A 141,400-nucleotide genomic window follows, 5' to 3' on the forward strand; every position below is an offset into this window, starting at 1 on the left:
AAACCTACTACAGCTTGAAGGTGGCCCAGTTGGCAGTGACTCTGTCTTTGTGTCTTTTCTCAGGGCTTAGATTTATCCTGGCTTCACCACTTAACTAGCTGTGTGGCCTCGGACGAGTATGTCACCTCTCCGTGCCTCAGTTTCCTCATACATAAAATGGAGATAACAGCGTTGTGGCCAGAGCCCCAAAGAGTGTTGGAGGATTAGCTTAGGACATATAAAGCCCTTGGGGCTGGTGTGGGCCCACAATAACACTGGCTCTAGCTCATTTGCCCAACAAAAACAAGCTATGGGGCAGAGGTGGAGGAAGGAAGGGTATTCAGTGAGCCACTAAGCTCTTCCCAGTTCCAGGGCTCTTCCCTAGGTTCTCTTTGACAACTGTCATCTGTTTTTCCTACCGGTGGCTACTAGGCTCATCACAGGCAGCCTGGAAGCTGGCAGGGGCAACTATAGAGACATGACATGGAAGGAAGCCCATCCCAGGTTGTAAGGCCTACACATGTGAATAAGACAAAGGGCAAAACCCATACTGTCCTCTTGGGATATCGCCTGGATCTGGAGTGCCTATGATGACGGCTGGCCAGGATGGACCCCATCAGTGGCCTGGGCCTTGCCCAAGCCTCCTCTCTGCTCGGCAGCACCTCTGGACAATTCTGAAGTTCCATACAGACCTGAGAAGGAAGGTGCCTGTGCACCTTCCTGGTCTCTACAGGAAAAGACAGAACAGGTGCATGAAAATCTCCTGCAGCAATGAGGGTCAGTGCCCTTCCATCTTGTTTCTGTGCCCAAGTCATTGCTCAGGCCAGTCTCCCAGGACACCTATAAGCCACCAGGAAGCAAAGGTTTGTCTCCATTCTGCCACCACCTGGTCCAGCCCCACTGCCCTCCTTCCGTGGGCCACAGGTACCTCACCCTTCCCCCATCCTAGCCCCGTTCTTGCCCTCTCCTCCCTCCCAAACAAGTGAGACAGCTGACTCATGCCTCGAGGAAGGCCATTTATTTCCAAGATATAGACTATACTTTTCAGACAGGACTTTTCAGAAGCAGGAAATCTTAGTTGTCGCCTAGAGAGGTGTGTCGAGGACACAGTGAAAGGAGACATGCGGACGTGGAGCAGAGGCTTATCCAACACGGTTACAGCACTTTTTTAAATGAGCAAAACATCTTTAAAAATCCTTATAAATTCTTTATAATATGTTACACATTTAGAGACAATATTTACAATAAAGGATGAGGGAGGGAGGAGCGAGAAACCTACTTTACAGCAAATCTTGGCATAAAACAAGAGGACTGATAGACGTGGCAGTGGGTTCACAACCCCACCTGGGCTTCCCTGGAATGAGTGAGGGCGTGTGTGGGGAGGCCTGTGATCTGAGGTCTATTTACAACTTGTGGGGAGAAGAGGGGGCTGGGTCCCACCCACCCTTCCAAAAGGAGCAGCCCGGCTGAGAGCTCATCAATCAGTGTGTCCGCATGCGCGCGCGCACGCGCGTGCGTGTGTGTTGGGTGGGGGGAGAGAGAGACAGACAGACACCAGGGATGTTTTCTACGCCCCCTCCTAAAGGGAAGAAGGTTCGGGCCTGTGTGCCTCAGCTATGGAAGGAGCAGGCACACAGCTGGAAGAACAAATAGAGGGGCAAGAGGTCTAGCAGGGGTGACCGTGGACCCTCCCCAAACCGTCTGGGGAACAGGCAGGTTCCCGTGGTCAAACCGCTTGGGGAGTGTGATTTAGAGATTGGAAAAAGGTGGTGGTGGGGGAATAACCCTGGTGAGTCTCAGTCCTGCCTCTTGAGAAGGTTGAGAAGTCCCAACCCCCTTCCCTGGCGCTGACAAGCAGCAGCGGGGCAGGATCCCTGTGTGCGCCGAAGGCAGGGAGCCCCGGTGGGAGCTGGGTTTGAAGGGGGCAGGAGTGGCAGAAGTTGCTACTGGGAACACTTTGGGACAGTGACTACACACACTCGCACACACCACGCCCCCCCCCCATGGACACCACCACCCTGCACCTCCTCTCCCCAGACATACATACACAACCGCCCTCCCTTAGCTGGCAGCTAGGAGCTAATTGCGGGGAGGTGGGCAGAGGAAAGGAGTGAAGAGCCAGCATCACCCAGTGTCTTTTCTTTAGTCTGAGGCTGGGGGGGGGGTCCCTATCCACACCCCATGGCCGACAAGGGTCCCTAAGTGCAGACACAAAGGCCCAGAAGGGCACACTCTGTCACTTACCCAAGGGACAGAGAACCGCCCCAGGAGCCCTGCCCAGAGCCTCAGCAGCCTAGCCCCTCTCCGTCTCCTCAGCCCCGGAGCCCCCCTCCCTCCCACTCCCACTCTGCGTCCAGTCCCGTCTTCTCTGCCCGCCCCCTAGCAATTCCAGCGCACAAACCAGAGACACGGCCTCAGCGCCTCCCACTTGCACCCGGATGCTCCCAGGGGCAACAAGGCGGGGCGGAGGTGCAAGCAGAGGCGATTCCTGGGAAACCAAGGGGCTCCGGGTGGGTCAAAGGGGCGCTCGGCGCGGAGGTGGGGGAAGGGGGGTGGAGGGAGGGGCGGTCACAGACACTGATGGAGGCGGGAGGCGGCCGAGCGGCGCGGGGGCTGGCTCTGCAGGGCCCCCGGCTCCCCGGGCGCGGGCGGCAACGAGGCGGCGGTCGACGGGACCCGCGCCTTGGTGGACTCCAGGCTGCTGAGGCCCGAGTCCTTGTTGTCACTGTGCGCCCGCGGGCCCACGGGCTCCGGGGGGCCCCCTCCGCCCAGCTCCTTCCACTCGTTGAAGTTGAGATCGGTCATTGGGCTCTGCACCACCACCGTGTGGCGGCGCCAGCTGCTCCGGCGCCGCCGCGTCTCGGGAGACAGCGGCCGCCTCAGCCGCACCGGCAGCATGTCGTCTGCGGTGCCGCGGAGGCGCAGCCGCAGCGCCTCGAGGCGCGAGGGCCGCGAGCCCAGCGCCGCCGCCGCCGCCGCCGCCAGGGCCGCCGGGGGACGCAGCGACTCCTGGCTGCTGGACGAGGCGGAGCCCGGCAGCCCGACGGCCGCGCCCGCGCCCGCGCCCTCGCCGTCCGCTCGGCTCCGGGCCAGGCGGCGCCGCGCCAGGGTGTCGCCGGGCATCAGGTGGTGCGAGCTGAACGAGGGCTGGCGCTCCGGGAGCCCCCCGGGCCCCGCGCCGCCCTCCGTGTCCGTCTCCACGTGGCTAAGCTCGCTGCGCTCGTCGTCCGCCTCGTCCCCCGCGCCCGCTCGCCGGCCCCCGGCGCCCGAGCACACGCTGCGGTCCATGGTGGACAGGGTGGAGTAGCCCGAGACGATGGAGCGCGTGTCCGCGGCCGGCCGCTCCTCCAGCGCCGCCGGGGGGCTGAGGCGCCCGGGGGCCTCGGGGGCGGCGGCGCCCGGCCGCTGCCCCTCCGGCCGGTCCTGGGCCCCAGGCGCCGGCGCCCCCGCCCCCGCCTCGGGCTTGTGCGCCTCCTGCTCCGAGTCGTCGTCCGTGCTGCTGCCCAGCCCCCGCGCCTCCCGCCGCTTCTTCCTCTTGCGGTTGACCGCCGAGATGAAGGAGATCGCCAGCATCTCCCGGGAGTACGGCTCCTTCTTGCGGGCCCACGAGCCCTGTGCGGGAGACAGGTCAGTGTGCTGGGGGCGCCCGGAGAGCCTCAGCGCCCTCCAACGTCCCACCCCTACACCCCAACACCACAGCACCCAATCTTAACAGGTCCAAGCCCAGCACTCTCACGTCCGCTGTTCCTCCTGGACGGCTGTCCCAACTGGAGTGTCACTATGCACTCTAGAGACTACCCCTCTGCGCCCCCCTCAATCCTGAAGCCTCCTCGGCACCTCGTCCGGTCTTAATCCAGGCCCTCAGCTCTTTCCTGCGAGCTGGGGGCTGGTTTCTCACCTCGCCCCAACTTTCAATCCATTCTCTACATCCAGTGCTGCATAAATCCTTTTAGACACAGCTCTCCTAATAATAGACTCGCAACAGCGAATGACACTTGACAGTTTGAACCCATTTCACATATACTATTCTGGGTTATAATACCAGAGCCTGCAGGGACCTTTCTCGGACCACAGCTCCTCCCTCCCTCCCTCGCCTGCCACTCACTCACCTGGGAAACCTGACTTTCCACCTACTCAGTAGGTACAGGCCTCTCCAGGGCAACCCGCCCAAGCTCATTTCCTTTCCCACCGCACCCCATGCCATTTCCACCGTCCCATCAGCGCCCCACCCTGACAATCCCCAACCCCAGATCAATCCAACCACCAGCTCTGTTGCCAAAAGTGGCTTAAAAATCCTGTACAATCCGATGATTTGGATTGAAGCCGCTCCCAAACTGTGATTTACAGCCCCACGGTGGGCAGCTTTCAGCCACTGCTCTCATTGCTGAGCCCCGTGGGTGTTTTTTGGTCCTGGCCTTCCATGATCGCCCAGCAGAGCCCAAGCTGCCCATCACTGCCTCCTCCGACCTGGCTTTTAATCCTTTCTGGCCTCTCCTCTCTTGGGAGGCTCTTCTTCCTCCTCTTACTCTTAAGAAGCCGTGTTCCCAGGGCTCTGTTCTCAGCCTCTGTCCTCTCTCCCTGGGGACATCCTGCTCCCGACGTCTCCCTTGGCCAACACCAAACTCTGTCTCTTGAGCTCCAGAACTCTTCTTCCAGCTGAATCTGTCGCTACCAAGGTGTCTGCCAGCACCTGAAGCTCACCTGTCTGGAACCACGTTATGCCCCTACCCCTGCCCCAAACTACCTGCATTCATGTCCCCAGCTCAGGGTGATTTCTCTGCCTCCTCCCTCTTCCCTCCTCATCATCCTCTGTTCAGAGGCTCACTCTGCATTTTCTGGGCCCTTCTGCCCTCTCCTAATAGAACTCCCTGCCTCCACCCTAGCCTCACTCCAGCCCTTCCTCCTCAGGAGCCCTTAGTCCTTCTAAGGCAAGGCAGGAATCTAATCGCCTCCAGACTCTGCAGGACCCCACCCCCACCAGGATAAAGCACAGACACAGGGCCCTTCACAACCTGCCTAGTGCCCCCCCCTGCCCCCACACAGCCTTCACTCTGGCGATGCTGCCCTCCGATCCCTCCCTCGATAGGACTAGCATTGGCAGCCCTTAGTCCCACCCCACCCCCCCACCCTATTTATGGGATGAGCTCTTACTCCCTCTACGAGGCCCAGCTCAAACACGGCATTCTCTATACAGCAACCTCCCACCCAGCTCTCCCTTTGGCTGATCTGGGAAATCTCTTCTCTTCTCATAGGCCTTTGAAACTACACATACACCAGCTCTTCTCATAGCTTTGTTTCCATATCATCTATTATCAAACCCTGAGTTCTCTGAGGGCAAGGTCAGTGGCTTATTTGTGTTTGCATCCATGACTCCTGGTACAGTGCCTGTCACGTTAACAGGCACTTGAGAAATGCTAAGTGAATGGGGTGAATGGGGTCCCCTGAACATAAAAAGCCCTATAGAAACGGATGCTGGGACTGGTCCCCAGCTGGGCTGAAATGACCTGCCCTTGCATCCCTTCTCACAGGTCACCTCCTGATTCAGCTGCAGTGTAACCGGCACACCTCGGAGACACTGCAGGCTCAGTTCCAGACTACAGGAATAAGGCAAATACTGCAGTGAAGCGAGTCACCTGAATTTTTTTGTTTCCCGGAGCATATAAAAGTTACGCGTACACTGTAGTCTGTTCAGCGTGTGCTAGCATTATGGCTAAAAAAAAGTACAGCCTTTAATTTAAAAATACCTTATTGCTGGGCTTCCCTGGTGGTACAGTGGTTGGGAGTCCGCCTGCCAAGGCAGGGGACACAGGTTCAAGCCCTGGTCCAGGAGGATTCCCCCATGCCACGGAGCGACTAAGCCTGTGTGCCACAACTACTGAGCCTGCGAGCCACAACTACTGAAGCCCACGTGCCTAGAGCCCGTGCTCCACAACAAGAGAAGCCACCGCAATGAGAAGCCCGCGCACAGCAATGAAGAGTAGCCCCTGCTCGCTGCAACTAGAGAAAAGCCAGCACGCGGCATCGAAGATCCAACGCAGCCAAAAATAAAATAAAATAAATTTATTAAAACAATACTTTATTGCTACAGAATACCATTATCTGAGCCTTCAGGGAGTTGTAATGTTTTGCAATAGTAACATCAAAGTTCACTGATCACAGATCACCGTAACGAATATAATTATCATGAAAAGGTTGAAATATCGCAAGAATTATCAAAAACGTGACACAGACATGAAGTGAGCAAATACTGTTGGAAAAATGGTGCCAAGAGACTTGCTCAACATAGGGTGGCCACAAACCTTCAATTTGTTTTAAAAAAAAATGCGGTATCTGTGAAGCACGATAAAGGAAAGCGCAAGAAAACGCGGTGTGTTTGTAGTGGATGGAGACATAGAGCTGCCTCCCGTGGCCACGGCACTCTCTCACATCAGTTAGTTTTGAGAAAGCTGGAGCCTGTCAGCGATTCAGGATTCACAGGCGTGCAGCTCCTGGGCTGTGTCTGCCCACACAGCACGACTCCAGAAGGCACCACCTGCAGCACTGCTATGACCAGCGTGAGGCACATGGTGGCCAGCACCGCTTTCTGCCTCTGCTCTCTGAGAGACTTGAGAGGCCGCTGGGATCATCTGATCAAATTACCCTCTCATCCTAGCTAGTTACAGAAGCAACGAGGTCAGAATGGTCACTTTCAGGGAATGCAGAGGTCAGCAGGTTCACATAAAGGTTGAGGGGTCAGTCCAGGAGAGGCTACAGGAAACCAGGGGTCTAGCACGAGCAAGGGGTGGAGGTGATCAGGAGCTAGATTCAGGTCACTATAATGAACTTGCTCCCCGCCACAGCAGTCTTGTGATGGAGTGAGCTCCCCATCACCAGAGGTGTGCAGGCAGAGGCTCTATGGAGAGGTTACAGGGGTCCTCTGCACCAGACTAGAGCAGCCTTCTTTCTGTCCAGTGCTTTCATCTGACACATAATGAGCTAATGAGCACCTGCTTGGTGTCAGGCACACTGATCTCACTGGGACTCAGCCAGTGCTTAGAGATCCAGAGAGAAATGAGCCCAGTTTGACCAGCCAACATTTAGTTGACTCCACTACTACGGACAGAACTGTTCCCCCATCAAATTCATATGACGAAGCCCTAACCCCCAATGTGATAGTATTTGGGGTCTTTGGGAGGTAATTAGGTTTAGATGAGGTCATGAGGGTGGGGCCCTCATGGTGGAATTAGTGCCCTTACAAGAAGAGACACCAGAGAGCTTGCTGTTTCTCTCGCATGCATGCTCGGTTTCTGCTTGCCACATGAGGACACAGTGAGAAGGCAGCCGTCTACAAGCCAGGAAGAGCGCTTCCACCAGAAACTGACCATGCTAACATCTTGATCTTGGACTTCTAGCCTCCAGAACTGTGAGAAAATAAATTTCTGTTGTTCTAAGCCACCCAGTCTATAGTATTTTGTTATGGCAGCCTGAGCTGATTAAGCCACACTCCTGGCCTTTGGGCTGCCTGGGGCAGGCATCCTGGCCTTACTGGTTCCGTCTCACAGGGCAGGCTCTGGAGCAAGCAACTCACTGCCTGTGAGACCTGGTTCAAAGAACCGGCTTGGGTTTCATTGTTTTCAATTTCATTGATTTCTGTTCTTATCTTTATTATTTCCTTCTTTCTGTTGGCTTTGGGCTCTGCAAAGACCTTAAAAAATAATTACTATATCAGACATATTTGTTGTTAACCCCACATTTGAGGATAAATCTTATCCCCATAAATGGTGTGAGCAAGCTGAGGATCAGAAAGAGGTTGAGTAACTTGCCCAGTGTCCCAAAGCTACTAAGTAGTGGAGCCAGGGCTCAGACCCAGGACTGTCTGTGCTTCTAACTGCTGAGCAACACTGCCTCCAGGCCACCTAACTCCCAAGCCGGATCCTCTACTACAGCAGTTACCTCCCCAAGCACTGCCAAGGTGAGCGACTTCTCAGCTAGGTAACCTTGGACACTCGGCATTTCCCACCTTCCTTCCCAGTGACTATCAATCTTCTTCAAGGCTCCAATCACAATTCTCCCAACTCCCTTGACCAAAAAGCAAAGTGGGCTGGCTTGTACAGGGATATAACTTTCAGAATTGCCGTGGCACTTACCTTGGACTTGGCTGAACTACAGGTGGTGGAATCTATTGTTAAGAAAGGAAAGAAAAATGAAAGTTGGACTGAGCAACAGAAGACTGAGTCTTGTAAACACAATTCCCTCTCCTCAAAGGCTTCAGAAACCAGGGAGTTTGGAAACCTGAGCTCTCCCCAGATCCTGGGAGTGTGATGGGCCTCTGATGTCACTTCCTATGGGATAAGGATGGAGCAGAGACGGATGTCAGTAACCACTTCCTTTTGAGGCAGAAAGTGACATCAGGCTGCCAGCCACTGGACCCTCATTTGCTCAGGGTTAAGAGCAAGGGGAACTTTTCTTTGGCCTAGTTCCTCTCCCCTCCCCTCCTATCCCTGTTACTCTGAAGCACTGGAGAGAAAATGCCAAATATCAGATGCAGTTCACAGAAACCACAACAATGAAACACATCAAATCACAGATGCTCTGGAGAAATGGAGACCACACGGTGCACAGAGAGGTGGACGCCCTATATCCACCCTCCCCCCAACCCCACTTCCAGGCATGAGAGGGCAGAGGGACCATGTGAATGATGCCGTACAGGGCAGACAGGAAGTGGGTGGGGCAGGAAGTAGAGAGGGCTGGTGATTACAGCCTGGAAAGGTTCCACCTCCAGACCTGAGGTCAGTCGGCCCTCGTGGGGCACGGCTGCTGTTAATAATCAGTTATGAAGGGATGCGGGTCCCAGTCCCCTAATATCACTGGGGTGGAGAAGGAACCAGAAACAAGTCCTGGCAGTGCTGTCTCCAGGACTGGGGAGGGAGCAGGCCGATCCCAGGATCTCCCGGGGTCCCAGGGGGCAGTGGGCAGGTGTGGTTAATCCACGCTCTCCGGCAAGCAAGTTAGATGCCTCCTCCCCAGCCCTCCCCTGCACACAGTGAGAAGAGCAGACGGGCTAACCACACGGCAACACACACGGGGCAGGAGAGTGGCAGCAGGTGATTAGAAGAGACCGGGGGGGTCCTCTCTGCCATCCCCACCCCCCATGTCCTCTGACACCCTCCCCAGCCTGCCTCTTGCAACTAGGGGTGCTGTGGTATGCCTCTGTCAGACAGAAGCAGTCAAAATACTAAGGGCGGGTCACCCACAGGTGGTAGGAGTTAGTGGCTCGAGCCAAGAAGGGACTGGCCGTTCCTTTGGCCCTGGACGACTCCGCTATGATAAGGCCAGAGGCCTGGAAGCAGGACTTAAGGGGCTGAGTAGCCAGGGGCTCTGATTTCGGAAGCAGGAAGAGCCAGCCCTTGGAGGCGGCTGAGGCAGGAGCTATAGATATACAGAGGCTTCCAGGGTAGCATCCCTGGTGTCCGGAGACGCTGGGTCCCACTACCAGCAAGCCTCCCCGACCCAGATAACCAGAAGTGGCCGAACTCGGCAGAGAGAAAGCCACAGAGCGTGAGGGACTGCAGGAGGGCAGCCATGCAGTGCCCAGACTTCCTGGCAAGAGGAGCCAGACATGGCTCCAACAAGTGCCTCCTTCCTCCTGAGAAGGGGCTTCTGGATGGGACGTCGGTGGGGGTAAGTTGTTAACAACTGTGGGTAACTGGCATGTCAGGGTGAGGGCCTCATGGCCCCGGACCGTCCTGCCTGCCCCTCGTGCCTGCCCAGCCTTCTTATAATCACCCGCCACTGTTAGTGACCGAGGCCGCGATGCCACACTATACCCGTTAAATCTCCAACAGGTCCGCTGGAGGAGGGAAGGGGAGGAGGAGAGAAGGGGCAGGATCCAGGGGATAGGGGGAGAGCACAGGGAGAAGAGGGAGGAGGGGCGGAGGGGTGCAAGGAGAAAAGGAAGAAAAATTAAAAAGAGGAACGTGCCCAGGACACAGCCCATGAGAAATAAAGAGCTCAGGAAAGCGATCAGTGAAAACAAAGCCCCTACCCAGCCCGGCGTGGGCACGGCTGAGTCACGGAGGAGGCGGCACACGGGCAGGCTGGGCCTCCCCAGAGAGGCAGAAGGCCCCACCACAGCCCAGTCCAGCGGCGCGGGCAGGAGCAGGGAAGCTGGGCCCCTGGCCAGCCATCTGGGACCCTCGGGAATGCAGATCCCACCCCCTCTCCACCCCTTCCCAGGCCCCTGCTCTCACCTGAGCCTGGCTCACCAGGGGGCACTGTCCTGCCAATGTTAGGCAGGAGGTACTCGATGTTTGGCACTGACTGAGGCTCCCTGTCGTCCACAGGGGTCTGCAAACAGAAGGAGGGTCAGCCAGCACAGCCTCAGTTGTCTGACTGCAGACCCGACAGAACGGGGAACCCTGAGGACAGGGTGCAGGTCTCCTCCATCAGACCGGGGCTCACCCGTGCAGGGAACGTCTCCTTCATCAGCCAGGCGCTCGAGTGCAGGTCCTACGTGTCCCCCATTAGACTGTTTTGTGCCCTCCCCCCCACACACCTTGGCTGAACCCTAAAGGCCGGAGCTGTGACTCCCTCATCAGACTGGACCTTCCTAAGCCCTCTATCCTCCTCGTAAGATTGGAGGACAGGGTCTGCCTTTGCTACTGGACTAAGTTTCCTTAGGGCAAGGCCTCTATCTCCCCCTCAGACTGGGGCTCATGAAGGTGAGGACTGTTGTCTCCCATCAGATTGGAGGCTCCGGAGGAGAGGGCTTATGTTCCTTCCATCAGACTGGGATGTCCCAAGGGCAGGGACCTTCCCCTGCTTCAGTCTTGCTGCCCACCCCTCCCACCTGGGACGAGGGCCCACCATCGACCAGACCCCACCCCACGGGCCCTCTGCATCACTCACTCTCTCTCCCTTGTCCTCGTTGTCGCTGAAGAACCAGTCTGACTGCAGAGGAGACAAAAGGAAGTGATGGAATCAGCGTGGGAAGGAGCTGAGGGAAGACAGGGAGACACGGGCTCCCAACCTGCTCAGTTCAGAGGACCCACTCAAGCACACCTGTTGGAAAAGTCTGGACCCCAGTGTGGAAAGGAAATGCAGCCTGGAGTGGGAGAAGGCCTGAGCACAGATGGCTGGCTGGCTCAGGGAGAGCTGCTTTGCCTGTTTTTCACTAAACACAGTCCCCTGCACGTCACCTGAAGCGAGGGGGCAGCAGCGCCATCTAGTGCCAGCCAGGTCCACTGCGGGGACAAGGCCAGCCGCGGTGGCTGTAGCTGCATGTACCATGACACCAGCCTAGGCTCCACACTGACAACAGGGGTGGAACCCCCCCACCCCCCCGGAAAAGGCAAGTGCCTAGAGGGAGGTGTTAGGAGGTTCCCTGAGGGGCAGGCAGGCAAGGTTTTCTCATAGATGCCAAACAGAATAGAAAATAAAGTAATAATCCCACTCAGATATATTTTGTGAAATTTGAGAATCTTGAAGATAAAACTCTAAAAGTTGGGCTTCCCTGGTGGCGCAGTGGTTGAGAGTCCGCCTGCCGATGCAGGGGACACGGGTTCGTACCCCGGTCCGGGAGGATCCCACATGCCGTGGAGCGGCTAGGCCCGTGAGCGCGTCCGGAGCCTGTGCTCCACAGCGGGAGAGGCCGCAGTAGTGAGAGGCCCGCGTACCGCAAAAAAAAAACAAAACCCTCTAACTCTAAAAGTTTTCTGAGGAACAAAAACAGATTGCTTACACGTGAGCAAGTATCAGCTTTAACCAGGACTTTCAGCAGCAACAGACACAAGAAGACAAGGAAGTAATATTTTTGATGTGCTTCTGAACTACAAGTGCTGGGATTTTCTGAACTACAAGTGCTGGGATTTTGAACCTAGAACTTTATACCTTGCTAATCTCTCATTTAAATTTGAGTGTGAAATAAAGCTATTCTAAGACGTCAGAAAGTTTGCTACACAAAGACTATCTTAACCGAGTACATGAGCAAGTAAAGAAATGAATCCAGGATGGAACAAGAAGTTCTAAGAAGTAAGGATGGATAATAGCGTAGAAAAGTCAACTGTTATCAAACTAAGCAATGATGCACACACACACATGTACAAACACAGACAAAGTATACCCATGACAATCTGGAATTCAAATTCAGAGGGAGAAACCAGTGACAGGTGAAAGTACACTAAGGTACTTGGCTTTTAGATGTGGTGGAAGGAAGATGTGGATACTGATAAGCTCTAGAAATTGATAGGAAAAATTAAACGTAACTACAGGCTTTTGCAATTGTATCATTCAACGTAAGTATGGGTTTTATAAATTATGTAAGTTTTATATCAGGAAAATAAAATGAACCCATCCAAAGCAAGGTAGAAAAGACCAAAAAAAGGAAATAAAATGAAAATGTAGTAAACAGAAAATGACATTTAAGATGGCAGAAATAAGCCCTGACAGGGACTTCCCTGGGGGCGCAGTGGTTAAGAATCTGCCTGCCTATGCAGGGGACACGGGTTCGGGCCCTGGTCTGGAAAGAACCCACATGCCTCAGAGCAACTAAGCCCGTGCACCACAACTACTGAGCCTGCACTCTAGAGCCCGTGAGCCACAACTACTGAGCCCATGCGCCACAACTACTGAAGCCCGTGTGCCTAGAGCCCATGCTCCGCAACAAGAGAAGCCACCGCAATGAGAAGTCCATGCACCACAACAAAGAGTAGCCCCCGCTCGACGCAACTAGAGAAAACCTGTGTGCGGCAACAAATGCAATGCGGCCAAAAATTAAATAAATAAATAAGTCCTGACAGTACAGAAATTACAGAAAAGTAAATGAGCTAAGCTCACTAACTGAAAGTTAAAACACACAGAATGTTATATATATTTAAGGATATCCTTATACTTAAAATTAGCATCTAGAAGGTGGATTGAAAATACACACATTAACCTATCAGAGTGGTAATTATTGGGGGGTGGGCAGAGTGGGCTTTGGAATGAGGCGGGGAAACAAGGAGACTTGCAAGGTTGATTATGACCTTGGGCCATGAACCTCAATTATTATTCATCATGATCAGGCATATGATTAACTCAAATAAGACAGAAGAGAAACAAGAGACAGAAGAGAAAAGAGAGATAGAGGATGAGGGAGAAATGCAGGATCTGGGGTCAGCTTCGGGCTCAAGTCCACATCGGGTAAATTACCTCTCTATTTACTTATCTTTAAAATGGGCATAATGTATGAGTATCTACTTCTAAAACTGTGGTGAAGATTAAAATAAAATACCATATGGCTGTTATCTAAAAGACAGGAAATAAATAACAAGTGTTGGCAAGGATGTGGAGAAAAGGAAACCCTCCTACGCTGTTGGTGGGAATGTAAATTGGTGCAGCCACTATGGAAAACAGTATGGAGGGTCCTCAAAAAATTAAAAATAGAACTACCATATGACCCAGCGAATCCACTTCTGGGTATTTATCTGAAGGAAACAAAAACACTAACTTGAAAACATACATGCGTCCCCATGTTCGTTGCGGCATTATTCACCATAGCCAAGACATGGGTGCAACCTAAGTGTCCATCGATGGATGAAGAAAATGTGCATATACTGTATGTGTGTGTATACACAGACACACACACACACACACACACACACACACACACACATATGCAGTAGAATATTATTCAACAATTTAAAAAAGGAAATCGGGCTTCCCTAGTGACGCAGTGGTTGAGAATCCGCCTGCCGATGCAGGGGACGCGGATTCATGCCCCGGTCCGGGAGGATCCCACATGCCGCAGAGCGGCTGGGCCCGTGAGCCATGGCCGCTGAGCCTGTGCATCCGGAGCCTGTGCTCCGCAACGGGAGAGGCCACAACACTGAGAGGCCCCCATACCGCAAAAAAAAAAAGGAGATCTTGCCATTTGCAACAACGTGGATGAAACTTGAGGGCATTATGCTAAAGTGAAACGACAGAGAGAGACAAACACTGTATGATCTCACTTATATGTGGCATAAGAAACCCCCAAATTATCCGAGTTCATAGATGCAGACAACAGACTGGTGGTTGCCAGAGGTGAGGGGGTGGAGGGTGGTTGAGATGAGTGAAGGCAGTCAAAAGGTACAAACTCCCAGTTATAAAATGAGCAAGTCCTGGGGATGCAATGTGCATCATGGTGACTATAGCTAATAACACTACTGTATATTTGAAAGTTTCAAAGAGAGTAGATCTTGAACGTTCTCATCACAAGAAAAAAGAACTTGTCACTGTGTGTGGTGATGGATGTTAACTAGACTTACTGTGCTGATCACTTCACAATCTATACAAATATCGAATCATTATGTTATACACCTGAAACTAATATAATGTTGTATGTCAATTACATCTCAATTTAAAAAACAAAAAAGAAATACCATATGTAAAACATTTAGTACAACACATTAATGTATAATAAATGTTAGCTCTTTTTTTTTTTTTTTTTTTTTTTTTTGCGGTACGCGGGCCTCTCACTGCTGTGGCCTCTCCCGCCGCGAAGCACAGGCTCCGGACGCTCAGGCTCAGCGGCCATGGCTCACGGGCCCAGCCGCTCCACGGCGTGTGGGATCTTCCTGGACCGGGGCATGAACCCGGGCCCCCTGCATCGGCAGGCGGACTCTCAACCACTGCGCCACCAGGGAAGCCCCATGTTAGCTATTATTAATAAAAGGTGCAGTCCCCGGAGACAGGCTGACCAGAGGGAGCCCTAAGAAGCCAGCCTCTAACTCGGGTTTGAGGGAACCTAAAAGTGCTCTGTGAACCTGGAAGTCTACAGGAAGCTTCCGGGTGGCCCATGGTTCTCTGGAAGAGTTCATGCTAGCTCATGCCACCCTGCTTTTGCCCATGCTGTTCCCTCTGCCTGGAACATTCGTTCTCCCTTCTCTGCCTGGCTAAATTCTTTGTGTCTTTCAAAAACTCCCTGACTATAGTCCCAGCTCTACGCCCAGGGCTGGGTTGGGTCTTTCCACGGGGCTTCCCTGGACATAGCCCAGAGCATGAAGAAGTGATGTCTTCAGAGCAGGGCCTGAGTTCCATTCATCTCTGTGTTCCCAGCACCTGCGTTTGTATCTGGCATGGAATGACGATGTTGGTGGTGGTGGTGATGATGATAGTTAACTTTTTTTTTTGGGGGGGGGGGATGGCACGCCGTGCAGCTTGTGGAATCTTAGTTCCCCAACCAGGGATCGAACCTGGGCCCCTGGCAGTGAGAGTGTGGAGTCCTAACCACTGGACCGCCAAGTAATTCCAAGAGCTAACTCTTATATAACACGACCTAACCAGGCACCATTTTAAGTGCCTTACAGATAACAACTCATGCAACCCTCACAATAACATTGTGGGGTAAGTACTATTATTATCTCTACTTTACAGGTGAGGAAATGGAGGCACAAAAAGAATAAGTACTTGTCCAGGGTCCCACAGCATATAAGGAGCAGAGCCAGGGTTCAATCTCAGGCAGGCTGGCTCCAGAGGCAGTGCCCTGAACCTCTACACCGGTGCTTCTCAACTGGGGCGACTCTGCCCGCCGAGGGGGCATTTGGCAATGTCCTGAGACATTTTCAATTGTCACAAGTGGAGGGATGCTCCTGGTATCTGGCCGAGATGCCGCTAAACATGCTATAAGCCACAGGACAGCCCCCAACAAAGAAGAATGCTCTGGCCCCAAAGGTCACTAGTGCCAGGCTGAGAAATCCCAGGGTACACGTGGTAGGAGTCAGCACGTTTGCCGAGTGAATAAATGAACAAATGCCTTGGCACGGTCTTCGTTTGGGTTCCAGCTGACTTAGTAAACGTGAGTGTGGGCTGGCTGCTGACTTACTGATGGGCAGCTGAACAGCCGGGTTGGCTCATCTCCACTCTGCCATTAACTTGCTGTGTGACCCCGGGCAAGTCACTGCTCCTCTTTATGCCTCAGTATCCACCCTCTGTACAAGGCAAGGTCAGCTCTGCTGCCTTAAGGCCCCTTCCAGCTCTGCTGTCCAAGAGTTCCACAGAAACCAGGAGTCCTAGGCAGGGGGGCCAGGTGATGGTTGCAGCTGAAACTCCCAGCAGGAGGTCATGTCGCCCATGAACTCCAACCGTCCACTGAGTGGCCAGGGGTTCAGAGCCAGAGCCAGAGCAGTCTCTGTCACAAGTCCCACCCTGCCTGAGCTCGTGACTACACTGATCCCTGGCTGTATACAGAGCCTCTTAGGTGGGCGGGCTCAGTGGGCTCAATGTGAATTGAGGGGGTAACTCATTCCCTTGACAATAGTCCAGGGCTGGTTATGTTCTTATGCCAAGGGGGCAGAGAATGGAGGGTTGCACGCTCAGTTAGTTCCCAGGAAGGAATCCCTCAGTGGGAAAGCCCAGACTGGCAATGACCTCAACAGCAATTCATTCATTCATTCATTCAACAAACACTGAGTGTTCGCCATGTGCCAGGCTCTAGGCTTGGTGCTGGGATTACACGTATGAAGGAGACTGATATGCTCCATATCCCCCGACCCTGCCCAGACAAGGAGCCGCTGTTGGCTGGGGACTTCCCCCGGGACCCTAAGGGAGGGTAAGTAGACACACTTTGGGCCTTCCTTCTCCCTGAAGACTGCTGTTCCTGACATCCCAGCTGACCACAGGCCTTGGGCTTCCTGGGACTTCACTAGGAGCCTCTCTTTCCCACTGCCCCCTGCCCCCACCACAAAGCATACACTCATGGGGACCCCGACGGCTCCCTGTTGGTTTGGGGAGCTGAACTTTTCCAAGAGAGATAGGCTTCCCCAGACCAAGGCCACATCAGGATCCCTGACATTGCTCACCAGCCCTGGCCTCCCCGACAGCTCTGGAGTGGGCCTCCGGGCTGGTGGTCCCAATGTTAGATTGCGAACAGGCCTCGACATACCCTCTTATGGCTCAGGGCCCTGACACGTGGTGAAGGAAGGAAACAAACAGACAAGGCCAGCCAGCATGACCAAAGTCCACCCATGGCCTCACTTAGCTAACTCTGACCAATCTCCCTCACTCCAAAGCCCCCAGGAGTCAGACCTCCCAGTTGGTTGGGGAGTAAAGCACAGGCTTTGGTCAAACAGTCCTAGCTTAAAATCCCGGGGCTGCTACTTATTAGCTGTGTGACCTCGAGCAAATCACTTTGCCTCTCTGAGTCCCCCTCATCTTGTAAGATGGGAGTAACATGACCTGGTTTCCCTTCCCTAAAGTGTCTATGAGGTGGGGGAGGCTGAGGTTTCCTTTCCCTTGACCAGCTGCCAATCTTATTTCTCCTGGCAGGAGGGTTCTGGTTCCATTCTTTGTGGACTAGACCACAGGCCACACCAAGATCTGGAAATGGAAAAATCTATGATTCATAAAAACATCCCTGAGGGCCCCAGAAGGGGGTGGTGCTGCCCTGGGTTTGGCTCTGGAAAACCAAGGTCTCCTGCGCCCTCTGCTGGCCACTCTGGGTTCTCATCCCGTGGTGGATAACAATAAGAATTCTTAGAAACACCAGGCTCTTGGGGCCTCCAGGCAGCTGTGAGGAAGGTGACCAGCCCAAGACACACTGAACATGCAGCCAGGATCCTGCCCCAGCCCATCATCCGCCCTGCGACATCCGCCTTCCCCTATCCCGGGCATCACCATTTTCTCCCTGAAGTCTCAAGTGGGCCTGCAGGGAGAGCTCTCTCCCTGCCTCTGCACCTGTCTGCCCGTTTCTGCCAGGACACCTCTTCTGGGGGCCACCTTCTGAAGGCATCCCTTCTTTCACCCCTTCTTCCCTCCAACCCGGCAGCACCTTTCCCTGACCTTCCTCCTCCCTCCGACCCTCACATGCATCTTGGAAGCTCAGGGCCTCCTGATCCTCCTGCTGGGGATGCAATATCCTGGAAAGACAGGGATTCAGGACCCATTCCCGTCTGGCCTTAAAATGCAGCCTACTGCTTCTGAAGGGCATCCACCATCTCAGCAGCATTTCATTCAGCTGCCTCATCCTTCCCTGAGCACATCCACCCAGGCAAGCGGGAGCCAGGTGCCCAGGGGGACTTGGGCCAGGGCAGCTGCTTACGTGCTGGATTAGCGTCTCTACAATCTTGTAGCGGTCAGGCATGTGGGTCACCATGTCCGCCATGTTGTCCTCGGACGTCCTCACCAGCGTCGGCCCGAAGACTAGGGCCAGGTTCCGGGGCTCCATCTGGGCAGGGGAGGGAAGCGGATGAGCGTCAACACCCCTGTGAGCTCTGACTTCCAGCACCCCAGGCCTCCCTCACTCTGGGCCCTCAGGCCCCCAGCCCGACCCCATCCTGAGCTGACTCTGGCTTAGGGGCCGGATGCCTCCTTGCTGGGCATGGAGGTGCCTGGTAAGTAGAGAACAGGCCAGCTTTCAGCCCCACTCACGCCAGTCCCGGCACTCATGGGCAGTTCCCCACCTGCACACCCACACTGTGCTTGCTCGCAGTGGGAGAAGCCAGAGTGAGGACCCATTGGAAGTTCCAAGGGTGTTTTAGGACCGGGAGGAATCCTATAGCTCCCCTCATTTCCCCCACCCCTCCACCGCAGAATCAGAAGATATAAGGGGTTTGCTTAGGAAAAGGCAACACAAGGGATCTGAGCTAGATCAGAGGACAGATCTCCATCAGACCCAGGGCTCTGAGGCTCTCTGCCTCAGAGGGAAGATCCTAAGAAATTCAGGAGATGGCTCTCCAGGGAGAAGCACAGGCCAGTATGCAGGGAAGGGGTGGGGACTGAACAACCCTTAAGAAGGAGGGCGTGGCCAGAGGGGCTTGAAATGATCTAACCTGGAGGAGCTTAGAATACGCTGAGGAGGGACTTCCCTGGTGGTGCAGTGGTTAAGAATCTGCCTGCCAGTGCAGGGGACACGGGTTCAAGCCCTGGTCTGGGGAGATCCCACACGCCGCGAAGCAACTAAGCCCGTGCGCCACAACTACTGAGCCCATGTGCCACAACTACTGAAGCCTGCGCACCTAGAGCCCGTGCTCTGCTACAAGAGAAGCCACCGCAAGGAGAAGCCTGCACACCACAACAAAGAGTAGCCCCCCGCTCGATGCAACTAGAGAAAGCCTGTGCGCAGCAACAAAGACCCAACACAGCCGAAAATAAATAAATAAATTTATTTATTTTAAAAAAAGAATACGCTGAGGAGACCCTGGTAGGCTTCCCTCCCCCACACTTCACATCAGGGCCTCCACCCACCTTGTTTTTCTCCGAGTGGTCGGCTATGGTCTTCAGATGGCTCACGAGGAATTTGAGTGTTTCATAGTAATGTCCTGGGAGATCCCGGATCTGGGTGGGAGAAAGAAGGGGCGTGGGACCAGGGTGTGATGACCTCCACCTCCCCACCACACCCCAAAGGGGCTCCGCTGCCGTATCTCAGCGGATCTGGAATCCACCCTCTAACTGCCCCTCCTCGCATAGATGGAGAAACCGAGGCCCTGAGGGGAGAAGGGCTTGCTGAGGTGCTCGCCCTGTGCAGTCTGCCCTTTGCCCAGCAGCACCCCTCTCCTCACCAGCTTCCGCAGGGTCTGCATCCGCTCCCTCGAATCTTCAATGCGATTGGCCTCGATGAAGTCATTGTATTTGTCTAGAACACAGTGAGAACTCTTTAGAGAGGTGGGCCTCCAGGCTGAGGAGGCCCTGCCGGGAGGTCAGTGTTTTGTGCCGAGGCTGTTCCAGTCTGGGGGGGACTCTGTGGCCTTGTGTTCATGTGACCAAACCCACCACGGCTGCCCTCAGGTGCGCAGCTGACCTGGGATAGCCCAGGTGTGTTTGTTTGGAAGAAATAAGATCTCAGCTGCCTACTGATCCTGGAAAAGGGGTCCCTGCCCCAGCCTCCAGGACAAGGACACCACAAGGTTGGAAGAGAAAAGAGAAGGTTACCTAGAAAGAGGAAGGGGGCTTTCGGCCTCCAAATACCCTTCCCCCTCTGTGTCAACGTTCCCCCAACTCCCTTCAGAAAAAGTCCATGGGAAACTTTAAAAAATGGGATGTGTTAAGTTTATCCTAAAATTCATCTGGAAGAATGATGAGGGAGGTTTCGCCCTGTTAGACACTGAAATATACTAAAAAGACAGCAGGGCTAAGGCAGGTGATGAAGGATCAGGACAGATAAAGGCAGCACTTCAAGTCAGTTATCTTGTTGGGAAAATAAATCCATTTCTAGCTCACATAATACACAAATAAATTCAATTGCATGACAGAGCCAAAAACAGAAGTTATTAAAATATTGGGGAAAAATAAGAAAACACTTTTATAATCATAAGGCATTCTTAAACATGAGATACAGAATCCATTAACGGTTAACAGCTTGACTGTACATAAAATAACTGTTTTCAATTTCCATACTGAAAAGTTAAAAGGCAATGGCAGACCAAGAGCAAATATTTACAAAAACTAATAAAGGGTTAATATCCATAATGTACAAAGAGCTTGTCTCCTACAAATCAATAGGAAAAAAGACCAAGAACCCAGTAGCAAAATGGGCACATAGTCTGAACGAGCAGCTACAGAGGAAACGGTACAGGCCAATAAACTAGTGAAAAGACAGTTCATCTCTTAGTAACGACAGAAATGAAAATGGTAACAATAGTGAGATGCCGTGTTCTCTCTCTCAGATCAGCAAAAGTTTAAAATATTAATAACATCCAGTGCCGATGGGGATGTGAGGAAGCAAAATCTCTTACGCTGCTACTGGGAGTGTGAACTAGGGCCGCCTCCCCAGAGTACAACTTGACTTTAGCTTTCAAAATGTTTTCCAGGACTTTAACCCAGCAATTCCATGTCTACGAATCCACCTCCGGGACCCTGGTCCAGGTGTACAGGAACGTAGGCAAGGAAAGTCACTGTAACACGTTTCGAAATAGCAAAAATGCGAAGACAACCTAAATAGCTAGCAGTAGGGGAGTGATTAGACAAATTACAGTCTATTCAGCCTAGGAAAAACTATGTGGTTGATTTAAAAGAAGAATGAGGTAGAGCTCTTTGTACTGACACAAGTGAATCTCAAAATTATAAGCCTCCTTCTGTTAAGAACTCAAGCAGTGGTGTGCTGGAGCCGCTCGCCCGCATGGGCTTCTGACAACCAGCTGTGTTTGGCTTTCATGTTGGTGACAGCAAATTGGGAGCTTGAAATCAGCCGTGGTGGGAGTATTTATACCACGGAAACTGGAAAATGCTACACATCACGGCTTTTTTCCCTTGAGAGCCAGATGTGAAACATTTACCAGCGCGCCACTGAACCCGCCCATCTTCAAGCCCTACATATGCGAGTGTGTCTTTGTCACACGTGTAAGAGGGTCTGGAAGGAAACGCAACGCACTGTTAATAAGTAAGCAGCTCAGCAAATGGTCAAGAGCTGGGCTCTGGAGCCAGATGCCTGGGGCTGAACCCTGGCTCTGACACTTACAACCTCTGTGACCTTGGGCAAGTCACTTAACCTCTCTGTGCCATAGTTTCCTCATCTATAGAGGGGAAATAATAGTACCTACCTCATGGAGTTGTAGGGAGTGGTGCCTGGCACATAGTAAATGCTCAGAAAGTGTGAGGATAACCTCTGCGGACAGGGAATGGGAGGATGACGGGGACCCTTGTGTTTACTTGATTCATATCTGTACTACCTACGTTTTTTACAAGCATGTGCTTCTTTTGTATTAAAACAAAAACCCCAAAAGTAAAACCAACACACCCAATTTAAAAAGTGGTCAGGATGCAACCTAGACAGGTATTCCCTCCTCCTCCCGTCTTCCACTTCCACCCCTACTCACCGTCGGTGAAGAGAGGCTCAGGGAGCTTTCGGAAGAAGGACTTGAGCAGGCTGCTGATCACGTTGAGGTCTTGCCAGCGCTGGGGAGGGGCAATGACATCAGGCCACAGGTAGGGCCCTGCCCAGGTGCCCAAACCTCCACGCCCCCAGGTTCAGAGCCAGCCAGGCCCCGCCCAGATGCCCACACCTCCATGCCTGTCCAGCCCTAGAGCCCAGTCCAGCCCGGCTTGGGCCCTCCCTGGGACCCACTCATAGCCAGCTCTCCCCAGACCAGGACTGACTCATCACAGTAGAAGAGAGTCCCCAGCTAGGTCCTAGCCCCTCCACCACCTGGCCCCAGCACCCCCCTGCTCCAGCCAGCCCAGTGGGCTCGGACATTTGTCCACGCAGAGAAAGAAGCAGGTCCCTTCCCTGGTGCAGGCACTGTGGGGGACAGAGGTGAGCAAAACCCGTCCCCGCACGAGCCTGCCCACTGGACCTCCATTAGGCCTGCTGGTGCCAACTCCTGCTTCCCAGCGCCCCCCACTTAGGGGAGTCATCCCGGACCCCTCTCCTCATCCACGACACAGCTCACGTTCATGCCTGGTGGCTTCCTGTCTCAGGCCCTTTGCACTGGCTGGTTCCCTCCACTAGAACTCGCCTCCCCCTGCCCTTCACATGACTGGCTCGTCCCGAATCTAAACATCTTCGGAGAGGCCTCCCCCGACCCGACCATCGCGGCACTGCCGCCGTCTGTAGCACAGCCCTGACTTTTCTTCCTTCTGTGGCACTTACCGCAGTGGATCATTCCTGTATGCGTTAGTTTCCTTGTTCCTGCCTGGCGGATCTGTAAGCCACATGAGGGGCAGGGATCCTGTCTGTTTTATTCCCACTGCGCTCCTATCACCTAGCCAGCCCTATTAGCCTGGCACTTAAATGGTCTAAATCATGAATTCTCAACCAGGGCGACTCAGCCCCCAGGGACGTTTAGCAGTGTGTGGAACCGTTTGGTTTTCACAAGCGGGGGGGTGCCACTGGCATCTAGTGGACAGAGGCCAGGGATACTTCTAAACTTCCTCCAGTGCACAGGATAACCTCCCACAAAAAAGAATTATTCTGCCCAAAGGGTCAAGGTTGAGAAATCTGATCTAAATAAATGGTTGTTGAATACAAGAATGAATAAAAGAATGGCCGGCTCAGTGTCTCTCCTGTCCACCAGGGGGCACCATCAGCCTGCACAAAGTCAAGGATAACTCCCTTGAAAGGAACTGCTCAGAATAACTCATGTCCAGAAAGCAACAGAATACCCCCAACAAAGACACACAACTCAACAATATACACACTCATTACCACGGGTCCACAACTTAATGCCAAACCATCCACAGGCTCGATGGTACGCTTAACTTCTAGCACTCCCCGTGACAAATGACACAAACTGATGTCTGAGACAAAATCACACACCCAACACACACGGCACGGCCCCACCCTGGTCCCTCTTCTCCCTGGATGAGGCCCAGCTCATGTGCGCACCCAGTGTGGGCTCCTGCCCACCTCCCTCCACTGCCTCCTGGCCCTCATGTGTAGGCTCTTCTCATCTCCCAGCTGCCAAACCCAAGGCCTTGCCCTGTCCTTCTTTCTTTCTTTCCCCCCATTGGAGAAAAATTTATCAAGGCTAAAGACTGGAAACGGAAATGCTTAACTACTAAAGAATACATAAATTATTTGTGGAATATCTGTATCATGAAATAAAAAGAGCAATAAAAAATATATGAACCAGGGCTTCCCTGGTGGCGTAGTGGTTGAGAGTCCGCCTGCCGATGCAGGGGACGCTGGTTCGTGCCCCGGTCTGGGAAGATCCCACATGCCGCGGGAAAAAAAAAAAAAAAAAAAAAAGTAAAAATATATGAACTCTAGATTTTTCAACAAAGATGAATTTCACAAATTATGGATGGTGATAATGCCATTTTTGTTGTTGTTCTGTTGTTGTTACTTACTCCACCTTTATTGAGGTATAATTAACAGATAAAAATTGTATATATTTAAGATATACAATGTGATTGATGTGATAAATCTATACCCTGTGTAACGATTCACACAATCAAGCTGATTAAAACACTTATCACCTCACATAGTTACTTTTTATTTTGTGCTGGGAATACTTAAGGTCTAATAGCTTAGCAAATTTCAGGTATACAATATTTAATTACCATCACCATGCTGTACCTTAGATCCCAGAATTGCCCTGTCCCTCGTGACCCCTCCTATGCCTAAGTATCTGCCCCCCCATCCCCAGCCTCACCTGAGCTGCCCTCTCCTTCTGTCCCACTCAGAGCCTGGCCCTTGTAGTCCCCATGCCCACCCTCTCCCCAGACGGCAGCTCCCTCCGTCGTCTCACCTCTGTGCCCCAGCGTGACCCCACGCTCACTCCCCAATTCACCCTCGGTCTAGTGCCCGATTACGCATCACCCCCATGTGGGTGACTTACCACCACTCCAAGTCCAATGCGGTCCCTACCTGACACATCCTCCCTCTCCTGCCCTACTCCCCTGGTCTGCCAGGGACAGATACCACCAGCCTGCAGCTCAAATTTTTAGCTCTTTCCTACCCCTTCTTCCTCCCTCTCATGCAGCCAACTCCTAGAGCTGCTCCCATCCTCCTTACCCCCTCCCCCTGGGACCACCAAGACCTCCTGACCCCTCCCACAATATCAGTAATTTCTTCCCTAGATGCCCTGCTCTGGGCCTCCCTCGTTCGTATCCATTAGGCGTAAGCTAAAGCACTACTTCCTCAAACCCTACTCTCATTTATGCCTCCCCAGCTGAGAAGCCATCAAAGGCTCCCTACTGTCCATTGGCTCAAGGTCAAAGGCTTTAGTGAAGCCATCAAAAGCCCTCTGTCCCCTGCCCTGGGCCTCACCCTCTCCACTGCCAAGCCCAGGAGGTGGGTCCATTCTCTGTCCTGACACTCAGACCCTTCTCTGGGATTTTGGAAAATGCTATCACCCGCTGCCTGGACTGCCTTCCTATTCATCCTTCAAAGATTTCAAACACCTGCTCCAGTCCCCAGCATTCTCTCAAACAATCTGGTCCTTGATGAGAACCAGCTTTTTCTCCTGTCCACTATTTCACACATACTTATCTTGTCTCCCTAGCTCCTTCTCAAGGACAGGAAGACTATCTTACATTTTCACAACTCTGGAGGCTGGGAAATCTAAGAACAAGGTGCCAGCCCTTTCAGTTTTTGATGAGGGCTCCCTTCCTGGTTTGCAGGCAGTCACCTTCTTGCTGTGTCCTTAGAAGATGGAGCAGGTGAGGCAGGGAGCTCTCTGGTGTCTCCTTTCTCAAGGACACTAATCCTATTGTACCAGGGCCCTGACTTTATGACTTCATTTAACCTTAATTACCTCCTAATCGGCCCTATCTCCAAATACACTCATCTTGGGAGTTAGGGCTTCAACGTATAAATTTTGGGAGGACACGATTCAGTTCACAGCACAAGAGAAAGAGGAGATGATTGTTAGAGCAGAATTCTGAAGGAATCCAGAATTCTCCAAAAGAGGATTGTGAACACTGTTTAGAGATATTAACATTTCTCTCTATAGCAGAAATGACGAGTTGTAGTGAAAGTACGGAAACATTTTTAGACAGGACAGACATTTCGGAAGTCTGCATTAGACGGCCTAGATCTTCTTTGGAATGCTGCACTCTACCTCCTTGGTCTGCTGTTATCCACTTTTCAGAGTTATTTGATAGTTACTTTATATGTTCTGTCCAGGATTATTAGATGTAATCAGTAGGAAAGATTGGACAGAGTGTGTTTGCTCTATCTTAACTGGAACCAGAGCCCCGGTATGTAATTTTTTATTCCTGCTCTAAACACATCATTTTTTTAAATTGAGGTCTAGTTGATGTACAGTATTATATGTTTCAGGGGTACAGCATAGTGATTCCCAATTTTTAAAGGTTATATTCCCTTTATAGTTACTATAACCTACTGCAAACTCTTGTGTCGTTGTCAGATCCCTTCACAAGCTGCTCTTGTCTCATCTGATCAACGGCCCACGTTGCTGGCCGCTCCAGCAAACACCATATACTCCCCTTCTAACCAGGTGTCTGCAAACCTTGGCCCATAGGTCAAATCCAGCCAACGACCTGATTTTGTGTGGCCCTTGAGCTAAGAATGGGTTTTGCATCTTTAAAAGATTGTGAAGAAAAAGAAGGAAGAGAAGGAAGAGGATAAGGAAGAGGAGGGTTTGCAACAGACCATGTGGTAACCAAAGCCCTGGAATACTTGCTACCTGGCCCTTTACAGAGAAGGTATGGACTGCCGGCAAACCTTAGGGGCCCACGCCTTTCCCCAGGCTGTTCCCTCTGCCTGGAGTGCCCTTTCCTGGCTTTCGCTGGCTTTTTGTGGACTCTATTCATCCTCAAGGCCCAAAAAACTGTCGCCTACCAGCCTCTGTCTCTGGGCTTTCAGGCCATGGCTGCAGCTGGGGTGATGCCCTTCCCCACGGCTGGCCTGCAAAGGCAAGTTGCATCTTGCCTTGGGGCCCTGACCCAGTGCCAGGCACACCACAGGGTACAATGAACACAACAGACACCACCACATTGGCCCCCCTTCCATAGGCCAACGCCCCCCAGTCACACTCACCTCATCCTGCAGGTTGATGTCCCCGGGGCCACGGTTGAGCTGCTCCTGCAGGCTGGACACCACTGCGTTGTTGCCTGGCACCCGGTATATGCCTGTGGACTCCAGCCCCCGTGCCTCCACAATGCGACAGCATGCAGCCACGATCAGGGGGACACGCTGGGGACACAGCAGGGCAGAGGTGTTAGGAAGAGTAAGAACAGCATTCTCTGGGAGAAAATACTTGCAAGTGATATGACCGACTAATAAGGGATTAATAGCCAACATACATAAACAGCTCATACAACTCAACATCAAAAATACAAACGACCTGGGAATTGGCTGGCGGTCCAGTGGTTGGGACTCTGCACTTCCACTGCTGGGGGCCCAGGTTCGATCCCTGGTCAGGGAACTAAGATCCCACAAGCCGCGAGACACGGCCAAAAAAAAAATAATAATACAAAAACCCAATTTAAAAAATGGGCAGAAGAACTGAATAGACATTTTTCCAAAGAGGAAATGCAGATGGCCAAGAGGCACATAAAAAGATGCTCAACATCGCCAGTCATCAGGGAAATGCAAATCAAAACCACAATGAGATATCAGTTCACACCTGTCAGAATGGCTGTCATCAAAAAGGCCACAAATAACAAATGTTGGCGAGGATGTGGAGAAAAGGGATCCCTTGTACACTGTTGGTGGGAATGTAAACTGGTGTAGCCACTGTGGAAAACAGTATGGAGGTTTCTCAAAAAAACTAACAGTAGAGCTACCATATGACCCAGCAATTCCACTCCTCAGTATATCCAAAAAAAACCAAAAACACTAATTCGAAAAGATACATGCACCCCAGTGTTCACAGCAATATTATTTACAATTGCCAAGATATGGAAGAAAACTAAATGTCCATCAAAGATGAATGGATTAAAAAAAAAGATAAAAGAAAAAGATGAATGGATAAAGGAGATGTGATGTATATAGATATCTATATATAGATTATCTATCTATCTATCTATCTATATCTATATATATATATATATATATATATATACACAATGGAATACTACTCAGTCATAAAAAAGAATGAAATTTTGCCATTTGCAGCAACATGGATGGACCTGGAGGGCACTATGCTACGTGAAATAAGTCAGAGAGAAAAAGACGAATACTGTATGATATCATTTACATGTGGAATCTAAAAAATAAAACAAACTAGTGAATATACAAAAAAGAAGCAGACTCACAGATACAGAGAACAAACTAGTGGTTACCAGTGGGGAGAAGAAAGAGGGGAGGGGAAGTATAGGGCTAGGGAATTAAGAGGTACAAACTATTAGGTAGAAAATAAGCTACAAGGATGTACTGTACAGCACAGGGAATACAGCCAATATTTCATAATAACTATAAATGGAGCATCAGCTTTAAACACTGAACCACTACCTTGTACGCCTGTAACTTATATTATATTGTACAGCAACTACACTTCAATAGAAGACAAAAAGAACAGCATTCTCCACCAGTGGGCCAGAGGTAGGGAGGACAAGATGGGGGCAGTGCAAAGCCAGACCCCAGGGGTTCTGGTGGTTACTAAGGCTCTCACTGTCTCCGGTCTGGGAGCAGAAATCGCACCAAAGCCTCGCCACGATCTGAGAAAGAGCACCAGCTGGGCGTCAGGGATTCTGGGCTCTGTCTCAACTCTGCTGCTCCCTCGCAGGGCTGCTTCCCCAGCTGTGTCTGTAAGACGCGGTGGAGAGCTGGCTCCAAAGTCCCTTGCAGCTCTGACTCTCTGTGTCTCGGTCTCCCCACTTCCCTGCTGGCTCTGGAGCACGGCGGGAACCCACCTGGTTCTCTGTGGCTGGCTGGCACTCCTCCAGTCGGACCCCAAATGCCCTGGGGGCTGCCTTCTTGTTCTTCTTGATGATGTTGATGCCCCAGGGGGTTTTGGGGGTGGAGACACTGTCATCTGGGGTTGGGGAAGGCAGAGAGAGGCAGGGTGAGCTGGGGGCTCGGGGAGGGGCAGCCACCACACTAGGTCACACACGCTCACACACCACATTCACACACTGGACGTATGGGGACTCCATCAGAGAAGCAACCGGGATGCTGAGGGCTGATGGCAAATTATAATATCCCAGCAGAGAAGGCCGAAGAGATGAAGGTGTCTACCCTGGAGAAGAGAGGCCTCAGAGTAATATAAGGACTTCTGTATGGCTAAAACAACAAGGTGGAAGCCATAGATTCTGGTACAGCTGAAGGAAGAACTTTCTAATGGCCAAAAGTGTGTGAAGATGGAAAAGGCTGCCTGCGGAGAGGATGAGGCTCCTGCTCCTGAAGGGACACACGAGGAGACCGGAGGACCACACAGGCTGGGATGTCATGGAGGGAAATCAGGCTCCGGGCCCTCCCAGCCCTGAGACCCTGAGGGCCCCCGGACCCTCACAGGCATGCACACATGGGCAGACACACGAGGATAACCGTGGCACACACCTACAGGCACACACACCACCTGACACACACACACAGGCCCTCCGCTCCCATGCAGACCCACAGGCCGACCAGCCCACCCCACGCATGGGTGCACACCACCCCCTTAGCAGCCGCCTTCCTACCCTTGCTCCCTGCGGGCTGGTCCTGAGTCCTGAGGCCACGTGCTGTACTCTGTTTGAGGAACTCAGACTTGAGGCCCCCCAGGCCACGAGAGCCTTTGGGGGAGGAATCAGCTTTGGGCCCAGAGCTATGGCTGTGTGGGAAGAGGGGAGAGGTCTTCACTGGGGTGACCCAGCACGCCACCTGCCCTGGCCTCCCACCTCTTCGGACCTCCCCTCCACCCCGTCCATGCCCTTCTGGGGACTGGAGGCCTCAATGCCCCTGCCACCCTCACTGCCCCCAGCAGAGGGCAATTCAGGGGCCACCCTCAGGTCTGAAGGTGGGCCAGGAGGACGACCTCTGCCCAAGGTGTCTCCCACCCCACGGCCAGGACTGCTCCATGAGGGCTGGGCCTCACCTCACTTTGCGATAATCGTTAAGCTTCTTGCTGATCAGAGCTTGGTTGGCACAGCCGGGGTCCTGGAGGAGGCGGAAGAGAAAGCAGACCCCATCAGTGCCCATGGCCAGCCCACCCAGGGCTTCTCCGTGGCCCCTGCCTCGGCCTCGCCTCCCCTCTCCTCCACCTGCCAGCTGAAGGGTGCAGACCCTGGAGCCAGGAAGACCAGGGCTGGACTCCCGAGCACCCCCTCACCAGCTGTGTGACCTTGGGCAATCCACTTAGCCTCTCTGAGCCTCAGTCTCCTCAGCAGTAACATGGGGAGACAACGTGGCAACCTCAGGGCTAGGGTGCGGAATTATGCACGTGGCACTCATCACAGTCCTGGCAAGGCACCGATGAGGTGCTCCACGAGGGGCGGCTATTGCAATAATGAAGGTGACTTGGGACCCTCAGATAGCGCCTGTCGGGGACAGCCCAGCCAGTCACCCGAGAAAAGGGCCCCAAATTTCAGGTGCTTTCCTCCTTGCGGTGAGGAATGACAGTGTCCTGGGGAGGCAGAGCCTGGGTCAGTGAGATGGTGTCCTCAGCGTGCACTAGCGCCCCTCTACCTGTGGCCAGAGCAGTTGCACATCTGGACCAGGGCCCAAGCCACACCATCCTCTTGGCAGAGACCAGCCGCCAAGCCCAGGACCCCCACATGACTCTGTGCAGGTGTCCAGAGGCACCTGGCGGAGGGGGTGGGCGGAGGCAGAAAGCCCAGCCCAGGCTCCTAGCTTGCAGCTGCAGCTGCCCAGGAGGGGGCGCCATGTAAAAATGCTCCTGGAGTCCCTGCCAAAGCCCTTGGCTCAGGCCCTGCTGCCTGCTGCCAAGGCCAATCCCCTTGGCCTCCTCCCAAGGTCAATGTGTTTGTGCCCCTGCAGACAGGCCAGCCCTGTCAGAGGGGCCAGCCACAGTTTTGGCCCAGGGGCACCCCTTTCTGTAATAATTCCACAGGAGACCCCCGCCTCCCAAACCTCCAGCAAGAGGCTGAGGTTGGCCGGGAGCTGACCCCTCTGTGCCAGAGCCTGCCCAAGGCGGTCATAACGATGACGATAACAACAATTACTGTCGTTCCTACAGCTATTATTGTTCCTGCCAGTCATGGAACACTAAAGACGCCAGGTCCTCTGTGAGCCACTGCCCCAAGCATCATCTCTTCACACCAAACCCTTGGAGGGCACGGTTGCAAGGGGGTACTCCTGTCAGCCCATTTTATGCAGGAGGGGACTGAGGCTCAGACCGGTGAAGGGAGGACCCCGGCAGGCGAGAGGCGCCCGGGGCCTGCCCTGCCCTCCCTGGCCCGGCTGGGGCCGGGCCGGGCCCTCACCTCGCCCTCGGCCCTGCTGTTCTCTCGGATCGCTCTGATCCAGCCCAGCATGTCATCCCGGTCCTCAGCCTGAAAGAGATATTCACAGAAGTCAGCGGTGGTCAGCCGGAACACGTGCCTCCTCTTGGTCTCGCTGTAGGAGATGTCCACCAGGCAGGAGCCGATGCAGACGGGCGCCGCCTCGTCCTCACCTGCGACGGCCGCCGCCGCCCCCGCCGCCGCCGGCCCGGGCTCCCGCCGCTCCTTGCTCAGCGAGAGCGAGCGCGCCCGCAGCGCGGCGTACACCCGCTTCCACTGGCGCAGGCCGCCGCCCGCTTTCTGCAGGGAGACACGGGGAGAGGGGGAGAGAGGGGAGGGGGAGGGGGTGAGAAGCCAGGCCTGCCCTCCTCCCCGCCGCCAGAGCCCAAGGGGGCCCTAGGCGCTGCAGACAGTGGACAACAGTGGGGACCCCACCCCACTGGCCGCCGGGAGCCCTCTGCTCCACTCCCGCCGGCACCTGGGGCAGCCTCCTGCCCACAGTCCCCCAAGTCTCTCAGCCCCTCACCGGCCTGGACACCCGTACCCATCGTTCTCAGTCCCCGCAGAGGGTCCCCAGCCTTCTCTTTACCGCTCCTCTGCCGTTGGCAATGCCCCAGAGAAGCAGCAGGGGGCTCCAGAGGGCAATCGGGCCCCCCACCAAACATGACCCACCTTACATAAAATCCTCCTAAGCCATTCCTGGTCCACATACTGCTTCCCTCCGGGCAAAGCTAGTCAAACGTTGTCAACCACACTTGCTCTCCCCGCTTCTCTGCCTCTCACTCAAGACTCCACTCAGTATCCCCTTCCTGGGAAGCTGCTCGCCAGGCCACCCAGCCGCCATGTTGCCAAAGCCAGTGGCGGTGTCTGGGCGCTTCTCAGCCCTTTGCTTAGCCTCTTGGTGGCATATGACCCAGCTAGCGGTCACTTCTTCCCCCTCCAAACTCTCTCTTGGCACCCAGGACCCTACGGTTCGTGGTTTTCCTCCTAACTCCGCTGGCTCCTTCTCTGGTCCCCTCCACCCAACATCCTCTACACCAGCGGTTCTCAACCAGGGCGAAGAGCCGCCAGGGGACATTTGTCTGAAGACATTTTCAGTTGTCGCACCTGGGGAAATGCTATGGCATCTAGTGGGTAGAGGCCAAGGATGCTGCTAAACATGTCGGATGCCCAGGACAGCCCCACAGCAAAGAATCATCTGGTCCAAAATGTCAACAGTGCTGAGGCTGACAGTCCCTGCCCTAAAGGAAGGGGAGCTCCAGAACTTTGTCCTGGGCCCTCCTCCTCCTGCATGCCTCCCGCATGATGCCATCCACACCCATGGCTTTAAATCCTGTCTGTCTGCTGATGGTGATGCCCAGATGTACCCCTGGCCCAGCATCTCCCCTGAGCCACACTCCGGTACCTCCAACTGTGTGCTCAGTGTCTCCATTTGCATGCCCCACGGGCACTGCAGGTGCTGCTTGCTCACTATGGGGGCCCTTGATTTTCCCCATCAAACCTGTTCTCCACCCCCACCTCCATCTTTTCCAGCTCAGTAAATCCACCCAGTTGCCCAGAAACTTGGGAGCTGCCCTTGACGACTCCTCATTCTTCACCCCTGACATCCAACCCGTCAGGAAATCACAACTGTTCTGCTTCCAAAATACCACCTGTCTCCATCTTTCCTGCCACCACCTTGCCCACACCATCGACACCTCTTGCCTGGACCACTGCACAAACCAATCCCAGGCTCCACTCTCCTTCCTGCAACCTCTTCTCCACGCAGCAGCTGCAGTGACCATTTGAAAATGTAAACGAAGTCCTGTCTCTCCCCTGCTTAGTGCCCTCTCATGGCTTCCCATCGCCCTTGGAATCGAATCTAAGCTCTTCTGTGATCTGGTCCCTGCCTCTCCTAACCCATCCCTCTTTCTTTCTCACGATGTCGAGACACAGGGGGCTTTTCCAGTGAACAAGCCAAGCCTTTCCTTTCCCGGGGCCTCTGCACGTGCTATTCCTTCTGCCCAGAGCCCCTTCTCTTGCTTCTCCACGTGGCTGCTTCCTTCTCGCCCTTAAGGTCTGAGCTCAAGGTCATCAACATCACCTCCTCAGCGAGGCCGCCTCTAAGCATTTTTCCCCTAACGGCAGCTCCCGGCTTCCTCCCAACTTAAAGGCAATCACATCACCCTGTTCATATTCCCTGAGTGCCCACTGTAGTCTCAGGTTACTGGCTGTGGGTGGCTTTCTCCAGTACAGAGAAAGCTCCTGGCGCAGGGAGCTTGTCTGCCCTCTCACCTCCATACTCCTGGGCCTAGAGCCATGCTGGCACAGGGTAAGTGCTCATCAATATTTACTGAATAAATAAATTAATCGGCCTTGGAACACCCTGCAGGTGGGGGTTCCATCTCCCCCCTCAGATCAAGGGCTCCTTTCCTCTGGCTCATGGCCCACCTACGACTCCACACCCAGCCCAAGCGTCTATCTTCAGAGCAAACCAGATGAGGAGGCTTCATGGCTGGCAGGTGAACACAGCCACATCCGGCCATGAATCCTGCCCATCATCACATACCTGCTGGACCCAGGCGGGGACGTTCAGAGCAGGAGGCAGTAGGGCCCTCCAGGAGAAGTTTAGTGTCAGAGTGAGATGGTGACAAGGGTGCCCCTTTGAGACTGAACCAGCTAGGTGACCTTGGATAAGTCAGGCCCCCTCCCCTAGCATCAGAATGCCCTACTGGTAAAAACGAGAGGTGAGCCAGCTGGTCTCCAAGTTGCATCCAGCTCAAATGCTGGGTCTGTGGCTGCAGAGATGGGTCATACCCACCCACGCCCTCCTCCGCCTGACAGTCAGTGGTCTCCAAAAGAGACTGGGAGCTGGGGGCGGGGAGAGGCTGGACTTGCTGAAGCAGACAACATCTGGCTGGCGATCAGGACCCTGGACAGACCGAGAGACCAGATGGGAGTGGAAAGCCCCCTCCTTCAGAACCGGCCAGTGAGCAGGAAGGGGCCAGGTCCTCTCCCTGCCCAGGAGACACTGCGGCTGGGCTGCCAGAGGCCACCCAGAGCTGGGGGCAGGCTATGTGGCAGGCAGAAGTCAGCAGTTGTCACCAGGCCCTCCGAAGGGCTCAAGTCTCGGGCTGGAAGTCTTCGTCCACACCTGGCTCCTCCTCCTTGGTCTCCGTCCCCCACTTCCTCCCGAGGCCCGGCTGTCTCTTGCTTTCTCCCTCAGTGTTCCCGCGCCCATGGCTGTAGGTGCTTGTGTCCTCTCTGATGGACGAATGCCCTCCCCAGGTGGACCTCCCTCCCAATGCCACACCCTCAGAGCCTCTGTTGCCAGGACACCTCCGCAGAAGTGTGCGCCAGGGCCCTCGGACTCCATAGGCCCCAAAGGAACCTCTTGGCTTCCTCTCCCCAAACCTACCCCTCCGGTGCCCTGTGGCTCTGGGAAGGGTCCCACTACTCTCTGACCCCACAGCCCAAGCTGGGACCCCAGGAACCTCCTCCATCCTCCCTCACCTCCCAGCCCTCAGCCCGCCCAGGCTTTCCTTACCCCTGAATCTCTCTAAGGTGTCCCCTCCCCTTGGTCCCACTCCCCTCGCTCACCTGGACAGCAGCAGTGGCCTTGTCTCCTCCTGTCACAGATGCAACACTTACCTCCTGGGCTCACACCTCCCACACCCCACCCTTAAATGCCTGCAAAGGCTCACCCTGAGCGATGCACCCGCGCCCAGGCGCCCAACACCCCACCCGGCTTCCATCTCTTGCCCTGGCTCCCAGCTGCCCAGCACCCCCTGCCACCCTTCTCCTAGCTGTGCAGGAGGGCATCTCCCCTGTCAGACCACACCCCCACCTCCCTCCTTTGTGTGGACACCCTTCACAGCCTTCCAGACAACCCCTCCCACCCTGCTGAGGTCAGGGTCATACGCTACTATATGCCGCTCCCCTGAACTCCCCCATCACAGCAGTCAAGCACTGGCAACTGGTAAGCAACAAATGCTTTCTCTGCCCAGCAGGAACCCCAGCAGGGCAGGACTGGCCTGGCTCCCTCACCACTGAATCCCCGGAACCTCAACAGAGAACTGGAGCAGGGTAGGCTGTTCATCATTGTCTGCGGGCTGGACGAGGGCACACGTGAGTGCCGCTCCTGCCTGGACTACACTTCTCACTTCACCCTCACACTGGCCCTTGGAGTAGAACAACACTGTCCCCATCTTACAGATGAGAGAAGTGAGGCTCAGACGTTAAGGGGGTTGCCCGAAGCCTTATGCTTGATAAGTGGCTGGGCAGGAATTCCAAGGCTGTCTGACTTCAAAGCTTATGTTCTTTTCAGGTACAAGGCCCTCAGAAGGCAGGGTGGAAAATTCAAATAATAGCATTAAGCAGGATAGCTGCTCCCAGGCGCCAGGCACTGGGTGAGTTCTTTTTGCTTAGATCATCTCATTTAATCCTCAGCAAGGGTGTATGAGCTAGTGATTATCATTTGCTCCATTTACATACGAGGAAACTGGTAGGTGAGCCAAACAAGCTCCCCCAGCAGCTCGTGGCACAGTGAGGAGCCAGGCCCAGGCTCATGCTAACCACTCTGCTCCGCTCTGCCTGGGCCGCTCGGGTGACAGCAGTCGGGCGGCCTCCTCCTCCCTCTTTTGCTGCCTGGAACCTGGGATTGTACTCCATGGACCAAGGGGCCCCGCCTTCTCCCCTTGGGATCCTGCTTATCTCCCGGCCTCAGGCCCAAGCCCCCTTCATCTCTCACCTGGATCTCTGTGGCGGCCCCGAACTGGTCTCCTTGCCTCCCTCTGGCCCTCTCTTAATTCACTCCCCAGGAAGCCCAGTGGAAGAGGCCCCAGGGGCTTTTAGTTGCCCTTAGGATGAAGACTAGAACCTTTGCTGGCCTTGAAAAGGCTAACCTCTGCTTTCTTTTGGGGCTTCAGCTCCCCTAAAAGAATCACGCTGGCCTTGCTCTCTCATTTTCCATGAGCCCCAGTGGCCATTTTGGGGGTGATCTGATGGTTCTGTCAGAATTCCAAGCACAACTGGATGAGAGCCACCCCACAGCAAAGACCACCTCTTTGGTTAACTCTTTTTCATGAGTTCTTTAGGACCCCCAGGAAGTTCTTCCTAGCATCTAACCTCTACCCCTCAGGCTGCAGCCTCAGCTGGCTCTCCTTAGCTCCAGAGGGTGGGTGTAGGAAGAGCTGGGAGTTCTGCTGGAGCCAGCTTCCATCCACCTCCAGCTCATTCCTCCAGCCATCTTACCTTCCCCTTCTTGGTGAGGACCTGCTTATAATACAACCAGCCTTCTCTCCTGATGTCGCTGAAGGTTGCGTCCGAGAGGTCAGAGGTTGAGTGTCGCTTGGAAGGAGCGTCAGCATCTTCGGAAGTGCCCCAGCTATCCAAGGACTGCAGAGGGACGACAGAGGGCAATTTAGGGTGGCTCCCACAGTGCCAGCATCTCAGAAACCCCATGGACCATTTGCAGCCACAAGGGCCTGGCATCTGCCTGTGCTACGCTCTGCTGTGCTGTGTGGCCTCATGGGCCTTGCTTACCCTCTCTGACCCATCTGTGTTGAGGTCATGAGACATATGTGACGGGGAAGCCAGAAAGGAGGAAAGGCTATGAACTGCAGGCCACATGCCTCACCACGCTTACCTTTATAGACTTGAAGGAACTAAGGAAGCAGAGGAAGTGATTGTGTCCACAAGGAGTTAAACAGAGGAAGTGATAGTGTCAGCAGGACTCCAGCAGTAGAGGTGACAGGTCAAGGGATAGTTAAGTAAGCAGAGGACGTGATAAGGAATAAGCCAGGTGACATTTGAAATCAATATGCCTTTTCCAACCCATCCATAATCAAAAAGATTTAAGGTCATTTCAGAACTGATTCTGTGTCGGGACTTCCCTGGTGGTCCAGTGGTTAAGACTCTGCTCTCCCAACGCAGGGGGCCTGAGTTCGATCCCTGGTCAGGGCACTAGATCCCGCATGCTGCAACTAAAGATCCCGCACGAGGCAACGAAGACCCCGCGGGCCACAACTAAGGCTCGGCACAGCCAGGTCCTGAGGCTGGAAATTTCAGCCTCTCCATCACTCTCAACCCTGTGTGTCCCCCGCCTTTCCAGGGTGTCCCCTGTCCCCTGAAGACACCATGCAAATACTGACCCAGTGCCTCCACTGTGTAGGCACTGTTTTAGGTATGCAGAGGGGTCAAACAGTGAATAAGACGAATGAAATCCCTGCCCTCATGGAGCTTACATTCAAGCTGGGGAGACAGGCAAGAAAGGAGATGGACGCACAAATTGTGTAACATGAGAAGTGCTAGGAGAAGAGCGGAGTGGTGAGGGGAGGCATGAAATATCAGGCATCAAGGCTGAAATTTCACAGAAGGCCTAAAAAAATCTAAAGAAAGTGAAAAAGTGAGTCATGTGGCATGTGGGCCGTGGAAAGGGCCTTCTTGACGGGAGATGGGGGAGCGGCGGCTGGAAGGACAATGCAAAGGCCTTGGGAAGGAAGGCTCACGGTGTCTTTAGGTGATGACTGAGCCCACAGAGAGGGTGGGTCACATGGCCGACACGAGGTGAGTGTGGGGACAGCCGAGGCCGGAAGGAGATGGGAGCCGGAGGGGCCCATTTCGGGTTGCAGGAGTCACAGGCCAGGTCCCTCTGCCAAGGCTGGACTCCACAGCTGAGGGGTGGGCCCCTGGGCCCCTCCCCAGACCTCCGACACCCTCACCCACACACACGTGCCACTCACCCCATCAGTGAAGAAGCTTCGGAGCACACGCAGGCTGGGCACGCGGTTCGGCAGGCGCCTGGGGGGTGAGGACAGAGGATGAGGGCTGTGGGAGGCACAGCCAGGACCTCCCACAAGCCCCAAGGCTCAAAGGCCCTCCGGGGGGAAGCAGGCTGCCCCGGTGTGTAGACGACCCCAGGGCCAAGAGCCCCTCCATAGCCCCCAGCCTCACCGCAGAGCCCGGCCCTCATCCCGGAAGGTGTTGAGCCCGTCGTCGCAGGACTTGGAGCGTTCGGTGGTGATGGCCAGCAGGTAGGAGGAGCGCCGGCCGGCCTTGATGCTGCCTGTGAAGCCGCCCACAGGGGCCCAGGGTCAGCGGGGCAGCAGGCGGGGGCTTCCCCAGATCCCTCCTGTCCGGGCAAGGCCAAGAGGGGACTCTCCCCGTGGGTCCCCAGGAGGAGCAGAAGCCAGTCGGAAGAGGCCAGACATCAGGCAGCGGGCACCCCTGGGACCAGGCAGCAACGGAGAGGGTGGGGCTGGGGGTGCGGGCAGCACTCACTGCAGTCCTGGGAGTAATGGCGGCCGAGGGCAAAGGTGAAGGTTGGGGAGGAGGGGCTGGTGCCCAGGACAGGGGCTGAGTTCATGGCGCTGGAGACCACAGCAGAAGCAGGGACGTGCTTGGCTTGGAGGTCAATGCTGGGGCTGGTGGGCTCATCTACGAGAGCGGAGGGAGCGGTGGGTGAAGCTATCAGAAGGCTGAACCTGTCTGTCCCCCCGGCCCCAGCCTCCCATCCGGGCCGGGACCACATCCCCAAGGCTCCAGAAGCCCTCCAGGGCCCTGCTGGCAGCATGCCCACTGCCGAGGGAGCTGACCCACCACGGGTCACCTCCCACTGTGGTCACAGAGGCTCAGCCTCTGCCTCCTCCATCACACTGAGGGCACCCAGGAGTGGGGTCGAGCCGTCTCTCTTAGTCCTGGCCGGGAGGCAGGCCTCTCTGAAGCCATGGCTGGTGTCTCCCCCATCAGACTGGGAGCTTCTTGAGGATAAGGACCATCTCCCCCATCAACTGGGGGCTCCTTGAAGGTGGCTGCCACGTCCCCCCCGCAAGACTGGAAGGACCCTGAAACTAAAGACTTTACCTCCCGCCCTCAGACTGGGAGCTTACTGAGACAGTAGGCTGCGTCTGCCCTGTTAGACTGAAGGCTGGCTGGGGGGGCCAGGGCTGTGCCTCCTCTCCTGGCCGGGGCTGCTTCTCCGCCACTCCCATGGCTGCCCTAGGGTGAGCTCACCACTCTCAGCCCCAGTTACCATCTCTGGGCTCCTGCACCCCAGTCTTCCTCCCAAGCCCCTAGACCCAGCCCGGTTCATTCTGCTCCCTCCATGAGCACCTCTTATTCAGCCGAAACCTCTTCCTGCCTAGCTCCCTCTCTTTCCCAATATGGAGGTGAAGCTCCACCCTCCCGTAAGGCCAGAAACCTGGGAATCACTGACTCCTCCACTTTCTTGCCTCTCCCTTACCCAACATCTATTCTAAAGGCAGCAAATTTTCAGCATTCCCTCTGCTCTCAGAATGAAATCCCAACTCCCCAGTGACTGACAAGGCCCCTCCAGACCTGTTCCGATGACCTGGAAGGGCATCCTACCTCTCACTTCAGGGTCTTTGCATATTCTAGTCTCTCTCCCTGAACATTCTTACCCTGACTAACTCCTTCAAGTCTTAGCCGAAATTTCCTTTTTCTCCAAGATTCTCTCCTTGGCCACCATGCCCCGGTCTATCCCTTCTCTGCCTCCTAGAGCTCCCTGTACTCCTATCACACACCCATTCAACTGGATCGTTCTTGTCTGATCATCTGTTCCCATGGTTGGATCACACACTCCAGGAGAGCACGGAGCCTAGCACAGTGCCTGACACAAATATGTGTTGGATGGATGGAGGGATGGAGGGTGGACAGAAAGAACAAAGGGTGAAAGGAACAAAGAAAGGATGGAAAAGAAAGAATGAAAGGATGGAAGGACAGGTGAAAGGAAGGAACAATGGAAGGAAAGAGGGAGGAGGAGGGAGGGAAGGGAGGGAGAAGGGAGGGGGAAGTAAAGGTGGATGGGAAGAAGGCTGGAAGGGTCAATGAATGGGAGGAAGGATGACGGGATGATGGAAGGGAGACAGAAGGATGGATGGAGGAATGCAAGAATGGACAGTTGGATGGACAGACAGATGGATGGACACAGAAACGGGTTGATCCCATCAGCACCCAACCCAGAGTTTTGCCCATGATGGCAGGTGGGTAAAGTCCAACAGGGCACAGAAAACCAAGTCTCCCAAGACAGCCACCTGCACCGTCACTCACCGATGAAGGGAATGGAAGCCAGAGAGTCGTCAGTAGTGGCCAAAGGGGCCACCTTTCTGCCCAGGCGTTCCCCTCGCCCACTGGCCTCTGGCTCTGGGGACTCGTCACCAAACCCAAGGTTCATCTGTCTGGAAGGGGGCAGCTGGACCTTGCGGCCTGTTGGAGGCTTCTGCCTCAGGACCACTTCGTCACGGCGATCCTCGGCGGGAGGCTCCAAGGCTCTGGTGCTGGGTTCTGGTCGGACAACTCTTGGTGGTTCAGAGGCCTCCGGTGGGAATGGTGCAGGGGACTGGGCCAAGTTGAAGGTGGGCAGCCCCCCAAAGGGCGAGTCCCGGAAGGAGAGGGCATGCAGAAGTCCAGTCCGGCGCTGGAATGATGGGCTATAGCTCCGGTATCCGATATACCCAGCGTCATCCAGGCCCTGCAGGCCAGGCGGGGGTGGGGCCTGGGGCCCGGGCAGGTCCCTGGGTGGGCAGGCAGGGGTGCGGGCAGACGGACGCTGGGAAGCCCAGCCACAGCGCTCGAAGCGGGGTGACACCAGTGCCCCTGGCCCAAGCGCCTCGGCTGAGCGGGTGGCCCGGCTCAGGTAGTCGTCTGAGCGAGCGCGGTGCCAGCCCTCCTGGCCCAGCTGGCTCAAGGCACCCTGGGAGGTGGAGCAGGGCCACGGGCGGTGGGCAGTCACATCCTCCAGCCGGTCCTGGGAGGCACTGCGGGCCCGGGGGGGCATGGTGGGGCACCGTCTCTCCCCCGCCCTGCGGGGTACTTGGTTCGACAGCCAGTGTGACAAGGCCTGCTGGCACTCCAGTCTGCTGGGGGGCGCCCGGCTGCCAGGCTCCGGGAAGGCACGAAGCGTCCGGGGCTCCGAGGGGAGGCGGGGGAAGGCACCAGGGCTGGGGCGGGGCTGGCTCATCCCCAAGGAAGGGTTGTCAGGATGGGAGCGGGCAGTAGACGGGATGCGGGGCCCCGGGTCACTCCAGGCAGCAGGACTCCGGGGGTCACTGGGCAGTGCTGAGAGCGGCTCAGGCACCATAGTGGCCCAGGTAGAGACCCGGGCCGGCGGGGCGTAGGTCTTTCGGGGGTAGCAGATTGGGGGTGGCTCTGGGATGCTCCGGGCCTCTCCAGAATACGGCTTGTTCCCCTTCAGGTAGGCGTCCTGGGAGTAGGCCTGGCCAGGGACACAGAAGCAGGTAAGCAGGTCTGAACAGGCCTCACAGGGGAAGGCTACAGCAGCCCCTGGAGGTCAAGGTCTCCAGAGAAGGGGACTGAAAGGAGGGGACCAAGCAGGGGGAGTCCTGAGTGGGTGGGGGTGAGAGGGCATGCTCCAAAGAGAGTCGGGGGGCGGGGGAGGACAAAGAAATAAGAGGCCTTTGAGAGTCTTACACACATACACATACACAAACACACACACACACACACACACACACACACACATACTCTCTCTCTCTCTCTCTCACACACTCACTTGAGAAAGAGCCAGGATTTTTCTAAGACTTATGACAAGGACTGCCTTTAGCCACAAACATTCCAACATCTGTTTTCTGGGGTCCTCCCCCGATGCTGGCCTCAGCTGCCTCCCTGCTTTCTTGCGTCCAATGGTGCCCACAGACCCTCGGGTGGAGCTGGGAAACCCTACCAGAGACCAGTCAAGGTGGCAGATGACAGGGGAGGAAGCGGCCTAAGGGGTGTGTCCAGGGTGGGGTGGGCTGGGGGTGGGCAGGGGCTGGGAGAGCCCAGCTGTCCCTCCATCCCCTGGACGGGGAGCTGAGGGCCTGGCCCCTGGGCCACTGGGCTGAGGAGGAACTTGCTTCTCTGGGCCAGGCTTGGGGGAGGGGCCAGACTGGCTAAGGGGCCTTGGGCCACCTTCTGGCACCCCAGGCCTGGAATTTGGCGCTGGGAGCTGAGGCTGACGCTGCATTGCTGAGGGGTGACAGGGCCGGGGGCCGGGGGCCGGCGGCCGGCGCCCAGGCCCAGCCAAAAAAGGAGGCGGCCCCCAGGGACAGCAGCCTTGTGGCCCTGGCCTAGCCTGGCCCATGATGGGCTGCCCGGGGGCCTATCTCAGGGTGAAGTATCCAAGAGGGAGGGTGAAACCAAACACACATACACACACATCACAAGGAGACACAGGAAAATACACACCCAGAGACACACTCACACACACGTAGAGAAACACAATGAGACATACACACAGACAAACAACTACACCTCCAGTCCCAGGCACACACATCATGTGATGAGGACGAGCTAAACCACACCCCTACTCAGTCAGCCCCCTTCGGACCCACACGCCGGCCGGCCGGCCGGGAACACTCACGTACCTCTCCCTCCTGCCATCCTGCCGGCTCCCCAGACTCCCCACATCACGGCAGTGGCGGCAGCATCCCGGCCCGCCTCCACCCTCCCCTCGCCCCCCGCTAAACCCCACTGACCACTGTGCCGGCCCTGGCCTCCGTCCCCCCAGGCTGCCCTCCCCGCGGCTGCCCTCGGGCCCCCACCGGCTCTCTCGCTGGCGGGAGGAGGAGGGAGGGGAAGATGGGTGTGGAGGGGCCTCGCCGCGTCGGCGGTGGCGTCAGCGGCTGCCGCGGCCCCATTGGCCTCCAGCATTGGCTCCCAACCACAGGAATGCCTGGGCCCCACCCTCTGGCCAGCCAGAGAGAGGGGGGCCAGCAGAGGCCCCCAGATGCTGACATCTGGGTCTGCCTGCCCGCCCGAGCCTGGGCAGCAGAGCTCAAGGCTGCTGTCCCACCCTGCCCCCCTCCGGCTGGAGAGAGCAACGCCCCAGGTCCCGCCCTGTCACACCCCATCCCCCCCAGTACACCGCCTGAGGGCGTACGGGCAGGGCCCTGGAGACCGGGGGAGAGCCGCCCACCCCTCTGGGCCCCCACCCCTGCCTCCCCCTCCCCAGGAAGGGCAAGGGGACAATCGAGGTCACGGGCTGGAGGTTCCCGAGGGGCACGGGGCCAAGCATGGCATTGTGATTACGGTGACTGTGAGAGCACATTCAGGGCAGAAGCCAGCACTACGGCTCCCAGGACTTCCCAGGCTTGGCCCTAGGCCGTCTGGGGCGGGGGGGGGGGGGGGGGGGGGGGGCAGTGACCTCGGGGGCAAGCAAGTTGGCATCTGGCTGGCACCCAAGAGACCAGGAAACTGGACACTGGGCAGAGAGGATTGCTCTGGACTTGGGGTCAGAGCTGGGGGCGAGACAGAGAGAGACAGCATGTGTGTGTGAGTGTGCGTGTGTGATGCACACGGAGCGCGTGGCATAAGCGCGTACACGTGTGAGGGCGGGGTCCGCCACGCGCAGCGTCTGTGGTGCCTGCTCTGTGAGCGGTGGGTGAACGCCGAGTGCTAGCTGTGAAGGGAAGGGCATTTGCACTCGCATTGTGACTGTGGAAGTCCGGGTTGCTGTGACACCGGTGAGCGCACGCGCCTGTGCTGGGATGGAGCAGGCTGCGCCACGCCTGTGGGCGTACGTGTTGTGACGACAGCAGACATCTGTGACGTCGTAAGTGTCCGTGCTGTGGGGATGAGAAGTCCGGGTGTGTGTGGTGGGACACACTGCGGTGTTGTGCTGTGCGGATCTGAGATGCTGAGGAGTGTGTGGTGCGCTGTGACGTTTGTGGTCGTGGGTGTGGGGTAGTGGGTGCCTGTGTGTAGCACTGAGGGGTGGTGTGTATCGTGGTAAGTGCCTGGTATGGTATGTCTGGCAGGTGGTGTGCGTTATCACATACTGCAGTGTACGGTGTGCTAGTTGAAGGGTGGGCTGTGTGCGGCTGTGTATCTAGTGTTCTCTGCTTATGTATTGGGTGGTCCATGGTATGCAGTGTGAATGGGAGCACACGAAAGTGGGGTACTGTGTGTGTGCCTGTGTGTGTATGTGTGTGTGTATGTGTGTGTGTGGACACATCTATAGGAGACACGCTCACTCGAGGCCAGGCAGGGAGTGGTGTAGGGAACAGGTGTCTCACGGGAGCCACAGGAACGTGCCAGTCTGGCAGGGCCCACTGGGCCATGCTCCTTCCGGACACCCTGGCAGGAATCCTGCCGGCCAAGGCCAGTGCCTCCCCCTCCCCCAGCACAGCCCCGATTGAAGCAACCAGCAGCCCCAGCCCGGGGACGGGCCTGGCATCCCCAGTTGGGCAATGCCGGGCTGGTGCTGCCCCCACACTCACTCCTCCGCCTCCCAGAGGGCCCGATGCAGGAGGGAGGCCCAAGGAGAAGGGCTGCATCCTGCCCCCAGCACCCAGGGTCCTCCACCTCAGACAGCAGGGCAGGACTCACCAGCTGGAGGATGTCCTCATCCTTGGGCATGATGGAGAGCTCCAGGGTATCATCGCTACAGAGACAGGGCAGGGGGTCAGGCCAGGCTGAGGCAACAGGGTCTGGGAGAACAGGGATCCTGGTCGCCAGGGCACCACCAGGGCCAAGGGGGTGGGGTGAGTAGGGACTTGTGAGTGGGCTGGGGGCTCTCGTGGGAGAAGGGAGGCAGGGGCGCTCACCTATTCTGGATCAGAGCTATGACCTGGGAGTAGGTCTTCCCGATGACGCTCTCCCCATTCACCTTCACCAGCCGGTCTCCTGGGGACCAGGGACAGGGCCACAGGTGAGCAGGCCAAAGGGTGTCAATGGCCCTACCTGAGAACCCCTGTACCATGTATGGATGACAGTGGGGGACAGGAGCCTCCCCAACACCTGGATCCCGAAATTCCATCCTAACCAGAGGGTAGAGAGAAGAGACCCAGAGCTGTGCAATGAGCCATGTAACTGGGACAGCTCACCTGTTCGAAGCCCCGCCCTATGGGCAGGGCCATCATCCTTCACATTCTTGACAAAGATGGTGTCCATGGGCTCCAGGCGGTGCCGGGGGGAGGGTCCTGGTGAGCATCAGCCAGGTTAGCTGGGGGTGGCTGCTGAAGGTCACACCCATGCACAGCTACACACACAGCGGACACACACTCAGACAGTGATCACACTCACACGGACACAAACACAGACCCACACATCCACAGGGACACGGATGCACAGGATCAGACAAGACAACACACTGCTGGGAAAACGAAAACACACGGAGTCACTCCTTAAATGGCTCCTGCGTCCCAGCACTGTGCTAGAAAGTAGACTACAGAGGATGGACAGACCTGGCCCTTGCCCTTCCCGAGCTCACAGTCTAGAGGGGCAGACAGACAGACACGCACACGCGCGCACACACACACAAGTCACAAGACAAAGGAAGGGTGCCATGAAAGTCCTGAAGATACACAGCAGGGAGGAAAACCCACACACACACAGAGTGTCCACACCCAGACCCAAGGAGAGCCAAGCAAGACCCTGAGGCTCACAGAGACCCAGCACCTGCACCTCCCACCCCACTCCCTCCCCCAGGGTCAGGGGACTCCAAGCAGAGCCCTAAGGATCCCGGGACTGGCACTCGGCCCTTCATGACATCACGTTACACCCCAGCAATACTCCTCTGCTGCTAACTGCTAACTGCTAACTGTCTCCACCAGAGAAACGGGCCTGCTCTAGGTCAGCTGGTTCCTCCAATGGGGATTCGGGAAGACAGTGGCCCCATGGCTGCCCAGCAAAGGCCCAAGTGGCAGAGAAGGAAGTCTGCCTGTTCAAGGGGTTCTGTGTTGAATACCCCGGGAAGCCTGGGTTCCAGTAAGGAGCCGTTTGGGAGAGCAAGGGTGACAGCCAGGGGAGTTAGGCTCACATCTGAAAAGAGAAAGACCTCAGGGCCCCCGTTATGCCCCGAGAACCCCAGTGTCTCTATCCCCAAAGATAGCCCTTGATCAGCGGTGCACTACCTCCCGCCCCGAGGGTCCTGCAGGCCCTGCCTCTGCCTCCATCTAGGCTGGGAGTAACTCCAGGGCAGGGGCCAGGGCTTAGAAACCTATCTGCTCCCCAGAACGCCACCCCCAGCGCGCAATGGACAGGCCCAGAGGAAGACAACTGCGAGAAAAGAAAGGGAGGACAGAGAGAGTGAGCAGAGGTTTCGAGCGGACACACAGGGAAGAGCCAAGGCAGGGGCATCAGGCAAGGGAGGGGGGCACAGCAGAATCCAGGCTGGCCTGGGGGAGAGGCAGAGACACCAGCGGGAGGACCAGTCCCAGCTCAGCCCCAGCCCCTGGAGCCCAGCCCCCTGCCACTCCTCACCTCCTCCTCGGCCTCCATTCTCTTCCTCCTGCAGGGAACAGAGGTGGGTGTGGGCCCTCGGCAGCACAGGGGGAGGCCCAGCTCCACCTGGGAGGGCCCCTTCAAGCTCCCCCACCCAGCTGCCTCCCCTCTTATCATCTTTCAACTAGCCCAGCAGCCAGAGGGGGTGGGAGGGGTGTCCACGGGGAGGTCAAGTCCCAGGCAGCGTCCCCGGGTAACAGGAGCCCTCTCTCACGCCTGCCGATCCTTCTGCACCAGCATCTCAGCCGTCCGAAAGGCCCCAATCCAATGGGGGACCCAGGACCCCTTCCCTTGGGGAGCTCGAAGCCCAATGGGGGAGGGGCCAAACACACTCACACACAGACAGGACCCAGGCAGACACAGATAAGCAGGCATGACAAGTGCAAACAGTGGCTATCAGCTCTTAGAGCATGGGGAGGGAAGGCCTGATTAGAGCCCCTGTGGGAGGGGGTTCTAAGGCAAGTTTGAGGCCGGCTGGGAGAAGGCATTCTGGGCGAGGTGAGTGGAGGGTGCTGGCACTTGGTGGCAGAAACAGGACTGGATCAACTGAGCTGAAGCAGAAGGAGTGTCAACACCAGCAAGTGACAGGAGCCAGACTAAAGCTTTCAGCTTTGAAAGGAGAGAAAGAGGGAGCCAGTGAAGGTTCTTGAGTGGGAGAGAGCAGATGTGAAAATACTTCTGGCGTCTAGGTGCAGGGCTAAGAAATGGAGTCGAGGAGACCCACTAGGGAGGCCTCTGGGGTCATCCTGGTGAGTGAGGGGGCGGGGCAGGGCACTGCATCTGGGGAGGAATCAGGAACAAGGGCAGGAGGAAGTGAGAGAGACAGGACAGGCCAGCAGAGTGTGGCATGTTCGAGTTGGACAGGACCTTTGGGGTCATCTTGTCTAATCCTCTGTACAGATCATCCATTCCACAGATGACAGGGTGTGACTTGTCCAAGGCCACTCAGAGACAACAGAGGAGCCAGTGCCGGAACCCAGGACTCCTGGGCATCCCAGCCAGGACAGGAAGGCTGCTGGGCTCTGCTGGAGAGCAGTCCCTCTGGCCCTGCCCTCCCGTGCGGGGAGTGTGCCCGCTGATGTGAGCTGCCAGCACAGTGAGTGGGTCGCAGAGGCAGGTGGGTGCATTGAGATGGGTGAGCTCCCTGTGGGCTCCCAGTCCTGGGCATGCTCTGGAAAGGGATGGAGCCCGTCCCTGGCTTGCCCTGCCCCAGAGTCTTCCAGCCCTCCATGTGAGCGAGGTCTCTCTGAGACAGGTCCACCACCCAGTCTAGACCACTCAGGCTGTGTCTGCAGGGTCACCCTCAGCAGGGCTCCCTGAGAGAAGGTGGAAGGGCCAGGAAGGAGGGACATTCTGGAGAAGGAGGGCTAGAAGGACTGGAGGGAGGTTCCAGGGAATTGGGAGGCTGGTGTCCTTGGGCATAAGGGGTGAGGCAGGGCCCCTCCCACACACCGTCAGCCCCCACTTACAGCCAGTGCGAAGAGTTTATGCCGGGGCCCCAGACTCAGAGACAGGTGTGAGAGCTGCACAGCAACATGTACACACGAAGCGTATACACAGACACGTGTCTAGATATACACGCATGCACGTACATGACTAGCATACCACGCACGCACGTGTGCATACAAAGAGACACGTGCAGGCACACAGACACAGGCAGAGAAATCCAATGCCTTGGTTCTCTGGCAGGTGGGACTAAGCTCCCCAAGGGAGAGTCCCCCAACAGCTGTGCAGGCCGGTCCCAGCTCTGGGGGAGGGGAGAAACAGGTTCACGGACTCCAGAATAAATCTTTCTCCCCTCCTGCTGGGAGAGAGGTGGGGGAAGGGAGCTGGCCCCTCCTTGGGAGCCCTAGTTCCTGCCTAGGCCCCCCTCATGTCTTCCTGTCACGGACCCCCACCCCCAGCCCACACCGTGGCTTAGGGTGAGTAGCCCTGGTTCCTGGACTCAGAGAACTTGACGTTCATATTAGGGTTGGAAGGGCCCTCAGGGGTCAAATAGATCAATGCCCTCAGGAGATGGCAGGAGAAATGCTGCCCAGAGAGGGTGAGACCACCCAAGATTCACAGTGAGTTAGGAGTTGTACCAGGACTGGAACCCAGGTCTCCAGCCCAGCCCAGGGCTCTTTCCAGGCCCAAATCTGAGGCCAGCATGGGCCTGGGGCGCTCTGGGAGGGGTCCCGGAGGACAGACTCCCGGAGAGCTCAGGCTAGGTAGAGGCAACTAACCCAGCTCAGAAGTGGCCAGTGGACAAGGGGTCCCCGGAAGCCCATCTCTCTGAGAAGCTGTTCACCTCCCAGAGGCTGAGAGTCGGGGGGGGGGCATCCCGGCTCCCCCACCTCTAGCTCCTTGCCCCAAGCCAGCCACAGCCCCTTCTCCTGAGAAGACTGAGCCCAGAGCGGGAGGGGGCTTGTCTACGATCACCCCACACAAATGACCCAGCCAGGGCTGCCCCTGCCTCTCAGTGACCCTCCTGTCCAGGCCACAGAAGCACCGGAGAGGGGACAGCACAAAGGAATGCCCCCTGAAAGCTCCCTCAGGCCAGGCCGGCAGGGGCACAGGACGTGTACCTTCAGGCTACAGTGCACAGCGGACTCAGGCGGGTACACGATGAAGTGGCGCAGGGTGAAGCCAAAGCCGTCCTGGAGGCTTTTGTGCAGCCGCAGTGTCCTCGGGCCCTGCCAGGGGAGGGGGCGCCCGGGAAAGCACCCATCTCTTGGGCCCAGTGGCAGCTGTGGGAGCACAGGGAGCCAGGGTGAGACGCCAGTCTGCACACTGCCTCCTGCAGCCCAGAGGACCTGGGGGGCTGCCAGGTGCACAGACCCTCTTGTGCCCTGACTGACCCCCTGCTCTCCCCTTCCTCCTTCCCTTCCCCCCTCATCAGCCCAACAGCTTCTTCCTTCTTTCTTTCCTCAATCCCCTCACAACACCTTTGTGAGCAGAGTAATAAGAGTGCAGCGAGCCACATGTCCATTCAATTCAGTTCGGCCAACGTTCACTGACTCTGGACACACAGCCTTCCTGCCTGGGAAGCGTCTGCCGCTGTCTGAGCTCATTCCCGCCTGCTGCCCCATCTCACACATGCACACACGCACACCTATGCAGACACAGACCCATCCATACACACTCACGCAGACAGGACACATCACAAACACCCAGACAAGCACACTCAGGTGCAAAGGTGCACAGACACGCTCACTCAGGTAGACACACGCACACAGCACACACGGGTGCAGAGAGACTGACACACACGTGCATCCTTCAGGAGCAGCAGCAGGAACGGGTGGGGGACAATGAACCACAAGGGAGTGGACTGGACATCAGCGAGTCCACTGAAGCCGCCGCACCGGAATACTTGGGACTCCCCAAGATGACAGGGCAGAGGGTGTCTGAAGACAAGGGTTTGGGGGCACACGGGTCTGTTTCTGAGGCAAGAGGGAGAAGAGGAGGATGGTGCCTGAGAGGGGGCTCCCTTCAAGTGCCCTGCTCGGACACAGAGAGGGAAAGTGGGTGACAGGAGGGTGTCAGAGAGATGGGTACACAGGGAGGCAGACGGCAGACTGGAGGACATGGGAGCCACGGACAGGCTGCCTAGTGAAAAGCCAGGAGGGCTCCCTCGGGGGCTCTTTAACCCCTGATCTCGGGCAGCCTAACCTACCTGGTGCCCCTAACCCAAACCCCTCAAAGGGCAAGAAGCCCCTCCCCCACCCTCAACAGTCCTCACCCCCTCATTCCTCCTTGGCACCAGGCAGGAGCCTTCAGCTGCGGGAAGACAGGTGCGGCTGGGTGCAGAGGGAAGAAGCCCATCGGTTTCGGGATGAGGGGCTCCCACTTCACTACGAAGTTCCCCTGGCTTCCCCAGCTCGAATCCACCACTCAAATGTACTGGTACTGAGAAGTCCCTGCATCCACCCTCCTGCTCACACATCCGGCAGAAAGAGCAGGTCCTGTGCCCAGCCCTAAGCTAGGGATTTCTGCGTGGGGTGGGAGGCTGGGCTGCATGGGGCGGGAGGTTTGGGGAGGGGATATCCTCAAATCTCAGTAGATTAAAGAAAAACGTAGCAGAGGCAATAGGCTTACTTGGTACGGTCCCAGAGGACACAGCCAGGTGGAAGATACGAGGAGGCCGAGTGAAGCTCTGGGCCAGGGAGACCACTCTATAATCCCATACTTCTGCAAAGCTACCCGGATGAGGCTGTGAGTTCTCTGTCCTCACAAGGGTCCAAGCAAAAGCTGGACAACCCCCATCCAGGAGGCCTTAGGAGGACTTAGCTGGGATTCTGGCATCGGGCAGGAGGCCAAGTGATGGCCCCTCAGCTCCTTCCACTTGTGGCTATAGTCTGGACTCTCCCACTGAGCCCCACACCCCCATGGAGGTCTGAGGAGCCCCAGAGGAGAAAATTCTCTGGGAATTCTGCTGAGGTCTGAAATCCCCTGGATTTCCTATCTCTACAGACCTGGCAAGGAACTGATCAGGGAGGGAAGAGGGCCTCAGGGGACCCTCCACTGCTCCCTCCTACCAAAACCCCTGCTCTTCCCCAGTGTGGGGTACCTCCCCTGCATGCCCTCCACCCGGGCTCTGGGCTGAGGCTGTTCACAGGGCCTATTGTTTTGCTGGTGTCCTGGATTAAGGTTTAAGCCACCAGCTGCCCCAGTGACGAGAAGTGGCTGGGACAGGTCCCCGCACGTCCCCCACCTTTCCCCCAGCACACATCCTGACTGGAGCTGCCAGCTGCCTGGGGGTGCCACTCCCGGGGGCGGTTGGGGCGGTTGGAGGAGGGGCCTGTAATCCAGGGCAGTGGGCATGCCTTTCTCTCTCAGGTCCTCTCCTCACCCAGGCACCACTGGTGCCCCCTCCCTAAGCTCTACCTCTTCCTTTCCTCTATTCCTTCCTTCCACTGCTCCTTCCCCCATCCCTGCCAACGAGGTTCCTGAGAATGTCAGTGTGGTAATCCCCCACCACAGCTACCACACCCCTGCCTGAAGAGGAGACACTGAGGCCCCCATCAGTGGCCAGATTTCGCTGCTCTCCTGTGGGAAGCTCTTCCTTAGTTTTAACCTCAGTCCTTCATTCTGTTATACATGCATGTTTCCTCTCCTTTCCTCCCCTCCAATCTGGGACAATACTGGGTCTTGCTCTCGTCTTGAAGGGGAGGGAGGTGACAGATGCAGAAACAGAGAAGGGAGCAGCAATGGAAGGTGATTAGATTGGGAAGAGGTACAGTTCACACACATCCCCAACTCTACTGTCTGAGGTAGGCACAGAGACAAGGGGAAAGAGAGCGAGAGGCTCAGAAGACATAGGGAAATCACTGATTAATGCTCCCAGGCCCAGATCTATTTCCAAACACTCCCACTCTCATGTCAGGAAAGAAAGAGACATCTAGAAATACAACTGATGGTGGGAGAAGGGCAGGTGACCCCAGGGCCACAAATTAGACAGAACTGGACTCGTGGTGGGTTGGCAACACCAGGAACTAGAACCCAGGAGTCCTGCTCCTCCCCTCCCCCAGAAGCATAAAGAGGTCACTGCAGGGAGTGCAGCTTTCATGCTGGGCATGGCGCCCACTGTGACTCACGCCCTACCAGCCTGGTCGATCCCGGACATCAGAAACGCTGTCCCCACCCCCCTCTCCAGCCCTGTCAGTCCTCACCCTGAGATCACTCATTACCTGCTGGGGCCCATTCTGCCACCTCAGTCTCCTTGGCTCGCTTGAAAACCCTTGTGTGTCTCTGCACCCAGGTCCCCTACCAGGGAGACGGCAGAGTGGTGCCCCTCCTGCTTCATTAGGGTACCCCTGCATGGTTCTGACTCAGGGTCACTGCCAGCCCAAACTCTGCAGGATTCCATGTCCTGGCATCTCTTCAGACAACCCTGGTCCCTTCCATCCTTCCACCACCTATAAACCAAGAGGCTTGAGCCCACTGGAGGCCACCAGCAGACTGAGGGTTGTAATCCGGCACCCCTGGAAAAGCTCTCAGCCATGAGCCTGCCGCCCTCACCTACATCTCTCCAGCTTCTCACTCACTCTCCACTCCGGAGGGGATCGGTCCCCAAGCGCAGGGCGCACACAGCTCAAGGAACGCAGGGAGTTGGTGACCCGGTCCCACCCACCGGGGCGAGGCCTGCCCGGACCCCTGCCCCTGCCTCCGACCCCGCTGGCCCCCGAGGCGCTCACCCTGGCCGGGCGCTGCCCGGGCGCGCGGCGGTCGCTGTGGCTGAGGCAGGGCAGCCAGAGGCAGCGCGGCTCCGGGGCGCTGCAGTCCACGCCGACGGCGCGCTCCCAGCGCCAGCCCCCGGCCCCCGCGCGCTCCACGCGCCACACAGCGCTGCCCACGAGCGCCGCGGCCGGCGGGGGCCCCCGGGCCCGGCCGCCGCCCCGGCCCCAGCGCGCCGTGTGCCGGGCTTCCGGAGACTGGCGCGCTGCGCGGGGGCCGGCGGCCGCTCTTCGGCGCCCGGCGGGCGGCGTCCTCGGCCCCCCGGGCGGCGGCGGCGGCGGCGGCGGTGGCGGTGGCGGGCGGGCCCCGGGGGTCCCCGCCCGCCCCCCGGAGCCACGGGCCCGGAGCCCTGGGGCCCCGAGGGGACGGACGGCCCGCGCGGACGGCGGCAGGACGGCTGCAGCAGCTCCACGCCTCCCGCGCCTCCTGGCCGAGGGCGCCTGAGCCCGGACACGCCGGCGAGTCTCGCAGGGCAGACGCCTCCCCCTCCGGGGCGGCCCCTGTGCGCGGCCGCCCCATCCCACACACTCACACCCCCCACACACGAGAGGGCCTGCACAGAGCCCCCGCAGTCACACACACGCACACACACCCCACTCACACAAAAACTTACTGTACCTGCCCACGCACGCTTATACTCCTTCCAGTCCAAAGCTCAACCAGGGGCTGGTGCCCCAGAGAAATACACATTCCCACGCGTACATATGTAAACACACACCCAGCCCACCTTTACAGACCCGCACCACACACACATCTAGACACCCCACACCCTCCCCGACACACACACAGTCACTCACTCCCCCTCTGTCCACATACCCTACACACACACAAACACACTATTCCCCTCATATACACATTGCACGTGGACATCCTTCTGTATGCACACACACTTTGAACACCCTCCCATGGGTACAATGGCCCACACACCCCACAGAGACACATTTGCAAGCATACCCACTGTGCCCCTGAAAGCACACCAGACCCCCACCTGCCCACCCATACATTCCACACCCACCCCACAGAGAGACCCACAAACCCCACGAAGGCACACACCTAGAGGACGTGCACACACTACCCAGCACACCCACTCCATGCATTGCTGCTGTGCCCCCTCAGGTCTCTTACACACACACACACACACACACATACACACACACACACACACACACTGCCCTGCTCAGACAGCAGCGCTCTCTCATAATCACCCCACCTCAGAGTCATGTTATACCCTTCCCACCACCACCTGTGGGAGCGTGTGATGGACCCTTTTCCCCAGGACCCCCTGCCCATTATGCTCTACCCAGAGGGGCCACCACAAGCCGACAATGGGCTCCAAGCTGGCCCCCACCTCACCCCTAGCATGTGAGTCAGACAGGAAGCCCCAGTCCATGGCAGACCCTGCCCTCCGCCCCTTCCTGGCTCTCTCTCTTCCCAGGCCCCTTCCCGGGTGGGGCCGACAGAGGCCTTGGCTAGTAGGCGTGTCATGGTCACCCCCATTTCTATTCCACTTGACTGTCTACCGTGTGCTCCCCCCGCACAGCCACTCCCCGGGGCCTGGGGCCACTGCCCTGACCTAGTTTTCAGAAAACAACAGAAGCCCAAGAGCACCCAGCTCGTTAGGGCAGCGCTGGGACTCCAAGTCCGGAGCCCCTCATTCCAACTTCGGGTCTTATACCTAAATTCTAGCCAGCATCCAGGTAAGGGAGGCTGGGGGCAGAGGGGAGCAGATCCAGCCCAACCCTGCTCCCAAATCTAGGAGTCGGGGAAGGAAGAGTCATAGGGTTGGGCCCTTGGGGGGGAAGCCACCAGAAGGGAGAACCAGGCATAAGAGTCAGCTCCCCCTTCCCTCCCTCATCCCATCACCTGCTGTCCCCAGCAAGGACAGGCCAGGATGGAGGATCCTGTGCGGGGAGGTAGAGGAGAGAGAAAGAGGGGCACAGAGAGGAGGGGAAACCAAGGGGAGAAGGAAGAGAAATAGAGGACCGTGGGGGGTGGGCAGGAGCGGGGGTGGGGGGTGGAGGAAGGGTGAGGGTGAGGCATGTGGGGCCAGGGAACGGTTTTGTTCTCCTGTTTCCTGTTTCCCGCTTGCTGGGCCCCCTGTGCAGGAGCTGGACCCCCACCCCCACCCTGGCGGAAGCCGGAAGGGAAGAGCGAGGCTGCCACCAGCGCTGAGTCAGGAGGGCTTGGGACAGAGTGGGAAAGGACCGCGGTCAGGGGTAGCGGGACTCCTGGCATCTCCATCAGCATGTCCCCCGCCCCCATCACTAGAAAACCGAGGCTTCTGGGTCAGGATCATTCCTGCCCTTGTCATGCCCTCCAAAGACCAGGGCCTCAGACCAGCTGGAAGCACCACCGAGAATGTCCTCAGCCATGTCAGACTCTGCCGCCCCAAATGGAGGGCAATGACCACAGGGATGTCCTGACTCAGAGTCTGACCTGCTTTCCCAGCAGGCAGCCAGTTAGTCCCCCCAGCTGCCTAACTTCCTTTCCTCTTGCTGCAAGTCCAGTCCCTGGTTCTGAGGAAATAAGACTCACTCTCCCCTCTCATGCCCCATGGAGCCTCTCAGGGCCAACAGGTGCTGCTGTGTATCTGGATCAAGCATCAACCTCCCTGGGGCTTCCCTGGTGACACAGTGTTTAAGAATCTGACTGCCAATGCAGGGGACACAGGTTCGAGCCCTGGTCAGGGAAGATCCCACATGCCACGGAGCAGTTAAGCCCGTGAGCCACAAATACTGAAGCCTGTGCACCTAGAGCCTGTGCTCCGCAACAAGAGAAGCCGACCGCAGTGTGAAGCCCGCACACCTCAACGAAGAGTAGCCCCTGCTCACCGCAACTAGAGAAAGCCCACACGCAGCAAAAATAAAATAAATAAATTCATTAAAAAAAAAAAAGAATCCCCCCCTCCCTCGAAACTGCTAAGGGTTCTGAGGGCTGGCTCTGAGGGCTGCAGGGAGAGGTGAGGTGGAGAAGCAGCACGGAGTTTCTGTATTCAGGGCAGCTGAGACCTGGGAAATGATAAGCCATCTATGACGCCCATCTCCTGCCCTCTAATCTGGCAGGGGCAACAAGGCCCCCAGAAGGAGGTAACAGCCTCCTCCAACACAAACCCACACCTTCCCCACCCCACCCACTCCACCCCAGCTTTCTCCACAGGCATGTCAGGAGCAAGGTACACACCGCAGGGCCTAGAAACTTATACATAGTTTGAATAGATGATCTTCCAGGCCTGGGGAGCCTCTCGGCCCCCTCCCCCATTTCCTTTGGGAAAGGAATGCGGGGTGGGCCCCAGAGTGCAGTGGGGGAGGGGGCCAAGGGCTGGGAAATACCAGGCGTAGCTGAGATTCTATTCCAAGCCTTCCTGCCTGGTGTGAGTCCTCCTCCCCTACACCCTCCCCAGCTTCCTCCCCCCAAATCAGGAATTACCCCGCTGAGCAGTCCCTCCCATCAATCCTCTAGTTTGACCAGCTTGCAAAATCCATTCAACCTTATCTTCCTGAAGGTCTCCTGCGGAGGGCTTGGGGACTACACCCCCAAAGGGAGGGCATCCGGTCTTCCTCTCTCCACGTGAGATCATCATCCTTTACTGTTTGAAAGCACTTTCACTTTATCTCATTTGACCCTTACCCTAAGAGTTGAATATTTGAGATTGTTTTTATACCCATTTTTCAGATGCAGAAACTGAGACTCAAAGAGGACAAGTGACTGGTTCAAGGCTTGCTTTTACTAAGGTAGGACCATCCCAGGGTTCTAACCCCTAACTCAGATCTCTTTCCATTATCCTCTCATTTATGTATTCAAGAACCACGACTTGAGTGCCTGCTGTGGGCCAGGGGCTGTGCTGGGGGCTGGGACACCTTAGAAAAACAAGATGAGTGTAGACCTTACCCTCAGGGCGCTTACCGTTCTACTAGTGTTGTCCTAGCTCCTAAAGTCTTCAGGGGTTCCCAATTCCAGATCCAGGCCCAAGCCAGCTGCCTTCAGCCCCACCAAGGGAGACCCCCATACACATACCAAAGGAGCCCCTGTGTCAGGGGTTCAGGGCCTCTTCTCTCTGGGAGCGGACAGTTTGTTTGAGAGTGGGGTTAGGGGCCTCCCAGGTAAGCCTTTGAAGCAGAGTGGGCTGAGCTGGAGGAGCAGGAGGCTGCAGGCACCAGCCTGACAACCAGAAACTGGGGAAGAGGGAAGCATCCTGCAGCCCAAGGGTCAGGTGATAGGAGAAGGAGGGAAACTGATACTGCTGAAGGGCGTGTGGCTCAGGAAGTGAGAGAGAGGGGTCCCAGGGTCAATTCGCCTGCATTTCCTTCCTCTGCTTGCTATGTGCCTCCTCCCAGAATGCAGGCTTCAAACCACAGGACAAACAATGCCCCCAACCCAAGAGAATCATCCGGCATTTCTAAAGCTCCGACTGGTTCCATACACCCATCGCACACCGTCAAACTGGGACACCCCACACACACAACCTCACACACAGACGGAGCAAATCCCCTGCCAGCCCGTTCATCCCAGGCATGTAGGCAATGCGATACCCAAGGCATGCCCGCCCCGCCCACGCCTGGGCCTCTGACCCCTGCCCCAGTCTCCTCATTCAAGGGCGGCCGCCCCCTCCTTCCTCCTCCACCCTCCTGCCCCACTCAGATGCCTGCTTCCCAGCACCACTTGTGTGCAGTCCCGACGTGCCCCAACAGGCCAAGCGGATGAGCCGGCCAGGCAGGCCCGGGTCTCCCCAACACCCTCAATGTGCAGATAACCCCGCGTCACCGGGAACCTGGGAACCCCACACTCGGTCTAGCCTGCGGGCAGCGGGGTGGTTCAGAGGGTCTCTCCAGACCCCGTGCTTTCCCCATCCAGGGCCAGTCTTGCCCTGAGTGAGGGTGTTGCAACACTCCTCTCCCACCCTGAAACTGGGCCCAAGCCAAGGAAGGCTGGGGGAGGGGCGGGTGAGAGAAAAGGGAGGAGGAAGCACTCGTGATGCCAGAAATCAAGGAGGGACCAACGCAATCCCAAGCAGCACAGAATCCCCTAGTTCTTCCGGTGGCAGTACGGCTCAGGGGTTAGCACGTGGGCTCCAGGGTCCTCTGGAATCCAGGACTTCTGGGACTGAGTCCTATCCCTCCCCCTTTCTGGCTGTGAGACCTTGGGTGAGTTATTTAACCTCTTTGAGCCTCAGTTCCTCACCACTAAAATGGGAATGACACTAAGTTCCACCTCATAGGTTCTTAGGAGAATTAAGTCAATTAAAGAAAGTCTTGAGCATATAATAGGGGTTCAATAAATGCAAGCTTTTGTTTGTTTTCTTTTTTAAAAAAATTTTTATTGAGGTATAATTGACATGGAACGTTATATTAGTTTCAGGTGTAACGCATGATTGGATGTTTATGTATATATTGAAATGATCTCCACAATAAGTCTAGTTAAACATCTGTCACCATACTTAGTTACAGAAATTTTTGCTTGTGATGAGATCTTTTAAGATCTACCCTCTTAGCAACTTTCAAACATGCGATACTCTATTATTAACTATAGCTGCCATGCTGTACATCACAGCCCCAGAACTTATTTATTTTATAACTGGAAGTTTGTATTTTTTGACTCCCTTCACCCATTTCACCCCACACCCCCGCCACTCTGGCAACCACCAGTCTGTTCTCTGTATCTGTGAGCTTGGGGTTTGGGGTGGGGTTTGTTTGGGGGGGTTCTTTTTAGATTCACATATAAGTGAGATCATACGTAAGGTATTTGTCTTTCTCTGCCTTATTTCAATTAGCATGATGCCCTCAAGGTCGATGCAAGATGTTTTTATTGTCTTTTGAATATTCACACTCTCACACACCCAACCACACTCACATTCAGACATGCAGACAACTCAGCCACATGTACACAAAGACACTGACACATGTAGACACTCAAGGAGGTCTGTACAAACCCAGGCGAACCTACTCATGAGGTCATCACCACCACCTCTCACTGCCTACCCCCTACAGGCCCCTATGTGCCCCACCTCCCCCTAATAAGCAGGGAGGAATCATAGGGAGCCCCCCTTCCATAGCAGAACTTCGGCAGACCCAGAGCCCTGTCAGTAGGCCATTTGGGAGTGAGGAAGGGGCGGGCAACATGAGACCCCAGGATGGAACCTGCTCCCAGCAGACAAGGAGGATGGCAAAGGTGCCAGGCTGGCAGGGCCCCCTCCTAGCAAGAGAACCAGTTCCCTCCTCAGGGACACCAGAGGGAGGAGAAACTAAAGATGAGTAGCTTTCCTCATGGTGGGAAATGAGCACTTGCAGAAAACGGTGAGTCTGGAGCCAGCCACAGAGTAAACAGTGGGGCCATCACCCAGGCAACTGTGGGCCAGCGTGGGCTAGGGCCCACCACAAGCCCTCTCCAGCCCCTGATTTACGACACTCATCAGCCCCTTGACTGTCTCAAGGCATGCCCTCCACGTATCCATTCTGGTCTCTGGGCCTGTCTGGGGACACCCCAAAAGGAAGAAGTTATGCTTCCTCCATCAGCTTGGGCTCCCTGACAGCAGGATTGTTGTTTTTGTTGTTTTTGCCCCATATTAGTCCAGAGTCTCCCAGAGGTCATGGCCTGTGTCTTTTCCCCTCAGATTGGAGACTGCTCAAGGGCCTGGCCTGAGTCTCCCACATTAGACTGAGAGCTTCCTAAGGACAATAGCTACTAAATTTTCAGAAATGTATTTGTGGGCTTCCCTGGTGGTGCAGTGGTTAAAAATCCTCCTGCCAATGTAGGGGACACGGGTTTGAACCCTGGCCCAGGAGGATCCGACATGCCATGAAGCAGCTGAGCACATGGGCCACAACTACTGAAGCCCGTACGCCTAGATCCCGTGCTCCGCAACAAGAGAAGCCGCCACAATGAGTAGCCCCTGTCATCGCAACTAGAGAAAGCCCCAATGTAGCAACGAAGACCCAACGCAGCCAAAAATAAATAAATAAGCTTTTTTAAAAAAGTAAAGAAATGTATTTGTACCGCTAGAGTGCTTTGTCCACAGTAGGCTCTCAAAAATTATTTGCTGATGGCGAGAATGTGGAGGAATTGCAACTCTTATGTCTTGCTGGTAGAAATGCAAAATGGTAGAAAACAGTATGGTGGTTACTCAAAAAATTAAACATCGAATTACAATATGATCCAGCAATTCCACATCTGGCCATGTACCCAAAAGAAGAGAAAGCAGGGACTCAGATATTTGTACAATGATGTTCATAGCAGCATTATTCATAAAAGCCAAAAGGTGGAAACAACCCAAATGTCCAATGACAGATGAATTAGATAAACAAAATGTGGCACAAACATACAATGGAATTTTGTCTTAAAACTCTGACACATGCTACAACATGGATGAACCTTGAAGACATTATGCTAAGTGAAATAAGCCAGACACAAAAAGGCAAGTATTTTATGATTCTACTTATATGTGATACCTAGATTCATAGAGACAGTAAATAGAATGGTGGTTGCCAAAGGCTGCGGGAAAGGGGAATGTAAGTTATGGTTTAGTGGGTACAGAGTTTCAGTTTGGGAAGATGAAAAAAGCTCTGGAGGGGCTTCCCTGGTGGCACAGTGGTTAAGAATCTGTCTGCCTAATGCAGGGGCCACAGGTTCAAGCCCTGGTCCGGGAGGATCCCACATGCCGCGGAGCAACTGGGCCCATGCGCCACGACTGCTGGGCCTGCGCTCTGGAGCCCGTGAGCCACAACTACTGAAGCCTGCGCGCCTGGAGCCCGTGCTCTGCAGCGAGAGAGGCCACAACAGAGAGAGGCCCACGCACGGCGGCGGCGGCGGCGAAGGCGAAGAGTGGCTCCCGCTCGCCACAGCTGGAGGGAGCCCGCACGCAGCAACAAGGACCCAATGCAGCCAGAAATAAATAAATTAAAAAAAAAAAAAAGCTTTGGAGGCATGTGATGGTGATGGCTGCACGACGATGTGAATGTACTTAATGCCACTGAACTCTACACTTAGAAATGATAAATTCTGAGTTATGTATGTTTTGCCACACGCCAAAAAAAATGGCAAAGTCAGAATTCAAATGAAAAAAATATATATCATTGAAAGAAGGTGGAACAAATGAATGGGTCTTCCAATGGGGCCCAGGAGCAGGCCCTGCCCACAGAGATTGCCCAGGACAGCTGGGTACCTCCTGCCGAGAGGACCTTTCCCTCCCACCCCGTCCATTGTGCCTTCTCAGAACCCCTGCTGTCATCTTTAAGGCCCTCGTAGACCGAGCACAAGGGGAGCTCTCAGGCTTCCAGGGGAGTCTGAACCTCCCACAGAGTAGGTCCTTGGCATTGACGAGGACCTACCATCTATCGGAGGCTGGACTGATGGATGCACAGTCCCTTGAGAGGCCACGTTCCAAGGTGTCAGAACCTTGGAAGAGTTTTTCTAGCAAAAGCCAGGCTAAGTATGGGGTTCCTGGCCCCCTGAGGCCTGACACCCCCCCTCAGCACACACGTCTTTCCCAAGCCTACATCCACCCGTAACATATACACACATACCAGGGTGTGCACATAGAGGCAAGACCCCGTTCTCGCGTGCTCTCTCGTGCACACGGTCCAAGAAAACCATGCCTGAACGCTGAAGGATGCAGTCTTGTCAGGGACGCAGGCAGGTCCCGTGTGCAGGAGAGCCCCCTGGTGGCCCAGGTCTGGCACACTTAGCTCCCTCACAGCCCAGAGTGGGCAGGGTGCCCTCATTCCTTCCACCCCACCTCCCCCACTGCACTCTCCAGGCCCCCAACCAGGCCCCAGGGTCACCCTCCCCATCTCGTACAGAGGAGCAGGGTCTTCTGCAGAAGGACAGAGCAACTGTGGGAAGGGTCTCACTTTAGTTGGTCAAGGAGTCCTGGAGAGAGGCCAGAGCCCTTTTTCAGACTAGATCATGTTAGGGACAGTCATTCCTGAAGGCCAGAAAATGCCTGCAATGACTCTTCTCCAAAATCATCGTATCCATTCTTTGACTCCACACTGAACAGCTCATTTCAGAGGAGGCTGGGGGAGAACTCTGGCCATGGCTCTTCCTATTGTCCCCCACACCTCTCTCTGGAAATTCTTCCGGTTATCTGACCACCTGGGCAGAGACAACAGATGCACCTACTGGTTTCTTCCAGGGGATCGCTCAGTCCAAGTCAAGCTGAGACGTCATCCCCTCCCAAGGCAGGTCTCAGCAGATCCCAAAAGTCTCCCCAAGGGCACATGGGGCTCCCTGCAGGGAGAGGTTCTCAGCTCCACCCCTGAAACCACCCCCTCCCCCATCACCCCAGGCCCTGCTCAACCTGCCCAGGTTATCCCTTCACCCTGCCTAAGAGTTGAACCGCTCCCTAATCCAGCCCATGACGCCCGCAGAGGCAGCTGGAAGGGTGGAAGGGATGGATGGTGGCTCTGCAGGGACAAACAACCTCCCCCGGCTCCTGCCTGTGAGGGAGCTGAGATGATTTCTGTGCTGGGCTCTGTGGTCAGAAGAGGCCAGGCAGCAACGCCTTCGGTCCCAGATCCTCCCCCTTACCATGTGCCTGGCTCTGCATCTGGGGACATTGTAACAGCCACAGCAGTAATTAACATCTGTTGAACCCTCACTATATGCCAGGCACACTTCGCATGCATTACCTCATTTAACAGCAGAGCAGCCTCTTGGGATAAGTGTGACACACACCCACACACCACCTTGGCCTCTTGGGTCCCCCACCCAGTCTGGTGCTAGGTAGGGAATGCTGAGCTAACCCACAGGGCGCCTAGGGGTGGGGGATAGAAGGCTGGTGAGAGAGAGAGACCACTGGCCCAGCATCGAGAAAAGCTGATCTAGAGAAAGGGTCACACTTGCCAATGGTATTGGCCCTAGTCCTTTTCTGGCTGTGTGACCTCAAGTTCACAGAGGTTTTCTTATTTCTTCAACTACAAAATGAAGCTAGGGATAGCAGCCTGACACAGTTGCTGGGAAAGCATTCTGGGAACAAATAAATGGGAGGGGTTATGGCCCCAGCCCTACATCCCACCCATCAGAGTGGACTCTGCTTCCCAAATGTCTCCTGAGTCCACCCACTTCACCATGTCCACTCCACCCCAAGTCTCCATCACTCCTCTGGCCCCTTACAGTCCAGACTAATTGTTTTAATACTGTGACCACCAGGCCCTGTGGGACGTGCCTCTAGGTTCCATGCCCACCACACCCCCTTTCTCTGTGCTCCAGTTACCCTGGCCTCCTTCCATTTCCTTTGCGGACCAGGCAGCCTTCCAGCCTCAGGTCCTTTGCACATGCTGTTTCTGGAATGCTGCTCTCTCTTCCCTGGCTCCCTCCCTGCCTCACCAATCCACACCCTAATTAACTCCTACCCACCCTGCAGTTCTCAGCAAAAAAGTCACTCCCCAGAGACACCTCATCTGGACCCCAGACCAGGTCAGGTCCCTTTACACCCTCTCACGGCACTCTCGAGATGGTGCCTGTATATTTATGAGGTTATTTTGACCAACGTCTCCCCCCTGGGGCTGTGAGTTCTGGAAGGCTGGAACCGTGTCTGCTCTGCTGGCAGTCAAATCCACAGCTCCTGGCACGGCACCTGGCACAGACTGGGTGCTCGGCACACTGCTTCTGAACGTACAGGAATGCATGAGCTTCTCCTCAGAGAGAGCCGACGGTTGGCAAACCCCCTGCCCCCAGGAAAGGTCTCCCTGGGGCAGAGGCTGCTTCGCATCTTTGCCCATCTTTTTGTATTCCCTGCTCCTTCCTCAGTAGGAACCAGATCCAGAAAGTGGGGGGTGCTGGAATAAGGGAGTAAGGGGTGGGGAGAAAAGGGAAGCTGCTTCATCTCTTTTGTAGGGTCCGCTGTCCCTTCACCTCAGCTGGCCAAGCCCTTGTCCACTCAGGGCTGGTCCACCACATCCACAGTTCCCTCTCCCTGGAATATAACATTTGTCTCTCTCCCTCCCCGACCTTCCCTTAACTGATCCCTTATCCTCGAGGTCACAGCTTGACTGTTTCTGAAAAGCTTCCCGGACTGCAAGCTAAGGAACTTGCTGGGGTGCCACAGCTAGCGGCAGCTCAGATTCAAGCTCAGGTCTGTCTGCCGGCAGAGCCCAGGCTCTCAGCCACCTCATTATACGCCTCATTACTACCGGTTTCTCCCTGGAGGCCCGGCCGAAAGACACGCCCCCTCCCTAGGCCTCAGTTTCCTCCTGTGGGTTCGGCCAACCCTAGATTTCAGGGAAATTGGTAGAGATCGAAGGTGGGAGAGGAGACAGAGGGAAGAGCGAAGAGAGGAGGAAAGAAGAGGCAGGGAGGAGCAAGGAGGGGTTGGCAGCCGCGGGCCAGCCAGACGTGAGTAACGCCAAATATGCGAACTACGCCAGCCCCTGAGCTATGAATAGGGCAGCCAGGCTGGCCGCCCAGATCTGCCCTTCACGACCCGCAGCCCCCCAGCCCAGCCCTCCCACGCCAGCCCTGCACAGGGTCCTGAAATGGGGCGGAAGCCCAGGAGGCACTCTTGGAGGCGGAGGCTGAGTGGCAGGAGCGAAGAGGTGTGGTCATGCAGATGACATGCAAATAGAAAGCAGCTGGCTTATCTGATTGGTGGGTCTCTGTCCTTCCGGGAAGGTGGTCCTAAGGGGCACTAGACCCGCGCAGGGCCCCTGCTCACAGGGGCTTCCACCCGGGTAGCCGCGGTTCCCGAGCGGTCCTTCGGGTCACCCCTTGGCTGAAGTCGCACTGATATGTGCAGCCTCTGGAGTCCTCTCACCCTGTTCTGTCAAGGTCCTGGTAAGGCTCTGCTGCTGTGATACCATCCCCGCCCACCCCAGCGCCAGGTCAGCCTCTCCTCCTTGGAGCTCACATGTCTGACAGACAGCAGGGCACTTGGGAAATTACAACAGTTCCATCCCTGCCTCTGGACCCCCTTTCTTCATCAGTGACGGAAGTGGGGAGCACTTCCCTGGCCCAGTCCAGCCCCTTGTGTGCCCCCAAACAAGTCAGTCAGTCTCAGAGCCCGGCTCCTCTTTCTTTCATTCTGGCACTATCGATAGGTGTCCCGGAGGGCGAGCCGTCAAAGAGTTGTAAGATCAGGTTCCCAGCTGTGTGACCCCAGTCAAGTCTCTTTCCTCTCAAGTCTCCTCAGTTGTAAATGGGGTCCTTGAGGGGGCTTAGTGTGGAGTGCCTAGCACATAGAAGTTGTTCAACAAATCTTAGTTCAGTAGTCCACAAAGGATTTTTTTTCATTAATAAAAAAAAATGAGATTCTATGAAGAAACAGACATGAGACAAAATTAAAAGGCTGCAGAGCGTAGGGTTTAAACATTCCTAAACAGGATTCAGAGGAATCTGGGTTTGAATCCCAACTTGAATCCCACTTCCTAGCTGTGTATCCTTTTGGACTAGTTACTAACCTCTCTGAGCTTCTGTTTCTGCGTTTATAAAATAGAGATAATCTATTCTCCATGAGGCGGTTGTTGTGCAGATTAAAGAGCGAGTCTGTAGAAAGTGCTGAGCACAGCAGTGCCTGGCACTGAAATGTTCAATAAATGTTAGTTGCAACCAATACTCCTATTATTATCATGGGGTTTTCACAAGGCAGTGCGAAGTGCTATGGAAATTTTCAGTTCATCAGTCAACAATATTCATTCAACTTGGCCTGGTCTAGAAGCTGGAGATACAGCAGTGAACAAGACAAAAGTCCCTACCCTGATGGGGCTTAAAGTCTAGTCCCCAGAGGAGGAAATCCCCATATATTCGAGGAATTGGTGGCTGGTGGGGGGAGGGGTGGCAGATTTACAGAGAAGGATATTTGAACTGAGCATTGAAGGATAAATAGAAGTTTGTGAAATGGAGAAGGCAGGGAAGGCTAAATCAGACAAGGGGAAGAGGTGGCACGGAAGCTTCTGGGGAGGGGAAGAGGGGGATGCATCCCACTCTTATCCTCTCCTCTCCATCTCCAATTCCACGTTTAGCCCTCATCAGCTCTCAGCTGGTCTGCTGCCTCCACTTCCTGACACCTTTCCATGGCTCCACAGTATCTACGGGACCAAGTCAAGTTCCTTAGTATGGCATGAAGGATCCGCCATGATGACGGACGAGAGGGACAGGATCTGGCCCTCATTGGCCTTGACAATCTCATCTCTCTTTACTCTCAGTCTTGCTTTCATCGACCCCACAAGAGGCCAGGCTGTTTCACACCTCCTTGCCTTTGCTCACGCTGGGTCCTTCTGCCTGGAATGCCCTGCTCTCCCTTCTCCACCACCCCACCGATCCCAGCAGGCATCTTTCAAGCCTTGGCAAGCCTCACCTCCTTGGCAAAGTCTTCTTCCCCTCAGAGCTGGAGCATCTCTAGAGGAGGCAGGGACTCAGCCCCTGTTTACTGGCAGAGCCATGGGGCCCTCCACACCACTTGTGAGCAAACCCAGACTCCAGGGAGGCATAGGGGAAATCCCTGTGCAAGCAGAGTCCCGGAGAAGCAGGACATAACTGTGCTGCCTGCATCCACCACCTTTCCCTCATTAGGCCAACCCCTACTTGGATTTCAAGGCTCAGCTGGGGGCAGGGGGAAGGGTCCACTTTCCCAGGGTGGCAGCTGTGCTCCCAGGCTCTTCCTTGTCAGGGAATGTAGCCATGACACAGGACAGCCTTAGTTAGGATTCAGAAAGACCCAGATTTAAATTCGGATGCCGGGTGACCTTTGGTGGAGTAATTTAGCCTCTCAGGGTCTTGGTTCTTATATCAGTAAATGTACAACCACTTCATGGGGGTCCTTGAAAATTGATCAAAAGAAGTTTCGATAAAGAATCCTCAGCTTAACTATTGTTAACTATTGTTTGGAAACGAGATGAGAGAAAGGAGATTAATCATATCACCAACTGGTTTTTAACCAATCCCTATAGTAATTCTCCCCAGTGACACTGTTTCCATCTGTAAACTCCTGTTACCACTTTTGTGACCTCATTCACACTCAAATGATGTGAAGACAGGGTCTGTCTAACTGGGTCTGTCTCCCCAGTTAGATCAGGCCAATTTTTATGATAATATTTTGGGGGGTGGCAAGGGGTGTTCTGGACTGGCAGATACTGTAGATGCACATCTCAGAACCCCTGAAAAAATCTTAGTGGAGCTTTTGGGTGGTGAGAAAAGCAGACAAGGAACCCCTTGAGAGCTGGGCTGTGTCATATCCACCCAGGTCCCAAGACCCACAGAGAGAGCCTGGAACCCAGAAGGCACAGAGGAAATGGTCACCAAATGAACAAAGTATGGTTGGCATGAAAATCTAGACACTGCCTGATTTTCCCAGGCACTGAGCCTCCAGTTTCTGGAGTCAGGGCCTTCTCCTGCCCCAGGCTATAATTAGGGAGAGGACACTCTCACACAAGCCAGGCCTGGGAATGTCCTCAGAGCCCCGGGCCACACCCAGTCTCGGATAATGCTTTCCCTAGCACTGTGGGGACGACAGCACCTGGGAGCCACTGGAGGAGGAAAAGGTCCCAGTTCGAAAGGAAGAGGGCCCTGTTTCTCATCCCACCAGCAGTCCTGGCCTTGTTGTGTGACCCCCATTTCCTGGCTCCCACTCTCCCCTCTTGCAGACATCCCAACCCCTCCTGGGCTCTGGGTCCAACCTCAGCTGCCCCCTTATCCCCTCACCCACACCAGGTGCTGCAGGGCAGAGATGGGGCACGATGCCAAATGAGGGCTCAGCTCCTCGGATGCCAGTTCAAGATACAGGAAAGTACCAGAACTGCCTGCAGCCCCCCAGTCACGGCCTGGGTGCTCAGCTCCCTCCTCCCTCTCTTGGGGAGGAACCAGGGGCCATACCCTCGGAAGAGGAAAGGGAGATTTGGAAGAATCTTCCCAAGTACAGAGAGTGCCGTGGTGCCAGGGGAAGGTGGGGATGCGGGGCATGAACCAGAAAACAGCCCCAGGGTGGGGTAGGGGTCTCACCTGGGCTGCCGAAGGCTTCACGGTCCACTGCTCAGTCCAAAAAAACTGCCAACAGAAATTCGCCCCTTCCTTTCCCCCGGTTCATGGAATCACAGCAGGTCAGGGCTGGAGAGACCATGGGTACTTCTCCACTACCCTCGGATTAGAACTCAGCAGCCTGAACCCACTTCTCACCTGGCGTCCAACCTCCCTCTTCCTCCCACTTTTGCCTGTCCCTTCCCCTCTGCTTCTAGTCCCTTGGCCTTGGCCTTTCTCTAGGCCTCAGTTTCCCTTTGAGCCAAGTGGGGAGGCAGGGGAGGGGATGGTCTCCAATATCTGTCCAGCTAAAACTTACAAAGATGTTCCCTTTCTCAGGGGCATCTCTCCCCACTCCCTCGCTCTCTTTTGGAGAATGGTGGAAACTCTGTGGTGGAGGGCAGGGGTCTGCACTGCAGCCTCCCCTTCCTGCCTCTCCGGGCTCTCAGGCTAGCCCAGATCTCCACCCCTCCCTCCTACCGAGGCCTCTGAGTCCTGCGTCTACACCCAATTCTCTCCAAGGAGCTCTCACACTCTTTGAGGAAATTAAAAAGGAAAAAGCTGTGGATTTAGGAGCCCAGAGTCAGAGATAAGTCAAGCCAGGGACTGTTGGAAACCAGGCCAGAATGAACTCTGTCCTTCCCTAATTAACCCTCACTTGGGGGCCGAGACCCTGGAGTGGTTGTCCTCCCACATGGCTCCCACATGTCCCCCTGTCCTGACCACATTCCTCCGGCCCACACACCTCCCCCCAGCCCTCCCACCAAAGGGGCCAGTCCTGGGTCTGTTTCCATCCTTGGCTTGTGGGTCTCCGTCATCCCCATGCTCCGCCCCAAGTTCTCTTCTCCCAGGGATTCAGGCTGAGCTTTGAAAGGGTCACTTCAAAGAGGACCTGCCTGCCGAGGGCCCAGCCAGACCCAGGGCTGGCTGCTCGGCCAGCTTCCCGGTGGCTGGGGACAAAGGACCCACTGTTCCCCCGACCCCCAGACGCCCCCAAATGCACTGGGCATAAGAAGTCTTTCTTTCCACAGTTCTGTTCCTTACAGGCCCCAGCTCTTTGCCACAGGGAGTAGCCCTGGCCCCTCGTCCAGGAGAGTCTGGGGGGTGGGGGGTCAGGGAGCTACCAGTTCCCCACCCCCACCATACACCCAACCCCTCTGGGCAGCCAGGATGTGGAGGCAGCCTTGGGCTGACTTCAGAGCCAGTGGTCCAGGCATCGCACCGCCCCTCAGCCACCAAGCCCTTCCTGGCCTGCAGTGGCCTCCCCGCTTCTCCCACCCATCAGAACCATGCCCATCCTTCCAGGCCTCCTCCAGGCAGCCTCTCAGGACTCCCTCTCCTCAGAGGAGCCTCATAGCCCAAACCACAGCAGCCAGCCTCTCACTCCGCTCCCCAGTTCCCAACAGCGGGAACCAAGTCTCAGCTGCTCCTCTAATTTCCTACCACAGGGTGCTGATCCCAAAGCAGGGTCCTTAAGGTTTTCTACGTCAACCCCTCACCCAACGCCTGAATTCTCTCTAGTCTAGTCTGTGCTTGCTCACCTCCACTGACAGGGGCCTCATTACCTCCAGGGACAGCTCTTCAGATTACTCCGACCATAAAGGGTTCTCTTTATTGAGCCCAAATTGTGTTGTTTTCATTTCCATCCAGTTGCTGCTAATAGCTGAGATTACCAAATGTCAGCCAGTTTACCTGTATCACCTCATTTAATCCTCTCAACAATTTTGAGGGATTATTTCAGGGATAAGAAAATGGAGGCTAAAAACAACTAAGTAACTTGGCCAAGGTCACATAGTGAATAAGGGGTAAAGCTGAAATTTGAACCCCCTCAGGCTGAAGGCAGGGCCTAGACACCCAATGTGCCTCCCAATGTACCAGGAGCCGTGCCAGGCCTGGGCCTCTCATCTCCCGAGGTTGCTTGCTGATATGAGAAGGCAGACCACACCCACCACACTTCTTTTTTCCTAGTTAGCTCCTACCAGCCTTTGTCAGCAGATGAAGTGTGGCCTGGGGATAGAGACAGACCCAGCCAGTGGGGAGCACGGGGAGGCAGAGGGGAAGAGGTCACCCGCCTAGGGGTACACAGGTTTGAGAAGGCTGGAGGAGGTGACCTTGGGACTCAGGTTTAGGACTGGAGGTGAGAGATGGAGAATTGATAACTACGACAGGCCCTGTCCCAAACCTGACACTCCGTCCACCCTCCAACTTGAAAGGCACAGGATCTTCCACAAAGGTGATGCACTGGGCTGAACATCTCAGGGCCAGAGAGATGAAAAAGGAACAGACATCTTTAATCCAACCTGTCGTCTTTTCCCACCTGCCCATTGCTCAGCGCCATCCCCTTGGGACTCTGCAGGAGAAAGGGAGGGAGTGGGAGCAAGAGAGAAGTCAGAAAGCTGAGGGGCCCACGCGGCTTGCGGGATCTTAATTCCCCGATCAGGGATGGAACCCGTGGCCCCTGCTGTGAGGGCACAGAGTCCTAACCACTGGACCGCCAGGGAATTCCCCTGGGTGAGCTTTCCTTTCCTCTCTAGGTTTGGCTCAGGCACTCCTGGCACAGATAACAAAATGATGCTCCTCTAGGCTACTTTCCCAAGACTCCAACCCAGCTACTTCCAAAGGATTACAGGATTCTGTGATTCTTCCATATACTGTCAGTGAGTCAGTGAGTCAGTCAGTCAACAAACATTCTCAGAGTACTGGCTGCATACCAGGCTCCGTGGATACCAAGATAAACATGACACCTCTGGGGCTGCTTGGAATAAGCACGGTCAACTCCCTGGCTCGGCCACTGACTAGCTGTGTGACCTCGGGAAGCCACGTGATTCTTTGTGCCAGTTTCTTCATCTGTCAAATGGATAGGAATAATGTACCCAGTGGTCAGCACTGTAGAAGCAGTTGCTATGATTATTTTCCCAGTCCGGCAGGGGAGACTGATGTGTAGGCCAAGCATCACAATGCTGGAGCAGAGCTGGGCACGGGGCACCCACGAGGCCAGGGGAGGGGCTGCTCCCAGCCTGCACTTCACAAACATTTATGGAGGGCCGCTCTGTGCCAGGCACTGTGCCGGCCACTGGGGACACAGAGATGAATGGGACACATTGTCCACTTGTCCCTGCTCCTCCCTGCCCTCCTTTTCCTTTCCTGGGGCCTAATCTCAGAACGCTGCACTGGAGGGGGGCACCTGGGACAGAACTGTGTGGGGAAAGGCATGGCCTGGGAGCCCGGGAGGCAGAAGCCCTGGGTTCACGTCCACCACTCCCGGCCTATCTGACCTTGGCCACTCTCTGGCCTCAGGTTCCCCACTGTTGGACAAGATGACCCCTCTGGTCCTGACCCACTCTGACAGATGATGAATAGACTCCACCCCCATAGAGCTTTAAACTCGCCCCAGAGTCCAGTCCCAAGGCCATCCCAGCCTGTCGTCCCACTGAGGCAGTGAAGAGGAGATGCCTGCCTGGTACTGACAGGCACTGCCCTGCTGATGAGCTGGTGCAATTTCACATGAAAGAGGGAGGCCTGGATCTAAAGGCGGGTTGTTTGAAGGGGATGGAGGGTACTAGGGAAAGGCAGAGCCAGCTCCCACAGGCCCTATTCATGGCTCTCTCTGGGGAGGGAGAGAGAGCAGGATAATTAAAACCAGGCTTTGTCCAAATCCCTGACCAAGCCAATATCTCACCTTTGAACCCCTGCAGCCAATAGAGCAGGGCTGATGCCCCTTTGGAAGGAAAACACCAATGAACCAAGCCACAGCCCAAGTGCGGTGGGCTAGCATAGGGCGGGATGGGGGGTTGGTGGAGTAAATGAGCTGATTCCCCACCCACCAACCATGGATGGACACCTGAGGCTTTGCCACCCTGAGACCTCTTGTCGCCATCCGTGTCCCAGCTGAAAGCAACCAAGCTCCAATCCAGCAAGAGGTTGACCTTGATCTTGGCCTGTATCCAAGACAGACCCAGATTCAGGGTGAGAGTGACAGCAGACAAGGCAGGTCATGAAAAGCAGGGTAGTGGAGTGAGACCATGAACTTGAGCCAGACTGCTGGGTTCCCACCCTGGCTCTGCCACTAGTTAGCGATGTGATTTTGGCCAAGCTATTGGCTCTCTGTGCCTCAGTGTCCTCAACTGAAAAATGAGGATAATAACGGCACCCACGTCATGGTGGTTTTGTGAGAATTGAATGAGGTAACATATAAATCCTGGCCTAGAGTAATTGCTATCTATGTCTTAGCTATCAGCTCTACTATTAGAGCAATTCTCCATCCTTAAAACACATTTTTTTCAGGCACTAATATATATGCTCATTTGAGTATATTTGCATCTCCCACGAATCTCTCCAGATTTCTACACTGGAATCCAACATTACAGGAATCTACCTATCTAACCCACTATACTGGAGGAAACTTCCCTGCGTGATGCTCCAGGCTCGCCTGGGATGCTGCAGCTTGTAAGCCTCTCCCTAGAAGTTCTCCCAAATGGCTAATTGCAGTCCCTCATTCGGTAACTTATTCCATTCTCCTTTGTAGACTCTCTTTTAATCGGATACATCATGAAGTCCTTCTTAAGTATCCCTGCGATAAAGGATGAAGCAAGAAATGCCTCTGCCCACTACTGCACGGCCCTGTTCAGCACCCTCCCTCATCCCCCACTCCATGCCAAAAATGCTGCACCCCTGGGGGCCAGACTGGCCTCCTGCTCCCCTTGCCCCTGAGCTCAGGGTTGGCCTGATGCGGGGGCACAGAGGTCCCCATCCAGGCTGCCCAAACACAAGGCCTATTCCCAGCGCCCAGTCCCTCTCTGTTTGAGCTGAGATCCTCAAAAGCCTGCCCCATTCCCCATGGTGTCCCAAAGGCACCTTCCTAATAATGTTCCCCTCCCTAGAGCTTCATCTTGTGCTGTGACCCATCAGAAGACCCAGTTTCTAGACCTGACGCCGTCGCTGTGTAGTCTCAGACCCTAATACTTACCACCCTGCCTGCTCCCAGGGCTTTTGAGGCCCTCAAATCCAGCACTGAAGGATTTACTGCCCTCATCATTCCCAAGGGGAGGGAGGGGCTTCAGATGCAGGAACTTGGAGCTCCCAGAAACCTATGGTGGACCCAACCACCTTGTGAGCAAGTGGAAGAAGAGGCTGGGGCTGAGGGCCTTTGGGCTGTCTTTGGAAGCGAAATGACTGGTTATGTAATTGAGATTCAAGTCGCAGGCCAGTGAGCACATCTCAGTGAGAGCAGCCGCTCTGGGGAATGGGGCTGTTGCCCTGGCAAGGGGGGGAGAACCCCAGGGGATCAAACACCTTCCCTGCCCTCCCACAGCTGGGCCACAGGGTGGGGCTGGGGGTGGAGATAGTACGGGGGGTGGAGATGAAGTAGGTGTTGGTGTGTGTGTGTTGGGGGGTGGGGGGGTGGGAATCCAAGGAACTCGACGATAATGACATTCACTTCCATCCCCAGTCCACCCTGAAATTCAAGTTTCTAATTTGGAAACACTTTGGCTGAAAGGTGGAGGGGGAGTCAGGGGATAGAGATGCAGACCAAGGGAGAACTGTGCCTACATCCAGCTCCTGAGATACACACCAGTCTCAGAGTTTGCAAAGCACCAGACCCCAGCTCCAACACTGAGGGGATGGTTGGGGAGGAATGGCCCTAAATCCTCCAGCCCCGTCAAAAGAGGAAGAGAGCTTCTCAGCCCAGGTCTTGATCCCAACCTGGACCCCCAGGAAACTTCTTTTTCAAGCTCAGAAAATGACTGGCCTAACAGTGTTCAACCCTTCGACTTGGAAAGGGGTGGAGTGCATGTTGGGGCGCTCCAGTGGGACAGGGCAGTCAGGCTCAGAGGCAGGGTGCTGGCCCCAGTGGGGCCCGGAGGCCCCTACTGGCCCTCCCCAGCCTCAGCAGCCGGCAGATGAAAGAACCCAAGCAAAGCAGCCCAGCGCTGAGTAATGCCCCTGGCACCCCGTGCCCAGACCCACCCACAGCCAGCTCCGAGAGGGCAGAGGCGAGGGCAGCTGCGCCTGCAAGACCAGGGGTCCCCGGCCTGTTTCTCTTCCCCGGGGTGGGGGGCGGTGGACCCGCGCCGGACAGCTCGTCGGGCGGTCCGGCCCGGCAGCGGGGGGAGTGTGGCGCAGGGAGGGGGTGTCCGGCCACAGTGGCCAAGGACATCCCGCTCCGGGAACCCCTCCCCCACTCCCTCTCCCTCCAGCTGTGCCGGGGCCTCGCCAACGGAAAACGAAAACTCGGGCAGAGGAAACGGCGGCAGGCGCCCCGCCTGGAAAACCCGGACAAAAGGCGCGGGCCTCCCGCCCCCGCTGCCCGGCCGCCGGGGGCCTGGCACCGCCGCCCGGGTCGGTGCCCCCGGCCCTGGCAGCCCCGTGCTAGCCCCGGCCCCCTGCCTGCCTTCTTCCTTCCCGCCCCCTGCCCAGGGCAGCTCGCGCTCCGGCCCCTTCCCCGGCCACCAGCCGATGTTCCCTGCAGCCATGCCCGTGGTGCCCGCGCCGTGCGCCCCAGGCTGTGCCCGCCGAGCGGAGGCGCAGCGACCCCGGCCCCAGCTGCCAGCTTCCCGTTAGCACCTGGATCCGCCCCCTCCCCTGGCTCAGCATCCTCACCTTGGGGGGCCGGGGCTCCGGGCGGGGCGGGATCCCGACCAGGCAGAAGGCGACTCCATTCATCGGGCGGCAGCTGCGGCTCTGCTGCCAGGGCACTGCTGGGGGCGCGGGCAGGGACCAGGGAGGGGCGGGGCCGGAGGGGCGGGGCCGAACGCGGAGGGGTGGAGCGTCTCTTCGCTCCTCCTCCTGCGCTCCTGGCGGGGCGCACCCTCTGCCTCTTGTTAGGGTAGCAGACTGGTACAGAGGGCTGAGGCAGGGGTTGGCGCTGGCAGCGGAGCTAGGGGGCAGAACACAGCCAGCGGAAGAGAGATGGGCTTAGAGAGGGTTTGGGCCGGCCTCCAGGGGACCAGCCCAGATAGACGGTGATCCGGGCCGGCCGAGGAAAGAGGACAACGGCACAGAACACAGAACTAGCACGGAGGAGGGAGGGAGGGAGGAAGGAAGGGAAAGGAAAGCAGAGAGAAACACAGCCAGACAGAGGTAGTCAGAAACAGAGACGGAGAGACCCAGAAAGCATGAGAGAGGCAGGGACACGACAGAGACAGAGTAGAAAGAGGCAGAGAAAATCAAAGACAAAGATGAAGAGACCCAGGTTGGAAGAGAGGGAGAGACAGAAAAAAGGCTTAGGGAGCCTTCCATCCAGAGACTCACGGAAGCTGAGACAAGGGCAGAGATGGCTATACCCAAGGGGGAGGGGGAGGACGACGAGGGTAACAGGGGAACTTTCAGGGGCTTCATGCCCCTTAATCTGGGACACCCCTCCCAGGCAGCATCTCAGCCCAGGATCCCATGCAGGCTGTATGAGAGAGGCAGGTGCCCCAGCCCTTCAGACCCCCACTCAGCCAGCCTGTGGCTCAGGCCTCTAGACAGCCCACAGACCCACTCTGCAGTGGGTGACAGTAAGAGCAGAGACCCTCCAGACCTCCCAATCACAAGCTCCCACAGCCTCCCTTCCCAGCTTCACTCTGAGCTGGACCCAAAGAACCATCGGGGTCCTGAGTCAACTTCTCATTTCCCTGCCCCCACGCAGGGCCCCCTGCAGCCCATCCCCTGATGATCCAGGAAGGGGCAGTGTCTCAGTCCTTAGTTTCTGCTGGAAAGTTCTTTCTGCTATCTACCTAACATCCTTCCTACCTCCTATTTTTTACAGGCTATGCTTACCTCTTTCCCTTGCCCTGTTGTAGTTTTTAAGGGCTCCTGCATTCCTTCACCCAGATTGTGAAGAAAGGAAGGCAGAGACCATAGATAAATAGGAATATGATTTGGGCAAGGCAGGCAATGAAAGTGGGAAGACCGACTCTGCCTGCTGAAATGGCCCACCCACTCTGGGGCAGTGAGCCTCATAAAACCTCTTTGCTTCACCACCGCCACCATCCCGACTCCTGAGAGTCGATCAGCCCCAAGTCCTGGACCCCTCAGGATCAGGGAGTCAGGCCCTGCAGGGGGCAGTATGGCCCAGACACCTACTAGAACATCCTTACTCCGGTAAACATGAGGAAGGAGATATGGACTTGTTTTTAAATCTTATGTTTTATTTAATTTACTTTAAATTCCCTGGAAGTCAATGGAAAGGGATGCTTTTGTAATAATGGAAGGGCAGTAAGGACTCCTTCCTTCCCCATCTCTCTTCATCAAGGTCATGTGCAGCCAGAATTATGCCCCACTTCTGAGAAGTCCTTCCTGCTATCTAACGGTAATCCATCATACTGCCTGTATTTTCTTGCTTAATCTTTTTTTTTTCTTGCTTAATCTTAAACCAGGTCCCTCTGTCTGACTCTTTCTGCCCTGTGGCTCCAACAGTCCAAGGCTTGCTGCCACCCCGGCTCAGGGATCCTTTCCTCTCAAAACAAATGTGTAAGGGGGGAGTGGTGGCATCTGAGATCCAGACTGGACTGAGTGGGGAAGGGGAGTAGGGTGGTGGCCTCTGGGGTGCCCCTGGCTCACTTTTTCCAGAGCCTGATGCCCTTAGACACTGCAGGAGGCGGTGAGAGGAAATGAGCTCACACTGGCCGGCAGGCAATTCCTCCCTCCACAATGCACTGCACTCACCTCCCCCATCCTCTCCCACTTCCCAGAAAGTGCGCTCTTCCCCCACCCTGCTGCCCTTCCCACCTCTTCCTGCACCTTGACCTGCACCCCCATCCTGTCACGGCCCTCCCCCATCCACCTTCTCCAGCACCTCTTTCATTCTTCCTTTCCATCCTGGCTCCCCAACCCCTCTGACGTCTGTGTCTCATTCCCTGCATCCCACCATCCACGCCCCCCAAACCCACTCTATTCCTGGCACACTCCTTCTCTGGGGATTAGGGCAGTGAAACCCAACATGGGATGGAGGGTGTCCCTCACTGAGGACCCTCTTTATACTCCCCCTCTTTCTAAATTCCTCTCCCAGCCCAATCACCTTCCTTCATTCACAAATGTTTATTGGGAGTCCTGATATACCACGGGTGGGAGAGTGGAGGTTGCCCCTGGGGATAGGAGATAAGGCTTAACTCCTTCCCTTGAGGGGTCCTGAGATCCCAGAAAAGGAGCCATGGGAGGCTGGAGAAGCAGAGGAATTCTTCCAGAAGCAGGTGACCGTGATCTTTTGAGGGTGTCATGGATGGGATGGGGTGAGGTGGGCAATGGGGGGAGAAACACTCCAGGGAGAAAGACTATCATGGACCGAGGCAGGGAGGCAGGAGAGAGCAGACTCTAGCAGTGTGGCTGGAGCCAAGCGGAAGGTCCGTGGGCAGGAAGCATGGAGGGATGAGGAAGGGAATGCGGGTGGGGATGTTACAGTGGAGTGACTGTGCCTGAGGCACTTAGATTCTAGCCTGGCTTAGGGCAGGGATTTAAGCGGAGATGTGCCATGGCCACTGTGGCGAGACATGGAAGAGAACACGGAGGGCAGCAAGGAGCCAGGGGTGGGCGGCCAGGTGGGGGGGCCCTGCACCTGGGCAGGGGGCACCAATCATCAGAGGCCCCCGGATCTTGTTGACCAAATGGGAGTTGTGGGAAGGAAATGGAAGAGTCTAGAACAACTCCAAGGTTTCTCGCTCAGAATATTAGGTAGACGAGTTGTCTGGAGTGTTCTCAGGGAGAAGGGACATGCCAGGCACTGAGCAAAGTAATCCTTTGTATACATTATTCCAAATTAGCCTTACGAAGGAGCTGTGAAACAGATATTATAATCCTCATTTACGGATAAGGACACTGAGGCCCGGAGGGCTTGAGTGTCTTACCCAAGGCCATGCAGGATTTGAACCCACAGCCTTTGGGTTCCAGAGTCCACACACTGAAACCTGCAGGCTGTGTTGCTGGTTGAGTAGTGATTGGCAGCTCGAACCCTGGGTCCACCTCCCTGAAGAGAGGCCTGAGCTAGAGAATGGCTTTGGAAGTCATCGGTGGATCAGGAGTGTGGTTCAGATTCTCCAGGGACAGCGCAGAGCAGAGACCAGATGTAGGATGGGACCCAAGGGCACTCACCTTTCGGGGCAGGTGAGGAAGGAAGAGGCAGCAAGGAGGACTGAGGAGAGAGAGCCAGAGGAAGTGGCACTGTGTCAGGCAGGGGACGGGTAGAGTGGAGGCCAGACTGTGCAGTGAGGAAGAGCATCAAGGGTGAAGAAATAAAAAAAAAAAGGGGGGAGTGGTGGTGAAAAAGGGAGGGTGGTGAAATGGAATTGGGCCGCTGAGACAGTTACCGGGAAGGGCCAGCCGGACAGCACAGGTGAGTCGGGGTGAGGCATGGCTCCATTTGGGTGGGGGACACTTGAGCAGCCTTTTTGGTTGTGGAGGAGAAGCCAAGGGAGAGAGCCTGAGGGGGTGATGAGTGGAGTAGAGGAAAAGGAGCCCAGAGTCGTGCCAGAGGAAGAACCCGCCTTCCCCAGAGCCAGGTAGGGCCAGCAGGGGAGCATGGGGGGAGGGCAGGGAGTCCCCAGCCCAGAGCAGTCCAGGGTCAGGATCAGGCCTGGGCCAGGAGCCAGCAAGGGGTTGTACAGTGTCATCAAGGAGCCCTGAACCAAGAGTCCAAAGACCAGGGCTGAGGTTCCCATGCCGCCCACCTACTAGCTGAATGTCTTTGAGGAAAAGTATATTCTCTGAACCTCAGTTTCATTCTCTGTAGATGAAAACAATAGGCCTCCTCTGCCAGTCTCCAACTGAGGGCTCACGTTCGATAATGATAAAGGAATGGGTGGAAGGCGGGTTACAGGGCTGGTGACCATAAACCTGGTAATAGCTGCCCGCCCTTCCATTGAAGGGGAAAGAGCGCCCCCTGGTGGAGAAGGGCAGGAGGGCAGGACTAGAGGGAAGGGCTGAGGAGAGACCTGACTTGTTCTTGTTCCTTTGGCTTTCAGCCCCCAGATCCTCTGCTCGTCCCCTCAAAGCAACCCATGCCCACCTGAACCTTCATTTCCAAAGCAGGTGGTAGCCCAGTTCAGTCAAGTCCAAAGACATTTACTGAGTGCTGTCTACGTGCAAACTGCTCTGTTGGGTAGTGGGGAATGAACTAGGTGATGTGCTTGTCCTTAAAAAGCTCATATTCCAGGGAGGGCAACAAGCACAGCAAAGGATGGCTGGGATGGTGCCATGATGGTGCTACAAGCAGAGCATCGAGCAAAGCAGAAGGGAGCCTTCCATAATGAGAGGAGAAGGCAGGGGCCTTGGGAGGTAGTGTTTGACCTAGACCTTGAAGACCCTTAACAGGCAGGTGGCAGAGAAAGGAGGCCTGAAGACTGAGAGCTAGGGAAGGGGTGGGGCCCGGGTCTGGCAGAGCCCCAGGCATCACAGAGAGGGGACCTCAGACCTCATCAAGCTCCTTGAATGGTGTAGGGTGGGGCAACAGTCCACTCGAGATCATGCCAGTCTCTACCCTCATCCCTGCTGCCAGGTCCCTGAGGAATCCTGGATAAGAGGGATCCCACCTGAACACACCTCGAGGAGGGGGGTACAGCCCCCCTGGCCCGAGGGCTGAGAGGCATTGGCAACCTGCCAAACAGCTGGGGCCCCAGCCCAGCAACCTTTGGACAGCTGACTTGGGGTGGAGAGAGAGGCTGCAGCTTCCCTGGGCTGGCGGCAGGGCAAGCAAGCCACACCCAGCGAAACCCTGGTATCAGGACAGGGGGTGGCTGAAAGATGCCCCACCCCTGCCGCTTGCAACTGGCGGCCCCTCAGGGGAGTCATGTTGGGAAACGTATGTCATGGTTGGGGAAGAGGAAGAGGTTTTAGGCTGGGGTCTCAGCCCCGAGGGCTCTCCACTGTGTGACACCGGGCAGTTGAAGAGCTGGTGGTGAGGACTGTGTGTATATGAGCGCGTGTGCAAGACTAAGAGATGACTTATGACGACCGTGACATCACCTAGCAGGGGCTTGAAAACACCAGGATGGAAGGGAAAGGAATTAAAATGTGTTGAGCACCTACTATGTGCCGAGCTCTTTACAAACATTATTTCTTTACAAACATTACTCCCCATGACAACACTGTAAGGTAGGTATTATTAGCCTCATTACATAAATGAGGAAACGGGCTCAGAGAGGTTAAGTAATTTTGCTGAGGTCTGACACTAAGCCCTTACTCTTTCTATGAAGCACGACCCCTCTGGGAGGAGCTAGGCCATGTAGCCCCTTCCATCTCCAGGATGCTAAATTCATCATTCTTTGGGAGGGCTTTTAAATTCTGCCAGCAACTGGCCTGCAGCCCTGCTTCTGCCACAGGCCCTCAGACCCTGCCTCGCTCTACCTGGCCCCTGCAAATCCCTGCATGGAGGAGGGACGGCTCCACTCTCCTCCCTGTCTCCCGGCCCTTCTGGGAGGGTGGGGGTGGGGAGAGGAGGAGAGAGGAGGGGAACCTAGAAGCAGAGCACAGAAGGAGGGAGGGGAGGAACAGAGGGGAGGGGAGAAAGGAGGAGGGGAGGGGTGGCTCCCACCGCCCCCTGGAAGCTCTGGAAATCCCCAGCAGCTGCTCCCCGCTCCTCTGTCTGGCCCTGAGCCAACCCTGGGAGGGAGTGAGGGGAGTTAAATGGAGAGAAAAGAGGGGCAGGGCACTGACCACAGGGGGGCAAGCCCTTCAGTCTTGGCACCCACCCCGCCCGGCAATTCCAGCCCCTGTGAGAGATTCCAGGCGTGCTCCCCTTTAAGGAAACCCTACATGCCAAAATCCACACATACCAAACAGACACATCAGGGCGGTCCTTGCACTATAAAAGGATTCTTTGCTTTACAAGAGGGTTGGGCACAAGGGAAACTTAAAATAGGAGCTTCCCCTGGTGTGGTGAAAGAAGCTCTGATTTCAGAAGCACCCCATACACACCACGCTTCCGGCACATCCAGAAAGCTGGCGACACTCGCGGGGCTGGCAGGGCTGCAGCTGCCTTAAGGCACTGACATCAGCGCGAGCACCTCCGAGGTTTTGCTGATCATCAGAGTCCCCTTGTGGGCTGTGGGGTGTCTCACAGTCCAGGGGACAAGCTGGCTGCTGTGCTTCGCAGCAGAGGTGTCTTAGGACACCTAGAAAGGACTGGAAAGCCACGGCTCAGCACAGCTGGCAGGGATTTCACAGCAGCCCAGAGAGGACAGATGTCCAAGGGCTCCCAGTGTCCCTCTGATGAGGCCACGGCAAGAGCCCAATGTCCTTACTCTCCTCCATGGTCTGTCCTCCCTTCCACGATGCCAGGGCACAGGAGAGCCAGGCTCTGCCTCTGCGAAAGGGGAAGCACCTGACCCCCAGAAGAAGTATGAAAGGCTGATGGAGGAGCAACTCAGGCCATGCTGCAGGCCCAGTGAGATGCGTTCAGGGTCCTCTAGGCAGAAAGTAATGGTGTCCCCTAGCCCTGCCCCTCCTTTTTTTAAAAAATGGAGGTGAAATTCATATAACATAAATTTAACTATTGTAATGTGAGCAATTCAGTGGCTTTTAGTCCTGTCCCCCCAACCCCTGCTTTTTTGTGCTCAGAGTGGAGTTGAGTCAGTAATGACAATAGCAGAGAATGACGAATGGAGTCCCCTTCCCCCTGCCAGGCCTGGTGCTCCAGGGAGCTGCCACTGGCCATTTAAATTAACAGCCAAGATGCCCAGCAGGCCTGGAGACTAGACCAGCCCACAGCCCTCCCCAAACATCACGCCCAGCCCAGGGAAGATGCCCAGAGTGCTTCATGACTCCTCAGAGCCCCTCTTCACACCCCAGAACTTAAGATCACCCCATCCCCTGACTCCACACCCTCTACGCCTCCCCACACCCCTCCTCACCACCATCACAGGGAACACAAGAACCCCTCTGCCACAGAGGGGAGGGTGTCTCAGAGCCCAGGGCCCCAGGCCACCACTTTAAGCAGAGCCTGGGAGTGTGGACACTTAAAGACCCACCCAGGAACAGAAAACCCTTCCACTCCAGACCCCACCCCAAGACCTCTCACCGAGTCGGGATTAGGAAGGCAGCAAGGCAGCCCTCCCTTCAGCCCACATCAGGATTCTGTCCATCTTAGAACAGGGGGCTGCAAGTCAGGATAGAGGGCCCCCCACTTACTTAAGAGGACCAGCCCCTCTTGTCCAGGATTTGCTAAGCTCTGTGGAGGGAGTGAGGTGCTCTGACCTGAGGGGGCCATCACGCTGACCTCCTCTGATGGATACTGTGTGAAAGACAGCCCTCCCAGAGCCTGGCTGGGGCTGCAGGTCTGTATCCGGGGGGCATGTGAAGAAGCTGCCCAGCCCACCCCATGTTTTCACCGCCATGAAATGGTGGCATTAGTTGCTGCACCTGCTGTAATTGGGAATGGAGGGGGACGCTGGCTGGGAGAAGCCCCTTGATGTATAGGGGGGAGCGGGACGGTTGTATCTTTAGGTCCCGCAGCGTGGGGGCGGCCGGGAGGGTCAGCGGTAGTTTTGCGACCACCTTCTGTCACTCCTTCATTATGCAGAGCCTGCTAGGATCCTGGATGGAGCCGGGACCTTACCGAGTGGGGAGGGGGGCTTCTAAATGCTCTCCTTCTGGAACGGGGATGGGGAGCGAAGCAGCGTGTGAGCCCTCGGTGAGCGCCTCCCTATTTGTCAGTGGTGGGGGAGTACTCGTGTGTGTGTGTGTGTGTGTGTGTGTGTGTGTGTGCGCGCGCGCGCGCGCGCGCGCTCACCAGCTCTGTGTCACACCAGCCGTAACCCTTCCCCAGAGCTCCGCCCGGAGCTCCAGAGCCCCAACCCCTCCCAAGGTGGCGGGCCCCCCTCCCTCTCGGCGCACCCACCTTCCTCCAGTCCTCACGCCCCCCGCCCTTCCCTCCCCGACACGCACCCGCGCCCGCTGACCTGCTCCATGCTGCCGCCCGCTATGCAGTCCTCGCCGCGTCAGCCCGGCGGGGCGCAGGGGGCGGTGGCCCCTCCATTGCGCCCAGTCGGTGCAGCACCCGGCCGCCGCCGCGCGCAAGGAGCGCCTGCTGTAGGCAGCCCAGACCCCCAACCCGGCCCGCCCCGCCCCGCCCCGCTCCGGCCTCGCCCACAGACCCCGCCCCCGCCCCGCCCCTCCCGCCCCTCCCGCCCCACCCCACCCGCGGGTAGAGGCACAGCGTTCACACACACAGATACACAATGCATACACACTGCTCACACATCCAGGGGCGCATCCCTGCCAACACCCACCGTTCTGCCTGTCCTGGGGGCACTGTTAGTCCCGAGAAGATCCCCTCCAAGGGCAGCCTCTTCATTTCTGAGGTTATCAAAGTCGGAAGCGCCCCACCCTGCATTTTACAGGGCCACAGAGGGGCTTGCCCAAGGTCACACAGCAGCTTGGTGACAGAGTTGACCCGATGGCCCAGACCACTGTGACTGCCTGAGAGCGGGGCAGAGATACCCACAGCACCTGGACCATAGGGAGACCCTACCCTGGTGAGCAGGGTTCAGAGCCATGTGACTCCATGAGGACAGGAGCTGGTGTGGAGGGCCACTCCCTGTTGCCAGGATTCAGCCTCTCTTCGAATGTGTTCTGAGGCCCTTGGGTGGGTGTGGGGAGCGGGAATGGAGATTCCTGCCGCCCACCGTGTACCATGCCCCAGGCATGTGCCAAGCAGGAGGAGGAGCTGAACTGTTTGTCCACTGCCAGAGAAGGGCCATCTGAAGCTCCAGATGCCAGCTGGGGACCTGACTTGTGGGCAGTGGAGCCACCAACTCTGGTGAAAGCCAAGGAGGTGGCAGAAAGACCGCCTCCCCCACTGAGATCCCTCTCCCGCATCAGGGGTGGCTCCTGACTGCCCACTGCCCCTCTATCCTGCCCATGTCAGGGCAGGGCCACACCGAGGGGGCTATCACATGAGCAGGCATGTGAGAGGAGGGCATGCTGCCCAGGGCAGGAGTATGGAGTCCCGGAGTGGACAGGGGTGGGAATTAACCTGCCCTGAGGCGGGCAGTGGGGTTGGGGCATCGGTGCGCAGGTGCTGGCTGCCCAACACCTCTGGGCCAGTGCCCAGGCGGCATGAAGGGGATTTCACACTTTCACTGAGCCCTGGCCTCTTTGTTAGGCACCAGAGGGTGAGGGAGCAGGGGGCTGGAAGCTGAGATGGGGAGAGTTAAGCTCCTCAGTGGGCCCAGACAAAGGGGGCTTTATAGGCTGTGTGTAGGGGGCATGCTAGGGGGAGGAATTCAGGAATGCAGGCTGGGGAGGCCCTGAGCCCCCCGGGCAGCCCCGTTTGGGGCTGAGGTTGGACTCCCCCAGCCCTCCCATGCTTTGGCCCTGCAGAGTATTTGCTGCTTTTCTCCTGGGACTGCAGCCAGGAGTCCCGGCGGCCCTTCATCCCCAGCCGCCCCTCCTCTCAGGGATCTGGGGGGCACTACCCACGCACTTCCAGTCTTCCCCGCCCAGCTGGCTGCAGCCTCTCTTGGCTTCCCTGCCATGCCCTCTCAGACGGCCTCGTAGCCCTGTCTGCTACCAGAGTGAGTGTCCTGCTGGCTGCCAGGGGAAGGGAGGGACAGACTTGGATAGGGTCACAAGGCTATGGGGTCAATGGGGCCCTTTGTCCCTTCAGACAGAGTCTGTCCTGGGCTAAAGAGATAGGAGACAGAGAAGAGTGCTAGCCAGCAAGCACATGCCCCCAACCCTGACCTGGCCTCTCCCAGGCCGTGGTGGAGCTGGACCTTGGGCTGTGGAAGGCAGGCCCGTTTCTTCCCAGTTGGTTTCCCTCTGGCTCTCTTTCAGGGCTGAAGCAGCCACTGAAAGTGAAAACAAGGAGGAGGAGGTGGCCCGGCAGCAGCCACCCATGCTGGCCTCTGAAACAGCTGTTGCTTGGCCAGGCCTAAGGTCTGGGCTTGGGCTTTGCAAGGTTGAGAACTGTCTGTCCCCAAAGATGCTGATCTGGCCCTGAAGAGTAAACTCCTACTAGCCAAAGTCATGGTGGCTAGATTGCTAGACCCTGAAGCTCTTTTATCAAAGCACCCTGAGCACCACAGGAAGCTTCACAAGCAGAGAATCCTAGTGAACGGAAGTGATGGTACTGCCCACCGTCTCTGCCCCAGCCTGCAGGGTCCACATGTGCAACCAGCCCAGGCCTCCCTCTTCCCTGGCAGGCCGGATCTCTGACAAGCTCCTACTCTGATTCCTGTATCTACTGTGCATGGGTCAGAACCTTCGACAACAGCAGTACCTCAGAGGAGCAGCAGTAGGGGTGGGGCAGGGCCCAGCTCAGGTTGTTGGACAGGTGTCTTATTTCATCTCCTTCATAAGATTAAAAAGAGGAAAGTCTTATCTCTTGATGAGCGTCTTGGGCAAAAGTCCCCTTTTAGGGGGTAAAGAAAATGTCCAAGTCTGGTCAGCATTGTACTTTCCATCTCGTTGAGAAGTTTCAAGTAACAGTGGAGGGAGGCAGACCGAGATCAAAGCCCGGGGTCTGCTGTTTATGGTCTTGGGCAGGTATTCTCACCTCTCTGAGCTCTAGCTTCCTCACTGGTAAACCAGGAATGATAATAGCACCACCACACAAGGTTGATGAAAGATTAAATGAGATGCGAGTATAAAATGCTTGGTCCGATGAAGGCCCCATAAATGATAAATAAAAGTTAAGTGGGCTTCCCTGGTGGCGCAGTGGTTGAGAATCTGCCCGCCAATGCAGGGGACACGGGTTCGAGCCCTGGTCTGGGAAGATTCCCACATGCCGCGGAGCAACTAGGCCCGTGAGCCACAACTACTGAGCCTGCGCGTCTGGAGCCAGTGCTCCGCAACGGGAGAGGCCGCGACAGTGAGAGGCCCGCGCACCGTGATGAAGAGTGGCCCCTGCTCGCTGCAACTGGAGAGAGCCCTCACACAGAAACGAAGACCCAACACAGCCAAAAATAAATAAATTAATTTTTTTTTTTAAAAAGGTCCACATCAAAAGAATCTCTAAAAAAAAAAAAAAGTTAAGTACCTTCTACAAAGAGCTGAATGAATCCATCTCATACTGATTATTATTAGCTTTAGTTCAGCAGGTGAAAATTTCCGACCTTGTGTCCAATCTGAGAGGCCAGACCCTGGCTACAGCCAGGTGTTCCTTTTGAGGGTGGTACCGGCCTTTAGCTGGGTGGGGGAACAGAAAAGAAGGGCAGTTTCCAGCCCGGTGCTGATCCCGCCCCCCCCCCCCCCCCATCCCCAGCCAGCCTCCTTCTCTTTGTCTGTGTAGCCTCTGGGCCTCCCTGGGGAGCTGGAGGAATGGAAAGGGAGCTGAGAGCCACCAGGTAAGGAAGACAGCTCCCGCGGTGCCGGTGCCCGGGGCCTGAGAGGAGAGGAAGGCGGAGGAGTACCCAGGAGGGAGTAGAAGGAGGTGAGAGGGAAGCGGGGCAGTGGGCAGCGGGCCTCACTCCTCCACCTGCTGCTCTGCAAACAAAGCCAAGGATGATGCAATCCTGGCCTGGTGCAGCTGAGGCTGCAAAGCCCTGAGAGGGGAAAGTGGGCGTTGGGGGTGGGGAGGGCAGGGGCAGCAGGGCAGACGCAAGGGACCTGTGGATGCCGGACGCTGGAGTCCCAGCCCGACATGTGACTTCTTCTTATGGCTCCTGGCCACCTCCTGAAGCCCCTCACCCTGGGTCAGACCCCTCCCCAAAGAGTCACAGCTGCCTTCGAAGCAGGAGGCAGACATGATGCAACTAGGACATCATTCCACAAGGGGCGGGAGATGATGAGAGACCCAGACGTCAAGTTGACTCTGAAGTCCCCATTGGGCCCTTCACCAGCAGGCCTGGGGCTGCAGGCTTCTGTGTTCCCTTCCTCTCATCCTGGAGACAAAAGGCAAAATCCTCCAGAGAAGGTGGGATGGAAAGGCTCAGGAGAACCTCACCAAGGGCTTGCACAAAGTAGTATATATTTATAGAATTAAATAAAAACCCAAGGCAGACACTGCTCCAGGTCTGGGCCCCCAGTGCCAGGAGACCCCGGCATCCCCCTGGGGCAAGTGTACCATTAGCAGCCGTCAAGCCAGCAGAGGTGGGGGTGGGGCGGGAAGGTGCCCCCCGCACCCCGACCCAGTGCATCTACCTCAGTTCCCCACTCTGCCCGGGAGCCAAGAGAACAAAGGCTTCCCCCTCCTCCACCTGGAGAAAGGGGGCTCGTCCCACATGCCAGGGCCATGCGGAGGATGTGCCATGGGCCAGGGTCCCCAAGGGGACAGGACATTAAATGGGGACAGCAGAAGAGGACTGCACATACTGTGTTCAGGAATATTTTAGCCCGGCCTCGCCCCACCGCCGCCCGGAGCCGAGGGGACAGCTGGCTGGTGGCCTAGCCCAGAGGAGCCACTAGGTGGCAGGAAAAGCCCAACTCAGCCAGCCCCACCTGCTTCCACCACCAGCCCCAGAGCCCTACCCGCCCGCAACCTCCCCTTCTCCTCCCTCCTCCCTCCCGCCCATCCCTCACTGCGCCTCCCGTGATGGGGCCCCTGAAGTCTTTTCTTTCTTCCTTCCGCCTTTGGGAAGGGAAAAAGCTCTCAGTCCTCCTCAAAATGTGTTCATAATGATGATAACAATTAGTGCCCGTGGCTGTTTATTGAGTGCTGAAGAGGTTCCAGGCATCTTACGTGCATTATCTCACCTGCTCACACATGAGGTAAGTTAAAAAAAAACTCTCCGTTTTTCCAAGAGGAGACAGCGAAAGCATAAATAGATTGCTCTCAAACCCAGTGTCCTCGCTTGGGAGTGTTATCAAGTGGGTGTAGGCGTGGGGAGGACGGGAAGGACCCATCAGATGCATCTGAGTTTTGTCCACCATCCTTACCACCCCCTCTCCCCTCCCCCACTCCTTGAGGGTCTAGGAGGGTGTCTTAGTCTTGGGGCGAGTGTGAGGTTTGAAGAGGCTACCCAAGTGATTCAGGCTCACAAAAAACCCCACCCTGACTGAGAGCCACTGCACCCTACGCTGCTGCCTCACCTCCAGGCTCCACAAGGCATTCCGGGTTCTCCCCTTGCCAGCCTCGCTTCCCCTGTGAATTTCTATTCCAGTATGGCTGCCCCCCATTCAGGTCCAAAGGTGATTCCAGCCCAGAGGGCCTTTCTCCACTGCCAGTTCCTCTTCTGGCCTGGCTGTCTTTGACCTCCTGCATGGTTTTCAGCAAACATTCATGGGGGGTATTTCTCCGTGTGCTGGCACACCACTAAGTTGAGGGGGTGGAAGACAAGCCGAAAACAAACAAGACACAGAACCCACTCGCCAAGTGCAACAAGAGTTTCACATGTCTAAAGCTGGGCCTATAGTCACTCTACATATGGTGTCCCACTCAAAGCCCCATATCCAGAAGAAAAGGATAACTATCTCTATAGCTGTTTCTTCACAGTATCAGGGCATTGGAAAAGGTGGCAGCTGTGGGGAAGGGGCACCAGTAGATGACACCCAATGCACACTGAAACCTTTCTTCTTTGTTTTTTGGCCGCGCTGTGGGGCATGCGGAATCTTCATTCCCCGACCAGGGATCAAACCCAGGCCTCCTGCATTGGAAGCATGGAGTCTTAACCACTGGACCGCCAGGGAAGACCCACAATGAAACTTCTTGAAATCTTTAACTCTGCCAAATCTCTTACCTAAGATAGCTGTTGCCAGACTCTCCCGTCCCATTCCAAATCTTCCAAACTACCCCCAAGCTCAGCTGTTACCTTCTCACACTTATTTTTCTCTCCCAGGATAAACCTAGCTAGCCTCTCCTATTCTCCTGCCTATCCCATCACCCCTCATGATTCGCAGAAAAAAGGCCCAGAAACAAAGCCATGTTTCTCAGAACGGGGAAGGGGGAAAGCCAGGGATGAGATGAGAAGGCCATGTGAAGAAGGGCACCTGAGCTGAGCTCTTGAAATGCAGGGTTTCTGTTAGGTGTGAATTCAGCAGGGGGGCAGTGGGTAGTTCAGTGCAACCTCTGGTCACTGGACAAAGCCTGCTGACCCTACCTCGGTGGCGTCTTCCAACTAAAGGGGCAGCATCTTCTCTGTCATTCTCTCTGACGCCACTGGCACCAGAAGGAAGCGGTCCACATGCCCCCTCGGGAATATCTTGAGTTACAGCTATGTCACTTAGTTCATGCCCTTATTCCAGCCACGAAAAGTCCCATCCCTTAAGAAGATTCTGAAGCATCCTGACATTTAGTGGCTAAGAGAACCCACCCATACCTCCAACCCAGTTGTCCTGTGCAAAAGGTGAAGATCCAGGTTCGAGTCTGGCTGACTAGGAAAACAAGGCAGCACTCCTCGGTGGGGGCTGACCTCATCTTTCCTCCACCACCACCACCTTGGCACATCCACTTAACTGTGCCAGCCCTGGGGGCAGGGAGAGAGCTGAATAGGACACAGTTTGTCCCTCACAGACCAGAGGTTACAATGGAGTAACCGGCAGACACATGAACAGCTATTTTAACAGAGGAAGGAGCATCTGTCTGGCTGACAGTGGCTGGTGAAAATTCCAGAGGTGACCCTGGAGGAAAATCTTGAAGGATGAGCAGTTCTGCAGGTGAAGAAGGTAGGAAGTTAGGGTCCTCCAGGCAGATGGGACAGAATGAGGGAAGGCGGAGTGGCGGGAGAAGGGATGCCATCATCTGGGGACTTCGAGTCAGGCTTTGTGACCAGCGTGCATCCCGTGTGGCAGGGGAAGGAGAAATGGCCTTGAATGTCAAGTTGAGGAGTTAAGGTTTTCTTCTCTAGGTTAAAAGTCATCAATGATTTTAAACTAAGGAAGTGACCTGAGCACATCTTTATTTTGGAAGGACTATTAGAAGGACTGGAGAGGGGAACGAGGAAGCAGGATGGCCAGTTGGGAAGTTGCTGAAATTGTCCAGGTGAAAAAGGGGAGTGCCTAAACTAGGGCATGGCAATGGAGGAGGGATGCATGATGAGTCGCAGCTTAAATGGGGATCCGTGCACAGGATAAAATTGCAGTCAAAATTCCTCTTGAGAATCTCTTGGGAAGGGGCTCCATTAGACATCAACGATAACCCCGTTAGTGCTTCTTCAGAACTGGCGTCAACTCTCGCGCCTTTGGCTGAGCACCAGAGGAACATGGTTGGTTTTCAGAATCCACACGGCACAAACAGGCGCTAGAATCCTTATGCAAAAGATGCTTGCGGGCTTCCCTGGTGGTGCAGAGGTTGAGGCCACCTGCCGATGCAGGGGATGCGGGTTCGTGCCCCGGTCCGGGAAGATCCCACGTGCCACAGAGCAGCTGGGCCCGTGAGCCATGGCCGCTGGGCCTGCGCGTCTGGAGCCCGTGCTCCGCAACGGGAGAGGCCACGGCAGTGAGAGGCCCGCGTACCCCCCCAAAAAAAAAAAAAAAGACGCTTGCACTCTAAGAGACTGGAAGGGAACCAAGACAGAAAATTCACTTTTCCCATCTCACCCTCAATCGGGGGACACAGATGAAATGCAGGAGGGAATCTCCTGCACAGTTATGATGTCATGTGCTTATAATTGAATTCAAGTTAGATACATGCATGATAAGACACCACTGAGAGGTGAGATGGAATGAAAAGTGGCAGCTGAAAGTAGACATAGGAGGGGAAGGAGGTAGTTTCAGGTTTTGGGGGTGAAGAGTGTGGGAGGGGACCTTTTTATTTATTTTGGGCTCCCTGTTTCCAAAAGAATGCCTTTACTTCTGTGCGCTTTATCATGCAAGCCAGAGGGGACTAGTACCTCTTTCCTAACAAACCTAACACATCATCACTAATATGAATGATGCTGATTTGAAATGATGAAAACCTATGTCTCTACTTTCAAGAAATGCCTACTACTAACACTCTTGACTGTTGGTGTCGGCAAAGATTCTTTATGATCAACAAGCTGTGTCCAAACAGGGGACATCAGAGCATTTGAATTGCTGATTCTGAGTTAAGCATTTTCCTTTATGTTCTTCACACTTCATGGCTTGGAGCATTTTTTCTTCCAAAAGGGAAGAGAACTTTAATCAGGAGTTCATGCCTTCACCGAATGGCTATCAGAGTTGATAAGACACTGTTTCATCCTAACGTGGAACTGTGACTTGGGAATGAGCTGAACAGGGCAAGTGGGGATCCCGAGACTCCCTCCTGGGGCACTTCTGATCAGTCCTAAGAAAATGCAACTGCTGAGAACTAGGGTTTCATCTCACTCAGCATGCTTTCTACTCTGAGGATGCAGAAAAGCTGCCGAAAATTCTCCAAAATGTGCCAAGGTGGTACATTGGCCCTCTAAGTGGGGAACTTGGAGAGGGACTGGGTGGGAAAGTGGAGAGGGAAGATTCGAGCAGCTCCAAGTACACACAATCAGAGAAACATTTCTGGTCCTTTCCTCTCCAAAGAGGACAGCTCAGGAGGGAATGGGCTAGAAAGGCAGGAGGGACACAGGTCAAACTTATGAAAAACCTTGACTGCCAGCCTAGGTATATACTAGGAATGACTGCTATGGTAAAATAGGAACTCTCCCAAAGCAGAGCAAAAAGGCCCCAGAAAGCTCTCTGGAATTCTCCTGCATTTCCTGGGGAAGGAGAAAGCAGCTCTGAGCAATGGCCACCAGCCTCAGGAATTTTTCAACATCTCTAATTCTGACAAGACCAGTTCTGGATGTGCTCTGCTTAGCTGACATCACAGGGATTCTCCAGTTGCCAGGGGTGGGTCATCTGACCCTAAGTGGGTGGTGATGGTGCGAGGAGTCATACGAGATGAGAGAGGGAATGAAAAACAATAACCCAAATAACATGAAAGAATTTCTAAACATTTTTATTTCAAATCTCTTTTCACCCCTTCCGCAAAAAGACATTGGTCAGTACAGCAATCATAAAAAGGAGATACAAACACAAGAGTCAAATGTCTCCCGCACTGACACTTACAAAACCGGGAATTATACATGGGGTTTCCAAACAGGACCTGCAGCAGCTACTAATGTCCCTTTACAAGAGTCAAACATGCCTATGAATACAGTATATACAGACACCCCATTCTGGAACTAATCTACAGGGACATCCCAACACCCTCCCATCTATCCCCAGAAAAATACCAAAACACACCCAAAGTGCATTTGTTTTGTTTATATCAAAACATCTTTCCCTTTCCCCAACCCACCCTCAGACCCTCCCACCCCATTTAAGATTGGCCTGCAAGTCTATTTTAACCATTTAGTAATTTTTTATAGTTTATGAAAATAAATTATACAGCAACTATTTTAATAAATTAAGCACAAAAAGGTAGAGGAAAGGAGAAAAACTAAATGGGAAGACAAAAGCCAGACCACGCTTTGGCTGGGAGGAGGGTGGCGCGGCTGAAGAGGACGGAAGTGGTTGCAGGGGCGATGTGGTCCCCCTTCCGGCGAAGAACTGGCAACCACCCCGAGCCCAGAACGACACCCCTCTTCGCTGAGTTTCTTGAAAACCACCAAAAACTGTACAGCAGTGGCTGTGGCACGGGCAGCACCAGTTTGGGCCTTCCAACAAGCAGCCTGCCCACGGAGCGGTGCCTGGATTATGCTTCTTGGAAAAGGTTCTGGGCCTAACAGTGAGGGGCAGGTCCCTGTTCAAGCGAGCACCAGAGATGGGGTAGTCAGACCAGCCTTCCTGCTCCACCTGAGCTGGGTAGGGGGCTTAGGACGAAGCTCGGAGCGGGGCTGTGCGGGTTTTTGATCTCCTGGGTTCTGATCAAGAGTGTCCTAAGTTCACCTTACACTCCATCTCCAGGAGCAACTAGATCGCAGTCCAGCTGCGAGCAGACATTCAGGTCTTCCGCTGCCATGACTGGCTGCCTTTTGCCTGCCCCTCTCGGCATTTTGGAAGAGGGAGTGGGAGGGGGAGGGAGCAATTCCAGGTACCCTCTAAGGAGATGAAATGGGCGTGAAGGCATGTCACAGACTCAGCATGCAGGACTGGCTTCCTGGGAGGTGGATGCGAGTGGGAAGGAATGAGGGAAGGGGCAGAGAGGACAGGATGGGAAACAGGAAGAAACTGGGGGCACCTACCAGGAAGGTCAAGAAGCATGAAAAGGACAAAGACAATATGGAATCTGTATGTAAAGAAAGGTCTTTCCCTGGCAGATTAGAGAAATCAATGATTTAAATACAATTCCTTACTCTATTTTTATATCTGCAGCATCTGAGTCCCCAGTGCCTCTGTCTCTATGCTCCAACCCCCACCTCACACCTCCCAAGGCTTCGCTGTCTTTTCAAGGCCTCCTGTCGTTTTGTGCTGAGCATGAAGACTCCAATGTCAAAAGAGGATAGACCATGGGGACTGGCAGACTTGACTTTGCTTTCTTGAGCTTTGTGGCCCAATAATCCTATAGCTATCATGGGGGGAGGGGGTCATGATTTTCTTTCTTTTTTTTTTTTTTTCTTTTTTAATAAAAAAGGTTTTACTCCCCAGGAGCAAATAAATCATTTTGAACTACTGATAAACACTGCTGCAGTGAAAAGAAAGATGGCTGCATGTATGCAATAGCACAAATTCAGTGTAAGAACAGCTGTGTTGACAATTAGAGATAAAAATCATTTATCCATTTCCCCCTTTCCCATGAACCAAACCAAGAGGATTCCCATAGGGAAAATGTCTCACTCAGAAGCTCCTCCCTTAGGGACAGGGGGCACGTCATTCTCTTAAAAGTGGACAACGTATGGCAGGTCTCGCCCCAGTGCAGATGCTCTCAACACCCCCACTGGTGGCAAAACTTCTGCAAATGAAAACACACACACACACACACACACACACACACACACACAATGACTTTCAGACCTCCTTCCAGCAGCCACAGAGCTATATATGTCAATGCCTAGGCCTCCAACTTCAGGGCTCAAAGCCAAGGGAGAGGCAGGAGGGCAGGGGGGAATCTAACCTAGAGGACAAGTTTCTCCTAACCCCATTTTCTGCCAGGGCCAAGGGCTTCAAGCAGGCTGTGCTCTTCCAGTCTTCCAGGGCCCGGGGTGAGGGCTGAAAAGGCTGGCACCCAGGGCATCCGGCTTTACTCCAGTCTCTCACCCCAGATCTGAGAACACTAACCACCCTCTCACTTGCCAGTGCTTCCTGGATGTGCACTGTAGGGAGGGTTGCCGCTATCTCCACATCTCTCCCAGCCTTAATAAGGGGACTGTGTAATCAGCTCCGGTGACAAGTAGGAAAGGAGGAGGAGAAACCATGGCAGCAAGCTCCCCACCACACCTCCCCCCTCAGGAACCTGGGTGCTGCCGCCCAGGGCTGGCCTTCCAGGGTGTCACACTCACTGCACCTAGGCACAGGCAGGCAACCAGGCCAAGGTCATTGCCAACTGTCCCAAACTCCTAGTTTGTCACCCATTTATCTAGTCCCCACAGCAGAGCCCCCACCGCCTTGCGCCCTGCAACCACAGCACACGAATTTCAAGTAATAGCAAGTTGTAGCAGTAGCTGTCACTAACTCACAGTGGTTCACGCCTGTCCTGAGGAAGGTTACAGTAGACCAGTCATAAACAAGCGAGGGTTACACAGGCAGGGCCTGAGGGTATTGACATCACCCATCCACAACTTAGAAACCAATGACGGGTCCCTAGAAGTGAGAACCTTTTCCAGTTTGTGACTTGAAAATACAATGACCAAAAAGCAGAGTTCCCTCTGCAGACTGCATTTCAATTAGCACTACACAGAATCGGCAGCGGGGCAGGGGCCGCAGGCAGGAGAGGTGAAGGGGAGCTGCTGATAAAGGCCAGCTGCCCCTGTCCCTCCCTGTTTACTCTGACCAGGCTGGTGCCCTTCCTCCTCACCTCCTGATGAAGCCTGTCTCCTCCTGCACAACTCTGTCTTCTAGCCCACTCTACTAAGGAAGGGCCAGGCTACGGCCTGGGCTGTGACTAACGCACAGACAGATCACGGACACAGTAAACACCGCCCTTCCCGGGAGGAGAAAGCATGGTGGTGAGGGTGGGTCACGCCTCCTCAGCTGGTTTGGTTTTGTACCTGAGAGTATGGATTCTCCACTGGAAACCCCTGGTACCACAAGGGATCCAGGGGCTCTGCCTTCCTCACCCAGGCTGTGCTGAGAGCAGTGAGGTCCTTGACCACAGGCAAGAACCCGGCTGACTTCTGGCTTTCCGCTCCACCTCGCCATCCTAACCCCTCAGTATTCAGACGTGCCTGATGACTAGGAAGTTTCGGTCTAGACCACAGCACAGAAAAAGGATTCTTTGATGCCACTGCTCTAACTTGGGACTGTGCACTGTTCAGTACACACCCTGCAGATTTCTGCTTCTGTGCTCCTGTTCTCGCGTTTCTCATCTCACTGCCCTGCCCTCACCTAAAATCCAAAGGCTCACAGCACCAGAGCTTTCCTAGACCATCTGATCTACACTGATCTTACCCACTCTGAATTTCTTTAAAGACAGCCCTTGATTCTCTCTGCCATGCTGAGTCATTCTCCAAATGCTTCACGTGTGGCAGCCACCTAAAAGCTCCCTTAGGCCAGAGAATATGTCTTCCGCCTCCTGTGTCTTCCACAGTAGCTAGCCCAGAATCAGGCAAATGAACACTAAAAAGTAGTTAAAAAAAAAAAAAAGAGATCCCACGTAGCCGCACAACAGCCACTCGAGGATCTCAGTGGATTCCACACAGCAGGCTTTACAGCTGGGTGGCACCGTCTGCAAGATGGCAAGTTAATCTGTACCTTCAAGAGGCAAGACCCAAAAAAAAAAAAGAGGCAAGACCCATAGGTTAAGCCAATTCCCGGGATCACAACCTTAACTGGCTAGTAATACTACCACGGCAGCCAGAGAGAGAAGAGGTACTACACGACAAATCAAAGGTGGGTGGGCTGTGTTTATGCTACAAAGCTCATTTTGTGGGCCACCTCTTCACAGCCAGGTAACAATGCAAGTTTCCTCCCTATTCAGCTATAAGGAGGAAGAATGGTCATTCCATGCAGGACGTAAGGCAGAAGGCCAATGCTCCCAGATGAGGCAGTCCTATAAATTACAAGACACTGGGGCCTCACCCCAAATGATCAGGAAACCACAAACCTGACAATATTATTTATCTCATGCGATGAGGCAGATATAAGCATAGGGGAACCAAAAGAGGAAGTCTGTTGAAATACTTACTGCAAAAGAGTAATAAAGATCAAACAGCTCAATTTTCACATCTTAATAGCAAACCTCTCCTCAGAGTAACTCTACAGAAAAGCAAACTCACAATGTTATATGATTTGACAATGGCCAAGTTCAGAAAAGCACTGGAGTTTTTCTCCCTCTTCCTCCACTTCCATCTGGAAAACAGGCAACTCTCAAAATCAGTATCTGACAGACTGCCCAGTGAAAGGAGGGCAAACAGGACCTAACTCAGGAAAATGTTTGGGTCGCCAGAAAGAACTCAGGAAAATAAAGAAGCCCTTGCTACCTCCTGCTCCAACAAACCTAAGAACATGAGCTGTAATGCTCTCCTCCCTCCTCATTGATCTCAGACGTGCCATTAAGGCTGAGACACTAGGGAGCTTTCTCTAGGAAGAGCACAATAGCTTCGTTTCTCACCTTCCTCCACATTCCCTCTCACTAGCTGACAGACGTGTGGAGGTAAGGAACACTGACTAAGTCATGGGTATGGTTTGCCATTAAGAATCTGGAAGCACGCTCCATTAACTTCAGCAGCCCGGGACTGGAGCTCTGAACTGTTCCGGTGATGAGAAAAACTATTGCCTCGACAGCCGGCGGAAGCAATAGGAACGATGTTACCATGACCAGAGTGAAAGGTACAGTTATCTCGAGGGAATGGGCTGAGGGCAGAGGAAGAACAGGGCTAACTTGAGGTCACAGAACTTAGGAATTCAGTAAAACAAAACGAACACAGCTGCTATGAGAGGTGATTCTGAAATCAGGTTCCTAAACCTTAAAAGCAAAGTATGCGAGGAGTCACTACTTCCCCCGGCAGAGCTATGTGCCAGTTCTGTCCAGTCATCATCTATTCGAGACTAACCTCCCTCCTCTCTTCCCTGCTCCTGCTGAAGCTACCCATACGCCTACAGAGAAGCAGATTCTCAGCCCTCAGAAACTCCCGACTTGATTTGCACTTCTGACTCCTTCTTTTCCCTTCCTCAAGGTCAATGGTGGAGACTCGAATTCTGCCTTTGGCACCACCTGAATGACCCTCACTGGCAATCCCCTCTCCTCCCCTCCTCTCCTTTGGATCTGCTCACCCTTGGCACCACTTCCAATCCAATGCGCACAGACCCCAGCTGCCTTTAGGGTGAGTTTTCCATACTGAGAAATGCAAATATCCAGAACAAAACTTCTGAAAAAGGAGCAGTGTTGAGACTTCTTCCAGTTTTCCAAGGAGTTCATCCAGTTCCAGTAGCACAGCGCTGGACGTGACAAGGTGGAGCCCCACTCAGAGAGTCCGGTCGTGTGCTTCATCCAAGCCCCAGAGCGGCGAGGGGAACCAAAGTCTTTGCACAGAGGATCCCAACCCTTCCTACTCCTCTTGTTTTCTTCACTCCCGTTTTCATGGTAGCTTCATTTGGTTCTTCGAAACTGGAGCTTGGCAACCAAATGCCTAGGTGAAAAAGGGGAATAATTAGAGTGGCTCAATAGAGTGGAACCAAAATGGAGTGAAAGAACAGCCTCTGGAGGTGGAGAAGCACAGCTCAAAGGGAGAATGGGGCCTGGAGAGCCAAGTGCTTCCACAAACACTGCAGCCGGCTGGATGCAGCAGTGGCCTTTGTCACAGGGACCTGAGCAGCCTACAACCTGGTCGCCAAAAAAAGGTCCTAAAATGATTAATAAAGATGTCCTACACACTGCCTCCCTTCTCTCTTTCCCATTCCCCTTCATTTTCCACACACTTTCCCTAAGGCCCATCTGCTCTAGGCACTGAAAAAAGAACTGAGTCCCTGGAGTAACCCCTGGTGAGCCAAGCTAGAAATAGCTGTAGACCCTGTGGCTTCTGGCTATTGAAGAGGGCTGACATATAATCACAAAGGCCAGTGCAGCTTCTACCTTCTGATTTAAGAAGGGCACTGTTCCAGCTGTTACCCTGTGCCCTAACTCCAAGTACCCTGGCAAAAAATTCTCCAGGTAAGAGCACACACAGACCAAGTGGCCCACTTGGAACTCTGAAACTAAAACTAGCCTGACCAACAAGAAATCATACCGGCCGAATTTCACACCTGAAAGTCCTTTCCCTTGGGAAGTGTTACTTCCCTTTTTCAAGGGGTCCTAGGAGCAAGTACAGCGTGATGCGTATTCTTTGCTACAAGCAACAATCCCAGTGTCACAACAAAAAGAGGCCCCGGGAGTTCAGTGCAATCCTTTGCCAATACGTGACTGCCCCCCACGCTCGTGGCAAATGGTTAGGCCCAGCCTATACCTGATCATATCAGGGGCTTTGTACTTATAGGATCCCCTGCCTAGAATGCCTGCTTCCAAGATCCTCTCACGGTTAACTCCTTGATATTCAAATCTCAGCTGAAATGTCAGGTCCTCACAGGAGCCTTCCCTGATCATTCAAACTTGAGTAGTATGCTACCGTTAACCACTAAACTTCACCCAGGTTTATTTTCTTCATAACATGTACAGTCAACTGAAATTAACCTATTCACTTACTTACATGCGGCTGTCTGTCTCTCCCGACAAGAACGGCAGCTCTGAGAGAACAGGGCCTTTGACTATCTTGCTCGGCACCCTCTTCCCGATTCACACTGGCTACTTTATAGACGTTTGCTGAATGAATAAACAAGTGATGGGGAACTCACTAACTCCTGTGGAAAACCATTCCGTATTTGCACCTGTTAAAGAGCTTCTTCTAAAGTCGGACTGAAATCTGTTTACAACTTATACTGTGGTCCTTCTCCTGCCCCCTGGAACCACACAGAATAAGTTTAATCACTCTTCCTTAGGAAAATCCATCAAATACTTCTTTTGGTCACCAAGCCCCTCGTACCCTAAAACTTCTCTGGTCCATGATAATCATTTATTCCCCACACGATGAAGTGTGGAGCCCCCCACCAACCTGAACCTTTCTCTGAATGTGCCTGTGTTCGTGGGGGCCCCTCCTAAGGCACAGCACCCACAGAAACGGTGCTCTAACTGAAGGGTCCCAATTACTCCTCAACAGCGCAGTTGCGTAGGTGGGCTCCCCTAGTTCCCCACCCTAATCAATGCAAAGCCACCAAGCAGAGAAACCCTCCTAGACATTGGAGCACTAAGATGTTTTAGGAGACACTTCCAAGGGCATACAGCTCGCCGATACAGTCACACCTCGTTTAACTTGTTTTGCTTCACTGCACTTCACAGATACTGCGTTTTTACAAATTGAAGGTTTGTGGCAATCCCACATCATCAGATGATGGTTAGCATTTTGTAGCAATATTTTAAAATTCAGTTATGTAGATTTTTTTAGACATAATGCTAGTGCACACTTAACAGACTACAGTATAGTATAGATAAAACTTTTATATGCTCTGGGAAACCAAAAAAATCATGTGACTTGCTTTATTGTGATATTTGCTCTCTTGCAGTGGTCTGGAAATGAACCCAAAGTATCCAAGGTATGCCTGTAACTGAAGACATGACAAAGTAACTGTACATCCAGCCCAGGATCCTTTAAGTTAAAACTCCCGCAGCTGCCTGGAGATACCTTTTTTTTTTTTTTTTTTTTTTTGCGGTATGCGGGCCTCTCACTGTTGTGGCCTCTCCCGTTGCGGAGCACAGGCTGCGGACACGCAGGCTCAGCGGCCATGGCTCACGGGCCTAGCTGCTCCACGGCATGTGGGATCTTCCCGGAACGGGGCACGAACCCGTGTCCCCTGCATCAGCAGGCGGACTCTCAACCACTGCGCCACCAGGGAAGCCCGAGATACCATTTCTTGATCTCTCTTCTTCATTCCTTCTCTCCTTGCTAAACCTGGCTCACATGCTCTCCCCCGCAGTAGCATAGGATCAGGGACCACCAGAGCCAAGAGGAGACACACAGCTGGGTTCACCTGAGCCACAAAAAAACCCATAGGACAAAAACACCAGTTGTCATTTTCTCCCATTAAGAAGAGAACTGGGCTTCCCTGGTGGCGCAGTGGTTGAGAATCCGCCTGCTGATGCAGGGGACACGGGTTCGTGCCCTGGTCCAGGAAGATCCCACATGCTGCGGAACGGCTAGGCTCGTGAGCCATGGCCACTGAGCCTGCGCATCCGGAGTCTGTGCTCCGCAACGGGAGAGGCCACATGGGGAGAGGCCCGCATACCACACACACACAAAAAAAAAAGAGAACTGAGAGGGTGGGGAGAATTAAAGCCCACTTTTCACTCTAAGGCTGTCACTCCTGTGGGTTATTCCCCTTAATTTGTTTTGTATGGGGGATGGGAATGGGAACAGAGGAGGTTAGAAGAGAAGCAGAAGAATTCAGTGCTTAAAAAGGACACTCAGGGGTTTCCCTGGTGGCACAGTGGTTAAGAATCTGCCTGCCAACGCAGGGGACACGGGTTCAAGCACTGGTCTGGGAAGATCCCACATGACGCAGAGCAACTAAGCCTGTGCACCACAACTACTGAGCCTGCGCTCTAGAGTCCATGAGCCACAACTACTGAGCCTGCATGCTGCAGCTACTAAAGCCCACGTGCCTAGAGCCCGTGCTCCGCAACAAGAGAAACCACAACAATGAGAAGGCCGCGCATCGCAAAGAAGAGCAGCCCCCGCTCGCCGCAACTAGAGAAAGCCCGCACACAGCAACAAAGACCCAACGCAGCCAAAAATAAATAAATTTTTTTTTTTAAAAAAAAAGGACACTCGGGACTTCCCTGGTGGTCCAGTGGTTAAGAATTTACCTTCCAATGCAGGGGACACGGGTTCGATCCCTGGTCGGGGAACTAAGATCCCACACGCTGCAGGGAAACTAAGCCTGTGCACTACAACTAGAGAGCCGGCGTGCTGCAATTAGAGAGAAGCCCATGCACCACAACTAGAGAGAAGCCCGAGCGCTGCAACGAAAGATCTCGCTTGCCACAACTAAGACCTAACACAGCCAAATTAATTAAAATTTTTTTTTTTTTTTTAAAAAGGACACTCCTCAATAAAAAGGGGTTGGGGGTGGTCTCTGCATCCCAGCAGTAGATCACTAGAATGTGAGATCTTGCACATAACCCACACTACCAAAATCACCATTCTCTAGCAATTTTGTTCCCTACTCCCCTCTACCTTTCAATGTTCACATTAGTGCAATTTAAGACTTTTTTTTTGGCCGAGCCCTGAGGCATGTGGGATCTTAGTTCCCTGACCAGAGATCGAACCCATGCCCTTGGCACTGAAAGCGTGGAGTCCTAACCACTGGACCGCCAGGGAATTCCCAAGAAGACTAATTAAAATTCATATGTGCAAACCAGTATTCCAAGATATTTTATGGGAAAATAAATGAATACTCAGTGTAGCAATGGGAGAAGAGCCTCTTAGATAAATGAATTCCTTAGTTAATTCATTTATCCTTTTCAACAATTTACTTTTCAGTGGCCCAGATGGAATTCTAAATAGAAGAGCAAGCTGTTTTTTCCTCATCCCCATATTCCAAGCCGTGGGACAGAGTGGAACTCTCAGTGATGTGCATGCCTATTCCAATTAAGGGCATTTTGCGTTCCCTTTGATGAAGTTTTCTTCCCCTTTGCTTTCCTGCTTTATATGTCATTTGTGCGATATCAGGGCAATCGGCCAAAGTAGGAGAGAAGGCCGCACACTTGGCTGCACTTGTGTGTTTTCTTTATAAATATTCAGTGATTAACTCGCTTGTTGCTTGGCAAATACTCTTTAAGCCTCTTGCGTCTATCTGCTCTTCTCCCAATTGGGGTATGTGCCTCCCTGGGACTCCATGATCAAATGTGGTGACTCTCTGGACAGGTGCCTGGATCAGGGTACACGCATGGGGTGAGAGGAAGAGGGACGAAGCCCAGGGCATGATAACCGCCCAGGAGGAGACGAGGTTGGACAGTGAGGCAGAGTGGAGGCATACCCTTGGTGGTGACCAGCAGGGGGCCCCTCGCTACGTGGAGGGTTCCAACACCTCTTGCTTCTGTTTGGAAATGAGCTGCGCTTCCTTTAGAGACAGGTATACCTCTTCCTGAGGATCATAGTAGTAGAACTTTCGGATATAAGAGATCAGAGGCCTACGAATAACACAAGAGGGATACACACAAATGTTATACATAGCTTATAAAAGAAATACCACCTTTATTCAACCCTCCCTTCTTTTCAATCCCTGTATGGTTGAGACAACACCAAAGACTCTTTGTTGCCCTGACAAAATTCCCACTTTCTCACTTATTATAGTTCTGTCTCCCTCCCTCTTACCATCTCCATTCTACCCTTCACAGAGTCTGCAGAAGGGAAGCCAACACACACACACACCTTCCTCCTTCCCGGCTGTAATGTGACATTTCTAAGTTAGGTGCTAAGACATAGGAGAAGTGAAAGGACAACGCCTGTGAGTTGCCAGGCTCTGCCTGTACACTCAGCTTGCAGGCCTCACTAACACTGTAACTAACCCTCCATTCCTGCCCCACCTCTAAAGACCCCATTGTACTTAGGCAGTGGGAGATCCGGGATGTGATCTATCCGGACGAGCTGTCGGATTCGGAATCGGCAAAGGTGCTGGAGGGATTTGACATTGCTGAATCGGGACACTGGATAGAGCAGCTGGACTGGAGTTGGTGGCAGTCCTTCAAGAACGAAAACCAAGAGAAATATTCAGATGACACTATACAGCTAACTATAATTTTCCTTATGAAGAGAATCCAGGGAAGGGAAATGGGGCTTCTTTACAGTTCATCTATGTGTTCTGTGCAAAAGCTCCCCTCCACAAAGGACTGCTGATTTCCATACCACCACTACCATATTTCATACTCAAGGGAATCTATGCTCCCCTGCTGCAGGCCTCCCCAACCTCACTCTTAACAGCTAAGAGTCTTGCTCTTCAGAACAGCTCAATGAAAAAATGCCGAGCTACAGACTTTGCTCGGAGCCAAGCGGCCAATCCCAGGCCCAAGGCTCTCAGTGAAGGGCAAGAATCAAAGGTATCGCTATTGGGAATGGGAGACACTTGTTTAGCATCTAGAGTACCCTGAAGGTGAGGACTCAGAAAGGCTGTTCAGAGGGGTCCCCACCAAATTCCACCTGAGAGGCTGGTAAGCAGAAGGCAACAGCTAGGATCAAATTTTATAAGCCTGTCACTCCTGCCATTTACTTCAAGCCGGGACAGTCAGGTTTAGCTACCTCTTACTCCCCACCAACCCTCCACCCCCACCAACCACCCTCCTTGCTTCTGAAATTTTAGGTTGGGTACAGGAACAGAAAAAAAGAGGATGATGCTTTTAAAAGAAAAGCAACTATAGTAGCTTGGGCAAGCTGGAATTGGTACTACTCTGCACACAAGTGCCTGCTGACTAATGCCAGCCACGGCTGATGGGAGCCCCACACTCTTATGTTTCATCGCAATATCAGCAGACTCTGTGCTGGGAAATTCCAACCCCCTCAGGGGTCAACACCACAGAATGGAGACACCCAGAATGGCAGGGACACTGAAACAGATTCAGGGGAACAAAGAATACCCTGGTTTCAATAAACAAAGGGGCTATGGAAAGTAAACAAGAAAAGTGCTCTCAGACAGAATCTGAGTTGCAAAACCTTTGAAAGAATTCTTTTCTCAGCCATTGCCATATCAAAAGAAATTCTGTAGACAACTTGTTGGGAAATAAAATATCTAGTATTTTTGGAGTTTAATTTCAACCAGTTTTTAAATTTTGTTTGAACGCATGAGAAGAAAAAATTAAAGCTTGCAGATTGCCTCCCAAAGCCCTTTCATGGTCATTAACAACTGACTTTCTAAAAAAAATTGAAATACATGTTATGCTAAACAAGTAAGCTTATCTTAAAATCATTTAACTCATTCAGTCTTCAAAGCCGTATTCAGACAGATAGCACTATTATCCCCATTTTACAATGAAGGAACCGAGGCCTATTGAGCTGAGAGAATGTGCTCACAGCTCAGAACCAACAAAGCTGGCCTTCCTTGAACACCTACTCTGTCTGAGGAAGAGTTTAGCCCAGGGAACCTCAAAGGAGGGTCCTCCAGGAGTCTCCTCAGAGTGCCTGCCCCTGTGACTGTCTGACAGGGGGGCTGTCCAGACAGTCACAACTCCTTGATTCAGGACCAGTCTCTCTTGACTTCTCACCTCCATCCCTTCAAATCTAAGGCTTATATTTTGAAGCACTGTAGCCCTCCTCCACCCACACACACCATTAAAAAAAAAAAAAATTCACACATGGATTTTTCTCTTGAATATATTTAAACTTAAGTGGTTTTAAAATGATTGGGGTTCAAATTCCTCTTTGAATTTTACCCTTTCTCTCATGTTTTAAAAATAGTCTTTAGTAAATTAAACTATGACAAACAGAAAGCTTCCTGGGGGGTTGGTTGTAATACTGCTAAACTCAACATGACGTTTCAGAGATAAAAGTAATTTATGCACCTAATTATTTATTCCCAAAGAAGGACTATGGGACTTGTGCTTAAAGAGGTCAGGATAATAAGTAGCATACAATTATCTGATTGTTTGCCTACTTGAATTTTAATGACCATATATACTTACCTATTTAATTGTGTTACTTTTAGCCTTAAGTTCACAAATAGCAATTTGAAACCTGTTAATTCTCTGATATTCCCTGGTTTTGCCCGCAAACACAGAAAATGATTGAAGCTCTCACATCCAGAGCTTGTTAACAGATGAGGTCAGAAATGGAAATAAATCCAACATAAGACACCAGTGCAGCGGAAGTGAAAGACAAGGTAGAAGAGTGATCATCAAGAACTTTCCTCTGGTCCTCACGCCAGGGTCCTGGGCACAAATCCAGTTTCCAGGCCCTTGGCTATTTTATTTTCTCTTTCCCCAAAAAGGAGCAGGTTAGGAGTGACAAACTTCTTTCAGGTCTGAGCACCCGAACACCCAGGTCTTCCTCCCACAACAAACTGTTCCCTGAAGGCCAGAATTATCCAGCCCCAAACTTGTCAATAGGGCCAAATTGAGAAATTCTAGGATACAAGGAAGACATAGCCCTAAACAAGTAATCATGGCCTAAATGATGGTTACAAAAGAGGAAGCGACCAATTTCCTTAGAGTTATCCAATTCAAAGTGTGATTAAAAAAAAAAACAAAAAGTGTTCTCTCTTCAGGCACTTCACAGCTGATGGAGATTCTCCCAACTAAGAAGGACACATTCACTTTGAGTTCTGGCTCTCACAGCAACAGAAGTTTTGCGCTAATCCAATCACATTCTCTTTCTGAGATTGCTGCTTGGTGTCAGGGGTTTAGTTGACAACTGTGAAATGGACCAGACTGAGGTGTGATCAGCAACCTCAGATTTACCATGACCATGCTCCAACACTGCCATGAGAAGAGATAAGGGGCAAACCAAGCTCAGGTGCCATCATTTTTACCACGATGCGAACTATTCCACTTATTAAATTCCTTCTGCTCCTTACTTGCCACCATCCAGAACCTTCCCATTAGTCCCAGCTTTAAAATTCCCATAAGCCCTGGCATCCTTTTACACCAGTCTGGATGTGCTGTGACTGCATCCAGCTCTAGATCTGAGCCAGAAAAACCTGACGTTGCATCCTGACTCTGCAACTCACTGCACATCAGTTTCTTAATCTGTATTTTAAAAAAGAAAAAAAAAAAGGGAGACTGTAACATCCCTTCAAGGGATTTTGTAAGGGTTAAATGAAATAATACAAGCCCCTTGTAGGCATTCAGTTATCATCATCCCAAAGTCTAAACAAAAGGGCTCCTTTTAGAATGCACCGTGTTATAATCCCTGGTGCAGGCTGACAGAGCTCAACCTACATTCTAATGACTACCACTTCCTCACGGGAATCCTCCCCCCTAATAAAGTCAGCCTCACAGAATGCCTAGACCTCTGTGATAAGCAAAGGAAGGCAGCAAACAATGGTAAAGGAGAACACTGGCCTTGCCTTCTTTGTCCCAATCCTTCAAAGAGAGGTCACTTACAGTCTAGGGGTAAATACTAATTCGCTTTGCCTTGTCAACTTGATTACAGTTTTAAGTGCAAATGGATATCCTACCTGTAGCATTCCTCACAGGTCCTAGAAAGACAGTTTCCACTAATAAACACAATTCTGACTTCTTCATGTCCTCTCCACAAATCCCAGCAAACTCGACCTGCAATTGGCTTACTGCTATTTCTTTTCCCATAACAGAGGGTGGGAAATAAAGCACAAGATTTGGAGTTAGTTCGGCCTCAGTTTGAATCCTGGCTTCAGCACTGAGTAACCTTTAGAGTAAGTGGCTTCACTTTTTTTCTTCTAAGAAAGTCTTTATTCCTCCTTTATTTTTAGAAGATAATTTCGCTTGATACAAAATTCTAGGCGAGTGGTTTTTTGTTTCAAAACGTTAAATATTTCAATCCACTCTTTTATTTCTTGCATCGTTTCTGAAAAGTCTGATTTAATTCTAATCTTTTTTTTCTTAATAGATCTTTATTGGAGTATAATTGCTTCACAATACCGTGTTAGTTTCTGTTGCACACCAAAGTGAACCAGCCATATGCATACATATGTCCCCATATCCCCTCCCTCTTGAGCCTCCCTCCCACCCTCCCTACCCCACCCCTCTAGGTCATCGTAAAGCACCGAGCTGATCTCCCTGCACTATGCTGCTGCTTCCCGCCAGCTACCTAATTTTACATTTGGTAGTGTATATACGTTGATGCCCCAGCTTTCCCTTCCCACCCTGTGTCCTCAAGTCCATTCTCTATGTCTATGTCTTTATTCCTGCCCTGCAACTAGGTTCATCAGTACCATTTTTTAGATTCCAGATATATGTGTTAGCATACGGTATTTGTTTTTCTCTTTCTGACTTACGTTACTCTGTATGACAGACTCTAGGTCCCTCCACCTCACTACAAATAATTCAATTTTGTTTCTTTTTATGGCTGAGTCATATTCCATTGTATACGTGTGCCACATGTTCTTCATTTTTGGGCCTCACCCTTAAGTTTCCTCACTGACAAAATGAAAATAATCTTTTTTTTTTAAGTAGACCAATCTATTAGCTAACTGTTGCAAGAAATTACAGCTACTGAAATAAAGAACCTGACAAAGTACCTGGCACGTGATAGGCACTCAATAAACAGTAGCAATCACTGCAAGCTCTAACCCTTAACAATGTTAAAAATCTTACTTAAAATTTCTGCAGACAGGGCACATTTGTGGAATGAAACGTGCTATACCTGAGGAGTCCAAGACTCCATGAAGTCTCTCAATACTCTACAAGTAGATACATGCTCCAGACTTCAGAATCCTCTGAGAGGATTTCCCTGGTTCACCCACAAACAGAGCTGATTACCCACCCTGTCCTTGTCAATCACTGTCATGTCTTGTATTGAATTTAACATGTGCTCTTGCCTTTATCTTCCTACCTGTCCCCTTTTTTAAGCTAAGAGCTCTTTGAGCGTAGAGAAGTGCCTTATTTTTGATACTGAGTTTAAAAAATAAATGTTTGTTTGTTAAATAAGTACCCCCAAAGCCACAAACTCTAAAGACTGCTAAGCAGAGCCAGTTCCTGTAAGGAAGGATTCTAACATCTTCCTTTCAACCAAGTCAACTGCATGAGACCCAGCTGTCTTGACGGCACTGAGGCGAACACTAAACGGCGGAGAACTAGTACAGTCCGCACCCTGTCATGCCTTACTGAAATCACCAAGATTATAAAACACACTCCTGTAACCTGGTTCAATCCTGTCACTAATGTTCCGCTGGAGGCTTCCCTGTAACTTCTTTTTAGAGCAATTTCTTGGCACGCAGTTTGTTTAAGAATCTTAATTTGATTCAATGGCAAAGCATGAAGTTCTCATGTAAGTTCTGTTTGTATCTTACAAATTCCTCAGTTAATGTGCTTGCCATTTTACTTTTTTCCAACACTATAAAAGCAGATTCCTGCAAACCGTCCCTTCTCCCCACCCTTCAATAGAGACTATATAGCTACCTCCCTACTTGGGCAGAAAGACTACATAACCACACCAGCAAGGATGGGAACTGCCCAGTGCTCCCAAATGGAGACTAGTCTCTGTATTCAGTACTGGTAGGGATACAGGACACAACAAAAAGTATCTACTCTTTGGACTTCCCTGGTGGCGCAACGGTTAAGAATCCACCTGCCAATGCAGGGGACATGGGTTTGAGCCCTGGTCCGGGAAGATCCCACATGCCATGGAGTAACTAAGCCTGAGCGCCACAACTACTGAACCTGTGCTCTACAGGCCACAAGCCACGACTACTGAGCCCGCATGCCACAACTACAGAAGCCCTTGTGCCTAGAGCCCGTGCTCCGCAACAAGAGAAGCCACCGCAATGAGCAGCCTGCGCACCACAACAAAGAGTAGCCCCCACTCGCCGCAACTAGAGAAAAGCCCGCACGCAGCAAAGAAGACCCAATGCAGCCATAAATAAATAAATAGGTAAATAAAAAGTATCTACTCTTTGACAGAAAGTTTCGTACAAATAGACAAAATCCAGAGCAGACTGCTATTAAATTCAGCCTCCTTGACACTCACCATTTCTAGTGAATACTCTTTTACTTTCCCTGTTCCCCAAGGAGATGACCTAAGAGCTCTCTGTTTCACATGTAAGTGTGAGATGCCTGGATCAGGGACAACGAGATACCTCTGCAAGTTAAATATTCACATGACTCCTGGACATCAGTGGTGGGATCAGTTTTTTCATTCATATGATCAAAGAAGCAAAGATTCCTTCTCAATATGTTGAGGGATCAATTCCTTCTCAATACAAGGGCAGGAGAGGGATCTAGGAAGAGTGGTTGCTACAAGAGCCAGGAAGAAAAGCTTCAGGTAAAAAAGCTTCAAGTGTTTTTGGTTTTGGGTTTTTTTTTTGTCGGGGGGGGGTGCAGGGGAGGAGGTAGAGATCCTACACTGGATCATACCCAAGTTAGTTAAATAATTAATGTAACTATAGCCTTACCTGGAACCCTGGATCTCAAGAAATAGAGAAACTTCCCATTCTTGGAGTGCATGATGGCTCTCTTAATGAACTCCACCACTGATTGACAGCGATCCTCAAACTTGGGATGACACCACAGGCTGAAGGTTCCTGCCATGGAAAGTTAAGGAGAGGTAAAAATGCAAAACTTACTTCGAAAAGATCTGAGAGGCTGGCTTGAACATTTTAATGATTCTCACTTCTGGGACGGTAGTTTTTAGTCAAGCTGAGTCAGACAAAGGTCCCTGTTCCTGCTTGTTCCACAACTAATGGAAAGATGTTGCCTTTAATAAGACATAAATTAGGTCTTACAAGGTTTTTGTTAAACAATAATAAATTCAAGTCAGAAAAAGAGATATGAATAGATTTTGTTGGCTATGAACATGAATCTTTAAACCACAGACCATAAAGAAAAGACTGCTATAGCAAAAGCAAGTTTAAATGACATACCCTCAAAAATACCTAAGTCTTCAAGTATGCATGGAATAGTCCAGGAAAGACAAGAATAGCAGTTTTGTGGGTCTCACTCATTCATATGTGTGTTAGGCACAAAAATCAAATTCTAAGTCTTTTCTTCCGTAACTTCTAAAATCCCATGCTCCAACATGTTACAAAGATCCCACCCCAAACTTTAGAATCCTGAAGGCAAAAGGGAATCTGAACTCCCATGACTTAAAAAAAAAAAACAACAAAAAAACTCCAACAACTAAAGCACTAAATCCAAAGGAGTCACAAAAGGGATACTAATCACTCAAGAGAACTATAGATTTGAGTCTCCCTAACTACTCTCACAGGATCACTTAAAAAGATGAAGACAAATGTTCCACTGCAAGCTGGCAACTGAAAGGCCCACAGGCTTCTATTAAAAATTCCATTTATTCAAGGAAGAAAAGTCCCTTTGAACAAAAAGTAACTGGAGAACCATTTGAAAACGCCCTCCCATTCCTGGCATCTCACCTATCAGGAACCTAGGGGTCAAGCATTTATTCATCATTTCCATGGCCTAGTCACATCATTTTAATAGGTTTATAAAAGCACTTCACTCTTAAATGCTTTGTTTTCTTTCTTTGTTTGATTTTTGTTTTTAGAAACAGCAGGAAAACAGGCAGCAGTCTACCCCACAGTTCTCTAATTCTCAGGTCTTTGGACTGAAGTTCCTTTCTCTTCATGCATCTCGAAAGCAGAGGTGGAGGGGCTTCCCTGGTGGTGCAGTGGCTGAGAATCCGCCTGCCAATGCAGGAGACACGGGTTTGAGCCCTGGTCCGGGAAGATCCCACATGCCACAGAGCAACTAAGCCCGTGCACCATAACTACTGAGCCTGCGCTCTAGAGCCCACGAGGCACAACTACTGAGCTCGTGTGCCACAACTACTGAAGCCTGTGCACCTAGAGACTGTGCTCCGCAACAAGAGAAGCCACCACAATGAGAAGCCCATGCACCACAATGAAGAGTAGCCCCTGCTCGCTACAACAAGAGAAAAGCCCCACGCGTGGCAATGAAGACCCAACGCAGGCAAAAATAAATAAATAAGAAAGCAGAGATGGGGGCAGAGGAAACCATGGACAAAGCTATGCTGACCTAAACAGGTACTCCCTGTCTAACAAGAGAAGCAAACCAAATAAATCCCGCAGAACATGGCTGAGAGCAGGAGAGAGACAGTGGTGCCTGAGAAGAGCATGGAAGAGCCCCTTACTTGAAATTCAATATCTAATATAGCTCATTTGAAGTTGATCACATGTGGGAAGAGTATGAGGGATAGGGGGGCAAGTCCCTGAAACTCCCCAGAGCTCTCCACACTTTTTAAATTTGTAGCATATTACAAATTTTTGACAAAGGATGTATTAGCCAGCCCTACCACCAATGACCATCACAAGTTTGTGGCCCAAGTCAAATACAGAATGCCCATCCAGACTGCAGTGTTGAACAAGTCAGCTTCTCGACATCACTGCAATATTAAGCACAACCGGACCACAGCGGGGGAAGTACTGCCAGGAAGGAAGACAGTCTAAAGTACGTTGATCCCACAAACTCTCATAGAGTTCTGATGACTATTTCCTATGAGACTACAAAGCTGACCAAAAGAAGACATAATTATCACCATGCTGCCTGGCAAGAAGAGCTGATGTGACTTCCAGGCAAAGAAATTCAGAACAGAACAGTCACAGGATCAACAAATTCTCCTCTTTGTATATATGATTTAATAGTAAATATCTCTAGATGGTAAGTTTAATTATAAACCAAAGTCTGGAAGAATGTGTCTAATGGTCCTAGGTTATTTCTTCCTTCTACCAAGAGAGTTTTACTGGCTTTGTTCTGTTCTTCTTCAGACTCTCCAATTTAGTAGACAAGATGCTGAGAATACTTTTAAACGGCACCCTTAGGCTCCTCCCAAGCCCCACCAACATTTCTTCCAGTGATCGAAACCAGTGCCCATATCAATATTCAATTGAGTCTACGAGATTTTCCTCCCCATTCACAGTTCCATTTCTATGAACCCTTCCAATGAAAAAGTCAGATAGCAAAGGTAGGAAAAGGCAAAGGGGGAAGAAGGCTTCCTTCAAATGCCAGCACCTCTCACCTCTGTAGTGCTCCATTCTGGTGTGATGGGTGATACCCTGTGATCGGAAACTGAGGCTCAGGATATAACGAGGATCAGAGCTGTCTCGTACCAGGAAAGAACCATCGGGCTTGCCTTTCAGCTTCATCTCTGCATCTTCCCAGTTCATCGGCCCCCAATACCAACCACACTGTCAAAAGAAGAAGTGGTCAAGTAGTTAACAGAACAGAGAAATGTCAAAGTTTTCAGCACAATTTCTCTCACCACAAGAACCCCGTTTCCAAAACACTGCAATAGGTAAAAGCTGCTAGGAGTGTCCCCAACCATTAGCAGCTCAATGAACACCAGGTTCATCACACTTTTAGGCCTCCAAAGTAACAGAAAAGTAAGTTTACAATTCCATTACCAAGGCCCTACAAAGAAGAGAAGAGCGACCTGGGTTAACTATGTAAACATTTCTCCATCACGTTCAGATTTTTTTCTTCAGATTCAATTTTACAACATCTCTTATAGAACTAATAATAGCAGCATAATTGTTCTGTCACTGTAAATACAGAGACAAGGAAACTACTCTTCCTCTAAAAATAATAAAAGGGGAGCTGGAACAGAATTAGGAGAATGCAAGAGGAGGCACCACTTACCTTCTCCAGCTCTCGAGGCTGGCTGCAAAGCTGCTTGAGTCGGGCCGGTAGAGGGGACACTGGAGGGGTGGCGGGGGTTGGCTGTGCAGGGATTCGGCCGCTCGGAGGGGGAGCAATCCGGGGAAACGCATCTGCAGGGCAAGAGAGTGGCGGTCACTTGTCGACCCTCATTGTTCCCAACCTCAAGTAGACCGTCCCCCCAAAACAAAGAGGCTAACTGAAGAGGGGCAAGGCATTAGAAGATAAGCTGGAAAGGGTGGAAGCCAAAGCAGTGGGGAAGAGCTGGATGGGCTGGGACAAAAAGCTGTGTGGGCTCGTGTAAGCTGTGAAGGATGGGTGGGGGCGTTTAACCCCAGGAAAGGGGTAAGGAGCAGCTCACTAACCTGACTAAGGTGACTACTTCAGGGCCTTCACCAGCCTAGAGCGATTCCAACTTCTCCCACCTCGAGGTGAAGTGCCAGTAAAGCAGCCTTGGAAATAGTGACCTGCTTACTTGCCCGGGAAGAGCAATGATTTTTGCCAGGCAAGTAGATTTTGCCAGGTGAGTAGAAAATAATTCATTTCATTCATTTATTCCTTGGGTACTGGAGGCTGGCAAAGCAGGTATGGGCTACTGAATGCTTGGTACTTATCTACAAGGCTGCAGTAAATGCTAAAAGCTTAGAAAAACCACAGAACTTTGAAAACCAGCAACATATTAAACCTCCTCCTCTACTAAAATTAAGGCAGTTTCCTAAATGATACTGACTCAAAGACTGCAAAACAGTTTCAGCAGCAAAGAGACAAAAATATCCAATAGTCTTTTATCTCTACCAAAAATGAGATTCACCTCCATAAAGAAAACGGTTAGAAAAACCAGTTCTTGGCCTCATTTCCACAAGGAGTTCTGGTCCAGCCAAGGGGATACAATTTAAGCTTTCTCATAAATTCTGTTATTTCCATAAATAAATTTCTCCCATCCTTCAGAAGTATATCACTTGGTACTCCCCACTCTTGCAAGTGCTGCGTCTAGGCTAAGCTAACCTGGGGCATGAGGTGGAGGAGGCGGAGGTAGGGGGAAAGACTGCAGGGAAGACCCCATCGGAGCCACAAGGACAGATGTAGGCAGCGTCCCACTGATATCATCTAGAAGAGAGAACAAAAGCAAGAGGTTCAGAAATATGGGCACAGAATGAGCAAGGTGAAGGCAGAGGAGAGGGAGAAGGATCATCAGGCTGCCCTCTGGGGCAAGATGGCCTGACCTTCACCCTGTCTTTTTGCACACAGGGCAACAATCATCTTAATCTGGTTTCCTCGGCTTGAAAGCAGGAAAGTAAGGATATCCCTAAAGCTGCCCACTAGCAGTAGATTCAGAGCAAGATAAATACCCTTTATAAATAAATAAAGATCGAATCCATATATGGACAGTAGATGTTATAGCATGCAGGTAAGAGACCCATTTAACCACTTCGGGAGAGGACAGGGGTGCTGAGAAAGGGACAAGAAATAATTGGGTCATCAATAGAAACCCAGGAGCTTGTTTGGCTCCTGGCAAGGAACAACAGGTCCATAGAGCTCACCCTCCCACTAGGGCAAGAAGACAGAGAGGGGAGGAAACTATACCTAGGAGGCTGAGGCTTCTTCTCGGAGGAGGAGGGGGAGTTGGAGGGTGTGGAGAGGTCAGGCCCCGCTGAGAGATGTCCACGTCCACAAGTGACACTGTTTCACCTGAGGGATTCATGGAGCAAGCATGTTACAGTAGCACCTTGCCCAAAGCCGAGGCCAGGAAGCAAAGGGAAACAGAGGGCAAGCAAGGGAGGCTAGAGAGGTCCATGGCTCTCAGAAAGCTCAAAATCTAATGCTCCTTGGCTGGAATCCCATCCCCCGCCCAAAAAAACCACCTGAGAAGTCAATTTTAAGTTCCATCATTCCTTAACCCCGTTAAAGATCAAGGATCTTTAAGACAAAAACATGGGATTGACAGTTGAAAAGCCAACTAATCCTGGCTCTGCCACTGAGGATATAACCTTGAATAAGAGGTCTTCTTTATTCAAACAGAACCCACACCACTTATTTTTTACAGATTTGTATACCAATTTTTGCCTCGGAGAGCAAGGCAAGCAGCTTGTTACAAGCCCAAATGGACATGGAAAGCAAGTGCCATTAAAATGTAAGAACTGTTAAGCTGAATGCAGATAAAGGTCCCAATGTTAGCTCTACCTTCTTCCTAAATGGCTTTCCACATCTAGGTTTTCCAGGATATTCACTCATAAGAGAACCAACCATTTCAGATATCCATTAATTCCTAATAGTTGAGGCTGCAAAGGCCGAAAAGTGCATTTACAACCCTAATAATTAACTACTTCCTCAGTCAGCCAAAAGTCAGGCACATGGTTTCCTTACTTCCCAGCATGTCACGCAGTTCTGTTCTCTGCCATATACACTCCTTCTTGCCACCCAACCCCGTCTAACCTCTCTCCACTTGAATCACCAGAAAACGAAGGGTATTTTATCAACAAAAGGTTGACAGCCAAGAATAAGTTTGTTTTGGTAGGTCTGATCCACAACTCAGAATTTGGGATTTCTGTAATTTGGCCCTTAGGGTGTTATTTTCAACACCTTCTTCTTATTTGGGAAGCTGAATTACCCCTCAGCTAGAATTTTAATGTTTCCCAGTTAAGAAAATGAGGTAACAAATATCTCTAAAAGGCCAGAAGCTGGGTTTTCAGAATCTAATATGGTTTTTTTTAACAAAGGTCTTGAACACTAATTAAGATAAGCAGAAAAGCTCTTCCAAAAGTCATCAGTGGAAGTTCTAGGAACTCATCACACAGCTTAATGACTGAGGGCCTAGCTGCCCAGAGCAATGCAATGAGCCCAGGTTTCCTGAAGGGTCAGAGAGGTCTAGATTGTATGCACTTAAAGGATGTAATTCAAGAGAGCTAAGGCTCTTTGAAATAAGAACGTGGAACCTGAAACTACAAATGTGGGTTTCATTACTTTAAAAGGGAAACAACTACTAACTAGAAAGACATTCTGCTACAGGATAAGATCCTTTAATTCGTTGCTTGGGATAAGAACAGAAGGGATATGAACAGAGGACCTCCTTCTCCACCTGTGCCTAGTGCAGGCACCAACTCACCTGTCCTGACAGCTCACAGCAGTCTACCCAGTGATGGGGGTTCCGCTAGACGGCTTAACATTTTCCTGGAAATGTCCAGTCCCAGATCAGAATTCTTGCAATCATCTTTTTTGAGGGACACAGTATCCAAAAGAGTTTAAAATTGGGATTCGGTTTAAAGGCTTCTCAGCCATGCCCAGTGAAGAGCACTCAGTTTCTGAGATTTGAGGCTGTGAGCTCCAGACTTCCTTTTCTACAGCTCATTCAAGCAGGAGCTTCACACCTGACTCACGAAACAAAAGGTCTCCCTCTCAGAAAAAGCCCCCCTTTAAAGGAGAAGGCAAAAGGACATTTGACCGCTTTCCTACTTTAGCAACTGTGTTCCCTGCTGCAAGAGGAGAGACTTAAATTAGATCCAGTGAAGAACTCTTTAACAGCTGCAAGAACTGCGAGCCCCTAAAATGGGTAAGACAAGAGTTCATGTGATCCCCTTTGCCCAAAGTCTTTAAAAATAGACCAGATCATCATGGATCATGTTTATTAGATAATCCATGAACTCCCTTGGAAGCAGGGACAGGAATTGTATGACTTTTGGGGAGTCCTTTATGCGTTATGAGCCTATAAATTTGTAATTTCTACTTTTAATTTATATGTGATGACCCTGAACTAAAGCCTGCAAGACTGCCAGGGCCACGTAATTACCAGCACGCAGTCTCTACCTCGAACTATAAAACATCCAAAGTCAAGAATACATTTCACACCATAAAAATAGCCTCACCCCAAACCCAGCAGGCACGAAATGAAGAAAATAACTGCAGACATGCTTGAAGCTCCCTCTGAGATGCATCTGCAAGTGTTTCCTGACTCGTCTCAGAACACTCGTGCTTTCAGATGTCAAAAGAAAAAGAAAGAGATCACCCTTACCTGTGAACAGGGGGCTGAAGGAGACCGGAGAAAAGGCACTTTGAGTTCTTGTCAACCTGGGTTTCCTGAGGGGTGAGAAGCACACAGAGAATGAGGTGCGGAATGAACATTCATTTAAATCACTGCAACAACAACAACAAAAAATCACTGCAACGCTCAGTTCCAGATGCACCAAAAAACAAAGCAAACCCTAGTCGTTGTCAGCCACACTTTTGTAATAAAGCCTAAAATTTAAAGGGGGAGAATAAAACAATTAAGGCAATCCCTAAATAGATTTGGCTACAGAATTCAGCAGCCTACAAAGCAATAAGAAATCTCTTTGGAGCTTTCCATACCCATCACATTAAAAGACTAAAACACCTTGAGTGGTAATTAGTAAGTCCATTTCTAGAAGAAGCAAGTCGGACACAGAGTTGATTTTCACACGGGAGCCAAGAAAAAGGTTCTTGACCTGAACAGGTGCCACCTCAGAGCACCAGCTTTCCCTCTGGGCCTGCTCCTAGGAGCAGGAAGTCCCAAAATGAATCAGGCAAGATTTTTGGACTTGAGAACAGCACTATAGGATACACATGCAATCTTCAACCAGTAAGAACTCTGATTTTTGCAAAATGCCTCCAAGCCATAGGTCAAAACCAAAGGGGAGCCTCTTCAAGTTAGGAGCTCTGCCTGGCACCCAAAGAAGACGGCCTCTTCCCCTTTGAGAGCTGCCAGTCACAGCTCTCCCCCCAGGACTGCTCCTGATACTGCTCCCAAACCAGCTGGAAAACCCAGATCTCCTGTGAAGACACACCAATTTCAACTGGCTTTTGGGCGAGAAATGAAAGAAATCCAAAAGACTCGGGCAAAGACTTTCTGGCTAGAAATGTGCTGAGCTCAAAAAACTCACCTGAGAATGACTGAACTGACTAAAAGGGAAAGAAGTTGAGGAGGTGATGAAGATATGCTATACCTTGATTATGGCAGAGGTTATGATGTTGACATCTGCCAAAATTAATAGAACTCAGCAATTTTAAAAAGGGGAATTTTAGGTGGTATATAAATGATATGTCAACAAATCAGGCTTAAAAAAAAAATTCTACCACCAAATTAAATGCCTGACTCCACACCTTGTAGCTGGCTCACTTTCCAAAATTACTCTCACCCAAAGGTTGAAATAAAACTTCAACTTCACCAATAGACAGGGGCAGAAGCGAAGAAAATCCAAAATGAAATCCTATTTTAAAATATTTGACTTTGGAAGATCTTTATTCATTTATGTTTTAACAGAGATGTCTGCACTTCTCAGAACTCACTTCAAACAGAATTTCAAAACCATACTGTGAAGACCTTACTCAGAAACAGCCAAGATGCCGGAATCCCTCTCCTGACCTATCTCACACGCCCTCTGCAGCCGCCTCCATGATGAGACTTGAGAAGTCTAATGATGGTGCCCACTGTCAACACCCCGCCCACAGCACACACAGGAGAGGTGGCTACATCAGAACAAGACACAAGCACACATAGTCCCTCTATTTATAAAAGTTGCTCATGGCAGTCTGCAGCTTAGTTGCAACACTCCAGAGAGCTGGAATGGAAAGTTAACTCCACTGGACATTAACTTTAAGACTGAAGAGCTTTCAAGCTGATTTTTATTCAGTAACTTGTGGATACAACATTAAACTCAGCAAGCAGAAACCTAAAGCACTGGCCTTTCGAAGGGTTCACACCTCAGCCATTTGGCAGTTTGCCTCTTTTCAAAGGAAGCTGCGTTACTCTGCCATCTGCCCATACTGGGGACGAGCCTCCTCAGTGCCAAGCACTGAAGAACAGCAGTACCCAAACGCACACATCTTGCGGAGGCCTTCTCACTCCAGCTCATCTTCTCCCCGCCCCTGGCATTTTGAAGAAAATCATAGTTTCTAGGATCTAGAAAAAGAAATACATACGACTCTAAACCCAGGCAGAGCCATTTGAGAGCCCTAGGATGGCTTTTTCTGGCAAATAAGGAAGGTTAAAGAAGTAGAAGGTCTAAGAGGCTGAAAGGCTAATAATAAATATGAGTGCTTCCTTCTCTCTTTGGGGAGATACTGTCTAACTGAAAATCCAAAACAGTTTCTGTCTCAAGGATCCTGAGAGCATTCTAATGGCAGTCATTCATGAAAAGACCAATCTAGACAACTATAAAAAACAAAGCAAGGGAATGATGAACATAAAATTGAGGATGGTGGTTGGTTACGTGGGGGAGGGCGAGATGTAATCAGGAAGTAACACACAGGGGTCTTCAAAGGTACTGATAACATTCTATTTTTTAAGCTTAGTGATGGTTACCCAGGTACACATTTCATTATTATTATTGTACATACACTTTATACATCTCTTCTTGTATATATGAAACATTTAAAATGATAACCATTCTAAGCTGGATGTGCTGTTTTTTGGAGAGCAACATGAATGACACAGCTCCAGATAACATTTTTAACTAACCCTTCTATACTACATTCCCATATTATTCTATTCCTCCCCAGACCACCTTGACAAGCATTAGGGTACAAAGTTAAGCCACTGTAACTCTGCCAGTGGGCCACTTGCATCTTAGCAGCAGAAAAACCTGACGGGTGGTGTGGGGTAGGACTTGGTGGGCTATGCCTCAGATGGCAGAACAAGACAGGGGCAGCAGAAGACCTTAGGTAAAGGTCTTCTCTGAGGCAAGTAGTCCTTTGTGTCAGCTATGCACTGCTTGTGCTGCAGGTAACAGAGATAGGATGCCTCTGTCCATTTCCACTCTGCAAATTACTAACTGTATGGCAACAGATCTGTGGGATAAAAGGAGTTCATTAGACTAGACAGGCTGACAACACACTGATATAACCACTGGCCACTTTTCAAATTCCTTGAAACCTAAAATATAAACAATGAAATAGTAATGCTTTCCCTCTCTTGTCCATAAATCCCCTCTACGGTGTCCTAAGACTTACACATGTCCTTTTCTAACTTCTAAAGTAGGATGTCCAAATATCAGGTTTTGTGGCCACAATTTACCTCTGCCCCTGCTAACGCACACAGTGCCAAGTCAGCCAGCCTCTGCCATTTCCAACACATCATAAGCCAGTGTCTGCTCTTGAGCTACGGGCACAAAAATCACATGTTCATTTTTAGTTCCAATACACAGACATCTGTGCAACAAGGTCAGATCTGAAACTCCACCATAAACCAACTAAAGAATCTATGGAGGGAACTTCCAGAGAAAAGCCCAGAGGTGTAGCCCAAGGTCTAAAACCTTAGGAATGATGTCAGTGGACAAAACGTTAAGAAGTAAAAGACACAAGACTCAAATGGACAGAGATTTCTGAAGCCAGGCTGCTCATTCCAAAAGAGAGCTTGTCAACCACAACCACTTCATGGAAAAATAGTTAAAAAGATCAACAGAATATGGACCCAAAACCGAAACATAAAGTCAGACCCTCCTTGGGACTTCCCTGGTGGCACAGTGGTTAAGAATCTGCCTGCCAATTCAGGGGACACGGGTTCGAGCCCTGGTCCCGGAAGATCACACATGCTGCCAACTAAGCCCGTGCGCCACAACTACTGAGCCTGCGCACTGAGCTCTGAGAAGCCCGCACACCACAACAAAGAGTGCCCACTCTCCACAACTAGAGAAAGCCTGCACGCAGCAATGAAGACCCAATGCAGCCAATAAATAAATAATTTTAAAAATAAAAACACTTGGAGTTAAAAAAAAAAAAAAATCAGACCCTCCTCACCACACCATAAAATCATTTTGCTCTCAGCATGTCATGCTCTTTCTCAAAAAGACCCCTTAGACCTGAAGACCCAAGAAAACAGAGAAAAGGGTTTCTCACGTCTGCCAGGTCTGTCCACGACAGCAGGGCCCCAAATTGATGCCAAGGGAGCCTGCCTCTCTTTCCAGAATTGAATCTTTCTTCCCAGATAGGAAACCACTACAGAACTGTTCTCCATTTTTCCACCTCACAACTATGAAGACTGCCAGTAATATCCTCAACTGGTAAGAAAAAAACAAACCTTGAGAAATGAACAAGGTACCGATTTCCAACCAAGTATGTATTATGTGATGATTCAAAAAAGTAAGATCAAATGCTATTTCTCACCAAACACAAAGGAAGACAATCAGCTAAACATATGTGAAACAGACAAGGGAACTTCACTGGTTTTCCTGAAATAGCAATCGTATATAACACTGAAGCCCACGGGCATCAAGCCCAGCTCTCTGAATCCCAACATATGTGTGTTACACGGCCTAGCCCAGTTCTTCAGAACAGAAACCTGATTAGCTGGTGGGCCCATTTCTTCCTTCACTTCAAAAGAGTTACCTAAGCTAACTCATACTAGACCTAAGACTCTGTATATCCAGGAAGGTCAACTTAGCAGACTCTAAAGCATCTGAAAGGAACTAAAGTTTGCTTAATGTTAAAATATGTAAACTGTTAAGCCTTATTAATGATTGTAGGGGGACTTCCCTGGAGGTCCAGTGGTTAAGACTCAGTGTTTCGGGCTTGCCTGGTGGCGCAGTGGTTAAGAATCCACCTGCCAATACAGGGGACATGGGCTCGAGCACTGGTCTGGAAAGATCCCACATGCCGTGGAGCAACTAAGCCTGTGCGCCACAACTACTGAGCCTGTGATCTAGAGCCTGTGAGCCACAACTACTGAACCTGTGTGCCACAACTACTGAAGCCCGCACGCCTAGAGCCCATGCTCCGCAACAAGAGAAGCCACCACAATGAGAAGCCCATGCACCGCAACAAAGAGTAGCCCCCACTTGCCGCAACTAGAGAAAGCCCATGCGCAGCAATGAAGACCCAACGCAGCCAAAAACAGAAAAAAGAATCCTCCTGCCAATGCAGGGGACACGGGTTCGAGCCCTGGTCTGGGAAGATCCCACATGCCACAGAGCAACTAAGCCCATGTGCCACAACTACTGAGCCTGCGTTCTAGAGCCCGTGAGCCACAACTACTGAGCCTGTGTGCCACAACTACTGAAGCCCATGTGTCTATAGCCCGTGCTCCGCAACAAGAGAAGCCACCGCAATGAGAAGCCAGCACACCACAACGAGAAGCCAGCACACCACAACGAAGAGCAGCCTCCGCTCGCCGCAACTAAAGAAAGCCCGCACGCAGCAACGAAGAGCCAGCGCAGCCATACATACATACGTACATACATAAAGAAATAAAAAGACTCTGCGCTTCCACCACAGTGGGCGCAGGTTCTATCCCTGGCGAGGGAACTAAGATCCCACATGCCGTGCGGCATGGCCAAAAAATAAATTAATTAAATTAAATTAAAAAATGATTGTAGGAGGTACTTTCTAGTAATAGCTGTGGGGAAGGTAAATGCTGAGAAGAGCAAAGAGAATCATGCCCAGAGGTTACTGTAAAAGCCCCAAATTATACAGCAAAGACTGCAGAGACTCGTAATTAACTCCAACAATAAGAAGGCAGGCATATACCTTCTGGCAAAAGACTGACATTTCTCATGGCTTCCAGGTCCTACCAATCAAAACAAGAGCACAAGCTAAAAATCCAAACTTATCCTTCCTCCCAACAGGGCGGACTTACTAAGGAGGTGCAGATCCATAGAAATCACAACTACCCTGGCCAGACTTATCAAGCTTCTCACAGCTGCGAGGCTGCCAGCAAGACTGGCACATAGTAAGCTGTGGAGAAGCTAACAAGAAAATCTAACAGCACCAAATCCTAAGCACTAAAAAAAAAAATCACCAGTTCAATCTTACTACTTCTCCTCCAAAAGCACAAAATATTCCATCTCAATTTCTCTTGTCTTCACTCTATTCCTATAAGGACAGGAACAAGACAGGAATCACTCCCATTTTACAGATTAAAAAACGGGGGAAGTATGAAGAAGACAAAATTGGCCCGCAACCCACAGCTGATGCTGGAGTCCTACATGGAATCTAAATGTTCACATTCCCTGTACAACATGCTGCCTCCTAACAGCAGTCAACCAAACGTTCATACATGAATACCTAGCTCTTCTCCAATTCATCAGAAAAAGCTCTTGGACCAAAAAATGTAATTCTCCAGTGCCCTGAACTAAGCTTCTTTGCAGAGCTACAGCCCAATTTGCTCTGCAGTAGAAATCTGTATTGTGCTTAGTGTGAGGGTTGGTCACAGAGCAGCCAATGGCCATTAAATTCTGCTTCCAAATGCAAAAAACCGTACAATGTTATATGCCTTTTCCTCCTCCTAATCTATTAGACGTAGCAGCTAATTTCACGCCACACCTCCTATTTGGCGTCTCTGGAATCTCAGACCAAGTCCTGGTCAATATGGAACAAAGGCAAGACAAACCACAAGAAAACTAGCAATCTATCCTATGTCATTACCCACAGCTTCAATCCTGCCCTCCCCCCAGCTGATGAAAATTTCATCTACACTGGTTACATGGAGCATCGAACGCAGAGCCTACCAGGAAATAGCTGCTTCAACAGCCACACTGTTCCAGACCTGAACTCCCAGCGTGAGTTCATTGGGAGGCAAATGTGGAAACATACATCTACCTGAAGGGGCAACACACATCAACCTACTGACTTCCTCAGGAAGTCTGGGTTTGGTCTGATCCCCAAGATAAGCCCCCGGCCCAGCTGTTCAGAAAAGGCAACAAAGTCAAACTGACCAAGGGAATTCCCTGGCGGTCCAGGGGTTAGGACTCTGCGCTTCCACTGCAGGGGGCACAGGTTCCATCCCTGGTCAGGGAACTGAGATTCCCCCGTGCCACATGGCAAAAACAAAAAGAAACAAACAAACAAAAAAATTGACCCCACACTTTCCTCTTGAAGTACAAGTTCCTTTGAAAGGATGAGTGGTTTCCAGTCCAGATCACACCTTAGGACCGACTAGGGAGCTTTTTAAAAATTCAGTCTTGGCCCTCTGATCATTTCCCAAAGCTCCCCACGTGATTCTGGTGAACAGTAGTTCTCAATGTTTTTCAGCCTTGGGTTGTGGCTGCCAGTGCATCTCATGAATCCATCACATGAGCTGCATCAAAACCAATTCCAATCTTTCTAAGAACCCACTCAACAGTGCAAACCACAATGGCAGTTACCACAAGGGAAGTCTCATTTCATTGACACAAAAGTTGACAGCTTTTCTAAACCAATGTACAAATCTAACACTGGATATCTGAGAGCCGTCCACCCTTCAGAAATGCAGGAAAAAAATGTCTAAGTTTGGAATTTTCATCAATTGGGCTAGAACTCATGCACTAACGTACATGAGTATACCTCGTACTTAGACTTCTCATGTGGGTTTGAGAGCAAGGCTATTTTCTATTCTCACAGTGGTCAGCATACAGGCTTGAGATACCAAGTATATCTAAGAAACCAACCAAGAAAACATTAAAACTTTGAACCAGAGATGCCCAACTGACTGCTGGCCTACAACTACACAAGTCTGTCACATCACCTGCACGCGTGAATGTGAAGGGGGTGCTGGTACACAGAAAGAATAAGCAAGGTGGTCAGATACAACACCAACTTTTTGCCCCAAAGGCTACACCTTTCCATCAAGCCCCCTGCCAGGGGTAATGGTAGACAGACACCTTGGAAAAACTTTAAAAGCTGGGACAGGGTGGGCGTGCGGGGGGATGGTTTGGAATCATCGCCCAACTAGAGAGATGCTAACCAGCTGATAAGTGTCACCGCGGGAGTGAATTCTTAAGAGTGAAGGCTGCTCCCACAATCAGCTCTAACCTAATGGGCAATGTCACCACCTTTCACCCCAAGTCTCCGCCTCCTTATGAAGACCATACCTTAAGAATTGTCAGGATCGTGTTAGCAGTAGAATAAAAGGGAAATGAAACAAGAAAAGGAAGTCGGTCAGCCAGCCCCACCGCCCCCCAGCCGGTCTCACCTCCCCGCGTCCAGCTCCCGGCCCGCAAAGCCTCCCACGTCTGTCAGGCTCGCAGCCGAAGCACCCAGCTCTCCGGAAGGCCTCTTGCCGGCCCCATCCCCACCGCCGGAGCCACCGTTGCAGCTCTTCGTGCGGAAGAGGCGACTGAGGCGGACTTTGAGGGAGCTCTTCCGAGAAGGGCCCGCGAGCGGCCGGAGGGGCCCAGGAGGAGGCGGGGGTGGGGGAGGTTGCTGCTGCTCCCCTCTACTCAAGCGCCCTGGAGGGACCAAGTCCTGCACCAGGAAGGGCACCGGGGGTAATTCAGGGCCCGGGGGCTGCAGAAGAAGCCGGCCGCCCCCTCCTCCTCCGCGGCCCGGGCTGCTGAGCTCCTCTTCCGAGCAGCTGTTAGTCTCCAGGCTCTCGGCCTCCGACTCCAAGCCTTCCAGGACCAGCAGCGCGTCGCTCGTTTCCGTGGGGTCCTCCCCGGCCTGCGGGGCGGCAGCAGGCGGCTGGGGCTGCGGAGGGGGCGGCTGCGGGGGGCACGGGCACGGGCAGCAACCCCCGCCGACCGTCTTGACCCCGGGCCCCGCAGGCTGCCCGAGCCCCAGAGCCGCCAACTGCGCCTCTAGTCCAGCCGCCGGGCCCCAGGTCCGCTCGAGCGCCAACCCCGGCGGCAGGGCCTTGGGGTCCAGGGCACAGCGGTGCCGAGGACACAGCAGTTCCGAGGGTCCCGGCTCCCGGGCCGCCTCCGCGTCCTCCTCCTCCGGCGGCCGACCCACGTTGCGGAACACCATCAGCTGAGGCGGCCGGGAGCCCCGCGGGCCCGGCCGCGCGAGGAAGGGTGGCGGCGCGGGGCCATGGCCCGGAGGCGGCGGCGGCGGGCCTGGCTCGGGGGCCGCCTCTCCATAGCCGAGCAAGCGGCTCAGGACGCGGTACGAAGCGGCCGCCGCCGCCGCCTCACCATCCCGGAGCTCGGCCCCCTGCATCGGGGAGAGGGAGGGAGGGCGGGCGGCTGGGAGCCGGGCTGGGGTGGGGACTAGGCCGGGCCCCTCCGGAGCCCCGCCCGCCGCGGCCCCCGGAACGACAGTGCTAACGGCCGCCGCGGCCTTTGCCTCATAGAGGGGGCGGGGGGCGCGCGGAGCCCAGCGCGAGCCCACCCTGCGCGGCGCCGCCGAGCACCGCCCCCAATGCGTCACTTCCGGGTGATGGTGGCCGCGCCTTCTACCCTGGTCGTGCTCGCGCCGGCCTCTCCGAAAAGTGACGTTACGCGGAGCCCGGGCCGCTATTGGCCGTGAGCTGCTTCTCGCCTAGCCCTTAGTTCGGTACCCCGACCCTGGTTTTTCACTTCCCGGGCCCTCTGGCCGAAGCCACCCTTCGGGATAAGGTGGGGTGGCCCTGGAAAGCTTGGTCTAGTCCTGGGAGAGAGCTGCTGGCCTTGGGAGGACAGTACCTTTGGCTCTGGTCCCGCCTATGCCGCTTGCGATGTTTGACAGTGGCCAAGTCGTTTGTTCATTGACCAACTGTATCCCCGCCTTGGCATCCAGTGAATATTTATGGAATGACACATGAATAACATGTTCTAGACCCAATGCTGTGCTGATAAATGTTGAACAGCCGACTGTCGGGAGAAAAGGGGAATGTATGCACATATATAGGTACATAAGGATGTGTAGCACAGAATTTACAAATAATAGTGTACATTTGCAGATTCCTTATAACTAATTTATTCTAACAATGCTTTCACTGATTTTTGCCCAACTGCTGTATGGGTAGCCAACCCGTGGTTTCAGTTGACCGGGGAATGTAATCGCGACATGGATGTTGGTTGATGTCCTCTGTGTCAATGTAAGAGGAAAGTGAATAAACAAGACGTCTTACCTGTCAATTATGGGAGCGACTTCTTTAACAATTTTCAAATACTGAAAGAATATTTCCTCAAGTTTTGTGCAATACAGAATGTAACGGCTACAAACATAACACATTCACTTAAAATCTGAATTTTTATTTACATTTTCTCATCACTTTCTTAAATCTAGATTATCGACAAAACAATCAAGTCCCTATTCGTATCGTCTGCCGATTTCTCTGGTGTAAATCCTCCCACAAAGGCTGATTTCAATCTACCATCTTGACTTTACTGAACATAGAGCATACTATATTATGCAGTAGTTTCATACTATTATGTAGCAGATACAATAACACAAATAACCTCAAGAGCACAGGTAAATAATAATAGTAAAATTATTAGGAAGTGATGAGTTTTGAGAATGTATTACCTTTGTTTTTAATATATTTAATGTTTGTATAATTTTTAACAGTTGGCTGTGTTTAGCAACTGGCTTGTAGGGAATTCCCTGGCAGTCCAGTAGTTAGGACTCTGTGCTCTCACTGCTGAAGGCCGGGGTTCAAGCCAAAAAAAACCCCCAGAAACCAACTGGCTTGCAAAATTTATTCCACGCCCCCTGCAGTGGGAGTGCAAAGTCTTAACCACTGGACCGCCAGGGAAGTCCCAAAATTTCTGAAATTTTAACAGTTGGCTTTCACAAGCCTGTATGAGCCAGTTCCACAGTACCACTAGACCTCAGTTTTCTCATCTGCAAAATAGGGATAAGGATTGCTGCTTTGCTTACTTGCAGGAATGTTGTGAAGGTCAAGTAAGTTCAAGCTTGTGTAGAGGAGGTGTGACTGGAGGCAGGGAGACCAGTTAGGAAACCATTGCAATCTTCCCATGAAGAGATGTTGAGGAATGCAAAGGATAAGGAGGAAGGATCAGCCAGCAGAACTTAGCAACTTTAGTACCTGAAGGTGCATTTAGGGGAAGATGATCCAGGGTCTGCTCTGAGTTCTACAGCCAGAGAGAACTTTTCAAAAAATATTTACTTATTTAGCTGCATCAGGTCTTAGTTGCAGCATGTGGGATCCTTAGCCACAGGCATGTGAACTCCTAGCTGCGTCATATGGGATCCAGTTCCCTGACCAAGGATCGAACTCGGGCCCTCTGCATTGGGAGCACGGAGTCTTAGCCACTGGACCACCAGGGAAGTCCCCAGAGAGAACCTTTTAAAATGAATATTCACCAATAGCCTGTGATTATAACCCTTCATGGTTTCCCACTGTTCTTAGGCTAAAGACAAAACTCCTTAAGGAGGCCTATGGGGTCTTGTGTCATCAGACCCCCGCCTCTCTGGTCTCATCTCCCACCAGGCTCCACCTTGTTTTCTCTGCCCTGCTGTTCCACTAGCCCTGTGTCAGGCTCAAAAACAGGGCCATTGCATAAGCGATTCCCTTTTCTTTAAAGGCTTTTTCCCTCCCTTTTTGCTTCATAAACTCCTACTCATCCTTCAAATTAAACTTCTCTCTACGTCAGGGAAATCTCCCTGCCTGGGTACTTCCTCCTCACTGAGCTCCAAGACCACTCCTTTGTTGCACTTAATTGCCCAGGTGTGATTTGTTATCTATCTGCGAGGTTATTTGATTAAAGTCTGTCTTCCCTATTAAGCTGTTAGCTCTGTGAGGGCAGGGGCCTCGTCTGCTTTTCGCCCATCGTGGACTCTCCAATGCCAAGGACTGCCTGGCATGGAGTAGGCCCTTGATACATAAGCATGGAACGATTGTTCCATGCTTGTAAGAAGCTCCTGATACAAATTCATCTCTAATTCTGCACAACAGAATTAATAACCTCCCTTGCCCATGAAAAAACTGAAGAGTTACTTACCTAAGGTCATACAGTTCAAAAAGGTGAAGTGGAATTCAAAACCAGCTCTGACTCCAAAGATTATATTTTCTACCCTCTCTCCAATACCTTTTAGGTGTTACTTAGGTTTCTGGAGAAAAGAAGAGAAATTGCTATAGGACCATAGCACACCGGAGGCCTAAGAAGACCACCCAAGATCCTGGCTGTCTCTGGAAAACTCTGGCTCCAGAACAGGTTACCCCCACGAATGCGAGGTCTGTAAGCTCCACAGCGCCCTCTGCTGTCCAGCTACTTTCCTGGCCCCAGAGGGAGGCCGACCATGTCTGCCGCCTGGGGAATCTCCACCTGCCCTGAGCACACAGAGGCACAGGGGAACACACACAGGCTCTTCCTAAGGCAGAGCAAGGAATGCTGCCTTTCTCCATTTCCTTAAATGTCCAGACCTGTAGTTCCTGGAAAAAGTATTGAAAATTAAGCTCCAAGCAAAGGAAGTGTATCCTTGTATGAGCTGGATTTGTTGGGTAGGTTTTACGTCTACATATACCTGTTTCCCGAGGGCTATATAAGTGGTCCCTGCAGTGGTAGAACCCTAGTTTAAAAGGTTTGCAAAGAGCAATTCAGAGAATCTAAACCAGTCTTGAGTTCACTCAATCGTTCAGCAATGGGCTAGGCTTCAGTGATGAATGAGACAGGCATGGTCTCTGACCCTCTAGAGCTTGCCATCTAGTTTTGAGTCCTAGTCATGCCATTTCCTGGACATATTACCAAGAGCAAATAATTAAACATCTTTGAACCTGTGTTTCATTTGTAAAAATAGGTCAATAATAATCCCCCCTTGATAGAGCTGTTGTAGGGATTAAATGAAAACTTACACGCAAATGCTACAGCACTATTCAAACATAAGTTATTATTATGAAAAGCTTCTTGGGGGAAAAAACAACTGACTATTATGTCTTCACCCAAGGTGTTCTGTTGGCCCTGGACTAACAGTAACCAGTAATAATACCAAGAACGTGGAACGGAGCACTTGCTCACCCCACTCCACCCCCTACCATCCCCCTTTCTGTTGGCACACAGGAATCAGAGAGGCAATGGATGTGTGGATGTGTGATAGAGGTCTGACCCCAGACCACTCGCTGGCTTTGTGGCCTTGAGGAGGTCACTTAGCTGACATTTGGTTTTAGTCTTCATTTCCTTCTCTATTAGAGAAATGTCTGGGATATAGGCACTCTTAGTTCTGACATCATAGGGATTCTGTGGAGGTTTGTCCTCTAGCCCCCATCTCTTCCTCCACCCCTTACATTCCCAGTGAAGGTTCCAAAGCAGAACTATTGCTTGCAGAGGCCACCGGTAAAGCAAGAGCAGTTTTTAGCCACCACCACCCAGCCCTCCCTACATAAACTCAGAGATCTGGGACATCAGAGGTTTAAGAAGCGAGGATGGGGGCAAAGTGAGAAGGAGAGAAACTAACAGATAGCACATGCACATGGGGCCAAATCACTGGGCTAGCGATCAGCAATGGGAAAGTGGTGGAAGAGGGAGGGAGAGGAAGGCAGGGGCTTTGTTCCGTGGCTGACTTCAAGAATCCACACCCTTCTGGATCCGAGGAGGCTGCCTCAGACAGTGCTAACTCTGAGCTTTCCAGTTATTGTGTCCGACAGAGGGAAGGATGTGAGGGGTAAGAAGACCTGGAAGAGCAAGAGAGGTTAGCCATGGTTTTCATGAAGAAAGGAAGAAGACAGGGCTTAGAATGACAAAATGAAGGTGGAAGAAGCAGAAGCAAAACTGTTCATTCTCTTCCCCCCTCCCCACCATGACCCCCTTACTCTGGGCAGTGGTTAACTCTGTGATGCAGGAGAAGGCGGGCTTCCCTGGCTGGGGAGGTGGAGACCTGGTGGAGGCTCCTGCTCTGTCAAGAGCAACAGTGTGGTCCTAGGGAAGTCTTTTCACCTCTCTGGGCTATAGTTAGGTCTTCTTGAGGTCTCTAAGGATGAATAACAGGGTGATGGTGGGGGTTTGAGGGGGCAGTGTAGGGGAATCAGAGCTCTGGGTTTGAGTCTCAACTCAAATGAAGCAGCTGTGTGATCTTGGGTGAGTCTCTGAGCCTCACTGTCTGCATCTGTGAAATGGGGATAAGAATATTCAGCATAGGTGGGTTGGGGAAGAGTCACTGAGATAACGCACATGAAAACCTCTCTGTAAACTGCCACAGTCTGTACAAATATCAATTATGGTTCTATTGGGCTCTTTTGGGACTTCCCTGGTGGTCCAGTGGTTAAGACTCTGCACTCTCCATGCAGGGGTCCTGGGTTCAATCCCTGGTCAGGGAATTTGACCCCACGTGCCGCAACCAAGAGGCTGCATGCCGCAGCTAAGACCCGGCGCAGCCAGATAAATACATAAATATATATATTTTTAAAACCTATACTTATTGGGCTCTCTTGCCCACCCCTTGCCAACCCCAATCTCAAATTCCAGCTCAGCAGCATGGTGTGGGGGGTACAGGCAGCTAGAGCAGATTGCCAGGAGCTGCAGCTTGGCCCTTTATCGTGGCCGTCGAAATTGCTGCCCAGAGGCTGAGTGGAGCAGAGGGGTGGAGAGAGGGGCACAGGCTCATCTGCGGTTGCTATGGCGCCCCGTCCCGGATTTGCCCATCTCTCCTAATGGAGCAAAGGGCAGAGGGAGGGAGGGAGGAAGAGAGAGAACGACTGGTCCCTTCTATCTCTCCCTGGAGCAGATGTAGGGCGGGGAGTGAGGGGAGGGAGCCTAGATATTGGATAAGAGGGGGAGGGAAGAGTGGTGTGCCAGGATTAAAAGGGTTTGCGATGGGGGGCCACACTGAGAGAGCAGGGAACAGAGCCCTCGTGCCTACGTCCAGAAGCCAGCTGATGACGTTAAAGAGAAGAAAAAAACAAGTAAGACAGCCTGAGCATGAGAGAGAGGAAGAGAGGAAGAGAGAAAGCAAGGATCGGAGGCGTGCAAGCAGGCAGCCCCAGACTGCGGCCAGCCTCTGCCTGGGATCTCCTGAACCTCCAATACCCCCGGCAGCCTGGACCCCAGGGTCCCTGAGAGCTGCCCCAAGGATGGGCACCAGGGCAGTGGTCATGCCTCCTCCTGTGTGGGGGCTGCTGAGCTGCTCTTTCCTCTGTGGCTGGGCTCTGGGGGGTCCAAGGCTCCTCCGCTCTCTTCCCGCGCTGTCCTCCCAAGTCAAGCCAGGATCTGTACCCATGTGGGTGTCCCCGGAGGGGGCTGAGGCAGCCCTAGCTTTTCTCTACTCTGGAGATGCCCAACAGCTGTTGGGGGCTAATTGCAGTGAGCGCTATGAAGCCCATGGGGCAGGAGCCAGACCAGGGCTCCCCCCAGTCCTCTGGAGGCCAGCGGGCACCCTTACGCAGGCTGCCAATTTCCTCAACATGCTGCTACAAGCCAACGACATCCGGGAGTCCAGTGTGGAGGAGGATGTGGAGTGGTACCAGGCACTGGTCCGCAGCGTGGCCGAGGGGGACCCAAGGGCATACCGGGCTTTGCTGACCTTTAACCCTCCACTGGGGGCCAGCCACCTGCAGCTGGCCCTGCAGGCCACCCGGATGGGGGAGGAGACCATCCTTCAGGACTTGTCCGGGAGCAGGATGCAGAAGGAGAGCCCAACCGGGGCCCTAGACACCCCTGACCTGCAGAAGCGGGTGCTGACCAACGACCTAGGAAGCCTTGGCAGCCCCAAGTGGCCACAGGGGGATGGATATGTGGGGGACTTGCAGCACGTGAGGCTGTCTCCTCCCTTCCTGGAATGCCAGGAGGGCCGGCTCCGTCCGGGCTGGCTTATCACACTCTCAGCGGCCTTCTATGGACTCAAGCCAGACCTCAGCCCGGAGATCAGGTGAGTGGTTTTTGTGCAGGGTTTGACACTGTTGTGGATTTGTGGGGTGGGGGGCCCAAGTCCAGCCAGCTGTGCATAGGCCATTTGGTATGCACATGTGTGGGGGACACAGATGTGTGTACTTGCATTCAGCTGTGTATATCTGCAGTTGACCCTGGGAATCTGTAACTGTGTGTTAACATATACAGGTGTGTGTATGTACTACATATAAATCACTCCATTTACAAGTAGGTATACACGTGTGTGTGTACAGATGTGTGGACATAGCTGGGCATAGGTCCTGGCCTCCAGGTCTGAGTAGTGGGTACAAGGCAGGAGAGGGCTTGGTGCGGGAGACAGTGACAATCCATGCACTGGCTTCTCAGAGGAGTCAGATGGGCGCTTCGGGCGTGAAATTCGCTGCTCCCTAGCAATCTAGAGCTGTAAAAGGAGGCTTCTGCAAAGGAAGGAGAACACTTGCGGGGAGGCTTGGCACAATTGCCTTTTCTGCCCAGGAGTTGGCCAGATCCCCAGGGTCACTCCCAATGGCTATATTCTTATATCAAGTCCTGACCCCAATAGCCTGTGATACTCCTCAAATAACTGACTGCCTCCCTCAGCTGGAGTAAAGAGGTGATTGGGAGCCATGATGGGAAGGAGGGAGCAGACAGATAGTGTACCGCAAGGCATTCAACAATCAACGTTGTTTTCCCAACTCTGTGTCCCCATTCATTGTCCCCGGCAGAGTTCCTCTCCTGGCCACAGGCAGCCTGGCTCCTTGCCAGCTCTCTCCCCATTCAGCCCAGAGCAGGGGTTGAGAGCCCTTGGGCCAGGCAGCTCTGACTCTGGGCCCCTCTATTCCATATCTCCTTTGCTGTGATCAATTCAGACCTGGTTTGGGCAGAGTGAGGGGGTGGTTAATAGCTGCACTTTGCGCGCGCGCGTGTGTGCGTGCGTGCGTGCGTGTGTGTGTGTGTGTGTGTGTATACATGCAGTGGGGAAGTGTGAATATCCCTTTCAGAAAGATCATCAGAGCCGCAGCTCCTGTATGTCTCACCACGTCCCTTTCCCATTGATAGAAATCAAGAAATGCTAGGATGTTGAAAACCTGAGGGATGGGGGGGTGGGGGCAGGGAAAAACCTAGGGGGAGGAGGATTGTTGCTGCAGAGACAGCGAGGGTTAATAGCACTGGAGAAATGGCGTGCGTGTGTGCCCTCTCTCCTGGCACCCTGCAGCCACTGTGCTAAAGTTTGTAGAGCTTGCATTGCCTCATAGTCTGGGGTCCAAGGACACATGTCCACCTTGGCGTCCTTCACTGTACCCCTAACTGCCAATTCACTGCCTTAGGGGGCAGGTGCAGATGGACGTAGATCTTCAGAGTGTGGACATCAATCAGTGTGCCAGCGGCCCAGGCTGGTACTCTAACACACACCTGTGTGATCTCAACAGCACCCAGGTAAGGATACAGAGGGTGGGGGTTCTGGTGTCCTGCCTCCCTCCCCTTTCCCATCATTGCCATCAGGAGCTGCTGACAAAGGCACACCACCCTCTCCGGCTTCAAGGAAGTCCCTACTGATAAGATAGATAGAGATGAGATACCAGGCTTTTTAAGAGTGAGGACACATACAGCCTAGCCCCATCCCCCACCTGAGACAGCCACCTTCATTCCTTTGCATTCTCAGTGTCCTTCCCTGTCTGCTCTCCCTTCTGGTACTAGGTGCTCCAGGATCCCTTCCCAGGACCGCCTCCTGAGCCTCTATTAATTGTCCCCTTTCCTTCTCCTGAATCACATTCTCCATGTCAACAGAGCTCTGGGCTCCTTCTGACCCACAAAGGATGCTCTGTTGGGTGGTTGTTGAAATAAGTAGAATTGCTGGTTGGGGTGTAGGAGGAGACTAACCAGAGAAGGAACTTGAAGAGCTCTGGGACCGGTAAAGGTGATGGAACCCAGGTGAGATGCTGGCAAAATCAAAGCCGTGGATGCAGGAGAATCTGGATAATGGAAAGCAATGGTTGATAATCCTGCAAGCCCAGTACCGGGGAACTGGCAGGTCAGTGAACTAATCTGCTCCACAGTTACACTGACTGCATGCTTGTTCCTGAGCTGAACCAAAGCCAAGGGGAGCTCTGCAGCCTGCTGGGAGGTGTGGTGGGTTTGGGCATCTGTTGCTCTTCAGGGCTCATGTGTTTGGAGCTATCAGTCCAGGGATGGATAAGGGCTCCCATTGTCCAGTGCACCTTTAAACACAGCCACATTCGTGTCTCTGGGTATGCATTTGTCTATGGCAGGAACAGAACGTTTTCCAGTGGTTTGAGTAAGAGGGGAAGCTGGGCCACGATTTCAGAAGCACCTTCTAGGGGCTGGATATGTAATCTTCCTTCCTTTGCCCCACTGCTGTCTGTTCCCAGCCACTCCCTACAGTAGGTCTGACCTCATCCAAGGGCTCATCTTCCCTGCCTGGCTCTGAGGTCTGCTCTGTCCCCTGCTGGGCAAACATCAATGGGTGGAGGTGGAATAAAGAGCTGGCCTTGGCATCCCACCAGCCTGGCATTAGCCTGGCATTAGGGCTGGGGAGAGCAGTCCTGCGCCAAAGCCAGATGGCCCTGATGGAGGAAGCTGCTCCTCCATGGGGGCCTTTTCAACCCACCTGTGTGCCAAAGAGGGAGGCTGATGGGGACCCTTGAAGCAGGATGTAGGCACACAGGTGTGGTTGAGCTCAGATTTCTCCCTGCTTCCACCTCCCCAGCACCTTGCTCTAGCATTAGCTGGGCACTGGGAAATGGGACCTGTGAAACTCCTGTCAGGGCCAGTCTGAATAAAAGGGTGGTGATCCATCTCCATACTCTTTGCTTGGAGGTCTCTTTGAGAAGAGAGGCAATGGTGGGGGCAGAGTAGGGTTTCCAGGGATGGAAGGCTTCCCAAGGGCTGGGGTGGCTTTCTGGTGGGGCTCCCTGGTGTAGACCCAGGGGCCGTGGATAGGAAGGTAAATGCACCGTCCATCTCTTCCCAGGAGGGAAAGCCTCATATAAATACCGATTGTGTTTGTCATCCCCACAGTGTGTCCCCCTGGAGAGTCAGGGCTTTGTCCTTGGCCACTACCTCTGCCGCTGCCTACCTGGCTTCTATGGGACAAGCAGCTCCGGGGGTATGTAACTATGCGGAATGCCAGGAAGGCATTTTACAGGCTGGGCTGATTGGAGGGGGGGCATCTGGGGAAGAAAGGCAGGTTGGGGTGAGACACTGGGAGAAAACTCATGGAGCAAGGGAAGAATGTCGAGAGAAGCAGGAGAGGCAGGCACAGGGTCCAATTTGGGGGTGTCTGTTCCTTCCGAGAATGAGCTTATAACATGCCAGTCTGATGCAAGCTGACCTCGCAGTGAGTCCTAGCCTGGCATCGCCTCTTCCTGTAACCCTGCCTTCCCCTGAAAGTACCCACTTCTTCATTCCTACCCATCCTGACGCTACCCCAGGGGCCACAGACCATAAGAGGGCAGGGGGAGAGCTGTGGTGACCATCGGGAGAGAAGGCCGGGGTCTCAGGTTGTCCCAGCCATGCCCCTCTCCCTGCACACTTCCTGTTCTTTACAGGCTCAGGGGAGGGTGCTGCCCAGCCTACCGGGCAATTCGGGTCCCCTCAAGGCAGCTCCGGGAGGCTGCTGCGGTGCCAACCGTGTGCTGAGGGCTGCTCCAGCTGCCTGGACGCCACGCCGTGCCTGGTGGAGGAAGCCCCCGCGCTGCGGGCAGTGGTGCTGGCCTCTCAGACGTGCTGCATGCTGGCCGTCTTCCTGAGCATGCTGGTCTCCTATCGCTGCCGCCAGACCAAGGCGAGGAAGGCCCCACATCTCTCTTCTACACACGTGTCCTACCCATCCTGAGTCTCTAGCATCAACCGGAGACCACAGACTACCTGAGACCAGAACTTGAGAGAAATGAGTTCTGGCCCTGATTCTTAATCTAACTCATTATGTGACATGAGGCGAGTGACCTCACCATCTTAGACCTGTTTCCTCACCTGCTCAATGAAGGCACTGGGCTTGATTCAAAACACGGTGTAGGCACTAGGGGAAGTGATCTGCCCCCTCAGACATGTAAATAAAATGACAGCACAGCAAAACAGGGGCCAGGATAGAGGTGTCAGTTGCTGTGGCAGCTCAGAGAGGGGACCCAGTCACCCTGCCTGAGATGGCGTGGGAAGACTTTCCGGAGAACATGACATTTGAGCCAAAGTTGACGGTCAATTGACAGAGAAGCGACTTTCTAGACAAGGAGGCAGTCTGACCCAAAGCTTGGAGGAAAGCCTGAGATCCCTTCTAGCTCCAGCAACCTCTGATTCTAGCCCAGGTCTGCAGCAAGGCCCAGGCTGGGAATGGGAGGGGCATGGGCCTGCGGTGGCAGGAGCTATATGAAACCTTTGCCTTAGCCAGGCTTAGTGCCAGTGGAGCTAAGAGCCTGTGGTGAGAGTGGCTGTGGATGGAGAGGGCAGAGCTAATGTTACAGGGTAAAGCTTTAGCTTCAGGGCCATGGGGTGACCCCTCAAACAGGCCTGAGACCCTCCTGTACCATCCTCCAGGCTCTGTCCTCTTGCTGCCCTGCTTACATACTTCTCTCTTTCCTGGGTTCACAGAGGATCCGGGCATCTGGAGTGGTACTGCTGGAAACCATCCTTTTTGGATCCCTGCTGCTCTACTTCCCTGTGAGTCTGTGGCCAGAGGCTGACCCCACCTCCCAGGATCCCCCATAGTCCCAACCTGGTACCCTCCAAGCCCCAGAATCCTTCCTCTCTGCCCTGTTGGGGGGATTCAGAGACCTCAAAATCCTCCAACTCATACCCACAAACGACAGGCTGGTCTAGTGAGCTCTGGAACCAAACAGCCAGGCTTAAAAGGAGCTCTATGACCTGCTGTGTGACTTAGGACAAGTTACCTAACCTCTCTGATAACAAAGCTACTCCTTTGCAGAACGGAGGTGATGATGCCTCTATGGAAAGGCGGTTAGGAGGATCCGCAATGTGTTTAGCATGGGCCTGGCACACAGTGGAAGTGCAGTGGAGAGCAACTGTTTTTGCCCCTTCCCCACCAGGTCTTCATCCTGTACTTCAAGCCCAGTGTATTCCGCTGCATCGCCCTCCGCTGGGTCCGGCTGCTGGGTTTTGCCACTGTCTACGGCACTATTATACTCAAGCTTTATAGGTAGGGTCTGGGGCAGAGCTTGCTCTCACGCTGCTCACTCCCGGCTACCCCGGCTCATTTATGGAATGAAGTTCTTCACAGCCAGACCCCTACCAGCTCTACTCCTCTGTGCCCCCAAGGCCTGCTCCCATCACTATGGCCCTCCCCTCCATGTAACTTTTTTGGGGGTCAGAGGAGGCGGTGAACCATGGAAGGGATGGGAGGACAGGGATGTGCGGCGGGGAGGGAAGCAATGGCCAGGGGCATCTCCCCTCCCTGCATCCACCAGCCACACTCTGACCCTTGTAGAGTGCTCCAGCTGTTTCTGTCTCGAACGGCCCAGCGGGGCCCCCACCTGAGCAGCGGGCGGCTGCTGCAGCGTCTGGGGCTGCTTCTGCTGCTGGTGCTGGGCTTCCTGGCTGTATGGACAGCGGGGATCCTGGAGCAAGGCAGTCAGCACGCGTCCCTGGTGGCACGAGGCCACACCCACACAGGCCGCCACTTCTACCTCTGCCACCACGACCGCTGGGACTACATCATGGTTGTGGGTGAGCTGCTTCCACTGAGCCCAGCCTCGCTCTGGTCCCCCTCCCTGTACCTCCAGGGGTCCTCCTGCCTTGTACCTGGACCGGGGTCCCCCCAGCGCGGCCTACAGAGAAAGGGGTGCATGGCTGCTGAGGTGGTACCCGGCTCTCCTTATTTCCCCGCAGCTGAGATGCTGCCCCTGTGCTGGGGCAGCTTCCTCTGCTACGCCACCCGGGCTGTTCCCTCAGCCTTGCATGAGCCGCGGTACATGGGCATCGCCCTGCATAATGAGCTGCTGCTTTCTGCTGCCTTCCACGCAGCCAGGTGAGGACGGGCCCGCCTACCCACCACGGCTCCCACCCAATAACACTCCTCACCTCTCCCAGGTGAGGGTACCCCCACCCCACAGCCCTCCTCGCAACACCGACTACGCCTCAGCAAGGAGGAGGAGGGCCCCCACCTGTAGCTCTCTCCCTACCCCACAGATACCCTTCCTGTAACCCATGTCTCACCCAACACCCGAGAAGAGGAAGCAGGCTCCACTCCTAACTCCTCTCCCATTCCACACGCCTCCCCCCCTCCCCGACGCTCCTCCACATACAGGCTCCATTCTCACTGCCTCTTCCCCCTCACACCCCAACTGTCCTTGCAGCGGGCCTGCTATGAGTGTCCACAAGGATCTGGCCCTGTGGTGAAGGTAGAATCAACCCACAGGGTGGTCCATAACAGAGTTAAGTGCTATAAGCAGCCGGAGAAGGCAAGCTGGAATAGTCTGGGAGGGCTTCTCAGAGGTGGAGATTAACGTGAGCCCTGAGGTGGGAGGGCAGGAAGAAGGAAGAGTGCCCTCCTCACTGCACAGAGCACCTCCAGGAGATCAGGGCGGGGGCTGGGGAGGACAGCCACTGAAACAGGTGAGAGGAAAGAGGCCACTCCCACCTGTAGCTAACCATCTCCTTCCCACCTCACCCTCAGGTTTGTACTGGTGCCCTCCCTGCACCCAGACTGGACGCTCCTCCTCTTCTTCTTTCACACCCACAGCACAGTCACCGCCACACTGGCTCTGATCTTCATCCCTAAGGTGAGGTCTTCCCCTGGTCTCAAGGTGAGGGAGACGCAGCCCCTTTGCCAGGGGCACTGTGGAGCTGCTATGCCCATAGCACCCTCTCCAGGCCAGGGTGAGAATGACACCCTGGGCCCTGAGGGATTTGGGCCCTTAAGCAAGGAGCCCACTTAGGAGTCACAGAAGGAATCACCGTCTCCAATCCCTAGGCAAGGGAAATAACAGCTAGAGCTGGGACTTCCCTGGTGGCACAGTGGTTAAGAACCCGCCTGCCAATGCAGGGGACACGGGTTTGAGCCCTGGTCCCAGAGGATCCCACATGCCGCGGAGCAACTAAGCCCGTGTGCCACAACTACTGAGACTGCGCTCTGAGAAGCCCACGCACCGCAACGAAGAGTAGCACCCGCTCTCCGCAACTAGAGAAAGCCCACACGCAGCAATGAAGACCCAACACAGCCAATAAATAAATCAATAATTTAAAAATAATAATAAAAAAACACTTGGGGTTTAAAAAAAAAAGAGCTAGAGCTGAAGGGAGTCCTTGTAATACAACAGGAAGGTTGGGAGACTCTGAAAATCAACTCAGAAGCAGTTACAGAAAGATAGGTGAGGGGCGGGTAGCTGAAGGACATGGCTAGGAATTGTGGGGGCAGGGCATTGAGACCCCTGGTCTCTGAGCTAGAGAAAATCAGGAAGGAGAGGGAACAATACTCCTTGGACCCCCAGAATCAGAGAGGGGGTGAAGATTTATGGAGTAAATACATATGCCACGGGGCAGGGAGCCAAGGTGAGTCTTTTTCCCGATCATGCCCACCACCATGGCCAGTTCCGGAAGCCAGGGGCTCCTCCCCGAGAGGAGATCTTGGATGAGGTGTACGAGGACGAGCTGGACCTGCAGCGCTCAGGCTCCTACCTGAACAGCAGCATTGCCTCAGCCTGGAGCGAGCACAGCCTGGACCCTGGAGACATTCGGGTAGGTGCTGCCCTCCCCACCTCCTCTTGATGCTACTTAGGGACTGGGCAGGGGGCACAGCTGCCCTGCCACCCGGGCTGTGTGCCACTGCAGGTCCCCTCTCCTCCCCATAGCTTTTCCTCTAAGACCCGGCTCCCTCTCTTCTCCACCACTGCCCTAAGCTGCTTCCCCTGACTCTACTCAAAGGAGGCCACACAGTGGATAGACCGCCCCCACCCTGCAAAACCCCAGAACCCAGATTCCTGAGGCCCACTTGGCAAGGTAGAGGCAGAACCATGAGTGGAGCTCAAATCACCTGTGTCTCCTGTGTCCTCCACTCCCACTCAGCAGGGCCACCATGAGGGGCAGCCTAAGAAGCCCCTCAGTCCCCAACATACCAGGCAGTTAGTGGCCCTAGGGCCATTGGGGCTGGGAGGGTAATTCAGGCAGTGAGTGGCTACCAGGCATTTCCACACCAGGGTCCCCTTTCCCTGGACCCAGCAGTGTTAGAGAAAGGAAGTTCTTCCTGAGTCTTACATCAGGAGAGCATCCTTACCTTATTTTTCTGCTTAAGAATATCATTATAGTCACAGAAACCCTAATGAGAGGCTCAGAGAGTGGGAAATAAAGAGACCTGGCAGTAAAGCCCATTGTCTTATAGAACCTGCATGTGGGAACAGTCCCAGGAAGCCATTTTGTCCATCCCTCCACCTCCCCTGGGGCCCCCTCCACAGCTGACTTGTTTACATCCCCCAATTCCTTCCTTGTCTCACCTGCCTTTGCCTCTCTTTCCCCCGTATCCTCCTCATCCTCTGAGCTCTGCCTGCCCTGCCGCCTGCCCCCTTGGGGATAGGCTGAACTGAGACCCCAATCCAGCAGGCAGGCCAAAGAGTGGAGGCACACTGCCACAGAGACACCATCCTTGACCCTCCAGTATGGGGAGCAGCAGCCCATGTACCTCCCCTATGCTGGCTGCGGGGAGAGATCCGAAGTACAAAAGACTTTCAAAGCCCCATTCCGTCACTTACACCTGAATATGGCAGTTTTCATGCCCACTGGTCCCACCACCAATCTCATACAATCCCCTGAAGGAAGTGAACACTAGGCAGCCAGTTTTCCTTACTTTATTGAAGCAGAGGCTCAGAGAGGGCAAGAAAATAGCCTGGAGGCACACGATGGGTCAGCAGCCTCAAACCCAGGTTTCCTGTCTCCCAAGCTGGAGACTTCCCACCAGACCACAGTGCCCAGAGGAGTCAGTGGTGCGCTGAGGCCTCGGAGCTAAGCGGGTCGGGCTCGGGAACTAGGTTGTTGGCGCCGCAGGACGGAGAGGTGAAATCTGAGTTTTAAAAGCTGGGAAGAGACACAGCTTGGTGGGAGAGAGATCCTCCAGAGAAAATGGTCTGAGCAAGGGCTGAGGGGCAGAGCAGCGCCGCCAGGGGATGGAGAGCTTGGCCCTCACCGCCAGCTCTGCACCCCCGGTCCCCCCGCCCCCAGGACGAGCTGAAGAAGCTCTACGCCCAGCTCGAGGTCCACAAGACCAAGGAAATGGCCGCTAACAACCCGCACCTGCGCAAAAAGCGAGGCAGCTGGCGCCAGGCCCTGGGCCGCTCCTTCATGAAGTACCTGGCCGAGTTCCCCGAGGCCCTGACCCGCCAGCACTCCCGGGACTCGGGCTCCCCGGCCCGCGGCAGCCTGTCCGGGGGCTCCTCCCGCCGCCGGCTGCTCAGCGCCAGGCTGCCCAGCGCCAGCCTCCGGGAGCCCGCCGCGCCGCCGGGTCTGCGCAAGTCCCGTAGCACCTGCGAGCAGGGCCGCGCTCCCCGCGGGGAGCAGTACCCGCCTCTGCTCGACTCGCTGCTGAGGAGGAAGCTGGCCGGGAAGGGCCCGCAATCGGAGAGCCGCGAGTCGCCCGCGCTGAGCTTCAGGTCGGCCAGCGCCCACAATCTGACGGTGGGAGAGCGGCTGCCCTGCGCCCGGCCCGCCTCGCTGCACAAGTCGCTGAGCGTCGTGGCTGGCTCCAGGGAAAAGGCCCTGCTCGAGGCCAGCCAGGCCTACCTGGAGGAGACCTACCAGCGGGCGAGGGAACGGGAGGAGAGAAGGAAGGCAGAGGCCGCCCTGGCCAGCCCGGTACGGAGGCCCTCGGCCTGGAGGCTGGAGCGAGCCCGAGCGACTACCCTGTCGGCCCCACCTTCCCCGGCCAAGAGGAGCAGCGTGGACAGCTCCCACGCCTCCAGAAAGCTGCACGAGGAGGCCGTGAGAAGGCTGCCCCACCCGCCCATCCAGCACCAGAGCTCCACACCCATCATGGCCACGTCCGGGGTGGGCCTGGGGGAGCCAGGGATGCTGTCTCCCACCTCCACCTTATCTCTGGCTCTGCTGCCAGCTCCCGCCCCTGCCCTGGCACCCATCCCAGTACCCCCACAAAGCCCCAGCCTACTCACCTACATCTGCCCCTGGGAGAATGCAGAACTGCCATCGAAGAAAGAAAATGTGGCTCAGGAAGGCCCCTCGGGGCCAGAGCGAGGCAACCACTCTCCCGCCCCAGGTCGGGCCAGGCTCTGGAGGGCCCTCTCTATAGCAGTAGAGAAGAGGGGGGCTGGGGAGAATGGGATGGACACGGAGGACAGGTGTCTCCAGGGGGAAGTTGATGAGGATGAGGATAGGCCCAAGGTCTTCTCTAAATCTAAATCCCACAGCCTCAAGACCCCTGTTCAGCAGGGTTCCATGCGTAGTCTGGGACTGGCTATCAAAGCTCTGACCCGTTCTCGGAGCACATACAGAGAGAAGGAGAGCGGGGAAGGATGTCCTGAGAAGGAAGAGAAGGGCCAAGCTTTGGGAGAGGGTGTGGGGGCATGTCCCAGATCTCCCAGGTCAGGCCGCCCCAAGGCGGTGAGTAAGCAGGCCGCGCTTGCCCCCTGTGATGACGAGGAGTCCCTCCAGAACCAACAGAACGCTCACACAAGCAGAATGCTCC

General features: G+C 53.5%; 3 protein-coding genes and 1 non-coding gene across 4 annotated transcripts in view; 2 read left to right on the top strand and 2 right to left on the bottom strand.

The window, feature by feature from the left end:
• Window positions 1-2,547: 2,547 nt before the first annotated feature.
• Window positions 2,548-73,740, bottom strand: ARHGAP23 (Rho GTPase activating protein 23). Its single transcript, XM_065897633.1, has 24 exons — window positions 73,678-73,740; window positions 48,489-48,650; window positions 45,901-45,928; window positions 44,523-44,618; window positions 44,244-44,322; window positions 44,026-44,080; window positions 39,748-40,912; window positions 37,960-38,115; window positions 37,633-37,744; window positions 37,422-37,479; window positions 35,932-36,075; window positions 30,682-30,999; window positions 29,334-29,395; window positions 28,939-29,069; window positions 28,171-28,292; window positions 26,354-26,509; window positions 21,726-21,804; window positions 19,473-19,546; window positions 19,159-19,248; window positions 18,014-18,139; window positions 10,867-10,908; window positions 10,209-10,305; window positions 8,106-8,137; window positions 2,548-3,591 (listed from the first exon to the last, which is right to left on the bottom strand). Exons 1-24 carry the CDS (start codon window positions 73,738-73,740, stop codon window positions 2,548-2,550), a joined length of 4,491 nt encoding a protein of 1,496 aa, XP_065753705.1.
• A 27,315-nt stretch (window positions 73,741-101,055) lies between these two features.
• On the bottom strand, window positions 101,056-124,159 carry SOCS7 (suppressor of cytokine signaling 7). The gene is given in 11 exon segments (XM_065896731.1): window positions 101,056-101,179; window positions 101,596-101,731; window positions 108,067-108,195; window positions 110,664-110,832; window positions 111,284-111,300; window positions 111,303-111,393; window positions 111,395-111,414; window positions 112,307-112,408; window positions 112,886-112,990; window positions 115,308-115,372; window positions 123,195-124,159. Coding segments are annotated over 11 exon segments (1,923 nt in total).
• Window positions 124,160-129,124: 4,965 nt separating this feature from the next.
• TRNAE-CUC (transfer RNA glutamic acid (anticodon CUC)) lies at window positions 129,125-129,197 on the top strand. The gene has a single exon. It is a non-coding gene; the product is annotated as a tRNA-Glu (tRNA).
• A 753-nt stretch (window positions 129,198-129,950) lies between these two features.
• GPR179 (G protein-coupled receptor 179) overlaps window positions 129,951-141,400 on the top strand; it is a 15,061-nt gene continuing 3,611 nt past the window's right edge. Inside the window, exons 1-11 of the mRNA XM_065896730.1 lie at window positions 129,951-130,744; window positions 132,072-132,180; window positions 133,783-133,870; window positions 134,313-134,548; window positions 135,349-135,417; window positions 135,804-135,913; window positions 136,202-136,440; window positions 136,603-136,741; window positions 137,390-137,495; window positions 138,304-138,450; window positions 139,924-141,400. The exon at window positions 139,924-141,400 is cut by the window's right edge and continues 3,611 nt beyond it. Of these exons, the coding sequence (XP_065752802.1) occupies window positions 129,951-130,744; window positions 132,072-132,180; window positions 133,783-133,870; window positions 134,313-134,548; window positions 135,349-135,417; window positions 135,804-135,913; window positions 136,202-136,440; window positions 136,603-136,741; window positions 137,390-137,495; window positions 138,304-138,450; window positions 139,924-141,400 (3,514 nt within the window). The remainder of the gene's footprint in view (window positions 130,745-132,071; window positions 132,181-133,782; window positions 133,871-134,312; window positions 134,549-135,348; window positions 135,418-135,803; window positions 135,914-136,201; window positions 136,441-136,602; window positions 136,742-137,389; window positions 137,496-138,303; window positions 138,451-139,923) is intronic.

The sequence above is a fragment of the Phocoena phocoena genome, chromosome 19, assembly GCF_963924675.1.
Source record: "Phocoena phocoena chromosome 19, mPhoPho1.1, whole genome shotgun sequence".
Taxonomy (NCBI): Eukaryota; Metazoa; Chordata; class Mammalia; order Artiodactyla; family Phocoenidae; genus Phocoena; species Phocoena phocoena.

Bases quoted from the DNA above. Each gene is read 5' to 3' on its own strand.
- ARHGAP23 (XM_065897633.1), bottom strand. From the start codon at position 73,740: ATGAATGGAGTCGCCTTCTGCCTGGTCGGGATCCCGCCCCGCCCGGAG. The intron at 36,076-37,421 runs GTGAGTGGCACG...GTCCCTCTGCAG, and splicing joins GAAGCTTCTTCACTGATGGG to TCCTTGGATAGCTGGGGCAC. The intron at 19,547-21,725 runs GTGAGTAGGGGT...ACTGTGTTCTAG, and splicing joins TGAGCCTCTCTTCACCGACG to ACAAATACAATGACTTCATC.